The 144,179-nt window shown below is 40.1% G+C and overlaps 5 protein-coding genes and 1 long non-coding RNA gene across 9 annotated transcripts in view; 3 read left to right on the top strand and 3 right to left on the bottom strand.

Annotated features, from left to right (window-relative positions):
- The window catches only part of LOC115438722 (serine/threonine protein kinase 26), a 42,576-nt gene extending 38,116 nt beyond the window's left edge, over window positions 1–4,460 (bottom strand). For both annotated transcript variants that reach the window (XM_030162506.1, XM_030162505.1), the window contains exon 1: window positions 4,200–4,460. In XM_030162506.1, the coding sequence (XP_030018366.1) occupies window positions 4,200–4,220 (21 nt within the window). In that variant the 5' untranslated portion in view covers window positions 4,221–4,460. The remainder of the gene's footprint in view (window positions 1–4,199) is intronic.
- A 4,816-nt stretch (window positions 4,461–9,276) lies between these two features.
- On the top strand, window positions 9,277–19,368 carry LOC115438723 (palmitoyltransferase ZDHHC3). 2 transcript variants are annotated; one of them, XM_030162509.1, is made up of 9 exons: window positions 9,277–9,412; window positions 11,236–11,324; window positions 11,421–11,494; window positions 13,221–13,333; window positions 13,438–13,499; window positions 16,752–16,872; window positions 16,954–17,026; window positions 18,597–18,786; window positions 19,045–19,368. In XM_030162509.1, exons 1-9 carry the CDS (start codon window positions 9,288–9,290, stop codon window positions 19,134–19,136), a joined length of 939 nt encoding a protein of 312 aa, XP_030018369.1. In that variant the 5' UTR covers window positions 9,277–9,287; the 3' UTR covers window positions 19,137–19,368. The 2 variants fall into 2 exon arrangements, with proteins under 2 accessions (XP_030018369.1, XP_030018367.1); XM_030162507.1 differs by having other exon boundaries at window positions 19,027–19,368.
- A 15,380-nt stretch (window positions 19,369–34,748) lies between these two features.
- On the bottom strand, window positions 34,749–64,664 carry LOC115438949 (uncharacterized protein PB18E9.04c-like). The gene is made up of 11 exons (XM_030162841.1): window positions 64,539–64,664; window positions 58,353–58,540; window positions 58,117–58,254; window positions 55,194–55,332; window positions 54,926–55,112; window positions 54,251–54,392; window positions 52,943–53,086; window positions 49,091–49,143; window positions 47,412–49,001; window positions 43,102–43,178; window positions 34,749–35,119 (listed from the first exon to the last, which is right to left on the bottom strand). Exons 1-11 carry the CDS (start codon window positions 64,662–64,664, stop codon window positions 35,042–35,044), a joined length of 2,862 nt encoding a protein of 953 aa, XP_030018701.1. The 3' UTR covers window positions 34,749–35,041.
- Window positions 64,665–83,218: 18,554 nt separating this feature from the next.
- Window positions 83,219–118,448, top strand: LOC115438499 (GRB2-associated-binding protein 1-like). Of its 2 annotated transcripts, none has more exons than XM_030162151.1 (12): window positions 83,219–83,951; window positions 97,509–97,637; window positions 99,332–99,497; window positions 101,587–101,734; window positions 104,449–105,161; window positions 106,635–106,717; window positions 106,815–106,921; window positions 108,086–108,363; window positions 111,885–111,981; window positions 115,010–115,139; window positions 115,238–115,372; window positions 116,853–118,448. In XM_030162151.1, exons 1-12 carry the CDS (start codon window positions 83,877–83,879, stop codon window positions 117,033–117,035), a joined length of 2,244 nt encoding a protein of 747 aa, XP_030018011.1. In that variant the 5' UTR covers window positions 83,219–83,876; the 3' UTR covers window positions 117,036–118,448. The 2 variants fall into 2 exon arrangements, with proteins under 2 accessions (XP_030018011.1, XP_030018010.1); XM_030162150.1 differs by having other exon boundaries at window positions 101,551–101,734.
- Window positions 118,449–124,212: 5,764 nt separating this feature from the next.
- On the bottom strand, window positions 124,213–140,334 carry LOC115438502 (uncharacterized). The gene is made up of 11 exons (XM_030162155.1): window positions 140,079–140,334; window positions 137,023–137,219; window positions 136,591–136,731; window positions 135,720–135,858; window positions 135,460–135,637; window positions 133,358–133,499; window positions 132,138–132,281; window positions 125,812–125,864; window positions 125,536–125,727; window positions 124,887–124,963; window positions 124,213–124,715 (listed from the first exon to the last, which is right to left on the bottom strand). The coding sequence occupies exons 1-11, from the start codon at window positions 140,190–140,192 to the stop codon at window positions 124,641–124,643; spliced, it is 1,452 nt and encodes a 483-aa protein (XP_030018015.1). The 5' UTR covers window positions 140,193–140,334; the 3' UTR covers window positions 124,213–124,640.
- The window catches only part of LOC115438504 (uncharacterized), a 23,663-nt gene continuing 14,212 nt past the window's right edge, over window positions 134,729–144,179 (top strand). The window contains exon 1 of the long non-coding RNA XR_003938086.1: window positions 134,729–134,860. This is a non-coding gene — a long non-coding RNA (uncharacterized LOC115438504). The remainder of the gene's footprint in view (window positions 134,861–144,179) is intronic.

Raw genomic sequence — 144,179 nt, 5'->3', positions numbered from 1 at the left:
AGGTTAAAAAACATATGCACTAGTGAGTTCACTGGTTCATCTAAATCACCTGTAGGTGTGACTGTGACTGACGGGTTGTCCAGGACATTACTGAAAACGACAACTAACTTACCTGGTTAAGTAGAGGTTAAATTAAACAATCCATATTACATATAAAGCAGAATATGGTAAGTTCAGTATTAACTTTGCACACCTACCTACAAAAACACCAGAGTATTCGACATAACAAAATGAATGTTCTTGGGGCCTGAGGTCACTTTGAACTCCACACAAACTAAATGACTCTCACCAAATATTATTATAAAGATGTCTCAGTAGACACAAACACAGTGGAGTCAGTGTTCAACTACTAAAAAGTACCGGTAAAGGTGTTTGAAACTGTTTTATAATAATAATAACAATAATAATAATAATAATAATAATTATTATTATTATTATTTTTTTTTTTTATTATTATTATTTTTATTTTTTTATTATTATTATTATTATTATTATTATTATTATTATTATTATTATTATTATTATTATAAAGTGACTAAGCTGCAGATGTATTATGTTTTATACTCAGTATGACATGTCTAAGGTTAATTAGAAGTACGTAGGTGTATATAGATTTTGGCATTAAATGATATTCATTGACAAAATGTTACTTTGAATTCTACATAACACACAAAAACATAAATAAATGTTCGTTTATGAATATCATCAACACATCTCAACAGATACTATAGTTACGTTGTGTGATGGTTGTTTTGGGGGAATTCAAAGTCACATAAGCACCAACATGGATCTACAAACTCAGTACATTTTTTCACTACAGAAACAAACATCATGAAACAGAAGCAACATCAGGTCATTGTAGGCCACAGGTGTCAAACATGCGGACCATGGGCCAAAAGTGACCCACCAAAGGGTCCAGTCTGGCCCCTGGGATGAGTTCATGAAATGTAAAAATTACACTGAAGACATGAACGACGAAAGACGTTCAAATCATTTTAGTTCAGGGGTCACAAACAGAAACTGAATGTGATCTGAAGTGAGTCGGACCAGAAACATAATATCAGAATAACCGATAAATAATGACATGTCCAATTTTTTGGTCTTTGTTTTAGTGTAAAACAAGTAAAATTCCATGAAAATGCTTACATTTACAAACTATCCTATCATTTAAAAAAACGGAATAATCTGAACAAATCTGAACAACCTGAAGTGTCTTTACAGAATTAAGTACATTTTTAACAAGAAAAGCACTTGGAGAGCGAAGACCTCCGCCAAGACAGACCCCCCCCCCCATCACCACCAAAATTTAATCATTTCTTCCTTGTACCAGTATCAACATTTCCTGAAAATTTCATGAAAATCCGTCCAAAACTTTTTGAGTTATCTTACTAACAAACAAACAAACACACATGCACGCACACAAAGCAAAGTAATCGCAAGAGGTTTTTCTGCCTGTTTTTAAATGTTTGGTGTCTTTGTAGATCCACATGTTCTAATGCACATGTGTAAATCATAAACTGAGACAATACTGTTAAAACTGCACTTATTTTCCTGAATAAACATCACAGGGTCCGTACACATTGTTCAAGGTCAGATTCAAACACTTCTAAGGGTCATTGTCAAGTCTTTCCAGTCCAGCCCCTTATCACTGGGGTCAAATCCATTTCTACAGGAGTACACATACTCAGGGTTAGCATTTTTGACCTTTTATCATAATGATGGACATTATTATGGATAAACACTTAAAATTATGTTTCACAACAGCGAAAAATTTAGAAATTAAAAGAGAACACAAAGTTTTATCCAAAAAAAAGGAAGTCACATGTAGGGGTGTGTATTGGCGAGAAACTCTTGATATGATACAAATCACAATACTAGGATCACGATTCGATATATCACGATATATCACATTACTGTAAAAAAAAAAAAAATTATTGGTTTTGTTTCATTTTGTAAAAGATTATCTCCTGGAAGAATTGAATTACAAATACTAAACATATTTTTATTTAATCAGAACAGGATCTAATGTTATAATCACAAAATATTCCTGTGTTAAAACTTAAACTATGTTTTTACAGACATTATAGTTTAAGATCCTGCTCAAATATTCATATTCTATTAGTTCAGATCTAATGCTACATCAAATATAAACAAAAAGAAAAAAAAACAAAATTGAACCTCTGCAATATCTGCATTTGAATTAAGACCTAAAAATATCGATACAGTACTTTTTAATATCGACACAGTATTGTGAAATGAAATATTGCGATATATTGCAGAACCGATATTTTCTAACACCCCTAGTCACATGGTGTTCTGCAGACACACTGGAACCAAACCAAGGTTCAGATAAACTGGACCTGGAGTCAACCTGAGAACACCTGGAACTGACTGTAGGACACAAAGGGTTAGTTTTATAAATGTATCACCTCTGTTGTAGCTTTGGCTGGACATCTAACCTGGCACTGTTAATATTAAAAATATAAATAAGTCACATGACAGAGGTAGAATTGGAAGCACTTTCAAGCACTGAAACTAAAATTCAAGCCCTTTCCAGACCTTGAAAACACAACATTGAAATTCAAGCCTTTTCAAGGGTTTCAAGCCCCCGTACCTACCCTGACTAGGGCTGTGTATTGGCAAGAATCTGGCAATACGATACAAATCACAATACTAGGATCACATTACGATATATCACGATATATCATGATATTGTTACAAAGGCATTTTTTTGTTTGTTTCTTTTTAAAAAAATATTTCCTGGAAGAACTGAAGTACACCAGAAATATGAACAAATTCTAAACATGTTTTTATTTGATCAGAACAGGATCTAATGCTGTATCACAAAATTTTTCTAATTCTAACATCTGCCTCTCTCAGACAGTAAAAAGTGCTTTTAGGATGCTTCAAATACCTATTATTTAATAAAACTGTGTTAAATAATAATAAACAAGTGTTCAGAGAACGCAAACCACCACCAAGCACCCCGAAAGGTGTGCATGTGTGTATCGACGATTTCTTTTTAAATTAAACAGTTTCAAGGTTGTTCCATACAGCAGAAAAAGTTGAAGCTTGGTACCAGTCATGTGTATGTCAAATTATATTAAATTCCAATCAATATTTGTTGAGTTATAATGAAAAATATGTCGTAAATGGGATTTTAAATGTTAAATTGAAATGTCCACAGAGTCCACATTCCACAGTGGATGTGGAAAATTTTGGGCTAGATACAAGATACTGTTATAAGCTATGGGTGGATCAAATTGGAGGCTAATCGGAGTCGTTTTGAATTTTTGATGAATTTTTGAAAATTGCTCAATAATGAGAGATAGGAAAATTTGAGATTTTGTGACCTTGCTGTGACCTTGAACTTTGGCCTACTTGGCCCAAAATTTAATGGGTTCGTCCCAGGGCCTAGGCCTATCTGTGGATAAAATTTGGTAAAGATGGTTGTAATGGTTTTCCCATAAAGTTGCTAACAAACAAACAAACACGCAAACAAATACACGTAGCAAAGTAATCACAATACCTCCTGGCAGAGGTAAGATATGAACAATAAAGAAAAATGAAAATGAAAATCTGCCACATCTGCATTTGAATAAATACCTAAAAATATCTATATAGTACTTTTTAATATCGATATAGTATTGTGAAATGAAATATCGCGATATATTGCAGAACCGATATTTTCTAACACCCCTAACCCTGACTACAGGTGGTTCATGTCATTCACATTATTTAAAGCAGACTTTGAATACTTGTACACTTCTCCCCTCTCATTCTTCTACTGGTGGTCCCATATGTGGTCCCTGTTGTAGTCCAGTATCACCTGGACAGGACTACAAATCCCATGATGCCACTGTTAACGTGAAATAAAAGTCGAAGAGTCATCTTTAACTCACAGTTGTTGGTTTCTTAAACACGTTAGACTAGTTTAAATGACATTTCCATTAAACACTGAACCAGTCGGAGGTCTAATCCGACGGTAAAGTTCGGTACAGTCCGTTCGTGTCCGTGTGTGTCAGCTGAGGTGCAGAGGTTTAGTCCGACACCAACAGCAGCAGCTCATGTGGCTCTAATGTCGGAAGTGTTGTGCTGTTGCTCAACGGCCCCTCGGTGCTTCCTACAGTGCTTTGGTGGTGTCTGTAGGTTGAAAACAGCCCCTACAGACGGTGGGGTCGGTCCACCTCCACACTTACCTGCATACCAGGAACTTCCATGGCCCTGCTCCGACTGTCTACGCCCTCTTCCTCCTCCAGCCTGGGTCCGGGTCCGGGTTCGGGTTCGGGTTCGGGTCTGGGCTCGGATTAGCTCCTCTTTTATCTCCTCTTTGGTTTCTACCACAGAAGTCCGTCCAAGAGTGAAGGTGAAGGAAGAATATCCGCTTTGGCAGGAAAATAGAAAACACACACACAGACAGCAGACCTGAAACTACAGCAACAGAAAGAGTTGAACAAACGAGTAGGATCAGCCCAGTTTAAAGGAGGAGGAGCCTGTGTGTGTGTGTGTGTGTGTGTGTGTGTGTGTGTGTGTGTGTGTGTGTGTGTGTGTGTGTGTGTGTGAGGGTGTGTGTGTGTCTGTGTGTGAGGGTGTGTGTGTGTCTGGTGTGTGTGTGTGTGAGGGTGTGTGTGTGTGTGTGTGTGTCTGTGTGTGAGGGGGTGTGTGTGTCTGTGTGTGTGTGTGTGAGGGTGTGTGTGTGTGTGTGTGTGTGCGTGCGTGCGTGCGCGTGCGTGTGCGTGCGTGTCTACTGCCACCGTGTGTTTATATCACATCTATCTATCAATTTATTTATTTATTTATCTATTTATTTATTTAATAATTAAATTAATCAAAAATGCAAAGTAAAACAAAAATATAAACAAAGCATAAAAGAAAAAATATACGTGTAAGTGTGTGTAAGGGTGGGAGAGTGTGTGTATGTGGAATATTTAAATTTGTTGAATCACATCTGTCCTAAGCCTAGACTTAAACTGACTAAATGAGGTAGACTGAGATGGGATTTGAATAGAACTGTTCTATAGCTGAGCCCCCCCACACCCCTGAACCTCAGGGAGAACTGACTGTGTCCTGTACAGACCATTGGCACATGCAACCAACCTATCTATCTATCTATCTATCTATCTATCTATCTATCTATCTATCTATCTATCTATCTATCTATCTATCTATCTATCTATCTATCTATCTATCTGTCCGTCCGTCCGTCCGTCCGTCCGTCCGTCCATCTGTCCGTCAAAATTTGGCCTCAGTTATCCTGAAAATTCTTAATTCATCCTTAAATCTGCCCCTTAATGGGAATGATGAATGGATGAAAATAATTTCACAATGTGGACATTTTTAAAGGAAGGTAAAGGCAAATGTACACAATATAAGACAGTACAAAGATATGATTTTTACTCCTGTTAGACTGAATCGATTAGGTCTGATGAAGAACTCACTGTGTTGGAAATGTCAAAATGATCATGGTACCCTGAGCCACTGTTTGTGGGAATGTTCAGTCATCAAAGGTTTATGGATGGTTGTTGGACACACTCTAAGTAACTGGATGGACAGAACCGTCCCACTCTGTCCAAGGCTGTGTTTACTGGGTGAAAATGGACAGACAGCTAAGTGGACATTTTCTGTTATCATGTTTGGGGTCTCAGTGGCAATTAGGATTATTCTGAAACACTGGAAAACCCCTAAAGCCACAGTTTACAGAATGGGTTAATATGATGAAACAGAATGTGAATATGAGTGGATAACAGTAGAGATGAAATCACAGTCATTCTAGTCTAGGGCTGTGTACTGGCAAGAATCTGGCGGTACAATAACAAATCACAATACTAGGATCACGGCACGATATATCATGATACTGTTAAAAAGGCATTTTTTTTTGTTTGTTTCTTTTTTTTTAAATGATTATTTCCTTGAAGAATTGAATTACAGCAGAAATCTGCACAAATACTAAACACATTTTTACTTGATCACAACAGGATCTAATATCACAGGATCTAACATCACAAAATGTTCCTGTGTTCAAACTGAAATTATATTTTATAGACATTACAGTTTAAGATCCTGTTCAAATGTTCATATTCTATTAGTTCAGAAATAACATCAGACCATTATTTTTGTGCAATCCCAACAATGGAACTGACATTATTTAATAAAAGAGTGTTAAATAGTAATAAATAAAATATAAACTAAAAACAAAAATTAACCTCCACAATATCTGCATTTGAATAAATACCTAAAAATATCAACACAGTACTTTTTAATATTGACACAGTATTGTGAAATGAAATATTGCGATATATTGCAGAACCAATATTTTCTTACACTCCTATTCTGATCTGACAGAACTATGACTGACAGTCAGCAGGATGACCACTGAACTACTGCCCTCTAGGGTTCATTTATTTATTTTCTCTTTCTTCCTTTCTTTCTTTCTTTCTTTCTTTCTTTCTTTCTTTTAAAGAGCTTCTACGCTTTGTAGCATCTTTGATACTTTTCATTTATAATAATAATAATAATAATAATAATAATAATAATAATAATAATAATAATAATACATTTTATTTGTATCGCGCTTTTCATAGAACTCAAAGACACTTTATATACAGCAGATAAAAACAGAACCCAACACATTAAAAACAGATAAAAAGCAGGTACAAAATGCAGGTATACCAATATAAAACATTTAAACATTAAAACTAAACATTAAAAGCAATCTTAAATAAATGAGTTTTTAAAAGGGAGTTAAAGGTGTTGAGGTCGGAGCAGTGTTGGATGGTAGATGGGAGGGAGTTCCAGAGGGTTAGAGCAGCAATAGAAAAAGCTCTGTCCCCCCAGGTTTGATGCTTGGCTTTTAATGGGAGGAGGGGTTGGGGGGAGGTGAGCAGAGGAGGATCGGGGGGTGCGGGAGGGGTCATGGGGCTGTATAAAAGCCCTGTTTGTTAACACTAAACAACATTGTATGATTGTCATGTACCAAGTGAAAATTCCAATAAAAACTTGAATTACAAAAAAAAAACAATTGGCACTTAATCTCAAATGTATTTATATAACAATTTAAAAATAACTCTCACTGCTCTAAAGGGTTAAAATATCAAATGAAAAAATAAAATAACAATAAAAATATAAAAATGTTTGAAAGAACCAACAACTCCTTAGAACTCAATACAATAAACAGAATCCAGGAGGTAGTCCAGGGGCTGTCCCTTGGGGGGGCGGGGGGTTCTGTCACATCTCTCTCTGTTCTGCTGCTCCTCTATTTAACTCAACCACACCTCCTCATCAGCTGACTCCACTCACCTGTGAGCACAGCTGTGGCTCATCAGGATGGGTGGATATGTTCACCCTTCTGCTCTCTGGTCAGATTGTTCTTCTACCTAGTGTGAGACTCTCCAGTGTTATTCCTGCCTGAACGTTGATCCTGACCATTTCTGACCTGCTCTGCCAACCTTCATTTGGACCACATCTCTCTGCCTGTCTGTTCCCCAGTTTACCCACCTACCTTCCGTCCCTGACCACGTCTCCTGTCTTCACTCCTCTAGCTTCATCTATCTTTCCCGGTTACAGATCCATTGTCTGTCCGTGACTCACCTGCTGCCTGCTCCTTGTCTGTTGCAAGGTTATTATTGTAATGAAAACTAACAAAATGAAGAAAACTAGAATTGTAAAAACATTTTTGTTAACTGAAATAAAAACTCTAATTAAAAGAAAAAAAAAGATAACTAACTGAAACTGTATTGCGTTCTTACAAAACTAAAACGTACAAAAAAAATTTTTTTTTAAATTATGGATCAAATTCCCTTCGTTTTCGTCTTTGTCAATGTTGGACTGATATGAAATCAATTTATTTACCTCAAGCAATTTTAGCCACTAGCACCATATGATATTTAAGGGTCCGTCACTTCTCGTCACTTGTGCTTTAGAGTCATCTTCTGGTCCCCACTCTACCTGGAAACATGGAGACTAAAGCTGGTAGAAAACAAAGTCCTGTCTGGGATTTTTTTGAATGCGATGGCGAAGAAGATAAAAGATATAACACCCCCCCCCCCAAAACCAAACTAAAACTAAGCATTTAGAAAATAGTAAAAACTAGCAAACCTGCTCTTAAAACTAATTAAAACCAACTGAATTAGAGAAAAAAAAAGTCAAAACTAAATAAAACTAAACTATAATGAAAAATCCAAAACTGTTATAACCTTGGTCTGTTGCTTGTCTGCTGCGACTGTGATCCTGAATACGCTGTTTCATCTTGTTCTCCTCCACTCTGGTGAACTACCAGACCTCAGCTCAGCTGTGGCCAAAGAACTCAGACTACTATCTGGACTCTTAGTCCTCACAGTTATTCCTGTACTTCTCTGTGTGAATAAAGACTGTTCTAAACTAAGCACTTGGTCAGTAGTTCTGCAAAATTTCCCTTTCCAATGGTCCTTTTTTCTTTTCTTTTCTTTTCTTTTCTTTTTTTTTTTTTTTTAAATAAATCTTTATTGAAGATATAGATGCATGCAAAACATTGAACATCAAGATGTCGAGAAGAAAAATGGACTAAACAGATAAATTAACATAATGCAAGGGTTTACAGAAAAATGGGGGAAAAAAGTAAATATTACAAATATAGAGAAAAGAAAATACAACAAAGTAAATTCAGAGCATTTTGAAAAGTTGTTAATAAATTGTCAGGGTGTTTGTGCTTTTTTTTAATTTATTTTTTTTAAATTAAAGACATATTGTAGTGAGTGGATGTATTTTTCCAAATCAGTCATAAAGATCTTAAAGTTTGGGAGTGTTTTGACATATTTCCTTTTGTATATGTGGAATTTACCCAATAAAATCATCACATTACCTTTAAATTCAAGATTATGCATGTCATTTTCAAAGTACAGAAGTACATTTGGAGAATTTATAACTATATTTTTATTACATTTAGATACAATAAGGTTTTCAATTTTAGACCAAAGTTAGAAGAATGCACACAATGACAGAATAAGAGTAAAGTGGTTTCAGGACTGGAGTTACAAAAGGGTCAGATTTCTTCAGTGTCACTGAATCTAGATAAAATATCATTGGATGGACAGATGTGATGGAAGGTCTGACATGAAATATTACATCCTGTTCGTGACACAGTATTTATATGTTAACTTCTCTGCTTTGGCCACAATTTTAGAAAAAGTTGAGTTTCAGAAGGCTTTACCTTTAGAGGGGATGTTTCTCTTTCCGACGGTCCTTGACTGCGACATCAAGGTTTCAGTGACGTAACGCGGAAGTGTTGGACGGGGGGCGGAGCCCAGCAGAAGATGGCGTTTGTACGCTGTAGGCGAGATCCCTGCGGCGTAATTTGTCTGATTTTAACTTATTTCAGCGTGTTTTACGCGGACTACGTGGTCATCCAATATGTGCTCATCCCCGCATACTCCGGCAGGTCAGTGCGGTGTGTTTTTATGGTGTACGAAGCAGGAATAAGCAGACATGGCGTCAGCTGCCTCCATTCATTTGACAGGACAGCTTTAACAACAGCATCCCCAGTGCTACTTTAACCCTCATCTACAAACTCTAATATATATATATATATATATATATATATATATATATATATATATATATATATATATATATATATATATATATATGTATATGTATGTATGTATATATATATATATATATGTATATGTGTGTGTGTGTGTGTATGTGTGTGTGTGTATATATATATACATACATACATGCATACATATACATATAAGTTCAGATGTATTAAGACGCATGTTTGTATTTCGGTTTGTACCGAGGCGATGCCGTAAACGTGTTGTTTATTTGTTTACCACCTCCATCAGCTGTTTTTATCTGTTGCTTAATGTTAAATATAGATGTTAAACACACCAGTGGTTTCATTAATAAACCTTATTGAGAGATTTTACTTTAATTCCGATGGTTGTGTGTTATACTATGTAAAGTCAACATTATATTATCCATTATTCATTTGTTTTTGTAGTTTGTTATTATTTATTAGCCATGCTGTCCAGAGTTGCAGCTGAGAGTCGATTGATCAATTCAACGATCGATTTGATGTTATTGTGTCTGTGAATCTCCTACTACCATCTACCACAGCGGTGTCAAACTGGGGTCAAAATTAAGAAAGGACTCCACCACCATGGATGTTCATTTAATGGATGTTCATTTAGAGGTAAATGGTCTTTTGGGAGGTATTCTTAATAACCATTCATACAGAAATATAAATAAATTTTTTTCAAACCATAATAAAGAATTCAGAAGAAATCCAAGCTCACTGATTAAACAAGTGATGAGAACACATTTCAAAGAAAGACTATTGGGGGATTTACACTGACTTATTTCAAATTAAAATGCTTTTTTTCCCACTTATTCAAAACATTAATATTAACAAGAAAAGCACTCGGAGAGCGCAGACCTCCGCCAAGGCAGATCAGAGGGCCCCTGTGACCCCCCCTCCACCAAAATGTAATCATTTCTTCCTTGTGCCAGTATCAACATTTCCTGAAAATTTCATTGAATATCCGTCCCTAACTTTGAGTTATCTTGCTAACAAACAAACACACATGCTAACACACAAAGCAAAGCGATCACAATACCTCCTGGTGGAGGAAATAATAACTGGAAAAGCACTCAGAGAGTGCAGAGCTCTGCCAAGGCAGATCAGTGCCCCCCCAACCCCGATCACCACCAAAATTTATTCATTTGTTCCTTGTGCCAGTATCAACATTTCCTGAAATTTTCATCCAAATCCATCCTTAACTTTTTGAGTTATCTTGCACACAGACAGACAGACAGACAGACAGATGCCGACAAAAACATAACCTCCTTGGCAGAAGTAATGAAGTCGCACAATGTTGAGATAAAACCAGTAATTTTATGAGAATAAAGTCGAATATAAAAAGAGTCATAATTTTATGAGAATAAAGTGATAATATTATTTGAATAAAGGTGTAGCCTAGTTAAAAAAAAAAACAAAACTCATAATTTAACAAAAAATGTTGTACTTTTACGAAATTAAAGTCGTAACATATTGAAAAATAAACTCTCAATAGTGCGATTAAAAAGTCATCATTTAGAAATCATAAGCCTTAATCCTTGTTGATGAACATATCTCATATGTTCTTTCTTTCTCATGTTTCTGAAGATACTGACCTGTTGTGAAAGGAGTTCTGAGTGTGTTCAGGGTCATGTGAGTGTGTAATGTGTGTTGTTGTTGTGTTTTCCTGTGTGTTGCAGTGTGTGGTGTACCCTTCATGGGTCAGTGTTCAACCTGATCCTGCTGCTGTTGCTGGCCTGTCACTCCAAAGCCGTCTTCTCTGACCCGGGTAAGTCCTCTGTTTGTCATAACATGAGTGTGTGTGTTTGTGTTTTTAATGTGTTCGTGTTTGTTTGTGTTTTTAACGTGTGTGTTTGTTGCGTAGGGATGGTGCCTCTTCCTGACACAGCCATAGACTTCTCTGACCTTCGTTCTCAGTCGTCTCGGATGAATGAACGGGTGAGCACTGGCTCTTCATGCTCTTTTTTTCTTTTCTAAATCTCTCTTTCCTCATGATACAAAGTTCATTGATGCATTCATTGTCTTCATATCCCAAAAAATATGATGAGCTGCTTTTCCCTATATTTAACCTTTCTTAACTGTTTCATCACCATTTATTTTAATATTATCCTCCGTATTTTGAGTTTTTTTGGTGTAAATCCTGTATTTTCTATATTTAATTCATTGATCACGTAGATGTTCATTAAAGCTCAGATTAAAGTTGATGGTTCTTCTATCAGAAACAGATCAAACTGAATAAACAGTGTCTTTTTCAGTCCAATCTGTCATTAACTGAACATAAACCCAATCTGTACATCCACTGTCATTGATCCAACTCCACTGGTTTTACTGGGGAATCAATGTTGGAGAAGATGACGATGTTTCCACAGTAACTACGGCACCTCTGAACGTTCAAATATGGTCATATCTGATGACCATGAAAAGATGAAGAACTGTATTTTACACCAATTATTGACATGGATTGATAGGATTAGTGGATCAACAGGTATTAAACAGTTTAGATCAGTAGATGGTTTAGGTTAAAGGTGGACGTTTGGGTCTTTAAGGGTTAAAGGTGGACGTTTGGGTCTTTTAAGGGTTAAAGGTGGACGTTTGGGTCTTTAAGGGTTAAAATAAACACCAGTAGTGGCTGTTTATTTTATACAAATAAATCCATTTCTGAGATTTCAGTAACTGTGAAAAACAAACCGAACTATAATTCCCCTTTGGTTGGTCATTTTTCCACTTGACTTTTTAAATTTATTGTTGTTGTTCTTGTTGTTGTTGCTGCTGTTGTTGTTTTTACAGATCAAATACAACAACAGTTTCAGACTTTCAGAGCAAATGTTTAAAATGTGTTGTTTTTTTAAAAGTCCCATTTTCTTCTGACCTTGATCTCAACAATAACCCAGTTTGAACCTGAAGGCTGAACATGAAGCAGGTTAATGACACAGTCTGGGCTCCAAACCTGGGTTTATGTCAGAGTGAGTCTGTTATTATGGCTTTAGGAGCGACATGACACAGTTCTGTGGGCTTTGTGGGGTCGTTAATGCTGCAAGAGGAAGAAAACATACAAAAGACTAACTGGGTTGAGTCCAGACACTTTAAATTATGATCTTGTCTTTTTTAAATTCTTGCAGATGAAGCCAAAATTCCATGTTCGGAAATACTATAAACTTCGTGCCAATTGTCTTTTTGTGAGGACAGAAGTGTTTACAGGCAGGTGTTCGAGCAAAGAAAGAACATTTGTACTTCACTAACATCCACTGGTCCTTATTATATATATTATTACATATTTATAGAACATCCACTGGCTCTTATTATATATATTATTATGTATTTATGGAACATCCACTGGTCCTTATTATATATATTATTACATATTTATAGAACATCCACTGGCTCTTATTATATATATTATTATGTATTTATGGAACATCCACTGGTCCTTATTATATATATTATTACATTTTTTATAGAACATCCACTGGCTCTTATTATATACAGTATATTATTATGTATTTATGGAACATCCACTGGTCCTTAATCCTCTGTTCAAAGGACTCCAGCCCAGTTCTTTGGTCTGAACTGGACCTTATCATTGAGGGTCTTCCGGTCCTCTTGGACTGGACTGGACCTGCTGTCCCCTGGTGTGTGTGTCTCAGCTGTGTTTGTTGCTCCTCAGGGCTGTGAAGGCTGGACAGTGTGCAGCCGCTGTGAAACCTACAGACCTCCCAGAGCGCATCACTGCCGCGTCTGCCAGAGATGCATACGGCGCATGGACCACCACTGCCCCTGGTGAGGGCTGGAGCTTCACCGTCCATCCAACTCATGTCTTCTTCTTTGTGTCCTGTTTCCGTTCATCATCAACACTTGTGTGTGTTATTGTTTGTGCATCGTAGGATCAATAACTGCGTCGGGGAGCTGAACCAGAAGTACTTCATCCAGTTTCTCTTCTACACAGGTGAGTTCTTAAATACGGAAAAATATAAAAATAAACTTGGACCTTAATGTTACAGACATTGTTTAAGGCTTTGATGCTGAAAAGGCTCCACACAGCAAATGATTTCAGTCATTGTTTGTGAAGAACTGAGTTCAAATCCACTAAACCGTGAAGAGGATGTGATGGATGGAGACAGATGACCGATGTGTGTGGATGAAAACTGGTCCTTCCAGCTGATCAGAGTCTGTCCATGTCATACAGAGGAGGAGTGTTTGTGACATTCATCTGCTTGGATAACTGTTCTGTTGTCACCACATCTACACCCAGGTGTCTCACACACACTGATCTACAGTTTATTAGAAAACATCTGCGTCAGACATTAAATGTGTTCAATCTGACATACTTTAATCAAATGAATGTGGAACACATGACCAAAGGGCTGTGCAGTTCATGTTTTAATCTATATGATGGCGTGTTCTTCCACATATATATATTAGTTTGTGTCCATTTATCCAATAGATGTATGAATGTTCCACTGATAGAACCTGTCCAGTCCATGTATTGTCATGTCCAGACAGTGTTTGAAGTAGATCTGACACTAATATTCCTTTGGACTTAAACCCATTCTATCATTAACCCCAGACTGTATCTGTGAAACTACAACCAACCAGCATTTAGGACTGGATTAGTCTGGATCAGGGACTCAGATTTGGAAAAGTTGAGCTCCTTTTATTCAGGAACCATTCATAGACCAGATGAATGTTTCACATTAAAGTGGTTTGACATATGAAGCCTACATAGTTGTGTTTGCATGAAATAAACAGCTTTTTTTTTTTACTTAGTTTTTATTAGATTTTCTTTTTCATCTGTACAATGTATATATTTAAATACAGTTCAATAAGTTTACTTTGCTTTTTCTCAGCTGTTTGTGTATTTTTACAAACCTCCATAGGTGTAGATATAGGATGGAAATGAAAGGAAATAAGAACAATCATAGCAAACAAGAAAAGCACTCAGAGAGTGCAGACGTCTACCAAGACAGATCTACCCCCGCCCCCCCACCCCCGTGTTTGTTTGTTTGTTTGTTAGCAAGATAACTCAAAAAGTTATGGACGGATTTTCATGAAATTTTCAGGAATTGTTGATACTGGCACAAGGAAGAAATGAATACATTTTGGTGGTGATCGGGGGTGGGGGGGCCCACTGATCGGCCCTGGCGGAGGTCTGCACTCTCCGAGTGCTTTTCTAGAAAAGACAGTGCAGACCTCCGCCAGGGCCGATCAGTGGGGCACCCCCACCCCCCGATCACCACCAAAATTTAATAATTTCTTCGTTGTGCCAGTATCAACATTTCCTAAAAATTTCATGAAAATCCATCCATAACTTATTGAGTTATCTTGCTAACAAACAAAAAAACACGCACGCACACACACAAAGCAAAGCGATCACAATACCTCCTGGCGGAGGTAATAAATCGATCATGTCCGCTTTAGAATATAAGGTCAGCGGTTTAAATCCTAGTCTGAAGCCGGATGACAGCATTTGGCTAAACAACAGGAGGTTTGGCATCACTGATAAATATTATTATAGCAGAGGTTCCATCTGTTAATAACCATGTCTTTCTGAAGCTTCAGTGAGAATGACATCTGCTCCATTTGACAAATATGCCAAACTTTCTGAATCCATGTAATCCATGTGGGAGGTTCTTGGTTCATCCATCTGATGGTTCTAGACTTTAAAGCACCAGTGAATCCTATATTTATCTGCCCTTCTATCCAGATCTTGGGGTATTCCTCCGAGTATCACCACTGTGAGGTTCATTTCATAAACCTCCTTCAGGACGTTGAAAACCTCCGTCCAAAACACACAGAAACGGCAAATCTGAGTCAACTGTAGAAAAGTCACCAAAAGGAAAATGAAAGCAAATTCTGTGCAGTTCCTCAAACTGAAGTAAATCATGTATGTTGCATGGTTACACCAGCAGGGGGAGCTGTAGGCGGCAGTCCTCCTGGCTGCAAACAGAGTACAGGTGTTTTTTTCCACCTAGTTTTCCACAGATGAAACATCGGTCCATGTCCTCAACAGTCCACACCACCTGTTCTACCATTAGACCTTTTCACACATTAGTTCCAGGTGATCTTGGAGAAGTTCAACTGTTTGCTTTGACAGAATTTGTCCCATTAAGGCGTTTTCTGTTTTCTTTCAAATTTTCAAATGCCAAATCTTTCCATCAAATTTGGGACTTTTTTTTTTTTTGGTCAATTTTGCTAATTCCATGACTAGTAAGTAAAATAATAAACTGTGCATTAAATCCATGTATGGAACATATATGACTGTGTGTTCTCATTTATTAGATGTAACTACTTCACAAGGTGTGTTTCATGGTCATTTCAAATTTTTGTACTACAAAATGTTTATTTAAAACTTCCTTAAATTTAGATGCACATCAAGGAAATAGTGAAACATATTTTTCGAATCAAACGAATGTGAGTGATCAGCTGTTTGCGATGTCCACCAAGAAATTCCATTAAAGTGTGAAAACATGGCTGGAAGTACAACAATTATGGTTTAGATTAGACTGATGAAGAGATCAAATTATTAACTGGTCTCATACTTTGGAAAAAACAACCATTTTAGAAAGAAAACAACAGAGTGATCTACTCTGACTGGGAGATTCATCCTCATCAATTTATTGGTTAACATCATCTACAGCAGCAGCCCAGTTCATTTACTCAAAACCAATTTAACGTTATCCTCATATCATAATGACCGAAGTCATACCCAAATGGACCAACAGTCTGTGGACCCATTGAATCCAGATGTTTCTTTTCTAACGGGTCTGGGATCCAAAACAATAATGAGTAATGTCAGAATATAGTTTTATATTAAGGGATAAATGTCAGTGCATTGGTTAGTTTGATTTAAATTGTTATCTTTGTTTCTAAAATAATTCACAGATGGTTTGGACTGAATTTATATCAACATTGATTTTTTGTTTTTATCCATGACTATAATTTTAAATGTTCTACCTCTAAATTTCGAAAATATTTGTCATGCTCTTTCGTGATCACCTAAAAACCACCCTAAACCCACCCCAAAACAACTCAAACATCACCTAAAAACCACCCAAAAATGGTGGGGGGTGGTGGTGGGGCTAAAGACCTGTGATCTGCATGTTCTTGTCTGTGGGTTCTCCAAACTTCGCTTATGCACTCATCGTACTAACCAAAGGGTGAAAGTGGATGTACTGATTGGACCGTGGTTCTGACCCAGGCATGGCCAGTCTGTACTCCCTGGTGCTGGTGGTGTCGGCCTGGGTGTGGCGGATAAGAAACGAGAGAGAAGGAGATGTGGACAAGGAAGGAGAGGACACGCCCAGTAAACACCTGATAGTGTGAGTGGATGAGTGAGGCCACGCCCACATGCATGTCCGGTGCATGTGTTTCCTGTTTAACCTCTGCTGTTTCTCTGTCAGTGCTCACTACATCATCCTCCTGGTGGAGTCGGTGCTGTTTGGCGTCTTCGTCATGGTCATCTTCTACGATCAGGTAAAACACTCACACATTTGGATCAGATCTTTGTTTTTTCTCTCAGATTCGTGCTGGTACTTTAGTCCTGGTTTCCTCTTCTTATTTGGGGTGTGTTTCATGTCCTCTAACCCATGACTCTTCTCTGTTTCCTGTTCAGAAGTTAGCACTCATTAATGGGAAGCAGTCAACTCAACTTTATGTATAACACACTTTAAAAACAGCACAGTGGGCCAAAGGGCTGTATGCAGACATATAAACAAAACAGAAAAGAACGAATAAAAACAATAAAAGTAACTATACAGCAAAACAGTAAAAGCCAAACCTTCACACTGAGTTAAAGATAAAGAGAAAAAACATATTTTAAAAGAGGATTTTAAAAATAGACTTAGGCCCAATCTCAATTTACCCATTGGCCCCTCCCCCTTACATCTACTCCTTTCCCCTCCCCCTTTAACCCTAGTTCTAAGGGGTAGTAGTGTAAACATTCCTCTCTGAAATGGTCCAACCCTTTCAGACCTATTCCGTCATCATCAGTCATCGATGTCACTATAAACAGATGTTCTAACTTTGTTTGGGACGGAATTTTCCATGTCGTGAGCAGCTGGAACCGTCTCTGTTCCATAGGCTTTGGACATCTGTTTACGACTATCAACCACAAACTGCAGAAATGCAAACTATAACAAATTGAAACAATATTAAACGGACGATCAAATGGTTCAGTTGTTTCTGAAGTAGATCTGTCCATCTGTGTGTTTCTTTGGTCACTGCTGCTTTTTTATTGCTGTGTTTACCTCCATCTGACTGATGATTGGAACTGAATTATAGGAAATTTCTCCCAGAAAACCCTGAAAAATCTACATTTGGAGGGTCAAACACCCCCCCCCCCACTCCTTAGCCCCTCCTCTTCGACTTATCGAGAATCGGGACACCCCTATCCCTTCACGTGAACGCACAAAATGGAGGGGGAGGGCTAAGGGGGAGGGCCCAAGGGGTGAAATGGGATTGGTTCTTGGGGTTGGCCTGTCTGATGTGCAAAGGTCCCCAGTTTGGGCTTAGAAGGTTTTTCTTTTTTAGATTTGTAATACAACTTTTAGAAACTATAAATGTCAGTGTCGTCAATAGTGTAATATGAAGTTCCATACACAAGCGCTTCTAGAACTAAAACTGACAATAAATATACATTTTCCACAAAAACGTAAACTTTTCAATTGGCTACCTTTGAACATGATGGGTTAACAACCTAGGCAACCCGAACCCCAGCCCTAACCCGAACCCTAGCACTGCGCTGCTGAACATAAAAATCACACCCATCCCATATGGATTAAACATGTGACTAAATATTTGGTGTCAAACTAAAACAGGGGTTTGTATAATATCTTATTATGGTCTTTCAGTGGCAAGACATTTACAGCCCCAACTCCAACAGACTGTTAGGACACACTATGAAATACAAGTAAACAGAGAATGCAGTGATTTTCAAACTAATAAACCCAGAGTGTATATAAACATCAAATACATAAATGGTACGGACGAAAAATAAGGTCATCATGAAATGGATGTATTTAATGTACCTGTGTTTCTCCGTCAGCTGGTCTCCATCATCACAGATGAGACTCCCATAGAGCAGATGAGGAACAGGCTGATGATGAAGGACCGAGGCTCCTCCTCCTCCTCCTCCTCCTCCTCCTCGTTAACCCCTCCCTCCTCTCAGATGTCCTACCACCCCTCACACACCCGCAAACCAAAGCTGGCTCTGCTGAGGGAGGTGTTTGGAAGAGGTGTGTTTGGCTTTATTTACATCTGCAGTTAATAGAATAGAATAGAATAGAATAGAACATTATTGTCTTTATTGTCACATACTCTAGTCAGTGCTTCACTATAAATAAAATCTGATATGTCAGAAGTTAAGAATGGAGGGAATAAAAAATTACAAAAACTAAAAACAAGATAAGGAAACAGATTTAAAATTGAATAAACAGTCAAAGTAGAGTTGAACTACAGATCTGAAACTGTTCCAGTGGGTTTCCCTCCCCCAGGCTCGGTCCTCTGCTGGCTTCTCCCTCTCCACTCCAGTCCTCCTACAGTGGGCGGCGTCTCCTACTCTGCTCTGCCCGACTATGACGTATGACCTTCGACCTGTGACGGCCATCTGACGGGACCACTAACAGACGGCAGGAAAGGCTTTACACGTGTGTGCGTGTGTTCGAATGAACTTCTGCCTAACTACGTTGTGTCTTATCTTTGGACATGAGATGAAGGCGGAGCATAAGACTGAGGCGGAACAGAGACGTGACCATGTGAAAAACTGGAATGAATGAAGGGATGAAGAACCCACTGTGTGTCAGAGTTTACTCCCCCAGGACCCAGTTTACATCCCAGGACCCTGTTTACCCCCCCTAGGACCCTGTTTACCCCCCAGGATCCTGTTTACCCCCCAGGATCCTGTTTACCCCCTCAGAACCCTGTTTACCTCCCCAGGACCCTGTTTACCCCCCCTAGGACCCTGTTTACCCCCTCAGAACCCTGTTTACCTCCCCAGGACCCTGTTTACCCCCCCTAGGACCCTGTTTACCCCCTCAGAACCCTGTTTACCTCCCCAGGACCCTGTTTACCCCCCCTAGGACCCTGTTTACCCCCTCAGAACCCTGTTTACCCCCTCAGAACCCTGTTTACCTCCCCAGGACCCTGTTTACCCCCCCTAGGACCCTGTTTACCCCCCAGGACCCTGTTTACCCCCTCAGAACCCTGTTTACCCCCCCGGACCCAGTTTACCTCCCAAGATGCAGTTTACCACCCCCCCACCCCCACCAGGACCAGGTTTACCCCCCAGGACCCAGGCTACCCCCCTGGACCCAGGTTTACCCCCAGGATCCAGTTTATCCCACTGGACCCAGGCTACCCCTCTGGACTCAGTTTATCCCTCTGGACCCAGGTTACCCCCTGGACCCAGGTTACCCCCTTGACCCAGTTTACCCCCCAGGACCCAGTTTACCCCCCAGGCCCCAGGTTACCCCCCTGGACCCAGTTTACCCCCCAGGTCCCAGGTTACCTCCCAGGACCCAGTTTACCCCCCAGGACCAAAGCGAGGTCACCTCCCATCCCAGACTCAGACTCAGTTTCTGTCAGTCTGGTGTTTATCCACACAGGGTTTTTTTTTTAATTTATGTTTGTGGGTTTTTTCTTATTTATTTTTGTGTGATTGTTTTTATTTATTTCGGTGTGATTTTCGGTGTATTTTGTTGGTGTTGTTCCACTTGTATTTGATCCAGGCAGACAAACAGACAGGTGGAGTGGAGCTAAGGCCTTGCTGCTCAGGGTTTTGGAGCTAAGCTCTGGGTCACTCATTGGAGGTTTTTTCCAAACGGACTTGGAGCCTTTGTTTTCTGGAGGATCTCCATGTTGGGTCCACTTTAAACTTCTGCATCTCAGAGACAAACATGTGACTTTTACTGACATCAGGTTTTTGTTCCACCCATGTGGACTCATCTGTTGTTCAACTCTAAACCCAAATATGTGTTTTTGTGCGTGGACAGAAAAGGCTCAGCTTTGAATCAGGCTCTTGTTACTGAACATTTGGACTTTTTGACAGATTCGGTACTGTACCATATTAGTTCAAACAGAACCCCTTGGCTTTAATGGACCTGGACTACAGCAGGTCCTGGATCTGAAGTAAGCCTGTGTTCAGCGCAGGCCTTTTTTAATGTCCTTTATTTTGGATCAAGTATCTGGTTAAGGTCATCCAAACTTCCATTCAGCTCTTATTGTAAATACAGCAAACCACAGTTTTCTTGTGTGGCTGAAACGGATCAGAACATTTTCTCCCAGTGTCTGTTGAGGTGAGTTCTGCTGAAAATACTTATGAAGGATGAGGTTATATCTTAAAGCAGGAGACATTTTAGTGTTGGACAGTGTCACAAACTTCGATCTTAACGTCATATGATCTGCTTTTCAGAGTAAGTACATTGGGTACAGAAAGTCTTCAAACTTCCTTAAATGTTCCACTCTTTGTTTTATTGCAGCCATCTGATAAAATCATTTCAGTTAATTTTTGTCCTCATTAATGTTCACACATTCAGCCCATTTAGACAAAAAAAAAAAAGAACTGTAGACATTTATGCAGATTTACTCAAACAGACAAACGTAAATATGGACCCAAACCTTTACCAGAGTGGTCTGGACCTCAGACTGGTACAAGGTTCACCTTCCACCAAGACCATGACCCTCAGCACACAGTTCACAGAACCAAGGAGTGGACTGGACCAACTGGGGGACTGTTGTTGGCAGACAGACCTGAACATGGTTGTCCATCAACGTCCACCATCCTACCTGTCCTGAACATGGTTGTCCATCAACGTCCACCATCCAACCTGATACAACTGGAGAGGATCTGCAAGGACCAATGGAACAGGATCCACAAACCCAGGGGTGACAGACTGGTTCTATCATCCATAGAAGACGCCTGTCTGTTTTATCTCCAAAGGGTGGATCTACTCAATACTGAACAAAGGCTTTGAAAACTGATGGACGTGGAATATTTACGTTTGTCTGTTCGAATAAATCTGCATAAATGTCTACAGTTCTGGTTTTAGTCCTTTTAGGCCCAAAAGATCTGATGGACTATTGGTATCAGTTGTCGTCTGTTCATCATCCGTAAACAATTTTTGTAGAATCTTCTTCTCTGAAACCTTCAGTCAGAAAAAACTTGATATCTGTTGTGGAATATCTTTGGGTTAAGGTCTACCAAGTTTGTTCAAAGAATTGTCTAAATGTGATGAATGTGTAAACATTAATGAGGAAAAACATGAACTGAAATGATTTTATCAAACGGCCGCAACAGAACAAAGAATGGGACATTTAAAGTCTCAAGACTTTCTGTACCCACTGTAGATGGACCATCACTGTCCAAAAGTTTTGACCTTGTTTACATTAATTTTAAATGCTCACTTTTCCAGTATAATTATTGAATTTTACACAAAGACCTGCATTATGCTGCTGAGAAGGTGAAGTTTATTTAAATCTATAGATCATAGTGATTGTTTAGTGTCTTTCTGCCATTGGTGGTTTCAGTCGTATAGTCTGTGGAACGTGTTGTTTGACTGAAGAAGTAATAACTACTGTTAATAATGAAACTCATCGCGCATTAGGTCAGATTTACACAGATGAAACGTTGCAAAAAGACACTAAAGCACAAGTGTCAAACATGCGGCCCGGGGGCCAAAACCGGTTCGCCAAAGGTTTTAATCCAGCCCGCGGGATGAATTTGCAAAGTGCAAGTTAGGGCATCGAACTCAAAAATAATATCATAATAACCTATAAATAATGACAACACCAATTTTTTCTCTTTGATTTAGTGCAAAAAACATTAAATTATGAAAATGTTTACATTAACAAACTATCCTTTAACAATAAAATGTGAATAACCTGAACAAATATGAACAACCTGAGATGTCTAAAGAAGATTAAGTGCAATTTTAACAATATTCTGCCTGTTACTAAATGTTTTGTGCCTTTGTAGATCTGATCTGTAATGCATATGTATAAATGACAAATCGAGGCCAAATATTGATAAAATTGTACTTATATTTCTTTTAAAAAAATTTCATTTTTTTCAGGTTATATACATCCTTTTTGTTTGGATAGTTTGTGAACATAAATACTGGCATAATTGAATGTCATTTTTTGCACTAAAACAATTTGGAGTTGTCATTGTTTATTGGCTATCATGCTGTTATTTTACTGGTCTGGCCCACTTCAGATTAAATTGGGCTGAATATGGCCCCCGGAAGAAAATGAGATTGACACCCCTGCACTAAAGGGTTCACTGGAAAACTGCAGTTGGACACATTTGTCCACTGTAGATCATTCGTTAATCGAAAACACGTGTGAACAGTTAGGAGAACGTTTATAGCCTTTACTGTTTTTACATATTTTCAAACAGGACAGTAGTTTGAGTCCAAGATGACGCCTAAATGCAGGGTTTTTAGTCCCATGTCCACACCAGCCTAAGCCTCTAGAAATGAGAGGGAAACATGGAAAAGTTGGTTTGTCACTAGGGATGGGAACCTTTCACATTTAAACCGATACCGTACCGATACTCGGTTCCTTGGAATGGTACCGATTAGGGATGTAAACAATTAATCGACTATCGATTAAATGTCAACCTGAATTTACTCGATTAAATTCTTAATTGTCGGTTAATTGCCCTTGTCCACCTGTCCACACCTGTCCGAAGGCTGCCGGTTTGTCCGTGCTGAGACGCTGTGGCTGTGATAGCCGGTCATCAAACCGGATGATGGCGTTGATGAGTTAGAATGTCTTTATGGACATGGTGGAGCCAAACACAGACCGGCCCGTCTGTTTGTGGGAGTGGTGCACCCCCAACTAAATATACGCACAAATGCAGGGTCGGTATCGGAGCGTTTTCCCTGGAGGTTGGCCTAGTCTACAGTCAGTGAGACAGAAATTGAAAACATCCTCTGGGCATTTTTGACACCACTCTTACCCCTTTGATGCTGCTGTGGGGGTGGAGCCACTGGCTGCTGCAGGTGCGGTATTGGTGCCTGGTGTTGGACTCACAGCCTGTGCTCCTCTGGTTCTGATATAGTCCGTTCCTTCAGGTGTAGGTTCTGTTTGACTCAGTGTTTCCTCTGGTTGGAGGTGTTTCCATTCACCATCACAGATAACACAGCGAACACAGTCTGCATTAGGTTTGGTGAAGCCACACCCTCCAACGCTTCTATCCGCCATGCTGCTGTTATCATCCAGACGCCGCTGATGTCATCACGCTCTCGTGCGTCCAATGCCGTCATGGCGTCAGCAGACACTCCTCCACTCTCTCCCCAACACACACAATGTGAGGATGCGTTCAAGTACCGAAATGTGGAACCGTTTGACTTTATGTGAATCAATACTCGTTAGTACTGATGGAATTCGGTCGGCACCAATAAAAGTACTGAATTCAGTCCCCATCCCTATTTGTAAGTGAGCTTGTGTTGTGGGTTGTCATGGTCCCGTTGGCCTGATGGTCCATCTCTGAACTCCACAGAACTGAACATTATATGATAGACTGTCCTCTGTGGTTTTACTGTGGACCTGTGTTCAGGGAACAGCCTTCGTTTGTGTTCCTTCACCTTCGGTCTGAGCTTGAATGGACTCTGTTTATTTGGAGAAATCTGGTCTATGAGCATGAACGGAGTCCATCTAACCCTGGACACTAATGCTCAGCTAGATGGGTCTAGTTTGGTGGAAATGAGGCTCAGACCATGAAGACACTGAGTGACTGGTTTGATTTTATACAAAACATTTCAGTGTCGGATTTGTTGGAACAGATGATGCTGATTAATGATTCGCTGAATTGTTTAATCCAGTAGTGATGTCACTCAAACACCCACAGTGGCCTGTTTGTTGAACTTGTGTATTTTCCTGCTGTTACAGAACCTCTGTTTGAACCAAATAGTGGAGTTCATGTCCTGCTGAGCTTTACAGATGTACTATGGATGCACTGACAGGACAGGACAATGGGTTTGTCAGTGCAAATACAAGGTCAGCTTTAATTTGAACTGGCTACTTTGAATAGATTTAAATCATCTTCGGCTGAATCGAGGACAAAATGTCCTTCAACTGTCCTCGACCAACAGAGCAGACATCTGTACTGTAACTTATCTACTTTAAGGTCTGGCACCTTAATACAAACACCACAAAGCACTGCTGCTCAAGTTCTTTTCTATTATTTATAAAGTTAATTGTTACAGATTCAAATATGAGACATATGAAGACATGAAGACTGGGACACAATAAACCAGTGGACACCACATCCTGTTTACACTGGCTCCAAACACATGAAAAGGGCTTTTTCAGCTCCATGTTTTCCATTCTGTTCTCTGAAAGATCACTTTAAAATAGAGATAATAGATAAAGAAAATATATTTACATTTGATGTGATGCTCGAGGATCGAAAGGGAAGAGAACGGAGAATAGAACAAGGAGATGTGTGTTCTGTTTACACTGAACTGGAAACAACAGCAGTTGGATGGGAGACCAACCAGACTGTGGTAACACACTGACACGCAACATATACACACACACACACACACACACACACACACACACACACACACACACACACACACACACACACACATATATATATATATGTGTATATATATATATATATATATATATATATATATATATGACATTAACAGTGTTGCAATCATATTCCTCTTTTATGGACAACATTATGGATTAAAAAGATTTTGATAATTTTCTCTTAAAGTTTTACATTATATTTGTCTCCTGGCACGTACATGAACAAAACATCACTGGAATAATGTTTAGTTTGAAATAATCCCTAAAGCCTGTTGGACTGATCGTATATTCGGTCCATTCTAATACTTCCATTTCTGTTATGGAATATCCAAAGTCTGCCTAGATTTTCCTTTAGAATAATGACAGTAACTCTTCTGTAATCCTCTAATGTTGTCTATGAGCCACCTGTTGTTGGTCCAGCAGCTCCCACCTGTTGGACGGACTGTCCAGCCCCTCCCCCACTGCTTCTATGGACATGTGTATGAACAGGTTTCTTACCTGGGTTGGACAGGACTTCTTCAGTGGACTAAATGAACCGTATCCATGGTGACAAAGTAGCCATGATGCTCCTCAGATCCTCTAAAATGCCAACAGCTGCCAGTGAGAGACCGTGTCCAGCTTTTCTTCAAACAAGTGACTTCAGTGTAAATTATGTGATCTGCCTTTTTGTTTTGTTTTTTTAGATATACAGTGTTTGACTTTGTTAATGAATGAAGGAACTGCATTTGTCAGCAGTGGTTATGACGGGCTTTGGAATCCTGAGAAAGTTGTGGATCTGCATAATTTGAAGGGTTTTACATAGTATTGGACATACAAATGTGGAATAAATGACTTCTAAGACATTAGAATGTTGTTAAAGCGGATTTAAAGACAGTCAAAGTATTTATTACTGTAAAGTATGTATAAACTCCTCCCAAAAAGTCATATTTTATATGATTACACTTATGTTAAACTAAATCACAGGAGTCAAACATGTGACCCAGGGGAATAATCCGGCCCACCGCAGGGTCTAGTCCGGCCCTATGGATGAATTTGTGAAATGCAAAAATTACACTAAAATATGAACAATCCTTTTAGTTCAGGTTCCACATTCAGACCAATTCAGTCTCAGGTGGGCAGGACCAGTAAAATATAATAATTATAATAACATATAAATAATGTAAACTTCCAATGTTTTTCTTTGTAAATGTAAATATTTTCATGTATTTACACTAAAAGTATAATTTTGCAAAAAATGTGAATAACCTGAACAAATGTGAATAACCTGATATGTATTAAGAGAAGTCAGTACAATTTTAACAATATTCTGCCTGTTATTAAATGTTTTGTGTGTTTGTAGATCCACTGTGATCTGTAAGTTATAATGTACATGTATAAATGATAACCTGAGGCAGAATACTGTTAAAATTATGCTTATTTTTTCAGTTTGTTCATGCTATTCACATCTTTTGAAAGGATAGTTTGTAGATGTAAACCTTTTCATACTGTAAATTAACTTTTTTCACTCTAAAACATAGAGAAAAGTTTGAAGTTGACATTATTTATATATTATTATGTTATTTTTTTACTGGTTCGGCCCACTGCAGATCAAATTCGGCTGAATCTGTCCCGTGAACTAAAAGGAGTTTGACACCCCTGAACTAAATTGTCATTCATTCTCTGTTCATGCACCAGCTTCCACTCATATTTTAGTTTAGGTTTGCTTATAACTGCATCATAATGTGTTCTAACTCAGTTATTAAATGTTACTATTGTAGAATTACTCCTATTTGGGCGTATTCTCATGTTAAAGAACTGCTCAGGCAGTGGAAACAGGACAGAACCAGAGGTCTATTTTTGTATTGTTTAAGTTTAACATTGATTTTAGAGAAAAAGGTTTAAAGTTCAAGCAGTGATTGTTACTGTTGTCCAGTCCAGTTAAAGGTGTGGGACACCTCAGGACATGTCCCCAACACCAAAGGGTAATGGTATCAGTCGGGAAATGTGGCTCCAGGTCTAGTGGTGTCAGATTGGATGGAGGGAGGGTTGGGGGGGGGGGGGGGGGTGTACTGGTCCTTCAGAACACCATCATCTGGGATCAAAAAGTGGGACAGTGGGAGGGACAAAAGCAAAAGCACAAAGACTAATGTAAACTCCATAAACCTGTACATGGGAAGGATTTCATGTCATATTTGAATCAGAACAAACATTTATGTCCGAATCTGAGAAGAACAGTCAGTAAAAGCAGGAAAATACAGTGGAGTACCACCTGAAATAGACTTTTTACAGTGGAGTACCCCCTGAAATAGACTTTTTACAGTGGAGTACCCCCTGAAATAGACTTTTTACAGCAGAGTACCCCCTGAAATAGACTTTTTACAGTGGAGTACCCCCTGAAATAGACTTTTTACAGCAGAGTACCCCCTGAAATAGACTTTTTTATCTAAGTACCCTCAACTCTCACTTCAGCATTTTTAATTGATAAAAATGAGTCCAAATGTGTTCCTGTGCCAAAGGTGTCTGTTTATATTTCCAAAACTGTGTAAACAACATATATTTAACCGTAATATATAGAAAATAACACATTTGTTAAAGTACAGGGTGGGGAAGCAAAATTTACAATATTTTGAGGCAGGGATTGAAAGACAGTGTATGACCAATTAGTTTATTGAAAGTCATGAGAATTTATTTACCACAAGAAAATTTACATAATAGAAAATGTTTTTATTCTATGTGTCCTCCTTCTTTCTCAGTAACTGCCTTCACACACTTCCTGAAACTTGCGCAAGTCTTCCTCAAATATTGGGGTGACAACTTCTCCCATTCTTCTTTAATAGTATCTTCCAGACTTTCTCGTAATAGTTTTGCTCATAGTCATTCTCTTCTTTCCATTATAAACAGTCTTTATGGACACTCCAACTATTTTTGAAATCTCCTTTGGTGTGACGAGTGCATTCAGCAAATCACACACTCTTTGACGTTTGCTTTCCTGATTACTCATATGGGCAAAAGTTTCTGAAAAGGTATGGATAATAGTGTTAGGTATGATTATGACATCAATATATGTTTGGTTTCAAAACAATTGACGTAGTGCCTGCTGAGAAAAAACAACTAAATGTTCATTGTAAATTTTGCTTCCCCACCCTGTAAATTTTGTGAAAATCTAAACTGAAAAGTGCCCCCTGTCATTGATAAGAAAAATAAATAAATTGGTCATTAATTAATAAATGAACCTTTCATCAACATAATATAATTCCTTATTTACTCAAATAATCTCATTTTGAATCATATAAAATATAAATGTTCTTCAAATGTTACCAAAGACAATAAAATTATATGAATGTATTTGTGTTTTATATTTCAGCATTAATTCTATTCATTTATTTTATATTCAGTACTTGATGACTTATTTAATGGATTTTATTTTATTTTATTTAAATTCCATGTACCCCTGGGGGTACAGGTACCCCACTTTTTGAACCCCTGCTCTAGGAAATCAGGAACGCTTGTTTTAAACATCCAAGTCCCGTGTACTGAACCACATGTACACACCTGCCTTTACAGTGGGCTGTAGGAGGTCATTGTCCCGTAGGAGGCGTGGCCTGTGACCACCACAGTCTGGGTCCAACAGTTCCATATGTAGAGGGTCATCAGAGAACTTCTGTTATGATTTGGCACTATGTAAATAACATTTGATTGCTTGATTGATTGATTGACCAACTCCATGAGCTGATGTCCTCCAGCCTGGACCATGCCTTATGTGTGTGGACATGGACGTCCATCCGTCATAACCACATCAGCTGCTGTCCACGTCCTCCCCAGGGTCGGATCTATTCAGTGTAAATAAGAAGGTGCATATTTTATACTGATGTCGTGCACTTGTCATAAAGGGACGGTTAATGCAACCACAGCATGTCTTTGGGTTTTTTTTCTGCTGCATTCTGGGTAAAACAGAAGGCTTGAAATGTTCTCTCATGTTTCCACTAAATGGTGAAGTAGTGGGCTCACTTTGACCTTGGATTCTAGCATCAGAAACAGTGATGAAGGTCAGCGGGTTCATTTCCATCCCACATCATCACCTCTGATTAAACCAAGCAGCACTAGAACATTTCCAACCCCCTGTGTTTGTCCAGGTGTGGGTTTTACTGTCAGGGTTCTGGCTTCCATGCACTTCAGTTGTTTTTGTGTCGTTGATCACTAAGGTGCGCTTGTTTCCGTTCATGCAGTTTCCTCCTCACCACTTTATTCTAACCAAATGTTTTTTTGACTGATAAAAAACAAGTGCACCGTTTGCTGTTTATTTGACAGCGTGAAGGAATGTGTGTAAAAAACTGAAGGGTTGAAATGAGCAGTGAGCCGCCAGGCGAATGGAATATGACACTGGGACAGGTTTATTCATGGACCTGCACTGCAAACATCAAAATCTGACCAAGTGCATTGGTCTCATTCATTTGTTCCATGGGCAGATTTTGCTTTTTGCTTAATTCTATAATTTTTTTTTTTTTTTTTTCCGCTTAATTCAATTTTTTTTTTTTTTTTTTCCTTAATTCAAGATTTTTTTTTGCTTAATTCAAGATTTTTTTGCTTAATTCAAGATTTTTTTTGGTTATTTCAAGAATTTTTTGTTGCTTAATTCAAGAAGTTTTTTTTTTTTGCTTAATTCTAGATGTTTTTTTTTTTTTTTTGCTTAATTCAAGCTAAAAAAATCTGCCAGTGGAAAGAGTGTAAATTATCTTGGTCAGATTTGTTGAAATCAGATTTTCCAGATCTGTTGCCTATAAATCAGTTCTTACATCTCACTGAAAAGTTCCTCTGTTGGTGATTCTGTCTTATTTTAAGTATGATGAGATATTTGGACTAGAAATGAGACAAATACACTTGGTCACATTTAGATTTTTTCAGTGTGTGGGCGAAGACTGCAGCGCTCATAAAATAAGATCAGAGCATCAACAGTTTCACTAAATCTTTTTTCATATATGACCAATAAAACCTTCTTTTGGCTTCTTTACTGTGAAGACAAACAGAGCGTTAAAGGGTAGAATGATGTGAAACCTCAGAGGTAGTTGAATTATAACTGGTCTGTTTGGGATGTGGGCGTGTCTGTATCTGTTTGCTGATTGGCTGAAACAGCTCCTTTCACCCCAGGATCCACCCACCCGACAGCTGAAGCTCGTGCGTTTGTGCTTCTGTGCTGAACCTGTGCTCTGTGTGTGCTTCCTGTTCTTGGTGATATGCTGCTCTGTTGAACTGGAACTAAAACATGTCTTAAAACTTCACTGGCTCCGTTCTCTGTTAGTCTGCTGTCTAACATACAAACACACCCAAATGAATGCATCTGCTGGATTTATGGATTTATTTCTGTTTATCGTGGGGAAAATCCAAGCCTTTTTAACCCTTTTCCATCATCTACTGATCTAAAATATTTTATAAATATTGAAACTCTAATCCAGCAAAAACATTGACATCCTTTAGGTAAATGTACTTTAGCAAGTACTCATGTCCATCAGATATGACCAACTGGACATTCACAGCCTCTGTTGTTACCGTGGAAACTACAACTAAAACACTGATTCACCAGTAAAACTATTTTTTTTTTTTTCTTTAACCTTTATTTAACCAGGAAAAGGATCCCATTGAGATTTAGAACCTCTTTTTCAAAGGAGTCCTGGCCAAGAGACAGCATGAAACACAGCACATAGTTACAACATACAGTTACCTCATGCAGTTACAACAAACAATAATTTACAGGACAATTCAACCTATGAAAAACACGTGCAAGTCATTGAGTTGTTCTCCAGCACTTTGAGTTTGGATTTAAAAGCATTCAGGGAGATCAGTTCAGACAGTTTCCAGTCTTTCAGCAACATATTCCATGTGGACGGAGCAGAGTACACAAATGCCCTTTTTCCCAGCTCTGTACGGGCAAATGGCACAAAGAGGAACACATGCTTGTTCAATCGCAGACAATAACAATCAACACTTCTTCTCGTAATTAAACTACAGATATGGGAAGGCAGTCGCCCAAGTATAGCCTTGTAAATGAAGGTGTACCAGTGTCCCAGCCTCCTAGTGGACAGGGCAGGCCAACCCACTCTGGAATACAAGTCACAATGATGTGTCATGGTTTTAGAATTTGTAATAAACCTCAGAGAAGTATGATAGACAGTGTCAATCATTTGAAGATACTTAGATGATACGTTCATATAAAGTACATCTCCATAATCTAACACTGATAAAAAAGTGGCAGTGACAAGGTGCTTTTTTACATCAAAAGAAAAACACAACTTGTTTCGAAAGCAAAAGCCCAGTTTAAGCTTTAACTTCTTTACCAGGTTTTCAATGTGGGCCCTGAAAGTGAGGGAGTCATCTATCAGGACACGAAGATACTTATACATATGAACCACCTCTAGGACATTTCCCTCTAAAGTAGACACTACTGGGATAATTTTAGGCCATTTCTTCGAGTTTGAGAATAGCATCATCTTAGTCTTTTCAGTATTGAGGATAATTTTCAACTGAAGAAGTGAGTGCTGGACAGCATCAAAAGCTTTCTGCAAGTGTTCTATGGTTTGAGCAAGAGTTGATCCACAGCAATAAATAATTGTGTCATCAGCATAAAAATGCATATCAGCATTAGACACATTGTGCCCCAAGTTATTTATATAAATAATAAAAAGAAGGGGTCCTAGTATAGAACCTTGTGGCACCCCCTTGTGGACAGTGACATATTCTGAACACAGTCCATCATATTTAATGCATTGAGTCCAGTCACTGAGGTAATTGGTGAACCAAGCAACTGCATGCCCTGACAATCCTAAACAAAGAAGTTTACTCTTTAAAACTGCATGATTGACGGTGTCAAATGCTTTTGACAGGTCAATAAAGAGTGAAGCACAGCATTGTTTTTTATCAAGTGCAACAGTAATATCATATATATATATATATATATATATGTATATATATATATATATATATATATATATATGTATATATATATATATATGTATATACACACACACACACACACACACACACATATATATACATATGTGTGTGTGTATGTGTATATATATATATATATATATATATATATATATATATATATATATATTTTTTTTTTTTTTTTTTTTTTTTAAATACATGTAAATATTCTTTATTAAACACTCAAAAGTCTAAAAAATATGCAAAATCTCATGTAAAGTTAGGGCAAAAAAACTGTATTTTAATTATGAAAAATTACCGTATTTTTATGAGATGGTTATTTTCTGTTATTTAACAGTATTTTTTCGGCACCCCTGTTGCCAGAATATTACTGTGTTTTTTTTTTTTTTTTTTTACGAGGTTTTTTTTTTTTTTTACAGTGTAGTCTTTATGTTCAGTTAACTATATTTCAGCAGTCAATTATTCTGTTTTCATATTCAGTCCAACATGACTAAACAGATCCATCCCTGGTTTTGGTAGAAATGATACTTATATAGAACAAACACAACAAGCCCCGCCCCTCACATGTATTTCACACATTGTAAGTAAATGGGAAGACTTAAAAAAAAAAAATCTAAAATTTGAACTTTGACCTACTTTTCCCAAAATGTACTCACATCTATTCTGGGTCAGTGGTAATCTATAAACCCAATTAGGTATGAATTTAACCAATAGTTTTTCTGGTAAAGTGTAAACAAACCAAACTGTCATAGTCAGTGTGTTTGTCGGAGCCCTTTGACAGAACTTTGGTCCATATTTTCAGTCTTTATAATCTGATATTATTCATTTTTCTGCTAAATTGAGGAGGTTATGGTCAAAATTTGGGTATTCTGAAAATCATGACCTTGAGTTTGACCTTTCAAGGTCATCAAAGGTCAACTAAACTGTTACCAAATGAAAGACCATATGTGACTTCATTTAAGTCTATAATACAAAGTTAGTCAATATCTGTTTGAGTTTTAAAGATAGAAGCTGTTTAGTGAATATGTAAATTAGGCACCTGAGTCCTGGACACTGTAGATGAAAAGAACCAGAACCACAGAGTCCAGACCAGAACTGTACAGTCCAGACCAGAACCACAGAGTCCAGACCTGAACCGCAGAGTCCAGACCTGAACCGCAGAGTCCAGGCCTGAACCGCAGAGTCCAGACCTGAACCCCATTTTTTTTTTTTTTGCTTAATTCAAGATTTTTTTTTTTTTTTTTTGCTTAATTCCAGATTTTTATTTTTATATTTTATTTTATTTTTTTTACTTAATTCAAGATTTTTTTTTTTTTTTTGCTTAATTGAAGATCCCCCCCCCCCCCTTAATTCAAACAAAAAAAAAAATCTGCCAATGGAGCAAGTGTAAAATTATCTTGGTCAGATTTGTTGAAATCAGATTTTCCAGATCTATTGTCTATAAATCAGTTCTTATATCTCACTGAAGAGTTCCTCTTTAGGTGATTCTGTCTTATTTTAAGTGTGATGAGATATTTGGACAAGAAATGAGAAAAATACACTTGGTCACATTTAGATTTTTCCAGTGGACAGTCACTGAACAGATAAGTAACCACAAATCTGTCATTGTTTATTGTCTGTGCAAAGCCCTGCATGAACATTTGAATTATTAATCACAGATTGTAAATCTCATAATCAAACCATTACAATGTATTTCATTCACACTGCACATTCATTCAGTTCATTTCTATTTAACAGTATTATTAAGCAGATTAAAGACAACAGGAAGTGATGACATCCATTCATACATGTTCAACCAGAGGTGACGACTATAAAAACATTCTGCTGTACAACATATACAGTCCACAACACTTTAATCCCATATGTTACACTGATTAGTTTTAAAGTTCACAATTATGAAATGAATTAAAAAATCACTTATTTTACTCATTTCTTTTTTAACATTAACTCTTTACTTTCAGGAGGTCTCTGTTTTGTAAATCTGCAAATGCAGCATTCCAAATGAAAAAAAAAAAATTAAAGTTCAGCAAAACATGTTATTTTCAAACTGGATCCAGTCATTGCAGTCAGTCCAGTTCCATCTGTGACCATAGACCAGGGGTCTCAAACATGTCCCATGGCCCGGGGGCCAAATGTGGCCCGCCAAAGGTTCCAATGTGGCCCCTGGGATGAATTTGCAAAGTGCAAAAATTCCACAGTCAAGGTTGTGGAACTCATTTTAGTTCAGGTTCCACATGATCTCAAGTAAAATAATAATAACCTGCAAAAAAGAATGACTCCATATTGTCTTCTCAGTTTGATGTGAAAAAAAAAAAAACAAACAATATCACATTTTGCCTGTAAATAATGACAACTTCAAATTTTTATCTTTGTTTTAGTGCAAAACATAACATTAAATTATGACAATATTTACATTTACAAACTATCCTCTAACAATAAAACATTGATAACCTGAACAAATATGAACAACCTGAAATGTCTAAAGAAAATTGAGCACAATTTTAACAAATTTCTGCCTGTTCCTCAGTGTTTGGTGTGTTTGTAGATCTGATCCATAATGCACATGTAGAAATGATAATTTGAGGCATAATATTGTTAAAATTGTACTTATTTTTCTTAAGAAATTTCATTTTTTTCAGGTTATTCACATCTCTTTTTGTTTGGATAGTTTATAAAAGTAAGTATTTTCATAATTTAATGGGGTTTTTGCACTAAAACAGACAAAAATCTGGAGTTGTCATTATTTATAGGTTATTCTGTTATTATTTTACTGGTCCGGCCCACTGGAGATCAAATCGAGCTGAATGTGGAACCTCAGAAGAAAATGAGTTTGAGAGCCCTTCTGCAGACAGATGGATAAGAACCTTCATCTGTAAAATATAAACGCTCCCACCACATGAATGCAAACCCAGACCAACAGGACTGTGGTGGTTGGGGGGGGGGCGGTGTAGATCAGCAGTCCTTCTGGTTGAATGTGTCTTCACTCATGGACGTACTGTCAGGGTCCACCAGCAGAGGGCACTCTTATGGGAGTCGCTCTGTATCCACCAGGCGCAAAACAAAACGTGAAAGACCAAAGCGTTGACGCAATTCATTTCTGACCTGGTGGAGAAAATGAATGTGTAAAGGATCATCAGGGTTGGATCGGAGTCCTGGAAAATATTTGAATTTCAGTGTTGTGTTTTCAAGTGCTTGGATTTTAGTTGAAGTGCTTATAATTCTAACTCTGTGATGTGATTTATTTATTTACTTTTAATTTTAACTCCAGTCAAAGCTCCCTCCTCAGAGGTGACACATTTATCCAAATAAACCTCTGTGCCCTACAGTCAGTTCCAGGTGTTCTCAGGTCCACTCCAGGTCCATTTATGTCTGAACCTTTGTCCGTTTGGTTCCAGTGTGTCTGAAGAACACCAAGGACCTTCCCTTTTTGTGAATAAAACTTTGTTTTCTCCTTTAATTTCTAAACTTTTTGCTGTTATGGAACATAATTTTACATGTTTATACAGAATACAGTGTAAATCATTGTGATAAAAAGTGACAATACTAACCCTGAGTATGTGTATTCCTGTTAGGGATGCAAATTATCGATTAATCTATTAATCATTAGTTGGTTGATCGAGTAATGATTAATTGATAAGCGGTGATTTTCCGCAGAACCTGAATTTCTCTTTCAATACGGTCCATAAGAATAAAAGTTAAATATTGTTTCTATACTTCATGAAAAGAGCATGTCATATTCCTTAATGACTGATTTATTGAACCATTGGATACAGTCAGTGTTTCATGTGGAATTCATCTGGTGATGTGGCGGTGTGTAATGGGGGGGTGCATGTGCATGCGTTTCGTCGGTGGTGGTGGTGGGGGGTTACTCAGCCGTACACGTGCAGTTTGGCCAGGGGTTGCATGTGTGTTAGGTAGTAACCACGCACGTGCGTGCGTCACTTTCCGTCCTACCTATAATACTGTAGGGGAACGGGGCGGTGCAGTCCACCATGTCCCTTAAGCCATTCTAACTCATCAGCACCATGATCCAGTTCCATGACCGGCTATCCAAGCCGCAGTCACAGCGCAGACAAACTGGCAGCTTTCGGACAGGTGTGGACAGGTGGACAAGGGCAATTAACCAACAATTAATAATTTAATCGAGCAAATTCTTATTGACAATTAATTGATGGTCGATTAATTGTTTACATCCCTAATTCCTGTACATTTGGATTGGACCCCAGTGAAAAGGGGCTGCAAACATGTGAAAATGACCATTAAAGTGTTTGAATCTGACCTTGAAAAATGTGTCTGAACTATGGATGTCCTGATCTGATCTACAGATCGGTATCAGCCGCCGATCTGGCATTTTTTAGAAGATCGGATCGGATTTAGTCATGACACTGGGCCGATCTGGGCCCGGGTCTTGGGGGGTAAACAAACGTCCTGCCCCCACAAATGAAAGTTCCCAAAGGTAAAGAAAAGGAAAAATGAGCTGCACATCAGTGGGAGGTTTAGAGGAATTAGTGAAGCGTCTGAAAGTGTCACTTCCACTTTATGGTCTGTGTACTCATTCTGAGGTATGTGTGGTACTGATGCACAAGTCATTTTTTTTTCAACCTGCGTGGCTTCTGTGGAGTTATTTGACCCACCTTAACCCGACTAGGGGTGTGTATTGGCAAGAATCTGGTGATACAATACAAATCACAATACTACGATCACGATACGATATATCACAATATATCATGATACTGTTAAAAAGGCAATTTTTTGTTTATTTCTTTTTTTAAAATGATTATTTGCTTGAATAAGTGAATTACAACAGAAATATGCACAAATACTAAACACATTTTTATTTGATCAGAGCAGGATCTAATGAAATATCACAAAATGTTCCTGTGTTAAAACTTAAATTATGTTTTACGGACATTACAGTTTAAGATCCTGTTGAAATGTTCATATTTTATTCGTTCAGAACTAATATCATAACATTATTTTTGTGCAATCCCAACAAAGGAACTAACATTTTTTAATAAAACAGTGTTAAATAATAACAAAAAAAATGTAGACAAAAAAGAAAAACAAAAAAACAAAAATGAACCTCCACAATATCTGCATTTGAATAAATACCTAAAAATATCAATACAGTACTTTTTAATGTTGATACAGTATTGTGAAATGAAATATTGCGATATATTGCAGAACCGATATTTTCTTACACCCCTAAACCCGCCCCACAGTAACCTGCTAATGTATGCATCACTAACATACGGCGCAGAACACACCCCCATATAACACCTGGACGGACCTGTCCAAAGACCGGCTACAGCAGTGGTAAACATACGGCCCACGGGCCAAAACCGGCCCACCAAAGGCTCTAATTTGACCCACAGTCTGAATTTGGAAAGTGCAAAAATTATCCTTAAGTTCTTAGGAATCAAAAGTGTCATAGTTGTTTTAGTTCAGGTTCCACATTCAGACCAACTGGGATCTGCAGTAAAATAATAGAATAATAACCTAGAAATAATGACTTCAAATTTAAATCAAAATGTTATTCTAAAACATCGAATCAGATCGGAAGCAAAAAAATCCAGATTGGGACATCACTAGTCTGAACCCTGTGTTGTATATTTTTTATTATTTGGCAGACAAATAAATGACTAGATTCTATATTATTATTAAATCCATTTAAATCAAGTCATGAATTTAGATTTGGGTTCAATTAGACATAATTAATAGTGAATATTTCTAACATCTGGATCATCAGAGGTTGGAAAATATCAAGTCATTGATTTTCAAAGTTCACCTTTGTACATTTACAACTGCTTTCCCATAATGCTGTGCACATTCCAGTCATTGTTTTGGGATAGATATTTGAATCTGTTCTTGTACTTTACTCTGTTATTTTGGTCCACCGTGGTTGTTCTAAAGCAGGGGTGTCAAACCCATTTTAGTTCAGGGGCCACATACAGCCTAATGTGATATAAAGTGGGCCAGACCAGTAACATAATACAAATAATAGGATAAGAACTTATAAATTATGTCAACTCCAAAGTATTTTCTCTGTTTTTGAGTGAAAAAAGTCAAATTCCGTAAAGAAAATGTTTACATCTACAAACCATACTTGATCATAACATGAACAAATGTGAACCTGAAAATTCTTAAGAAAAATAAGTGCAATTTTAACAATATTATGCCTGAGTTTATCATTTATACATATGCATCACAGCTTACAGATCACAGTGGATCTACAAATGCACAAAACATTTAGTAAGAGGCAGAATATTGTTAAAATTCCACATACTTCTCTTCAGAAATTTCAGGTTATTCACATTTTTTGCAAAAGGCTAGTCTGTAAATGTAAACATTTTTGTGTAATTTTACTTTTTTCACACTACAACAAAGAGAAAAATTTGTAGTTTCCATTATTTACAGGCTATTATGATAGTATTTTACTGGTCTGATCCATTTGAGATTGAATTGACCTAAAATGATTCTAACATCCTTGATTGTTAATATCTTCAGTGTAATTTTTGCGTTTCATCCCAGGGGCCAGATTGGATCCTTTGGCGGGCCGGATTTGGCCCCCGGGCTGCATGTTTGACACCTGTGTTCTAAAGTGATAGCTTTACTGTAGATTTGATGTTATTTTACTGTAAACAGGATTCCAGTGGACTTCTTTTAGCTGCGTCTCTGTCCACTTTTGTTTCCTGGATCTGCGACATGCTCAAGAAACCACATGACTTCACAAGTGTTCAGAGAATGCAAACCTCCGCCAAGCAACCCGAACGGTGTGCATGTGTGGATCGACTATTTCTTTTTAAACTAGGTCATCCAAGGTCAACAAAAATGGTGCCATATGAAAGCTAATATACGAGTTCCTATATGTCAATAATGTAACCATGTTGGCTAACTGGTGTCATTTTCGAGTTATTAGTTAGCATTTGAATGTAAGAGAAAACGAATTGTGACCCCCCCGCAAATTCCCTGTGTAACTGCTTCCGTAATTTTTGTTGAATGACAAAAAATGGAACTTACGTCATAGAACATATGTCTATGGATGTGCAAAACAAATTTCATAATGATATTTCATGAATGGCATTTTTTTTATGATTTTTTGAAAATGGTGCATGAAAAATAACAACAGTCAACAGAGCGTAACGGAAGAGAAATGGAGCAGAATGATATTTTGTACAAAGTTGAAGCTTGGTACCAGTCATGTGTATGTGAAATTATATTAAATTCCAATCAATATTTGTTGAGTTATAATAAAAAATGCGTCGTAAATGGGATTTTCAATGTTAAATTGAAATGTCCACAGAGTCCACATTCACAGTGGATGTGGACAATTTTGTGCCAGACACAAGATATTGTTATAAGCTACGGGTGGATCAAATTGGAGGCTAACCGGAGTCATTTTGAATTTTTGATGAATTTTCGAAAATTGCTCAACAATGAGGGAGGAAAATTTAAGATTTTGTGACCTTGCTGTGACCTTGAACTTTGGCCTACTTGGCCCAAAATTTAATGGGTTCATCCCAGGACCTAGGCCTATCTGTGGGTAAAATTTGGTAAAGATGGTTGTAATAGTCTCCCCCTTGAACTGCCACCTTATCGTGGTAGGGTAGTTTGTGTGCCCAAATGATCCCAGGAGCTATGTTGCCGGGGGCTTTATGCCCCTGGTAGGGTCCCCCAAGACAAACAGGTCCTGGGTGACGGGCCAGACTAAGAGTAGTTCAGAAGCCCTTATGATTAAAAAACAACAGAAGAACATGACGTCGCCCGGTATGGCGCAGCTGGGGCCCCACCCTGGACCCAGGCCTGGGATTGGGGCTCGAATGCGAGCACCTGGTGGCCGGGCCTATGCCCACAGGGTCTGGCCGGGTCCAGCCGGCCAGACCCTGAGCGACGTGGGCCCGCCCTCCAGTGGACTCACCACCCACCGAGGGAATCGTAGGGGTCGGGTGCATTGTGGATTGGGTGGCAGTCGACGGCAGGAAGCCCAACAACCCGATACCCGGACACAGAGTCTAGCTCTTGGGACATGGAATGTCACTTCGTTGGGGGGGAAGGAGCCAGAGCTTGTGAGGGAGGTTGAGAGATATCGTATAGATATAGTCGGGCTCACCTCCACACACAGCTTGGGCTCTGGAACTCAACCCCTCGAAAGGGGGTGGACTCTCCACTTCTCTGGCATTGCCTGTGGTGAGAGGTGGCTGGCTGGTGTGGGCTTGCTCATAGTCTCTCAGCTCAGCCGCCATGTGTTGGAGTTTTCCCCGGTGAACGAGAGGGTCGCGTCCCTGCACCTTCGGGTCGGGGACAGGTGCCTCACTGTTGTCTCGGCCTATGGGCCGAACACCAGTGCAGAGTACCCGGCAGTGCAGAGTACCCGGCCCTCCACCATCCAGCACCCCCTGGGAGGGGTGCTGGATGGTGCGCCGACTAGGGACTCCATTGTTCTCCTGGGTGACTTCAATACCCACGTGGGCAACGACAGTGAGACCTGGAGGGGGGTGATGGGGAGGAACGGCCTCCCCGATCTGAACCCGAGTGGTGTTTTGTTATTGGACTTCTGTGCTAGTCACAGTTTGTCCATAACAAACACCATGTTTGAACACAAGGATGTCCATAAGTGCACTTGGCACCAGGACACCCTAGGCCGGAGGTCGATGATCAACTTCATTGTCGTATCATCAGACCTCCGGCCGTGTGTTTTGGACACTCGGGTGAAGAGAGGGGCAGAGCTGTCAACCGTTCACTACCTGGCGGTGAGTTGGATCTGCTGGCGAAGGAGGAAACCGGACCGACTCGGCAGGCCCAAACGTGTTGTGAGGGTCCGTTGGGAACGTCTTGCAGAGCCCGATGTCAGCACGGCCTTCAACTCCCACCTCCGGGAGAACTTCTCCCAGATCCCGGGGGAGGCTGGGGACATTGAGTCCGAGTGGACCATGTTCTTCACCTCCATTGTTGAAGCGGCTGCTCAGAGCTGTGGTCGCAGGGTCTCCAGTGCCTGTTGTGGTGGCAATCTCCGAACCCGGTGGTGGACTCCGGAAGTAAGGGGTGCCGTCAAGCTGAAGAAGGAGTCTTATCGGGCCTTGTTGGCCCGTGGGACTTCTGAGGCAGCTGATGGGTGCCGGCAGGCCAGGCGTGCAGCAGCCCGAGTGGTTGAGGAGCCAAAAACTTGGGTCTGGGTGGAGTTTGGGGAGGCCATGGAGGAGGACTATCGGTCGGCCTCGAGGAAATTCTGGCAAACCATCCGGTGCCTCAGGAGGGGAAAGCAGTGTACCACCAACACTGTTTACAGTGGAAGTGGGGAGCTGCTGACCTTGACTGGGGGATGTTGTCGGACGGTGGAAGGAGTACTTTGAGGATCTCCTCAATCCCACTGCCACGTCTTCCATGGAGGAAGCAGAGGCTGAGGTCTCAGAGGTGGACTCGTCCATCACCCAAGCTGAAGTCACTGAGGTGGTTGGCAAGCTCCTCGGTGGCAGGGCTCCGGGGATGGATGAGATTCGCCCTGAGTACCTTAAGTCTCTGGATGTGCAGGGACTGTCTTGGCTAACACGTCTCTGTAACATCGCGTGGCAGTCGGGGACAGTACCTCTGGATTGGCAGACCGGGGTGGTGGTCCCCCTTTTTAAGAAGGGAGACCGGAGGATGTGCTCCAACTATAGGGGGATCACACTCCTCAGCCTCCCGGGGAAAGTCTATTCCAGGGTACTGGAGAGGAGGATCTGACCGATAGTCGAACAATGGATCCAGGAGGAACAATGCGGTTTTCGTCCTGGTTGCAGAACACTGGACCAGCTCTATACTCTCCATCGGGTGCTCGAGGGTTCATGGAAGTTCGCCCAACCAGTCCACATGTGTTTTGTGGATCTGGAGAAGGCGTTCGACCTTGTCCCTTGTGGTATCCTGTGGGGGGTGCTTCGGGAGTATGGGGTCCAGGGCCCTTTACTAAGGGCAGTCCGGTCCTTGTATGACCGAAGCAGGAGCCTGGTTCGCATTGCCGGCAGTAAGTCAGACCTGTTCCAGGTGCATGTTGGACTCCGGCAGGGCTGCCCTTTGTCACTGGTTCTGTTCATAATTTTTATGGACAGAATTTCTAGGCGCAGCCAGGGGCCGGAGGGGGTCCGGTTTGGGGACCACAGGATTTCATCTCTGCCTTTTGCAGATGACATTGTCCTGTTGGTCTCATCAAACCTGGACCTTCAGCGTGCCCTGGGGTGGTTTGCAGCTGAGTGTGAAGCGAGCGGGATGAGGATCAGCACCTCCAAATCCAAGGCCATGGTTCTCAATCAGAAAAAGGTGGTTTGCCCTCTCCAGGTCGGTGGGGAGTCTTTGCCACAAGTGGAGGAGTTTAAGTATCTTGGGGTCTTGTTCATGAGTGAGGGAAGGATGGAACGTGAGATTGACAGATGGATCGGTGCAGCGTCTGCAGTGATGCAGTCATTATATCAGTCAGTTGTGGTGAAGAAGGAGCTGAGCCGAGAGGCGAAGCTCTCGATTTACCAGTCAATCTACCTTCCTACCCTCACCTATGGTCATGAGCTTTGGGTCATGACCGAAAGGACAAAATCCCGGATACAAGTGGTCGAAATGAGTTTCCTCCGCAGGGTGGCTGGGCACACCCTTAGGGACAGGGTGAGGAGCTCAGTCACCAGGGAGGAGCTCGGAGTAGAGCCGCTGCTCCTCTATGTCGAGAGGGGCCAGCTGAGGTGGCTCGGGCATCTGTTTCAGATGCCTTCTGGACAAGTCCCTGGGGAGGTGTTCTGGGCATGTCCCACCGGGAGGAGACCTCGGGGAAGACCCAGGACACGTTGGAGAGACTATGTCTCTCGGCTGGCCTGGGAACGCCTCGGGGTCCCCCCGGAAGAGCTGGAGGAGGTGTCTGGGGGGAGGGAAGTCTGGGCATCCCTGCTTAGACTGTTACCCCCACGACCTGGCCCCGGATAAGCGGAAGATAATGGATGGATGGATGGATGGTGGTAATAGTTTTCCCTGTAAAGTTGCTAACAAACACACAAACAAACACACAAAGCAAAGTGATCACAATACCTCCTGGTGGAGGTAATTATGGAGGTTGGTGATACATTACAGACCTGTTGGACAATATTGTTGAAGTCATCTTCAGTGAGGTTAGAAGACGCTGAAACCGTCATGGTTACCCCCAAAACATCTGGAAACAGTAAACAACAGATCAGCAGAGGATGGACGAATGCCTTGTGAAGTTACTGCACTTTTAAAGGGGTAGGTCAGAGAAAGCATGACAGTGTTTCTGCATTTATCAGGACTTTATTTGATGTACTGAAGATATTTGTCAGCCCTTTGAAATGGTCTCATTTTGTGCATGAATTGTCCTCTGGTCTGGTTCCCCTTCACAACAGCCCTCCTCATAAGGACTAGTATGTGTTCAGCACATTCAACTAATATCATCTGGATCATTTTGTGCTTCATCAGTTGTCTCCATCAAATTAGGAAAAGTCAAGAAATATGAAGAAAAAAAAAGTCAGCTATTATTCATTGAATGGTAAACATTGACTGGGGTCACATTGACCCCATGGACAACACCAGGGTTCAGTGTTGTGTTCACTGACCATCACAGTGATAATAATAATGGATTGGATTTATATAGCACTTTTCTAGACACCCAAAGTGCTTCACATTATTGATCCATTATTCATTCGTTCTCACATCCCCCCTCTGGTGGTGGTAAACTACATTTGTATCCACAGCTGCCCTGGGGCAGCCTGACAGGCATGGCTGCCAATTCGCGCCTACAGCCCCTCCGACCACCACCAAACATTCATACATATTCATACACCAGTGTGAGTGGCACTTGCCCAAGGACACAACGGACTGACTAGGGCAAAGCGGGATTCAAGCCACCAACCCTTCGGTTATTGGACGACCCCCTCTACCACCTGAGCCCTGGCCATCCCCACCCCTAGTGGTGTTAGTTTGGATGACCACAGCACAGTGGGACCAGTCAGAGGGTGGGAGATGGTTAACAGGAAGTCAACCTTTAACTGACACAGCTGATGTGTTGGAAACAGCAAAACTGGAAAGATCTGAGGAACTTTAACCAGAGGGAATCTGCACAGGTCAAAACACTAGGGCAGAGCTTCTGCAGGTCCTGTTTGTCAATCAAGTGGTTGAATCCTGCTCTGCCCTGGTCAATGTGCCGTTGTGTCCTTGGGCAAGACACTTCATCCACTGTGCCTCCAGGGTCACACACTGGTGCACAAATATATATGTATATGTTTGGTGGTGGGAGGGGCCGCTGGTGGATTGACAGCCAGCCAGTGGCTTGATTCCTTGGAATCATTTGCCTGCCTGCCTGCTTAATGGTTCTGCTTATCGATTCCGTCTTTGTTGTGCATGCGCGATGACATCACGCATACGCTGCATTGTTTTGGTCAGAACGTAGCCAACATGGTGTTGAGGCAGAAACGGTCTAAAAAGATGACACCAGGTCCACTGGAACACTGTCAAAGTTTCCATGTCTTCTAAAAGGTGGAATCCCTCCAATATGCTCAAGCATTTGTCCAAAGCATGTGATTCATTTACAGGAATGTCATGTATTTGATACACTACTGAGCGACACTTGTGAATGTAGCAGTAGAGTGAACGCCGGGCCCAGTTCAGGTTCTGGTGTGGGCAACAAACGCTGTACCCCCTCAAATACAAGTTTCCGAAGGTAGGGGAAAGGAAATGAGGTGCACAACAATGGGAGACTAGCCAAGCCAAGTCGAACTGGTTCCAAGTAGTGGACATGTGGCAATAGAGGAATTAGTAAAGCGTCTTTAGTTTCACTTTCACTGTACTGTTTTCCCTGAACTGGGCTCGGCGTCATCTGTTATTATTATTTGTACATTCTGTATGTGGCATATTTTCTGTGCAGAGATGGAAATATAAAAGACAGTTAATGCAAACACACCCGTTTGTACTCTTTTATTCCCTCACCCAATGAGAATCAATAAGAGAATTGATAAGGAATTGGATCGATAAGCAAAATTGATAATGGAATCAGAATCGTTAAATTCTTATTGATTCCCATCCCCAGTCAGCTGTGTAATGTACTTTCTGGACTATTGGCCACACCTGACTACAGTATAAGCCACACCCACCCCATCTCCAACGTCTCACCGTCGATTCATTGACGCCAGGCTTACGTGCAGCAGCTCTATTTTCTTCTTCGACAGCCGTATTGATCATTAGTGTGGAAAACATAAATTAGCTGCATCATTTTTGCGCCACAGGTTCAGTGTGTGGAAAAAAGTAACTGCTTATAGAGCAGAAATTACTGTAGTTTAGAGGTCTGTGGAGGTTCTCATTGGTCCAGGTCATGGTTCTTCTTGGTGGTTCTTCTGGGTTCAACTGCATTGGTTTAGCTTTTTTGAAAAAGTCTCATCCAAGAGGCTTCAGTTCTACTAACTGGTGGGGGAGTGGTCTTATTAACCTGCAGGTGGAGTAGTCTGTGTGGGTGTTCATCCATATGCTAATGACCTTAGATGTAGGATCACTGGGGAGGGAGTGTCCCTGGGGGGTCATCAGGGGGGTGTCCCAGGGTGTAGGGTCATCAGGGGTGTGTGTCCCTGGGTGTAGGGTCATCGGGAGGGGTGTTCCAGGGGGTAAGGTCATGAGGGGGGGTTGTCCCTGGGGGTAGGGTGGTAAGGGACGGGTGTCCCAGAGGGTAGGGTCATCAGTGGGGTGTGTCCCAGGGAGTAGGGTCATCAGGGGGGTGTGTCCCTGGGGGTAGGGTGGTAAAGGGGGTGTTTCCCTGGGGGAAGGGTCATCGGGGGGGGTGTCCTTGGGGGTAGGGTGGTAAGGGGGTGTGTCCCTGGATGTAGGGTCATCAGGAGAGGTGTTCCAGGGGGTAAGGTCGTGAGGGGGGGTTGTCCCTGGGGGTAGGGTGGTAAGACGGGTGTGTCCCAGAGGGTAGGGTCATCAGGGGGGTGTGTCCCGGGGGGTAGGGTCGTCAGGGGGGTGTGTCCCTGGGGGTAGGGTGGTAAGGGGGGTGTTTCCTTGGGGGAAGGGTCATGGGGGGGTGGTGTCCCTGGCGGTAGGGTGGTAAGGGGGGTGTGTCCCTGGGTGTAGGGTCATCAGGGGGTGTGTTCCAGGGGGGTAGGGTTGTCGGGGGGGGTGTCCCTAGTGGTAGGGTCATCAGGGGGGTGTGTCCCTTGGGGTAGGGTCAACAGGGGGGGTCCCTGGGGGTAGGGTCATTGGTGGGTATTGTCTGTGACTTTCAGGGTTGTTGTCCAGACGGGTGGGTCTCTGTCCACATCCTTCAGGGGAGTTTGTTTGGTTTCAGGTGAGTCCAGGTGTGGAAGGTTACTGGTTGAAAACTGTAAGTGAATGTTCTTTAAATGGTGTTCTAAGTTGTGGATCAGTCTCAGACCACCACCTCTGTTCAGGGAAGGACTTTCCACTTTGACTAAATGTCTTTTTTAACTCCCGTGTCAAACCAGAGACAGGACTCACAGAAGCCTGGTCAGAGTCCCTCAGGTCCTGATGTTCCTTTTATTGGTTCTAACAGATCAGCTTCAGGGGCTAAATGTTCACTTCCTGCCTAATACATGTCCAACCCAGTGAAAGGGGCCATTGTAATGAATTAATCATATTAATAATCGTATTAATAAGAGTGTTAAACCCATGGCTCAACACAGGAGAACCTGCACCTCAGACCAAGACTCTAGTCCATCTGCACAGCCAGTCCAGCTGAACCCAGAAGAACTACCAGGAAGAACCATGACCTGGACCAATGAGAACCTACACAGATATTATTATTATTATTATTATTATTATTATTATTATTATTATTATTATTAATATTAATATTATTATTATTATTACAAAGGGTTCATAAGCTCTTTCTTGCCTTTCTATCTCTAGTGAGTTCTGTTCACACTAATATGGATTTATTTTATGTTTGTCACCAAATGGAGATTTTCTGACACCTTCAAAAGTGAATATTTAAAAACTCCACTTTGGGAAAAGGAAGAGATAAGGAAACAATGACATCACACCCCAATCCATGCATGCATACTGTTGCTTTGTGTGATAAATATGAACCTGAAGATGAAATACAGGTCATTTAGCTGCATATGCCAGTATACACATTTGGAAACAGGTATATGTACAGCTGTTGAGATGAATAGACTTCAGCACCTCAAACCAACACTAATGATAACAGACTCCACTTTCTGCATCTTCTGCATACAGTATTGTGGTAGGCTCTGCCGTGTCCACAGTTTAAAGTCGACAGAATCAAAGGTGTGTCCAAGTGTTTGCAGCAGGCTGTAGTTACATGGTGTGTATACAGATAGTTTGTCCAAGGGGAAAAAAACCTGTTCTAAGAAACATCTGAATTAATGTCGATGTAGCATCATTCATCATCCATCATACTTACAAACACTTTCAAGTGGAGTTGTTGATGTAGGTGCTGGGGTTGTATCAGGTGATATTGTTGAAGGAATGGTGGTTGTGGAGGAAGTAGTGGAGGGAGTAGAGGTCAAGATTTGTGTTGCAGGTGGGGTTGTATGTGTCCTCCTCGTTGTTGTTGTAATGCTTGTTGGAGTCATGTTCATTAAGAATGTTGACATGATTGGTGCAGTTTGTGCAGTAGTTGCATTTATTGTTGCTGCAGGAGGTGGTGTAGTTATGAAGGAAGCAGTTGCATTTGGTGCAGCGGTTGTATTAACTGGTGGTGTAGTTATGAAGGAAGCAGTTGCATTTGGTGCAGCGGTTGTATTAACTGGTGGTGTAGTTATGAAGGAAGCAGTTGCATTTTGTGCAGCGGTTGCATTAACTGGTGGTGTAATTACGAAGGATGCAGTTGCATTTTGTGCAGCCGTTGCATTAACTGGTGGTGTAGTTGTGAAGGGTGCAGTTGCATTTGGTGCAGCGGTTGCATTAACTGGTGGTGTAGTTATGAAGGAAGCAGTTACATTTGGTGCAGCGGTTGCATTAACTGGTGGTGTAGTTATGAAGGAAGCAGTTGCATTTGGTGCAGCGGTTGCATTAACTGGTGGTGTAGTTATGAAGGAAGCAGTTGCATTTTGTACAGCGGTTGCATTAACTGGTGGTGTAGCTGTGAAGGAAGCAGTTGCATTTTGTGCAGCGGTTGCATTAACTGGTGGTGTAGTTGTGAAGGGTGCAGTTGCATTTGGTGCAGCGGTTGCATTAACTGGTGGTGTAGTTATGAAGGAAGCAGTTGCATTTTGTACAGCGGTTGCATTAACTGGTGGTGTAGTTGTGAAGGGTGCAGTTGCATTTGGTGCAGCGGTTGCATTAACTGGTGGTGTAGTTATGAAGGAAGCAGTTGCATTTTGTACAGCGGTTGCATTAACTGGTGGCGTAGTTATGAAGGATGCAGTTGCATTTTGTGCAGCGGTTGCATTAACTGGTGGTGTAGTTGTGAAGGATGCAGTTGCATTTGGTGCAAAAGTTGCATTAACTAGTGGTGTAGTTATGAAGGATGCAGTCGTATTTTGTGCATCGGTTGCATTAACAAGTGGTGTAGTTATGAAGGATGCAGTTGCATTTTGTGCGGCAGTTGCATTAACTGGTGGTGTAGTTATGAAGGATGCAGTTGCATTTTGTGCAGCGGTTGCATTAACTGGTGGTGTAGTTATGAAGGATGCAGTTGCATTTGATGCAGCGGTTGCATTAACTGGTGGTGTAGTTGTGAAGGATGCAGTGGCATTTGGTGCAGCGGTTGCATTAACTGGTGGTGTAGTTATGAAGGATGCAGTTGCATTTTGTGCGGCAGTTGCATTAACTGGTGGTGTAGTTATGAAGGATGCAGTTGCATTTTGTGCAGCGGTTGCATTAACTGGTGGTGTAGTTATGAAGGATGCAGTTGCATTTGGTGCAGCGGTTGCATTAACTGGTGGTGTAGTTGTGAAGGATGCAGTGGCATTTGGTGCAGCGGTTGCATTAACTGGTGGTGTAGTAATCGGTGCAGTGGTTGTTTCAGGAGTCTGTGTTGTTAAAGGATCTATATGGAAATAAAACACAGGGTCAGATTCGGCTCATTCATCAAATATGTGAGTGAAGTTTCAAAGCTGAAGGAGGAGCTCTGCATACCGTTTCCAACAGTCACAATGACACATCGAAGCTCTGAATGATATTTGGCTGAACTGAGGAGAAAAACATCACAGTATTGTTGTTACAAAAGTGAATCCCAGAACAGGAAACATTTGTATATTTTGAGTTTCACATCAAACTCAGGTTGTAAATAATGATTGTGACTAACACTCATTACATCACTAATTAACCACATTATTCATGTAATCACAAAACATACCAATTATAAGTTTTAATGTGAATGTCAAGTAATTAAATGTGTTTATGCAACAGGCCGAAACAACTTTTAAATCAGATGCTACCAATTTTTGTTTTTCTGCTTAAAAATTACTCAACCAAAACTTTACAAGATGTGAGTGGTTTCTTCCAGGGTGTTACTCACCAGATCACATCCTTTCAGGTTTTGGATTACATGTTAGACAGCATTTTACACTTCCATAAAAACACCAAATAAAGGAATATTTAAGACATCCCACTCTTACAGAGTAAAGTCCAAGGAGCATCAGTTCAATGGTGAGTCTGAATGTATATGGGTGATGAAGCCCTACCAAAGACACTGTTTTGTCCTTTAATTCGTCTCCTGTCTGTAGTTACAAATGGGCTTTCACAGTTCTACAGTTTGTTTAAAGGCTGTGCAGTAGAGGAAGGTGTGCCTGAGTCCATTGTCCTTCTGTTCAGTTTAATGAAGGAATGTTTTGACTGCTCAACTGGTTCATCAACCATCTGAAGCTGCACATGACATGTCAGTGTTGGTTACAGCCCCTTACTGAAGCCAGTGTGAAAAACCAACTCTGTGTCGCCTTCACACCAGCTCTGCGTAAATGAAATCTTGTCAGTTTACTGGGAAAGTCTGGTTGGTTTGATGTTTGTCTGATGCAGATCAAAGAAGTGAACTCTGGGTAAACACTCAGACTTGGGGGTTTTGTTTTCATGAGGCAGAAATGGAAGTTGCCCTGCATTCATCAATAGATGGGCTTCTCTTCTTCTGTAATTCTTAATGCAGCACAACCAGAGGAAGACATTATGTGAAAGGTGTGGTTCATTTGACATGATGCAACATGAACACAAACTCAGACCAGCTGAAGGTCACAACTCCCATCAAACAGACACCAGTCAAACCTAGTCCACCCAACTATTAGGTCTGAAGATGTTTCATCTCTTACTCCTCTTATCCGGGTCTAGGTGTGTGTGTGTGTGTGTGTGGGTTCCATCAGGGAGGAGCCCACACAGGCCCCTCCCCAGCCCCTCCCACCAGCTCTTCCAGGTGAATGCCACGGTGTTCCCAGACCACAGAAAGAATCCGTCCAGCGTGTCCTGGGTCTGCCCCGAGGTCTCCTCCCAGACGGACATGCCCTAAACCCCTTCCCAGGGAGGCCTCCAGGAGGGGTCCTCACTAGATGAACCTCCTACACTGGTTCCTGTGGACGTGGAGGAGCAGCGGCTCTACTCTGAGTTCCTCCCAGATGTCCAAACGCCTCCCCCTATCTCTAAGGCTGAGCCCGCCCACCCTGCAGAGGAAACTCATTTTGGCCGCTTGTACTCGTGACTTCGTTCTTTTGGTCATTACCCAGGGCTCATGATCATAGGTGAGGGTCAGAACGTAGATTGGCCAGTAATTCAAGAGCTTCACCTTTCGGCTCAGCTCCCTCTTCACCACAACAGACTGGTTTAGCTGGATCACTTCGATCTGCCTGTCGACCTCCCACTCTATCCTACCCTCACTTGTGATCAAGATCCCGAGATACTTAACCCCAACCCAGAGTGGATACTCCACCCTTTTCCATCTGAAGACCATGGTCTCAGACTTGGAGGTGCTGATCTTTATCCCAGTGGCTTCACACTTGGCTATGAACCACGCCAGAGAGAGCTGGAGGTCACTGCTCAATGAAGCTAAGATGACCACATCATCTGCAAAAAGCAGAGACGAGGTCCTCCCTCCACCAAACTCCACCCCGTCCACCATCTGGCTGCACCTAGAAATTCTGTCCATAAAAGTTATGAACAGAACCGGTGACAAAGGTCAGCCCTGGAGGAGTCCAACCCTCTCCAGGAACAAGTCCGACTACTACCAGCTACGTGGACCAGGCTCACACTCCTTTGGTACAGGGACTGATTGGACACTAACAAGGGGCCATCCACTAACACAGGGCCATTCACCCCATACTCTCAGAGCACCCCCACAGGTTGACCCTGGGGAAGCCTTCTCCAAATCCACAAAACACATGTGGACTGGATGGACAACCTCCCATGCCCCCTCCAACACCCTAGCAAGGGTAAAGAGCCGGTCCACGGTTCCACGTCTGGGATGAAAACCGCATTGCTCCACCTCGAGCTGAGGTTCAACTACCGACCACACTCTCTTCTCCAGCACCCTGGTGTTGACCTTAAGGCGGCCTTACACTGTGCGAGTTTAGAGACGATTTCTCACTCGTGCGACTATTTCTGGGATTGGGCCAGATGTGCCTCTAATCGTGTGTCGTGCTTCGTGCAGTGTACATGGGGTAAAGAGAAGCGATTAGCACCTCACGACCACCTCACGACCACCAATCGTGTGTTCGCAAGGAAAATGGAGCTGTTTGAAATCCTGCTTGCTCCTCGTGAGTGTATCACACTGTCAAAGCAGTGCCACGAACCGATGTGCCTCAAATTCTCACATTGTGCATGCACGAACACAGAAGCGTGCAGTAGCGTACAAGCTAACAGTAGCTGGATATTGGCCTAGTGCAGTTTAGCTTTTGCAGCTTACCTCTAGTTCCTGCTGTAGGATTGACAGCCCATACTGTCCACGTCTGGCCAACCAATTCCTGCACCAAACACATCGTTGTCTTTTCTTCTTTTTTGATTCCCCGCAGATAATGGCACATATTACCAAAGCAGCTCATTGGTTTTTGTTTAGCACTACCATTTCATGACTCACGCCAATACACAATCGTCTATGCACTTTTACGGATTCTTTGGTATTTTAATGTTGTATTTCTGGATACAACACTCAAACGTGTCGTGCGTCCTGTGGTGTATGGTCCTACAGTGTGAGCAGTCAGGTCGCATACGAGCATCGGTCCATACAGTGTGAGAGCATGAATCGTGAGCCTGAGTGTACGACTGATTCGCACAGTTTGAGATGGAGCTGCGTGCAACGATCGAAATAATCGCACAGTGTATGGCCGCCTTCACTGCAAGGGGCTGAGGAGCATGATCCCCCTATATTTGGAACACACCCTCTGGTCCCCCCTCTTAAAGATAGGGACCACCACCCCGGTTTGCCAGTCCAAAGGCACCGCCCCTGATGTCCACGCAATGTTGCTGAGGCGTGTCAGCCGAGACAGCCCTACAACATCCAGAGCCTTGAGATACCCTCGGTTATGGAAACTGGTTTTTGGTGTGAAGACGACCTTGGAGTAAATTTTCAGCATGACATAGTGGACTGTACTGTACCCAAACGGTCAAGGAGACGCGCATAGGAAGTTTGCTTTGTTTACATGACCATCCTTCAGTTGTAACAGAAGATTATGATAGGTAGTTTGCTAATTTAATTATGTAAATATGCTCTTGGATTTTTCCCGCATGGCTGAGACCAAATTGGCCTGGCATTGTTGACTTGACTTTACAGTCTTTTCTGCTTTTGTCTTTATGCTTAACAGCTCCACCATCCAAGCTGTTGAGGTCTTGACTGTGGAGGAGGGACAGCAAAATAGTTGGTGTACTATGGTGAGGCATTACTTCCAGGCACCAGTTTTCATTGAACTAATATTGGACAGCCTGGCTTTAAAACAGTGTCCTTCCATACAACCTGGACATGGAAAAGACTAAACATTGGAAATTACTCCCTATTATTAAAAGACCATAACTGACTTTAAAACTGCCTGCACGACAAAGCAGATGGGGTGACTTTGTCCAGATTCCCTCTGCAATGGCGTCCATCTCAGGATGTATTGTCCTGGTCCTGATGAGGTCTCATTTACGTTGTGTGGTCCGCTGAACAGCAGATCAAAGATCCTTGAACAAACCAAAAAAGCAAATCTCAAATCAAGTATTTCCAAATCCTTTCTGTTTACTAATTTGTATTGCTGGTAGATATTTTAAAACTTTAGAAAAATTCAAGTCAGCAGAAACTTATGCACTACGTTCTGTAAGATTTTTTTTTGGCTTAATGTACAGTAAATAATGTGAATGTGTAACCAGCTTCTTTTCTTTGTTAAGGTAGTTGCATTCTTATCCCACCTTTCGTTTTGTATCTGTATACTACACAACAAATCACATCAGATTCATTGTGCACCTCGTATGAAACCCATTTGTTTTGTAAAATATACACTGAACAAAAATATAAACGCACCACTTTTGTTTTTGCTCCCATTTTTCATGAGCTGAACTCAAAGATCTAAAACTTTTTCTATGTACACAAAAGGCCTATTTCTCTCAAATATTGTTCATAAATTTGTCTAAATCTGTGTTAGTGAGCACTTCTCCTTTGTCCTTTGCTGAGATAATCCATCCATCTCACAGGTGTGGCATATCAAGATGCTGATTAGACAGCAGGATTATTGCACAGGTGTGACTTAGGCTGGCCACAATAAAAGGCCACTCTAAAATGTGCAGTTTTACTGTATTGGGTGGTCCAGGGGGGTCAGAAAACCAGTCAGTATTTGGTGTGACCACCATTTTCCTTGCACAGTCTTCATGAATCCTCTGAAACAGCTTTGGAGATGGCTTATGGTAGAGAAATGAACATTCAATTCACAGGCAAAAGCTCTGGTGGAGATTCCTGAAGTCAGCATGCCAATTGCATATTCCCTCAAAACTTGTGACATCTTTGGTATTGTGCTGTGTGATAAAACTGCACATTTTGGAGTGGCCTTTTATTGTGGCCAGCCTAAGGCACATCTGTGCAAAAATCATGCTGTCTAATCAGCATCTTGATATGCCACACCTGTGAGGTGGATGGATTATCTCAGCAAAGAAGAAGTGTTCACTAACACAAATTTAGACAGATTTTTGAACAATATTTGAGAGAAATAAACCTTGTGTGTACACAGAAAAAGTTTTAGATCTTTGAGTTCAGCTCATGAAAAATGGGAGCAAAAACAAAAGTGGTGCGTTTATATTTTTGTTCAGTGTACTTATGCTTTTAAATGCCTTTTTGTTGGATCCCAGTAGACTTACGTGGAGATGTTTGCTTCTGCTTGTATGCTGATTTCTATAGTTTGGCTAACAGGAATGGACAGCTGAGCTCCATTGGCTGGGGTTGGAGACAAGAACCGGGGCAAGTACAGTCCATCTGTGCATGATTGTACTGCAGGATCCACTGCAACAAGAAAGAGGAAATACTGGCCTTTCTTTGAGGATTACAGCCCATGTGTCCTTTAATTAGAAGGTTTGTGAGATTTAACTGTCTTTAAGCATCAGCATCAACTATGGCTTTGCTTCTTATCTTTCGCTACTACCTTGACATGATCTTGCGAAGACCCCATAGGTCATGTGGTTTGAATATGTGTCCCTTCAAGACCTCCAGCAGGGGTGAAATAAGTCATTGGCCAAACCTTATATATGTAAAACTTGGGCACAGTGGTGATTTATTATTTGTTGCATTTTTTTAAAACACTCAATAAAATGTTACGCATGCTGTTAACATGAAAAGGGGTGGTTATAACACATGCGTAAGGATGCACAGAGAAGTAAGACGTCACATGACGGGTGGAAGTGCATCAGAGCTGGAGACACTGCAAAGCCAAATTGTTGGATTTAATTCTTTTTTTTTTTTTTAATTAAACTTTTTCCCCTTTTCATGTGGATTAATGACTTCTGTGGAGCTGCTGGGACCAACGCAGGCCATCTTACCTCTGAATAAAAACTGGACAGGTATTTTGCTGATGGCGTCGTTTGTATTTTTCAACTCAGTTGTTATTTGCGAGTTATTAGTTTGAGTCAGGGTGATCGTCTGTCTGGGAAAGTCCTCCATAACCAGCTGCACAGCGTACGAACCCACATTATTAGCGCTGGTAGGGCTGAATGATAAGGTGCAAGACTGTAAAAGAATAAATTGGAAGAACATGTAATTATATGGTCATCAACTGAGTTTGTTGTAAGACCTGAGGTGACTACTCACTGGTGAGAGGTTGAGAACAGATGGTGGTGTACAGGGGTTACACTCTGACAGTGTTTCATTTCCATATCTGCAGTTCACCTGGTCTCCATCAGGGTCAAAGGCCAAGAGATTAAAAGCTCTCTGACAGTTTGCAGGAACTCTGACAAAAGACAAATATTTAGTTAGTGTAATTTAAGTTAAACCTGTGTCCCAAGTGGACATATCATATCACAGTTATTTTTATTTGGGCTGTCCCTAGCTCACAATTTTGTCAGATCCAGTTGTTCAGTTTGAAGCTTTGACTCTTTAATTCACTTTCTTGCCAAAAATCGATACATCTTTCCCCCAGTGATTTCTATCACAGTCAGCCTTGGACTTATGGTACTGGTTGTAATCACATTACTCCTCCCTGTGAACTATATGGTAAAGAAGAGTGGCCGTCTTTGAACTCGTGAAGGTTGAACCATTGATTGACTTTAAAGCTCTACCTACTGATGTGGCATTTCTCACAGCACTTAGTAAAAGTTTGAACATGAACAACCCGACTCCCTCCAAAGCCCCGCCCCCTTCCCTCTGCCTGAGCTCTGAGGCTCCTCCTCCTCTCTCCTCCTCTCACCTGATGCGCAATGGAAATGGAGGAGGAAGCAGAGGTGGAGGTCCGGTCCGTTTTGGCATGTCCACGGACCCCTCCCTGAGTAATCAGATGCATCATCCACCTGCCGTGGGCCCGCGGCTCCTGTTCCATCAGTAGACCTGGTCTGTGCAGTACTGGGCCAGTGTCTTCACTGCAGTGCCCAGGGGATGGGCGCGCGCACTGTGAACGTGCAGCCTCCGCGGATTTTCCATGGACATTTGAAGTTTCATAGTCCATACAATTATCATCCTACATCATCTTACATTGTGTGACACCATGTGATTACACCTGTATGAGTCCCACAGTCATAAAAGCTGACCTTCATGCAGACCTGTTCAGTCCAGTACACCAGACTTCTGGACTTTTATCCCCATCCTTCATTCATCAGACTCCCGTTTGTGCTCCTCAGTTTTTGTTTCTGTTCATAAATCAGTTTTTTCCCTTCCACATGTGCATGTCAGTTCTATCCACACACATCCTAGACAGTAGACTGTGGTCAGTGACAGGAGAAGCAGCGCCAGTGAAGCGTCAGATTCAGTGGTACACATATCGGATGTGAGACGGAGATAATGGATCGGATGCTGGACAGTGGTAATGGATGATTGACAGGAGGCTCAGTCAGGTTTGGCCAATTATTTTATTCGGACCGACTAAAATGATTGGTCAGACTTTTATCAGAAATATATAAGAATTAAACATTTTTGAGTTTCAATACCTGGCGGATTTCTTTTACATTTTAGTTTGACACACACTTATTAGGAGCATTTTAAGATGACAAAAGAAAAGGGTAAAAATGCCACATCATACGGTATAGCTTTAATCTCCAAAGCTTTTCTAGGTATGGTTCCATCTAGGGATGCACCGATACCACTTTTTTCCAGACCGAGTACGAGTACGAGTACTTACATTTGAGTACTTGTCGATACGGAGTACTGATACGAGTACTTAATAATCCCATTCCAGTTCTTAGTTCCTTTTGTAAATGTGCTTTATTGTCGTTGTCATTAGTCTGACTGGAACAAAGTGCTGCTACTGACATTTATTGTGTTGGAATGAGCGTTTCTCAATCAACCCACCAGGGGGCGCTGCTCTTAATTAACCGTACTGGACAAATACCACGAGGAAGAGTAAAGTTTTATGAGAAGACGAAAGTAAGTAATAACAAACATGGAGACGACAGAGGCAACACTAATGTGATACTAATATTGCAGCGTTTTCGCCAGTAAGGTTTAAAAGCGAAGCTTCAGCAGGAAGAGAAAAGAGAAATGAGTGATAAGTTTGGTTTTCACTTCCGCTGGCGGTGGTCCGCACTGCTCTGTACCCCTGGCCCAGCCCTGGGTAATTGTCATAAATGTGTCAGTAGTTTTTCTCTAACTCACACAGTCGCTCTTTGAACAGATCCTCTACCTCCATGGTATTCTGCGTCTGGGTACGCATCCGCCAGCACCTGGAAAACAGATGAAATGTACGCAGAGGACGGACAGAACGCTGCGTCCGTATCTGTCTGTGTCTGGAACATTACTTGCAGTCAGCGTTACTTTTATCACTGTCATTTATTTTGAAAAATCTCCACTCTTCACACTCCCCACACATTATTTCACTGCTGCGTACCTGCTGCACTGAACTGTGAATGTCAAACAGCCGTAAGTGGTATTGGTGCATTTGTATCAGTTTACTTTTACGAGTACAAAGTACACACACTGAGTATTGGAGCCCAATACAGGTATCGGATCGGTGCATCCCTAGTTCCATCATACCTATCCTCACTTCTCCAAAGAAGTACTAGTCCATATTCCTTATGGTCTTGTGAAATGTATTTGAATGTACCCAGAGTTTGGACTGAACTGGGGAACCAGCCTTCAGCTTTGCCACCCCATCTGCCTGGAGTACCCTTCAACTGGAGCCGAAAATACCTGATCTCCAAACTCCAAGACAGCGGGAGTCAATTGGACAGTCCCTGTGTTTTTCAATTTGCTTCTCACCAGAACTAAATTTGCACTTTTGCAAAAATTACCCTTTTCTGTTATTACTAAATTATTGTTTTATTTTGTTGGTATTACCTGTCTGTAAAACCTGTATTCTTTCATGGCATGTGCTGTTGACCTCTGATGGTCACGGAAATTTTTCATTGACATAACATGCTGGTTGATATTGATACTTCTTCTGTCTCAGCACCCCCCCTCTCAGCTTTCTCAGTCCAAATACCCCCTGACAATGTCCCAGTGCCCCCTGGGGGGTGGTTCCGCCTCTGTTGAGAAACACTGATATATCATATGGAAAAAGATTAAAACTAACAGTGAAGAGTTTTACCGGAGAACAGGCAGGATGGTGGTCTGTGGTGATCTGTTGGCCTGGCCGGTGTCGGAGCGGTTCCTCAGTTCCACAACAGTCACAGCTCTGTAACTGGCAATTCCATTTAAATTACTTGTCCAGTTCCTACCGCTCAACCTGAGGTGGAGATTTAAGGGGAAAAAAATCTTACTGCATCATGCGCATATGGAACCCCATACTGTTATTGTATCCATAATATGTCATAGTGTTCTTACACCAGTTGAAACGGAGCATTTGTGGAAACCTGCCACGTCGAGATGACCTCCGTCTGACAAAACTCTCCAGTAGCTTCCCTGTCAACCACATTCACTGCTACTGAAGTCTCAACCCCACAGTTATCATTGAGACATTGCCAAAAAATGTCAAAAGTGCAGTTTGGGAAGGTGAGCTTAGATCGGACAACCTGCAAGATTATATTAAAATGATATTATTAATAATATCACTAAATAACATATACATTACATTTAAAATAGACCTGTGTTATAAAGTAGAACCTCATAGTACCAATTTAATGGATGAGGAGGTGGAAGAGGAGGTGTAGAAGGAGGAGCAGAAGAAAGAAGAGATGGAAGTGGAGGAGGTTGGAGGTGGAGGAAGGTGAAGTGAGCCTGTTGGTGTAGAACCCATCCGTGCTATAGCAGCAGGGTTAGGGTTACGTACTATAGCAGTAGGGTTAGGGTTAGGGTTACGTACTATAGCAGTAGGGTTAGGGTTACGTACTATAGCGGTAGGGTTTGGGTTAAGGTTTTGTACTATAGCAGCAGGGTTAGGGTTACGTACTATAGCAGTAGGGTTAGGGTTACATACTATAGCGGTAGGGTTTGGGTTAAGGTTTTGTACTATAGCAGTAGGGTTAGGGTTATGTACTATAGCAGTAAAGTTAGGGTTAGTGTTAGGGATTTGTACTATAGCAGTAAGGTTAGGGTTATGTACTATAGCAGTAAAGTTAGGGTTATGGTTTTGTACTATAGCAGTAGGGTTAGGGTTATGTATTATAGCAGTAAAGTTAGGGTTAGTGTTAGGGTTTTGTACTATAGCAGTAAGGTTAGGGTTATGTACTATAGCAGTAAAGTTAGGGTTAGGGTTTTGTACTATAGCAGTAGGGTTAGGGTTATGTATTATAGCAGTAAAGTTAGGGTTAGGGTTAGAGTTTTGTACTATAGCAGTAAAGTTAGGGTTAGGGTTAGGGTTAGGGTTTTGTACTATAGCAGTAGGGTTAGGGTTACGTACTATTGCGTTAGGGTTAGGGTTAGGGTTTTGTACTATAGCACTAAAGTTAGGGTTAGGGTTTTGTACTATAGCAGTAGGGTTAGGGTTTTGTACTATAGCAGTAAAGTTAGGGTTAGGGTTTTGTACTATAGCAGTAGGGTTAGGGTTATGTATTATAGCAGTAAAGTTAGGGTTAGGGTTTTGTACTATAGCAGTAGGGTTAGGGTTATGTAGTATTGCGGTAGGGTTAGGGTTTTGTACTATAGCAGTAGGGTTAGGGTTATGTACTATAGCAGTAAGGTTAGGGTTAGGGTTTTGTACTATAGCAGTAGGGTTAGGGTTTTGTACTATAGCAGTAAGGTTAGGGTTAGGGTTTTGTACTATAGCAGTAAGGTTAGGGTTAGGGTTTTGTACTATAGCAGTAGGGTTAGGGTTTTGTACTATAGCAGTAGGGTTAGGGTTATGTACTATAGCAGTAAGGTTAGGGTTAGGGTTTTGTACTATAGCAGTAGGGTTAGGGTTATGTACTATAGCAGTAAAGTTAGGGTTAGGGTTACGTACTATAGCGGTAGGGTTAGGGTTAGGGTTATGTACTATAGCAGTAGGGTTAGGGTTATGTACTATAGCAGTAAAGTTAGGGTTAGGGTTATGTACTATAGCAGTAAAGTTAGGGTTAGGGTTTTGTACTATAGCAGTAGGGTTAGGGTTATGTACTATAGCAGTAAAGTTAGGGTTAGGGTTATGTACTATAGCAGTAAAGTTAGGGTTAGGGTTTTGTACTATAGCAGTAGGGTTAGGGTTATGTACTATAGCAGTAAAGTTAGGGTTAGGGTTATGTACTATAGCAGTAGGGTTAGGGTTACGTACTATAGCGGTAGGGTTTGGGTTAAGGTTTTGTACTATAGCAGCAGGGTTAGGGTTACGTACTATAGCAGTAGGGTTAGGGTTACGTACTATAGCGGTAGGGTTTGGGTTAAGGTTTTGTACTATAGCAGTAGGGTTAGGGTTATGTACTATAGCAGTAAAGTTAGGGTTAGTGTTAGGGTTTTGTACTATAGCAGTAGGGTTAGGGTTATGTACTATAGCAGTAAAGTTAGGGTTAGGGTTTTGTACTATAGCAGTAGGGTTAGGGTTATGTATTATAGCAGTAAAGTTAGGGTTAGGGTTTTGTACTATAGCAGTAAAGTTAGGGTTAGGGTTAGGGTTAGGGTTTTGTACTATAGCAGTAGGGTTAGGGTTAGGGTTTTGTACTATAGCACTAAAGTTAGGGTTAGGGTTTTGTACTATAGCAGTAAAGTTAGGGTTAGGGTTTTGTACTACAGCAGTAGGGTTAGGGTTATGTATTATAGCAGTAAAGTTAGGGTTAGGGTTTTGTACTATAGCAGTAGGGTTAGGGTTATGTAGTATTGCGGTAGGGTTAGGGTTTTGTACTATAGCAGTAGGGTTAGGGTTATGTACTATAGCAGTAAGGTTAGGGTTAGGGTTTTGTACTATAGCAGTAGGGTTAGGGTTTTGTACTATAGCAGTAGAGTTAGGGTTATGTACTATAGCAGTAAGGTTAGGGTTAGGGTTTTGTACTATAGCAGTAGGGTTAGGGTTTTGTACTATAGCAGTAGGGTTAGGGTTATGTACTATAGCAGTAAGGTTAGGGTTAGGGTTTTGTACTATAGCAGTAGGGTTAGGGTTATGTACTATAGCAGTAAAGTTAGGGTTAGGGTTACGTACTATAGCGGTAGGGTTAGGGTTAGGGTTATGTACTATAGCAGTAGGGTTAGGGTTATGTACTATAGCAGTAAAGTTAGGGTTAGGGTTATGTACTATAGCAGTAAAGTTAGGGTTAGGGTTTTGTACTATAGCAGTAGGGTTAGGGTTATGTACTATAGCAGTAAAGTTAGGGTTAGGGTTATGTACTATAGCAGTAAAGTTAGGGTTAGGGTTAGGGTTTTGTACTATAGCAGTAGGGTTAGGGTTACTTACTATAGTGGTAGGGTTAGGGTTAGGGTTTTGTACTATAGCAGCAGGGTTAGGGTTATGTACTATAGTAATAGGGTTAGGGTCAGTCTGACACACTGGTAACTGACCTGTTTACTCTCTGATTATCTCGGTAGTTTTCAGGATATAATAAGTTCCCAGTCTAGACATGATATAAGGAGGTTCTGGTTGTCTCTGTGGTACCAGACAAACCCATATTTGGTGTCTCAGTACTGTGTCAGCAGACACAATAAAAGACAATTAAACAATAATAATAAGGATATAATATAATAACAATTAAAACCAATAAATACCAAGTTCCTTCAGACTCTCAGTAAATTTATAGTCCAGGTGTCTCCAACACGGTGCTCGCAATCTACTGGTGGCTCACCAAGGGTCAATAACACTGGGTTACAAAAAAATGTTTTTTGCAAGTTGTCTAGGTTTTTTCAACTGAATTCGGACCATTTTGCACCACTAAATCCAAAAATGACATCTGTTTTTCTCAATCAGGTCAGGTTTTTTTGCTAATTTGATTTTGAAAAATTTGATCTTCTCACAAAATATAATAATTAATACCAAAATAAGATTGGTAAGCCCACTTTATGAAACTTGTGACTTGATTCCTGTTAGGTACAATGGTGTATTCACCGCAGATGTATCAGAATACGTCAGGCTTATTTTTGCAAGATCTTCTAGTCAAAGCCATTTCATTCAGCTGTAATATTAAAAAAGCCATTAATCATAAATTGGCAAAAGTAAAATCTTCAGAACTCGTTTATTGCAAGAAATATGAAATAATTTTGTATCATATGATGTGAAAATACCCATAAATGTAAGCAAAAATGTTAAAAAGCCAATATGTAGCATAGTTCAGAAAGTTGACCTGATTGAGCAAAATGAATGTGATTTTTGGATTTAGCACACCAAAATGATCCTAAATCAGCTCAAAAAACTTAAACAATAAATTTGTCGTTGACCAGTGTAATATAAGAACACAAAGTTGATTCGTCATTTGGTTGAACAGGTCTAAATTTCCACCCAATCAAATTTCAAGTGTCCTGCCCCCCTCTGGAGATGAAACAGTCAACTAGCTGTCAGTCAAACTTTAGCGCTAGTTTGCTGTCTGTCATTGGAGAGGGGCGGGGCCAGGAGGAGCAGGAGGAGCCAGACGCCAGGGCAGGTAGTGGGTTTAACCCAGCAATGATGTGGGCCGAGTATAGACAGGGAGTTATTTTCACCAACAATGAGACATGGACTTCTGCTTGACTAATGTGAACGACAAGTGTGTGTGTGTGTGTGTGTGTGCGTGTGTGTGTGTGTGCGTGTGTGTGTGATCTGTGGGCGGAGCCTGGCAGGCGGTAAAAGATGCAATGTGGAGTGGAATTTCACCAAAGTTCACAGCAAGGTTATAATAGTTTTGGATTTTTCATTATAGTTTAGTTTTATTTAGTTTTGACTTTTTTTTTCTCTAATTCAGTTAGTTTTAATTAGTTTTCAGGGCAAGTTTGCTAGTTTTTATTAGTTTTCATTTTTCCTAAATGCTTAGTTTTAGTTTAGTTTCAGTTTTTTCATATCTTTCTCACCGTCATATTCAAATAAATCCCAGACAGGACTGCTGCTTTCTCCCAACTTTAGTTTCCACATTGCCAGGTAAAGTTAAGACGAGAAGCCGACTCTAAATGACAAGTGATGAGAAGTGTCGGACCATGAAGTGCTGTATGGTGCCACCAGCTAAAATTGCTTGCGTGAAATAAATCAAATTCATATCAATCCGATATTGACAAGATGAAAACGAGGGGAATTTTATCCATAATTTTTATACGTTTTAATTAGTTTTGTAAGCACACAATATAGTTCCACTTAGTTATTGTTTTTTCTTTTAATTATAGTTTTTATGTATTTCAGTTTACGATAATGTTTTTTAATTTCTAGTTTTCGTCATTTTGTTAGTTTTCGTTAATGATAATAACCTTGGTTCACAGCAACTTTTCTGGAGATTCTCTGGTGGGAATCAGCCTCCGTAAAGAGAAGGTAAAAAACCTGAAAACTGAAGTCCAAACACAACAGTCCATGTTCACTAAACTGACCAAGACCAGCGCTTCAGCAGAGGCATCATTAAAGTGGTTCACATTCTGGACAAGTGCAAACATATGTACACTATGTGCACATGCGCTCAGACAGCTGGAGTCAGACCTGAACAGGTGCCTGTGCGTTTTACTCCGGTGTGAGGACTCTGTAGAAGTGACAGTGGGATGGTGGATTTATGTACACAAAGTTCTGTTTTTAACTGATATGTTTTGACTTCATATGTGAATTTAGAAAAGGTCAAATCCTTCAGAAATACAGCAGCACATGCTGGTGAAGATTTATTGTGTGAGAGACAACGTTCCTTTTCACAATTTCAAAGTATTAAAAATGCACATCCACATATTATTTGTTTCTAATAATTCTATAAAAATATGCAGGATTGTTCCATTTCATAATATTTGACATAGTATTAAAATATTTAGGAAAACAGCAGCAAATGCTTGTATTTGTTTTTTCTCCTTTTTTTCCTTAATAAAAGTAAAATAATAGTTTCATATTAACACTTTTTAAGTACTGTAAATGCTAAAACAAAGAAATCTAAATAAATAAAATAAAAAATAAAGAACACAATGTTACAAACATATTATACAAAATATGCATATGTATGAAAATTAGCTATGTAAATAAATGTTGCTAAATTAGAGTAACCCTCCGGCAACTTCATTATGTAAAATGTGCTCATGGAAGAGAAAAAGTTGGTGACCCCTGAGATAGTACATAAAATAAAAAATAAATAATAAAATAAATGTAGACTAGTGGTGTTTGAAGCCTTCTTATTCTTGTTTAAGTCTGTAATCTAAACAAAGACATGATGAACTAGAAAAGCACCCCCCCACCCCACCAACAGTCAATCATTTATTCCTTGTGCCAGTATCAACATTTCCTGAAAATTTCCTGAAAATCCATTCAGAACTTTTAGAGTTATCTTGCTAACAGACAGACAAACAAACAAACAAACAAATAGACAAACAAAGAAACAAACAAACAAACAAACCCTGATGAAAACATAACCTCCGTTCCTTGGTGGAGGTAATAATCCTCTGGTCATGTTCTGCTGCTTTTCCTTCAGACTCTATCATTGTGAGTTCCCTTTCATTCTAATTCTTTAAAGTATAATGAAGTGTACGTACGCTGACAGATCCACTTGGAGTAGCATTTGTCGGATAATAGGTCAGTGTTGTCCCGTAGAACCCATTTGCCAGAGCATTGGATGGGAGCAGCAGCAGCAGGAACAGCAGCATGGTGAGTACACTCATCTCCTCATACTAACTCTGCACCTGACAAGTACCACTTAAACACAACCTCTTTTCAGTCTGTCTGAAATGTTGCTCATCTGGTTCTCATTTACAGAATTAAACTGAAAAAGGAAATGGTTTCACTGCTCGACGTTCAGTGAATGCAGCTGGTTAACTTTTAACTTAAGAATTGTTTGAGGAAATGCACAGAAAAAAAACCCCTCTTAGTAAAGGGAAGCTACTTAAGTGACAGATTTCCTCATTCCAATACAGTCTAAATGGTTTGGGCCTGTCATCTTTTAATGGCAGGATGAGCTCCTGTTACAACAGGAACTGTAATGTTTTAGTAGGACCTGATGTGAGCCTTAAGGAAATACACTGACAGTCATTTAAAACTATAAGAGCACATTTGGTGGAATTATTTTTATTTTGTTATCTAAAATTTAAGTTTGGTGTAGCAGACAATTACACTGACATATCAACAACAACAACAACAGTAATAATAATAATAATAATAATAATAATAATAATAATAATAATAATACATCAAACTTATGCTGCATTTCCACTACGTAGAACTGACTCGACTCGACTCGGGTACCAGGTCCTATTCCTGGAGACCTTTTTCCATTACAGGATACTACCGACTTTAGAGGATCTGGTCGTCATAGCGATGCAGCTCGTTACTTCCGTGTTGTCTGCTCAGAGTTGCTGATAAACTCGTTTGTTGCGTGTTGTCTCGTTAAGCTCATGCTGAATTTTAACATCTGAACCTCCTCAACAAACCATGGTGTAGTTTTACAGGCTGTCATCATGTGGATTAACCTACCGCTGTATTTACTGTCAACTTCCACATCTGTGTTTTTGTAAAACTGCGGGTCACTGTCCAACCAATCAGTGGTCTGCAGTATTTACACCTCATGTTTTAGTATCTGTTCCCCAGTCTTGGAATCGCAATGCAGGTGATACTAAAAAACTAGTACCGGGTACCAGATTCCAGGTCCTTTTTCGTAATGGAAACCCAATAAGGCCAAGTCGAGTCGAGCTGGTACTAACGTGGCATTATATAACGCTTTTTTTGGACACTCAAAGACGCTTCATAAACAAACAAAACAAAAAGAACAAAGAAAACAAAGGGGCTCAAGAAAATGCCTGTTTGGAGGGTCAAATAGCCCACCCCCTTAGCCCCTGCCCTCCGACTCATCCAGAATTGGAACACCCCTACCCCTTCACGTAAACGCACAAAATGGAGGGGCAGGGCTAAGAGGGAGGGGCCAAGGGGTGAAATGGGATTGGGCCTTATTTTCATTGAAAGCTGTTTCCCTCATGAATCCCACATGTTTTCATCTGTACTTATTCACCTTTTTGAAGTAATTTCTTGCAAAACTTGATGGTTCCAGTGGATTTGTCCCGTTGAAGCAGAAGCTGCTCTGGACTCAGATCCACTGAAGCAGAAGGAGGGAACATTTGAACACATCTACTCAGCCACTGGACAAAACAAATAAGTCATTTCCCAGACGCATGGTGTCAGTAAGGATGAATAGAAGGGGCGGGTCTTGAGAAACCCCCGAGGACCAATGAAATGACAGGACTGGTGTCTTTCACTGGTGATTGGATGAAACGGGGACAGGAGGTTTTTGGTCCTGGTAGTCCTCTGAAGGGTCATTGGCCACAGTTAGATCTGCATCATTCAACACCATGGTCTGTTTGAAGAACTCTGTGAAGAACCACTGAACAGATTCACTGAAAGGAAACTGAAGAGTCTGGAAAAGAGTTCATTTGGGTCTGATAGGGTAATTAAACATTTCTGAGAAGGAAAGGAGGGTGGAATTCAAATGCAAATCATAAGTTTGTGATTTGGAAAAATGCAACTTCCCTTTTTCTGAAAACCACCAGCCCCCACTGGTATAGAAGCTGTTTTTCCCTGAAACTTTAGTTTTGTCGGCCCTGTCATGAAAGGGCCACATGTCTGGGGTGCCACCCACCTTCACCTGGTGGTAGCTGGGATAGGCTCCAGGAGGGTAAGTGGTTCAGAAAATGAATGAATGAATAATCTGCTGAATGTTTTTATTTTTTATTTTTTTAAATCAAATCTAACCTAAAGAGACTGATCTCATGAAATTGCATTGTAGGCTACGTCAGTTCTTATGGCATTTGCCATGTTATACGTATGCTTTTTCAACCTGTCACGTGTTATTCAACGCCATTTGATCATGTGTCATGTTATACCAAGATCTCCAGTTCACATAACCCAAACTCCTAACCCCTACGCAATGACACATGTAATACCATATGCCACCAGCAGGGGCACTACACAAGCAATGTAGTTTAGTTTAGCACATTTCCTGTTGACTGGTATCTCAACGTCACCTCAAGCCTTTTGCAAAAACTACAAGTGGATGGCAGGATTCACCGGAGTCTCCGTCAGAAAGCGGGCCACTCCAGCCAGCAGGTTGTCAAATTTGGAAATATTGGAAGTGCATCTCCCCGTCTAGAATTTGCCAAGGCTGAACAAGAGATTGGAATTCCCTGTCCTGATCTCAGCTCCAGTTCAGAGGGCGGACATACCACCATCTATATTTGGCAATTTTTGTTTTTTTTTTTTGACACCAACAATTCACAATCAACATCAGAATAAACCATTCTGCAGTACCATTTTGATCTGAATATCACCTGGTTTGACACCCGGACTGTACCTGACTCCGCTACCCCCTATTGCACGAGCGATGTATTACATTTTACGCATCGCCCAGCTCGCTGTGCACATCGCATGTGCACCTTAACCCTAACTCGAACCCTAACCTCTAACTCTAACCTCTAACCGTATCCCCTAACCCTAACTCTAACCCTCAGTTCGTGGTATTTGACACATTGATTCAGGTTGCACAGGGGTTAATAATGGCATGAACATACACGTAGAAACCTTAGAATGAGTACAGATAACAGGTCAATTAGAGGTGTTGTGTATTAGAGCCCGACCGATATGGGATTTTTGGGGCCGATGCTGATACCTATACTGGGGGCTAAAAAAAAGCCGAAATCCAATATACTGGCTGATATCCAATATTGGCCGATAACTGATATATTGACCAATATATGAAATAAGACCATTGATCTACACAGGATATAATAATCTTATATTAGATGACTGTGGACAGGTGGATTAACAGTTGCATAAATCTTTGTTTATCTCACAAAGATAATTGACACAACTTTTAGCACTGTTTAATAGACCTAGCAGTCCATGATTCTGTGATTGTGTGTGTGTGTGTGTGTGTGTGTGTGTGTGTGTGTGTGTGTGGGGGGGGGGGTGATGGCATGATAGTCTGAGCAGAAGTGAAAGTAAATCTGACACACTTTACTATTCTTCTAACTTTCCCGGCAGCACACACACGAGCAGCAAACGACAGAATCTCCGCAGCAAAAAAGGTAATAAATTGGTTACATATTGGTCGATGTTGATTAATCGGTGATACACTATAATCAGCCGGGCTCTACTGTGTATATTTAGTCATGATATCAGGTTGAACCTAAGTTATTTGACTCTGAAGTGCAGGTTGAGGGTTCCTCTTCCTGCAGGTAAATGTTCCGGCTCTGTGCAGGAACAGTAGCGGTAACACCAGACTACTGGGCAGGGAGAAGAACAGCCCTGACACCAGGACGCCACAACGGCTCCTGTCTCTCAGGATATTCGAGGTGTACATTACAACTACAAACAGATGCATGGTGACTCTGAACAACAGGACTCCCATTATAGCCCCGATGGTGTGAAAAGCCCTCTTTGTGGATTGGTTAACCTGACCTCCAGGCCCCTCCCCTGGTCCTGGATGAGTCAGCGCATGCAGGACAGAGAAGTTACAGAAAGAGATGACAGCCAGGGAGAAAACCAAATAGAAGATCATTGTTATGGGATTGAAATGTGAGGTCAGACCGGTGAGACCAAACATCCCAAAGAACAGCAGCCAAGCGCAGCCGAGGAGCGCGTTCCTGATTCGCAGCCCAGTCTGGTTCTTCTTCAGGCCCAGGTAGGTGATGGGGTGGATGACGGCCATGTAGCGCTCCACACACGTCAGGAGGTGGAAAATGATCTGTCCGGTCTGGGTGACGGAGATGATAAGGAGTCCCACGGCCATCACCTGCCACATCTCCACGAAAAACCCCCAGCAGAGAACACCACACCCACAGATGCTGACCATCTCCATGGTAACCATGTGGTAGGTGAAGACGTCGGCGTGGCTCATCATTGAGGAGGTGGAGCGCTGCTGCCAGCACCGTCGGAGACCCACAAACAGGACGAGGACACAGAAAGGCAGGAGGAGGAGGAGGCTGGTGATGGCGAAGGCCGTGGAGATGAAGAAACTCAGTCTGTAGGTGAAGCAGGTATGGATGGAGGTGTTGGAGGAGGTGGAGGTAGGAGGAAGAAAGGAGGCGCTGGGAGAGAAGGACCAGTTGGACGACATGGCTGTGAGAAAGAGAGTAAAATGATGATGAAGAAGAAAAGACACAGAAAACAGATCACTCACATCCTACAGATAGTCGCATGACCTCTGCACTTACACCACAGTATCTGGAGAACCTGTACTGAGTGTATGAGGCACAAATGGAGGAACAGGGTGGGTAAATAACAACAGGTGTGTAAATAAAAACAGGCGTGTAAGTAAACAAAAGTGTGTAAATAAAAACAGGGTGGGTAAATAAAAACAGAATGTATAAATAAACAGGGTGTGTAAATAATAACAGGGTGTGTAAAAATAAAAACAGAGTGTGTAAAAAAACAGTGTGTAAATAAACAGGGTGTGTAAATCAAGGTTATTATCGTTAACGAAAACGAACAAAATGACGAAAACTAAAATTGAAAAAACATTTTCGTTAACTGAAATAAATAAAAACTCTAATTAAAAGAAAGAAATGATAACTAACTGAAACTGTATTGTGAGCTTACAAAACTAACTGAAACGTATAAAAATTATGGATAAAATTTCCTTCGTTTTCATCTTCGTCAATGTTGGATTGATATCAAATTGATTTATTTCGCTCCAGCAATTTGAGCTAGCAGCGCCATACGACACTTCACAGTCTGTCATGTCTGGTCACTTGTGGTTTCCAGTCGTCCTCTGGTCCCCACTCTACCTGGAACATACAGACTAAAGCTGCGACAAAGCAGCAGAGTCATGTAGGGGATTTACTTTAGTGATGTGTGGGGTCGGTTTGTTTTTTTTGTTTTTTGCTCACTGTGTGTGTGTGTGAGTGACAGAGACAGAGCTGAGCTGAATGACAGCGTCAGACAGCTGTAAGCATCCAGGTAAAGACTGGAGAGTTTATCACCATGAAAAGGCCTTCCAAGGCCTTAGCTGCACAGTTTAGAAGAGGAGAAAAGAAGAGGATGAAAAGTAATCCAATTACAGAGGGATGGAACCTGTATAATATAATGTTAAAAATGTTTGATGGTACTAGCTACAGCTTGCTGAACTGAAATGAAGCAAAGTTGGGTAATGATGGAACTGTAGATGATTAAGATATGACATATCTGCTAAGGTGTCTGGTTTACTGCTAATGAACTGGGTTATATATGTTTATAAGTGGTTTATATATGTTTCTATATGGTTTATATATGTTTGTATGCGGTTCACTGCTGGTTAGCTGGTTTACATATGTTTCTATGCGGTTTACTGCTGGTTGGCTGGTTTATATACACTATATTGCCAAAAGTATTGGCTCCCCCATCCAAATAATCAGAATCAGGTGTTCCAATCACTTCCATGGCCACAGGTGTATAAAATCAAGCACCTAGGCATGCAGACTACTTTTACAAATATTTGTGAAAGACTGGGTCACTCTCAGGAGCTCAGTGAATTCCAGTGTGGAACTGTGATAGGATGCCACCTGTGCAACAAATCCAGTCGTGAAATTTCCTGGCTCCTAAATATTCCACAGTCAACTGTCAGCTGTATTATAAGAAAGTGGAAGTGTTTGGGAACAACAGCAACTCAGCCATGAAGTGGTGGGCCACGAAAACTGACGGAGTGGTGTCAGCGGATGCTGAGGCGCAGAGTGCGAAGAGGTCGCCAACTTTCTGCAGAGTCAATCGCTACAGACCTCCAAACTTCATGTGGCCTTCAGATTAGCTCCAGAACAGTGTGCAGAGAGCTTCATGGAATGGGTTTCCGTGGCCGAGCAGCTGCATCCAAGCCATACATCACCAAGTGCAATGCAAAGCACCGGATGCGGTGGTGTAAAGCACGCCACCACTGGACTCTAGAGCAGTGGAGGCGCCTTCTCTGGAGTGACCAATCGCACTTCTCCATCTGGCAATCTGACGGACAGGTCTGGGTTTGGCGGTCGCCAGGAGAACGATACTTGTCGGACCGCGTTGTGCCAAGTGTAAAGTTTGGTGGAGGGGGGATTATGGTGTGGGGTTGTTTCTCAGGACCTGGGTTTGGCCCCTTAGTTCCAGTGAAAGGAACTGGGAATGCTTTAGCAGACCAAGACATTTTGGACAATTCCATGCTCCCAACTTTGTGGGAACAGTTTGGAGCTGGCCCCTTCCTCTTCCAACATGACTGTGCACCAGTGCACAAAGCAAGGTCCATAAAGACATGGATGACAGAGTCTGGTGTGGATGAACTGGACTGGCCTGCACAGACTCCTGACCTCAACCCCACAGAACACCTTTGGGATGAATTAGAGCAGAGACTGAGAGCCAGGCCTTCTGTCCAACATCAGTGTGTGACCTCACAAATGCGCTTCTAGAAGAATGGTCCAAAATTCCCATGAACACACTCCTAAACCTTGTGGACAGCCTTCCCAGAAGAGTTGAAGCTGTTATAGCTGCAAAGGGTGGACCGACGTCATATTGAACCCCATAGACTAGGAATGGGATGGCACTGAAATTCATATGTGAGTCAAGGCAGGTGAGCAAATACTTTTGGCAATATAGTGTATGTTTCTATCTGGTTTACTGATGGCTGCTTTGTACATCTCCTCTCACACTTTGCACATCTTCGTATTGTTTTAACATAAGTGATGTTGTGTATGGATCGCAACGCCCCCCCCCCCCCCAACCTGCTGTAGGGAATTTATACATTGTACTGTACATGTGTTTGTGTCTCTGCTCAGTCAATGAGCCGCCCTAACCCGACCCCCAAATAAAGTGTCCAGGGTAACCCATATCCATGCCTCACTAATTTCTTTGAATAGAATGGTGAGGAAGATAAAATATATGAAATAACTAAAACTAATACTAAAACTGAACTATAATAAACTAAAACTAAGCATTCAGGATAAAACGATAACTAATAAAAACTAGCAAACCTGCTCTAAAAACTAATTAAAACTAACTGAATTAGAGAAAAAAAAGTCAAAACTAATTAAAACTAAACTATAATTAAAAATCCAAAACTATTATAACCTTGGTGTAAATGAAAACAGGATGTGTAAAAATAAAAACAGAGTGTGTAAAAAAAAAACAGTGTGTAAATAAACAGGGTGTGTAAATGTAAACGGGTGTGTAAAAATAAAAACAGTGTGTAAAAAAAAAAACCAGTGTGTAAATAAACAGGGTGTGTAAATGAAAACAGGGTGTGTAAAAATAAAAACAGAGTGTGTAAAAAAAAAAAAAACAGTGTGTAAATAAACAGGGTGTGTAAATGAAAACAGGGTGTGTAAAAATAAAAACAGAGTGTGTAAAAAAAAAAAAAACAGTGTGTAAATAAACAGGGTGTGTAAATGAAAACAGGGTGGGTAAATAAAACAGGGCATGTAGATAAAAACAGGTGTATAAATAAAAACAGGGTGTGTAAATAAAAACAGGTATGTACATAAAAACAGGGTGTGTCACATTCTGTCAAAGTGAGGTGTGTGGTGGAATGTTTGGTCAGATCCTGTTCACTTGAACAGTTTAGAACATTTATTCAACCATGTACAAATGTGCACAAAGAGTTTAGAAATAAATAATTAAAAACTAAAAATAAAATAATAAAATAACAGGGAAATACTAAATTCTCCTCCTTTTCAGTGACTAGATTTACAGATTCAGTGTAAATTGATCTCAGATGACGATGACTAGGTATAACAGTTATAGTAATTAGATTACACACAGTATAGTAGTTAGATTACGCACATTATGGATGTCTGTGATTGGACCATGTGATGACCTTTTCCCACCAATAGAAACACTCATATGTTTTCTTCCTGTTTGCAGTTAAATTTCCTTTGAAGCCTGTTTTTTCCGTCTGTACCTGCAGCGAACACACACCAAACAGAATGACACTATGGCCCAAACATTCAGTTTGGATAGTTTGAACTGTGCTTAAACATGTGCTTTAACACCATAGACTGAACAGCATTAGTTTGACATCTGCACTTTTAACACTATTATGAACACAGTTTCAGCAAGGCTCCACCTTCTGACACGTCATCTGACATCACACATGTCATCAGGACGCACTGACGCATCCACAGATCCTCTAGAGTTAACAGACGATTCACTGCATTTGAAAAAAAATAGATGGATTTAACCAGACTTAGACCGAGACAAGATAAGAGAACAATTTATAGATAATTAACAGGACTTTGAAAAAAACCTGCACCATTTTATTGGATGTGTTTTTGGAAAATTAACCGTGTAAAATGCACACGACTCCGTGCCTTATGCAGTACCTGTACTTTTCTCTTTTTTTTTTTTAACTACATCTGAGGCAAATATTGTAGTTTTTAATCGTCTATATTTGACATATTTTGTAACTTTTCAGACAGGTTTTCATTCCCTTCATGTACAGATGTGAGAATTTTTATTAAGTTTGTTCATTTTTACCTCCGCCAAGGAGGTTATGTTTTTGCCAGCGTTGGTTTGTCTGTCTGTTTGTCTGTCCATGTGCAAGATAACTCAAAAAGTTATGGATGGATTTGGATGAAAATTTCAGGAAATGACGATACTGGCACAAGGAACAAATGATTAAATTTTGGTGGTGATTGGTGGTGGTGGTGGTGGTGGGGGAGGGGGGGGGACTGATCTGCCTTGGTGGTGGTGTGCGCTCTCCAAGTGCTTTTCTAGTTTTAAATGTTGTGTTTTTGGGTTGAGTTCCAATCTCCCCACCTTTATCAGAATAAGTAAATTCATTAAAAGTCTGTTGGATTTCATTTGGAAAATGCTTTTTCTAGAGGCCGAAGGTTAAGGCTCTTATTCTTACGAGCATACTGTCTCAGGAGTCTATTAACCCTTTCATGAATGAATTATGAAAAAAAGAGTCTAGATTTTTTTTTTAGATTGATTTTATTTCTCTAAATTAGGCTAAAGTTAAAATGCATTTTGAATTTTTAAAAAAATATGGTTTTATTAAGAAGATATTGAACCTCCTCAGACCCAGGAAAGCTTTTCAAATATTTATTTTTTTATTATTATTTTTATGGAATGTTCTTTGCAGTGGGCAGTTTTGTTATTTTTATTTTATTTTTTGTCTAAATCTGTGAACCTCTTGTCCATTGTGGACAGTAAACCCATGTCTGGGTCTTAGGAGGTTCCCTTTAGCAGATCCCAGATCAGTCCACATTCTCCGACTAAGAGGATCCAGAGTCCTCAATGTAAATCAGAGTCGTGACACTTCCATAGACTCCCATTGTCAAAGAAATATGCACCTTCTTCCAGGTCATGGAGGGTTCAATAGTTCCAAACACTGAGTGTAACACCATCAGAACACATTCATTTCTATTGCAGCTGATCTAGCAACTCCAGTGGTAAGTTAATAAGATATCATTATCTTTCAAATTATCAAGTGTATTTTCTGTATTAGCAGACATTCATGTTGTAAATTCTGTTTTCTTTGGTCCATGTTAGCATTTGGATCCATTTCTATCTGATCCAACTGTTCTGTTGGATTTTCAGCTGCAGTCCTGTAGTTGGACTGGTCCAGCTGTTCACATTGAACCACTAGAACTACAACGATGGAGGTTCGAAGGTAAGGTACTGTTAGTCCAAATGTGGTTCTGTGGGTTTGATTGAAGTTGTTCTGTTGAACCTGCTGGGGTTGGGTTCAGTTTGTCCGCTGAGGTCATGTGATCATTAGGAGGACAGTTGCTGTAGAGCTGAGCTCTGTTAAATAAAAGTGTATTAAAGTTATAATTCATGAGTTAAAGGAGGACAAACTTCTGTCACTTGGTGTTTGTTAGATCTGACTCATCCTAGAAGAATTCTGTTGAATTTGATAATGTGGAGTTTTTACTGAGTTTATGGTTCGTGCTAATGCTAACATGCTAAGTTAGCCTGTATGCTATCCTGTGGTTATTGTGTGTGTGCTAATGCTAACATGCTAACTTAGCCTGTATGCTATTCTGTGGTTAATGCGTTATTGTGTGGGTGCTAATGCTAATATGCTAAGTTAACCTGTCTGCTATCCTGTGGTTAATGCCTTATTGTGTGTGTGCTAACACAAACATGCTAAGTTACCCTGTATGATATCCTGTGGTTAATGCCTTATTGTTGGTGTGCTAACACAAATTTGCTAAGTTAGCCTGTATGATAATCTGTGGTTAATGCCTTATTGTGTGTGTGCTAACGCTAACATGCTAAGTTAGCCTGTCTGCTATCCTGTGGTTAATGCCTTATTGTGTGTGTGCTAATGTTAACATGCTAAGTTAGCCTGTATGCTATCCTGTGGTTAATGCCTTATTGTGGGTGTGCAAACGTTAACATGCTAACACTAAAATGAAAACCAAAATGGCCCATTGTTTATCTCCATACCAGTCCAGTCCAAATACAGAATGAATGAACTGGTAAAGTTAGCACCACTCATGGAAGTAGCTTATCCAAGCTAACAACAGCCTTTAGCCCTAAATGTCAGTTTTCACAGTAATAAAGTCAGTCCTTTCAGTGGTAGAAGTAGAACACACAACAGTTCACACAGTAGTGACACAACAGGTGGGTGGGGCTTATTTTAGATTTACCATGATCACTGCTGTTTTCTCATTAAATAACATGGGAGCACTCAGTTCATTTGGAACTATTCAGGCTTACGTGAACCACGTGATCACCAGAGCGACCACATCAAAGCGTGTTGTAACTCTTTATAGGGCTCTGAGATGATCCTTTAGTTCAGGGGTGTCAAAGTCATTTTAGTTCAGGGGCCAAATACAGTCTAATGTGATAAAAAATGGGCCTGACCAGTAAAATAATGTAAATTATAGGATAAGAACTTATAAATATTGTAATCGCCAAAGTTTTCTCTATGTCTTTGAGTGAAAAAAGTACAATTCTGCAATGAAAATGTTTACATCTACAAATTGTACTTGAACGTAACATGAACAAATATGAATGACCTGAAAATTCTTCAGAAAAATAAGTGCAATTTCAACAACATTACTCAGTTCATCAGTTATACATATGCATCACAATTTACAATTTACATCACAGTGGATCTACAAATAAAAAAAATATTTAATAACAGGCAGAATACTGGTCAAACTCCACATCTCTTCAGACATTTCAGGCTGTTCATATTTGTTCAGGTTATTCACATTTTTTGTAAAAGGCTAGGCTGTAAATGTTAATATTTTTGTGTAATTTTTTTTTTTTTTTTTTTTTTTACACTAAAACATAGAGGAAAATTTGCAGTTTTCATTATTTATGGGTTATAATGATAGTATTTTACTGGTCAGACCCACTTTAGATTGAATTGACCTAAAATTATTTTAAAATCCTTGATTGTTAATTTCTTCAGTGTAATTTTTGCATTTCACACATTCATCCCAGGGGCCGGATTGGACCCTTTGGTGGGCTGGTTTTGGCCCCCGGACTGCACGTTTGACACCTGTGCTTTAGTTCATTGTATGGGTGAGGGTCCATACAGACTGCCCCCATGTGGTTTGGACTATATTACCTTTAGAACCCTTTGGAAAGTCAGTTCAACTGTGTCCACTAATGTGGACGTCAGGCATGTAAGGGTTAACATGAAGATACAGATGAACTTTTCTGATCCCCAGGGGTAAAGGGACTTTTTTCATCAGCTCAATCAAAAGAAGGAAAACCAAACAAAAAAACTGAATGAAAAACAAGCAACAAAGGGAATAGTTACATATTTGACCCAAATGTTCACATGGACTTTGTGAATTCACGTCCAAAATCAAAGCTGCACCTTTGGGGCCAAAACAGAAGGTTTTAAATGTTCAGGTTCTGACCCAAGGACAGTGGACACATCAGACTGGATTTATGTCAGAGGTTCATATGATAAAAACACACAACATGTTTATCCTGAAATGTTTAAACAGAACTCAGTCAATTAATAATTGAAGTGTTCGCAGTGTTAACAAATTATAATTTCTGATTTCTTCTTATTTCTGATTTTGTTCAGAAAAGAAATAACCAACTGTAAGAGGGGAAAAATATAGAAAAATTGGTCATAATTAGAGATGTGTATTGGCAAGAATGTGGTGATACAATACAAATCACAATACGAGGATCATGATACGATATATCACGATATATCATGATACTGTTAAAAAGGCATTTTTTTGTATGTTTCTTTTTTAAATGATTATTTCCTTGAATTACTCCAGACATCTGCACAAATACTAAACACATTTTTATTTGATCACAACAGGATCTAATGCTATATCACAAAATGTTCCTGTGTTCAAACTTAAATTTGGTTTTACATTCTGTTTAAGATCCTGTTCAAATGTTCATATTCTATTAGTTCGGAACTAATATCAGAACATTATTTTTGTGCAATCCCAACAAAAAAACTAACATTTAATAAGAGTGTTAAAAAATAATAAATAAAATACAAACAAAAAAGAAAAATGAACCTCCACAATATCTGCATTTGAATAAATACCTAAAAATATCGATACAGTACTTTTTAATATCAATACAGTACTGTGAAATGAAATATTGTGATATATTGCAGAACCGATATTTTCTTACACCCGTAGTCATAATCATGTTATAATTGTCTTAACCTAGTTATAGAAATAATCTGAGTCTAAATCTGTACATTTATACCCTCCTGAAGGTATAAATGTACAGGTTTATTTTTACCTTGGTTTGAAATGGTACCCGTCGTTGTTGTGCTATTGGTTTTCTTTTCTTCAAAATTCCGAAGTGTCCAATGAAATTCAGTCCACAGACCCACTGCTGGTCGTGTGTCTGCGTCGTCCTCCTCAGTTCTATGTACAGTTCCGCTTCCTTCTGCTTTTATAACACTGTTGACGTCTGCAGGAGTCCACATGTATGATGAGCTGTTTGCATGGCACTAACCTAAAAACGTCTCTAATTTACTGTCTATGATACTTTATCCTTTCAGTCTCAGTAGGCAAATGTTCTTTTCATATATTCCACACGCAGGTAGGACTGGATGACCGAGACAACAGGAGACAAAAGGGGACGGTATGGTCCAAAAACTAAGACCTCTGTGTGGATGAACTGGAAAAACAGAACAGTTTCACATCTGTTAGAGTCATTTTATCTGAAATGATTCAATTTAATATATTTGAATTCTTTCTTTCTTTCTTTCTTTCTTTTATTATCTGCTCTTACTTCATCATTTTTATTATATAGGAGGTGTAAAATTAGTCAAATTTTCAACATGTTCAGATTTAATTTCTTTCCCTCAAATATCACCTTTTCAATAGAAAACCGATAACACAGACCCATAATGCACCGCAAAAAAGGAATGTCCGATGTAAATAAACTGACTTGAATTTGGAATATTTACCTTGAAAGATCATTTTCTAGATTTATTTACTTATTGAGACTTAATCTTGTTCAGATTATTTGATTTGTCCCAAAAATGTGCCTCTTGTTCTACCCCACTGAGATATTACAATAAATTTAACCTCCTAAGACCCAGGAAATGTCAGCAAAGTACAAGCTTTTGTTTTTTATTAAATAAGTGCCTATATTGGAAACATCATGATGCAACAGTTTTTTCAGATACAGTTTTTAAAATTTTCATGGAATGTCCTTTGTGGTGGACAGTTTTCTTGTCTTTCTTTCTTTTTTTTTTTTTTTTTGTGTAGAGTTGTGAAACTCTTGTCCACAAATGTGGACAGTGAGTCTTAGGAGGTTAAACAATATTTATAATAAAACCAAGAGGATGAGTATGGAGGACACAGGGACTGTTCACCTGCAACACATTTAGACTGGGCAATACAGTTGGACTTGGAAATACATATATATGGAGTCAGTACATCTGCATAAGAACATATATATATATATATATATATATATATATATATATATATATATATATATATATATATATATATATATATATATATATATATATATATGTATGTATATATGTATGTATATATGTATATATTAGTGCTGGGCAGTGATTACAATTTTAATCGCAATTAATTGCGTGGATTTCTGTGATTAATCGCGATTAATCGCATAGTTATATGGGGGGGGCACCATCAACAGCATGTATTGCCTTTAAGTCATATTTCAGACTCGAAGTACTCCAGTGATAAAAAATAATTCCACATTGCAGTGCTTACAAACAACTTTGGCCTTATCAACCCCACCATCTGAGGACATTTAAAACAAGAAAAGCACTCAGAGAGCACAGACCTCTGCCAAGGCAGATCAGTGGGCCCCCGTGCCCCCCCCCCCCCCCCCAGTACTACAAGATCAAATTAAAAACAACACAAACAAACAAAAAAACAAAAACTAAGTAATAATATTAAATAAATAAACCTAATTATAATTTTGTGTGTGTGTGTGTGTGTGTGTGTGTACATGCATTTGCCATTATCATATGTTTATATCTACATGTCTTCCGAATTGTTTACAGACACTGGGTTATTTGATGTTGCTTCAGTTGTCTATTAAAATCTTGCTTTTGTTTGTTCTTTAGTGATCTGTTCTGGAAGAGACTTCCATTCCACCATGGCTCGATATAGAACTGTTCTTTGCATTGATCTTGTTCTTGCTATAGGAATTGTATAGCAGCCTCTGGTGGCATGGCTCATGTGGTATGTATGTCAGAGCTATGTGTCAGTTGGTTATATAAGCAATTGGGGCTTTTTAACATATTAATATTTCTAACAAAAACAATCAGTGATGCTGTCAGCCTCCCCGTGACTTTCCTCCAGGAGAGTAAGTAAAACACAAAGCACAATTACTGTGGGAAGTATGACCAGTACAGGTACACTGTAAGGAATATTTAAAGTCCTTTTTTTTGTATTTGAAAGAATAACTTCCAAATCCAATCATCTCCTCAAAAATTCATGGGAAGGAACGCTTCTAGGATCAAAATAGTTTGTTCGAGGTGCTCTTTGGAAAAAGGGATTCATAAAGTAGATAACAAACTGGAAGAAAACTCCAAGGCACTGTCTTTAAACATTAAAATGCCTTTACTACCATGGCATGGTCAACCTTGCTTGAAGCCAAAATGCGTACAAGTGCTTTTTAAGGTCTAGATATGACCCTGCCATGGTAATAAAGACATTTTAATGTTTAAAGACAGTGCCTTGGAGTTTTCTTCCAGTTTGTTATCCAATCATCTCCTGTCTGAATAGAACCATCCTTCAACCAAGTGAAGAGTATTCAACCATGGCTCAGATCACTTATATAAACAATTATTCCCATTGTCTGTAACTGTGAGATAATGCAGCATTTTCTTACTTTTTATCACACTAATACGAATGCTCCCTTTGTCTATTCAGATGAATTTAAGTCAGGAATACAAATCAGTACCACGTAAACAAAGTCTATTCAAATCATGCGTCCACACAGATATTTGACCTTGTGTTTCATTCAAATGTGTGTCTAGAAATGAAAGATATAATGAAAGATACTGACTTCCATTTAGTGCCATGTAAATGACATAAACGTAAAGGGTTCACATACAGTATATATTACAGTTTAGGCTGTCTGCACTGAACCAAAACAGATGAAAAGTAATATTTTACTTAGTATGCTTAATGGTATGTATAGAAAAATACTTACATTAGTCAAGTATTCAAAGACCAGAATATATGTTTATCATTTTTTATTTTTTAACAATGAGGAAAAAAAAAAAAAAAAAGCCGTAAAAGTAAAAATATGAAGTTACCATAAATGACCACTAGATGTCAGCATTGATGTGTGAAGGCCCAGGTCCACCTTCGGGTCTGACTCATAGAGTAAAGGTTCCTTTTATAGAAGTATGCGGTCACAAATATCATGGGATTGGAGTGTGTATTGAACTGTTTTACTGCAGTGTCATATTTTAAATGACTGTGACTGCAACATTCACCTGCTAGACCTTCTATTTTAATAAACCCTCAGCTAAAATGGTCCACTTGGACTCTTTTTTTCTTATTTTTACTATAAAAAAGTTAGAAAATATGCTGTAAGTGAGTCCTTTTACCCATTTTTTTCAGAGCACTTAGAATTTTCTAAATCATTTACAATTTACTGTATATTATAATTCTGCTAAAACAGCTTCTTCTCCAGGTTCTAATACAGACACGAGTGAAATTACCGTAATGACCAAATAAAACCTATAAAGTCTACAATGTCTCAGGTTTCAGAAACGAACAGTGACAGTTCCATCCATCCAAACTGTACGTGCACAGGCTGTGTCAACCATGATACGACAGGGTTTAAAGAGTTAACCAACATGAGGCATTGAGGGAAAGTTTTAATGCAGGCAGTAATGCATTATTTTGTCATCAATTAACAGCTCTGATTCTGACTTTTCTGTTTTATGGGATGTGGTTTAAATACAATTGGTTCACAGGTCAAGAATTTTCCTTTTGTCTTCTAGTCTTAATGTTGGGGGAGTATTTTCTTTTGTTCAGACAAAATAACAGCAGACAGATGTTTTATTACCTGACATCTGATCTGTGGAAGACTGCAGCGACAGCCGAAACATGTCAGCTAATAAAACCTCTCTCTACTATTATTTTGTTTGAACAGTAGAAAATAACCCCTGTACTAATTGGTTCACTGTCCTTTACGGTCAAATTTCAGCTGAATGACACAGGGTGAATGTTAATTTCATTATCTGTCATGTGATTCGGGATGTAGCGATATGAAAATTTCATATCATGTTCATTGTGACTAAAATTATCACGGTTATCATTATTATCACGATATTGTTGAAATGAGCTCAAAATGTTAAAAATGTACTTATATACACACTGAAATAATTCAACCATGTTGTATTTTGAAGAAAAAATAAATAAATAAATAAAATAATAGGCACAATGTACTTTCTCTTGGCAGAAACATTCAAGTATTAACCTTTGGTGGTCTGAGCCTATTTTGGCTGTTTTTCAGTACTTTTAATTTTGCGTTTATATACTATATAAACAAATGTTTACTATACCCATGTTTGGTATCTTTCTTTTAGCACAACTTCATCTATATCATCTGCCTGTTATTTTTTTCACTTTAACCTACTATAAAAACATGAAAGGCCAGAAAACACAAAAAAAATATATATAAAATTTGATTTGAAAAATGTGTATACTTTATTGCATAAATAACACAAAGATGCTTAACGAACCTCTTCAAAGACTTTAAAAGTGAATATTGGTTCCAAATAATAGGTATATAAAATCAAAATTGAAATAAATTTAAACTATACTCAAATATTTGACATAAAAGTTCTTCACATGGGGTTTTTTCCCCTAAAAGTGCAGTAATCAAACACGGTTATCATGATAATTAGAATTTAAACGCTAACACTAACCGTTGGCAATTTTACCGTGGTTTATCATTATACTGGTAATATAATAATGTAAATGTAATAAATGTAATAAAATTACATCCCTACATGTGATACATTCATATAAACACAGATGAGTCTTATCCGTTAGATTCACAAACACAGGACGAAGCGCTTAAAAGCTTTTACTGAAATACCAAACTGTATCCAAACTATGGATGCAGTTTGTACTGGAGGTAAAAGGACTGTATTTGCCTGTATATGTATTGGATTAGAAATACTCCAAAGTACCTGGAGTTCATACTTCCATTACAGTCAAATCAACTGCTATGGTATTTCTGCTCCTTTTGGGCTGATCTTATTGAGTGTTTTGACACCGACACCTTTACATGTTGCGCAGATCTCCAGTGTTCTCTTATTTATGCTTTATTTCTGATTTTAATATAGTCTATATGTCTACTCTGTACCACCCACCATCTGTCTAATACACCCCCTGACATGATGCTCAGAACAGCTTTACTTTAACTCTACCCATATTTGTCACTGGACACAGTTTTCAGTGTTTAAATGTGCTTCTGATCTGTATTTGGGCTTCTTTAAGTATTTATATAAAGTCACATCCATAACATTTCCATAGGAACAAACCCATATCAGATCTACTGTCAGGTACATGTGTGGTGTTTTCAGCAGGTCATGGAGTACAGCAAGGAGGAGGAGGAAGAGAAGGAAGAGGAAGAGGAGGAGGAGGAGGGAAAAGTGGGAGGAGAGACTAAGAAGAGGAATGTCGGAGCATTGTATTCAGCTGTCGCACAACCAGAGAGAAAGAGGAGGAGGAAGAGGAGGAGCAGGAGGAGGAGCAGCAGGAGGAGGAGGAGGAGGGGGAGCAGGAGGGGGAGCAGGAGGAGGAGCAGCAGGAGGAGGAGGGGCAGAGTGACGGTGCTGGGAAGTCAAACCCTCTGTTTCAGGAGGTGTGAGTCTGTCCTCAGCTGTCAACTGTGGAGCACCGATGGAAACCACCAGAGCTGCAGATCAATAGTCTGTTGATTGATTCCAGTTCAGTGAAATCCTGAACTGGTTTGGAGTTTAATCCACTGACTGGAAGTCCAACTGGACATCTGAGCAACTGAACCTCCAGATGTAGAGTGGAATTCAAAGGAAGACTGAAAGAGAAGACTGCAAATCTGATCCTATAGCACTGATGTAGAGGAAGGTCTAGAAGACTGGACTGAAGTGGACTGGACTGAAGTGGACTGGACTGAAGTGGATTAGACTGAAGTGGATTAAACTGAAGTGGACTGGACTGAGGTAGATTAAACTGAGGTGGACTGGACTAAAGTGGACTGGACTGAAGTAGATTAAACTGAAGTGGACTGGACTAAAGTGGACTGGACTGAAGTAGATTAAACTGAAGTGGACTGGACTAAAGTGGACTGGACTGAAGTAGATTAAACTGAAGTGGACTGGACTGAAGTGGATTAGACTGAAGTGGACTGGACTGAAGTGGATTAGACTGTTTTGCGTGACCTTATTGGAGGTCTGATCAACTGATTGGAAGTGTAATTGATCGATTGGAGGGATGAGTGGAGCCGGAGAGGTTGTGTGTGAGGGCTGGCTGCGAAAATCTCCACCTGAGAAAAAACTCCGTCGATATGTAAGTACTGCACTACGTTTTTATGTTCTATTCAAACAGTAATGAGAAGAAGCAGAAGCAGATGTTCTGGAGTTTAATCCATTTAATCCCGTTCACAGTCTGGTTTATTCCACCTCTATATGGAAAGTAGCATGAGGTAACTTCTATTATGATTTTGTGCTATATAAATAGCAGTAGATTGATTGATTGGTTGATTGATTGTTCAAACTCAAGGTCAAAGTCAAATATATTTGTTTAACACATTTACAAGAACCAACGATGCCCAAAGTGCTTACAATCATATTAAAAGTGCCAATGCAGAAGTGACTGGACATTAAACATGGGCATATTCCCAATTAACCCCTTGGCCCCTCCCCCTTACCCCTACCCCTTGAAATGGAGTTCTAAGGGATAGTGGTGTAAACATTCCCGTATGACAGAGGTGTCAAACATGCGACCCGGGGGCCAAAACCGGCCCACCAAAGGTTCCAGTCCGGCCCGCGGGATGAATTTGGAAAACGCAAAAATTACACTTAAGATATTAACAATCAAGGATGTTGAACTCGTTTTAGTTAAGGTTCCACATTCAGAGCAATGTGATCTCAACTAAAATAATAGCATAATAACCTATAAACAATGACTCCAAATGTTATTAGTTTAATGTGAAAAACATAATATTACATTACACCTATAAATAATGAATTCCAAATTTTTCTCTTAGTTTTAGTGTAAAAACTTATATTAAATTATGAAAATATTAACATTTACAAACTATCCTTTAACAATAAAATGTGAAAAACCTGAACTTTTGAAAGTGAAATTTTAACATTATTCTTCCTGTTATTAAATATTTTATGCCTTTGTAGATCCAATCTGTAATACGCATGTATAAATGGTAAGTTGGGGTGTAATATTGTTAAAATTGCACTTATTTTTCCTCAAGAAATTTCAGTTTTTTCAGGTTATACACATCATTTTGTTTGGATAGTTTGTAAATGTACATATTTTCATAATTTAATTTTGATTGCAGTAAAACAGAAAGAAAAATTTGGAGTCGTCATTATTTGCAGGTTATTATGCTACTGTTTTACTGGTCTGGCTCACTGGAGATCAATTTGGGCTTATTGTGGCCCCTGAACTAAGATGAGTTTGACACCCCTGCCCTATGAAATGGTCCAACCCTTCCAGACCTGTTACGTCGTCAGCAGTCATCGATGCCACCAAGGTGGGATTTGTCAAAGAATCATGGGGAGGGATTTAAAAATTATATTTTTTGTGAAGAAACCACCAATCAACAGGCCTAATTCTTGTATGAGTTAACGGTCGGTCCTATTACATGTTGTTCCTATAACAGTTGAACATTCATCTTTAACCCAAACTATGTTTTGGACAAACCACACTTTCAGTCACTGGGACTAAATATTTGAACGGTTTACTTCAACATAAGAGACTCACTGTCATACGCCTCCTTCACATCACAACTGAAACATTGGATGAAGGAAAACCAAACCTGTGACCATCAGTAGATTGTCCTCACTGTGTTGTTCTGTGTGTTTTTATGAGGTTTGCCTTTTGTCACAACTGTCTTTCCTGTCACCTGCCTAAGGACTACAGATGGAAATTAACACTGCTGCTACAATCTGACATATTTACAGCTGCAATTGTTGTAGATGTTCATTAATATGCACTGTCCCTAATAAATAAATAAACTAAAAATACATGAAACATTAAATTTTCTGTGATGGCCACACCTGCAATGTGGGAGTGTCTCATTAAGTTTCATGGTAGACGCTATGGCCAATGGGGGAAACTCAATCAGACTGTAAAATGGAACCTAAAACCTAGTGATTCAGATTTCACATCATGTCCAAATAATTCAGATAATAATGCTGCGTTCCAGTCCACCCATAACTTGTGTTTTTCCAATCTTCTACTGGTGGAAAGGCGCTGGAATGGCAGTCAAACCCGTGACTTCCCACTGGTGAACTCGTACTAGGTCAATGTACTCATGTAGCAATGGCAGCCCCCATGCAGTGCGGTGTTTATACAAATTATTAAAACAAGGTATTGCTCTGACATTATTTATCTGCAAATGTTCTGCATAATTAGCAGCTACTCTAACATTAGCTAGTTTTCAGTCCATTGAGTGCAAGAATAAATTAAAACCAAATACAAATCCAAATATTCAAATAACGCAGCATAAAAGGTAGAACAGCTTCTCTTGCCTTATGCAGCATTTTTACTCCTCTGTTTCCCTCAAATAAGCAAAGAGCAAACACCTTTGGCAATAGAAATGATTGTAAATGAGCATAACGTACAGTCCGCCATGCTGGCTTGTTTACATCTAGCTTCTACAAGTCCTTGCGCTCAGGCAGTTTGGCGTGACTTGCCTGGATCGTTACAAAGTCGTGAGTCGTGATTTGAAGTCGTGACTTACGGGCTCAAAAAATGGCCTGGAATGCAGCATTAGACTAAGTCAACAGTTTACTCTGATGTCAGACTTCATGTGGCCTTTTCGTCTTTCCTGTTGGTGTCATCTGCAGCTTTTCATCCTTCTTTTATCCACATGTCTGTGAACTTCTGAGCAGAGAACAAACATATGTCTGGTCCATTAACAGAAGAACAGAGGACTGTTGAGTGTGGTCATGTTCATTCTGTTGGACTCATCAGTGAGGATAGCATCCATGCAGTAAACCCATGTTCACACTCTGCTGTAGACATGAGGAGTGTAGAGACCGAACAAAACACTGTGTGGAGATTGTCTGCTCGAACTCTGGCATTTATATTCTCAAAACAATTTCAGAAGCAAAGGGGTGTCTGAGAGAGAGAGAGAGAGAGAGAGAGACTGATATACACAGACAGATAGGTAAGGTCTGCAGCACAGGTGTCAAATATGCGTCCCAGGGGCCAAATCTGGCCCGCCAAAGGGTTCTGTCGAACCCCTGGGATGAATTTGTGAATGGCAAAAATTACACAAAGATATTAACAATCATTTTAGTTCAGGTTCCACATTCAGACCAATTCAATCTCATAATAACCTATAAATACTCACAACTCCAAATTTTTCTCTTTGTAAATGTAAATGTTTTCATGTACTTACACTAAAACAAAGCATAGTTTTGCAAAAAATCTGAAAAACCTGAACAAAAATGAACAACCGGAAATGCCATTAGAGAAGTGCACTTTTAATAATATTCCACCTGTTACTAAATATTTTGTGTATCTGTAGATCCACTGTGATCTGTAAGTTATAATGTACACATGGAAATAATAAACTAAAGCATAATAGTGTTAAAATTACAATTTTTTTTTCAGGTCATGTTCACATTGTTTGAAGGGTTAGTTTGTAGATGTAAACATTTTCATAATGTAATTTTACTTTTTTCACTGCAAAACATAGAGAAAAGTTTGGAATTGACTTTATTTATGTATTATTATGTTATTATTTTACTAATTTGGCCCACTTCAGATCAAATTTAGCTGAATGTAGCCCCTGAACTAAAATGAGTTTGACACCCCTGGTCTACACTGTATGTATGTGCATGGAAATGTTTGTGAGTTCTGAGACTGAAGACAGTTCAGTTCAGTTAGTGCCAGTGATGTAGAATATAGGTAGAAAGAAACTAAGACAAACCTGACCGTTATTTCAGTTGGTTTTTGAACATTGACAGGGTTGACCCCCCCCCCCCCCCAAACAAATTGCACCCTGGATGTCACTATAAACAGATGTTCTTTGTTTGTGACAGAATTCTCCATGTCGTCAGCAGCTGGAACCGTCTCTGTTCCATGGGCTTTGGACATCATTTACCACTGTCAACTATAGATTCAGATTCAGATTTATTAATTTTCATTCAATAAAAACATCCCAGATGCTGTTACAGAACGAAATTGCAAAATACACAGCACGAAATAAAACCCAGAAAAAAAATAATAATTAAAAACTCCAACTAAAAACAACCCAATATATATGATAAAATATTAAAACTGCACTAAAAATAAATAAATAAATAAATAAATAATTAAGTTAGTAAAGGTAAAAATATGATAAATTACTGATCTATAACACATTGAAACGACATTAAATGGATGATAAGATGATTCAGTTGTTTCTGTAGTAAATCTGTCCATTTCTGTGTTTCGTTGGTCACCGCTGCTCTTTTTTGCTGTGTTTACCTCCATCCGACCGATGATTGGAACTGAATTATGGCAGATTTCTCAGACCCCTGTGTTTGGAGTGTGGTCCATTTGGAGGGTCAAACAGCCCTTCCCCTTAGCCCCTCCCCTTGAGACATTGAGAATCAGGACACCCCTACCCCTTCATGTAAATCCACAAAATGGAAGGGGAGGGCTAAGGGAGAGGGGCCTTGATGTCATGTTTGGTTTCTATTGGTTTAAAGTCAATTCAAAGCTTCATCTCAGACATATGGGATGTGAATCTATACTTTCTGTTCCATCACTGAGAAGATTAATTTACTGATCTTTTGTAGAGGACTTAAACAAGTATTGGACATGTGTATACAACCAAAACTGTATTACATATTTGATGGTATTTTATTATCTCTATAGCGGTTATGCATTGAACTTCTCCTCAGACAGAACTGAGAGGCAAAACATGCTAAAACCCTGCAGAACTTACTGATGATAATAATAATAATAATAATAATAATAATAATAATAATAATAATAATAATAATAATAATAACTAGAAGCACTCAGAGAGCGCAGACCTCTGCCAAGGCTGATCAGTGGCCCCCCCTGTGGGCCCCCCCCCCACGCCAAGGAGGTTATGTTTTTGCCAGGGTTTGTTTGTTTGTTTGTTTGTTTGTTTGTTTGTTTGTCTGTCTGTTTGTCTGTCCGTTAGTGTGCAACATAACTCAAAAAGTTATGGACAGATTTTGATGAAATTTTCAGGGTTTGTTGGAAATGGGCCCCCCCGTGGGCCCCCCCACCCCCGATCACCACCAAAATTTAATCATTTCTTCCTTATCCCATTTCCAACAAACCCTGAAAATTTCATCAAAATCTGTCCATAACTTTTTGAGTTATGTTGCACACTAACGGACAGACAAACAGACAAACAAACAAACAAACAAACAAACCCTGGCAAAAACATAACCTCCTTGGCGAAGGTAATAATAATACACCATCATTAGCTACAGGTTAAGTATGCTGGATGTTAGCATGCCAGTAGTGAGGTAAGCTTATAGCTAATATTGCGTAATGATTTTCATCAGCAGATTGTAAACAAAAATGTTGCAGCATATCAACTAAACTGTATTCAAGTCTGGACCCACTGACAGCAGTGGAGTATTTTGCCTGTTAGCTATTAGCATGCCAATCACAACAACTAACTTTAACAATAATTTTTCTCTGCAGTTCAGCTAAATTTTACCAACATTGAGCTAAACATTGTTCCACCCTAGACACACCAGCATTAGTTATTGTGTGACTATTTAGTCTTTTAGCTGACAGAATGGTATGCTACTTGCTAGCTTTACAGTTCAGGCAGTTATGTGTTTGTTAGCATTAGCTAAGCTGTAAACTACATAAGTAAGCATTATAACAAAATGAAGATGTGAGGGTTGGCTCAGCCAACTAATCTGTTATGTAGAATTATATGAAGCTGTACATTTGGAGCTATGTTTAATTTCTATTCATTCCTTCTAATAATTGTCAACATACATTTTTGAATTCATATATTTTGTCAACAGTTTGTGAATATGATCACACGTAGAATGAGTGGGTACAGCAGACGGATGGTGGTGGCAAACGGTTGTTTGTTCACTGGCTTCCTTTCCAGTAAGAAATAGCTTAGACAATTATGCACACACACACACACACACACACACACACACTCTGCATATCTGACATGCCACACCAGTGAGTCAAGCTAATCTCCTCTTCATACGCTTTCCCTTTAATCGTTCCTTTGCTGCTTTTCCTTAAAACACTGCCCTTTCTCTTCCTCTTCCACTCATTCACTCTCATCCTCTGTTCTTGTCTAACCTCATATCATATAAGTTGTTTTTTTTCAGACTGTTGTTGTTCAGACACAGGTTAGGAAAGAGCTCAGATTTTCTTTTTTTTCGGCTGAAGTTGAAGGTGTTTCCTATTTTCCAACCAAAGCAACTCTGAGCAAGAGTCCTGAAGGGCTTCATTACCCACAAACCCTTTCAGCTGACATCAGGACGTTAAGTGTCATCACAGCAGTGGAAGCAGGAAAAGGGTCTAAATGTGTCAGATATGTCATGGTTTATTATTCAAAAAGAAGTTAAAAAAAAAAAAGTTACATTTGATGTAAAGTAAAAAGAAGATGGACTCTGTGGTTCTGGTCTGGACTCTGTGGTTCTGGTCTGGACTCTGTGGTTCAAGTCTGGACTCTGTGGTTCAAGTCTGGACTCTGTGGTTCAGGTCTGGACACCCGTTCCATCAAGTATCAAGGAAGAAATGAAGAAAAATTAGAAGTGAAGAAGGTGAAGGTGAAGAAGCAGCTGCAGTGAAGAAACGGCAATGAAGGAGTGAGTGTATACATGGAACCATGATGGTATATACAACCCAGTGTGTACACACACACACACACACACGCACACACACACAGACCTGCCAGCTGTGTGTCTACTGTCAACACACACTTACACACCTTATCATCACTGTCTTTGTGAGGACACTGACCTTAATGTCCTCATAGCGAACACAAAGACACACAGTGGAGCTGCATAGAAAACACTGAGCAGGCTGTGTGTGTGTGTGTGTGTGTGTGTGTGTGTGTGTGTGTGTTATGTAAACCTATAAACCTAATCGCTCTCAGCTGTTGGAATCGAAGGCCTCCCTGAAGATTTAGAAGATGTGGTAACACACGTTCACATGTTGTAGACAATTGTGCTCCGCTGTGTCCAATCCCAGAGGTCCTGTCCTCCTCCGTTGGGTCCAATCCCAGAGGTCATGTCCTCACACACAGGTCCAACAGATGACCCACAGGTCCGATGCAGGGCTAGTTTATTAACTCTGTGTGTCCACCACAGCCATCTGCCTATAAGATACAAAAGGACTGAAGTCTAAACTAAAGTATGTGCAGGTGCAGAAAAGTCCAAGTATCAATCTGAGGACACAGAACTGAAGTCTTCACACTGTCTCCTCTGTAGGACCACACAGGAAACACACAAACAACCCTCATAAATACATTTGTAATCCCACTGAAGTCTGTCACCATTTACACATGTCTGTCAATAATGAAGGTCATGTGACCATCACCTCAGCCCATGCACCTTGTTTTTAATTGGACCTTATGCATATACCATATACATACTGTACATGTGTATATATATATATACATATACCGTATACATACTGTATATGTGTACATATATATACATATACATATACTGTATACATACTGTATATGTGTATATATACTGTATACATGCTGTATATGTGTATACATATACTGTATACATACTGTATATGTGTATATATACTGTATACATGCTGTATATGTGTATACATATACTGTATACATACTGTATATGTGTATATATACTGTATACATGCTGTATATGTGTATATATATACTGTATACATTTACTGCCTGTATGTATATGCTTATGTGTTGTATATATTTCTTTATGTGTAGTATAGAGTTAGCTTTTTGTATATCTAAGTAGTATTGTAGTATTAAATGTATATTTAATATTTTATTTTGTACTTTTTGTACATTGCCTATTGCCTATTGTCATTATTTGGTCTGATATTTTGTACAGTCTTTTTGCACTTTAAGTGTTTGCTGCTAAACACATTTCCATTGTTCCAGTAACATTAGTCTCTTTTCCATCGACCCTCAAATTACATAAATAGAACATGAGTATAAAAATGTGGCTAGTGGAAAAATGACAGTTTTGCCAAAACTCTCGTTTTTTGATGAAAAGTTTTCGTGCTTGTAAGAGGTGGTCTTTCAGGAGTAGTAAAATTGGTATATTGCTTTTAGTCCAACTAGAGTCACATGTACAAAAAAAACAAAAAAAAAAAACAAAATGTTGATGGATGTTACAACAAACAAACATGTGTGTATGTGTGGACACACCAGGAAACCACATCATTTTAAAATTTAGTAGGAGATAGAGGGGGAACCAGCATTTTAGATTCAAAACAACACAGATTTATGTTCATGTTTATGGAAGGACTTCTACTGACATCTACCAGAAGAAAGAAACTAATCAGCACATTTGGGATTGAATGGAAAAACCAACATTACACACTTCTGTTTTAAACACATTTAGGAAATATGGGGAAAGTTTAGCACAGATGGATACTGGAAAAGGACTAATGAGACAACAAACATTTATTCTATTCTATTCTATTCTATTCTATTCTATTCTATTCTATTCTATTCTATTCTATGGGGTAATGGAGTTACTGATCTGTGAGTGTGGAACTGGACGGTCGTCTTTTTGTCAGGACTGGTGTTAATTTTGGTTTGGAGGCAGGATGGGGGGGGGGGGGGGGTGTTATTTCAGACTCATTGTGCCCTCTTCCTGTAAGGGTCAAAGGTCAAAAGACAAAACAAAACAGTAAATGAGAGTGGAGGTGGAAAAACAAAGTCTGTTTTTACTGTTTATAATAACTGTCTCTGTGCACAGATCTGTGTCCTGAAAAGAGGACATTGCTCCTTTGATTAGACAGACACACAGACAGACACAGACACACAGACAGACACAGACACACAGACAGACACAGAAAGACAGACATATGTTTGTACTGGTTTTGGACTCCCTGTTGATTCTTTGTGTCCTGGACAGGTCTGATCATCAAAGACAGACAGAAGGACACATCTACTGCAATCCTGTCCCTCTTCCTCTTCCTCTTCCTCTTCCTCTTTCTCTTTCTCTTCCTCCTCCTCTTCTGACCCACTGCAGATTAAATTTATCTTAATGTGGAACCTAGTGTCACTTTTGTATTTTAGAAACTCACCCCTCAGGCTGGACTGGATCCTCTGGGGGGCTGGTTTTGGTCCACAGGCCACATGTTTGACACCTGTGCTCCACCTGATTGAACCTGTTGTCTTTAATAAAAGCTGGACTACATTCATGGTGGTCCATATGGGCTCATTTCAAGGTAGTTTTTCTAGTATAAGCCTCATCAACTCTAATACAAAGCAGAACACTTACTGACTGTCTGTCTTTACTGAGCTGTCCACTTACTGAGTATGGTCGTATTTTCAGTTCAAAGTTGAACTAGTTTTAACAATGTCATGCTTATTTTGAGAATTCTTACCAGGATAAAAATGTTTATCCAAAGGGCAGATTTTTTGGCTTGAAATACATGGTTTAACCTCATTTTAAGGATTATTTGTCTTGTTTCAAGTGTTCAAGTGGGGCCTTTTTTTGCAGTGTATAAAGTCTACTGACTGTAGAATTCAATTAGAATTAACATGTTTTCGGTATTAGAGGAACTGGTAACTCCACACAGAAAAGCCCTGGTCATACAGGAACCATCTTATACCATGGTTCCACAGTGTTGACCAGGCCCGGCCCTGTGCATGCAGGTCCCCCACCACACCATCCATCCATGAACACAAAATAATTTCACTCTGAACTACGACACTAATTCATGTCAGAAACTCACTGACTGTACAAACCATTGTGTTCTATTTGAACACAGTGACAGTAAAACAATGAAGACTGTCATAAATATGGACTAACTTTGGTGCAGGAGGCGGGGTTTGTGTCCTGGTTAGGGTGTACCCAGGTTCTGATGCTCCCACCACCTGTCAGGAAGGCCATGAGGGGCTAATGAAGAGACAGGAGGTAGATCTAGGACCACTGGACTTAAAAAGGTTCAGATCCCACTAGTGGTCTTACTGTGGGTCCATTCAGCAGTGGAGTGGGTCTGGACTAGGGGTGTGTATCAGCAAGAATTTGACAATACAATACAAATCGCAGTACCAGGATCACGATACGATATACCGCAATATTAACAAGGCTATATTTTTTGTTTTGTTTCTTCTTTTTTTTAAAAAGATTATTTCCTGGAAAAAACTTATAGTGCAGCATTTGAATAAATAAAGTTTTAACATATGGCTTTACCAGAACAAAAATCACACAAATAAATAAATAATGTTTTGCAGAGATTACAGTTTAAGATCCTGCTTAAATGTTTGTATTTTTTATGAAAAGAATGTATAGTGTTCAGTCCCTGAATCATCCAACATCAGAACATTATTTTTGTGCATTCCCAACAAAAAAACTAACATTTTCAGACAGTAAAAAGTGCTTTTAAGATGCTTGAAATTACCATTATCAATTTCAAAAACTACCTGCAATATCACAATACTTCTTTTGTAGTATACAAACAGAGCAAAATACCCGTGAATATGTGAATATATTAATAAAAGAGCATGATAAACAAAAAAGAAAAACAAAAATGAATCTCCGCCATGTCTGCACTTGAGTAAATACTTTAAAATATCGATACAATACTTTTTAATATCGATACAGTGTCATGAAGTGAAATATTGCGATATATTGCAGAACCGATATTTTCTCACACCCCTGGTCTGGACAGTTAGATTAAGAGGAAAGGGTCTGCAGTTTCAGTTTCACTTTGCCCACCCCCCAAGCTCCGACATTAATGGACCACCATCCCCCTGTTCTAACGTAAATGCATTTGTCATAGTGTAGTGTTTATTCCATATAAACAGACTCCAGTGGTGTAGACACTCTTGGACACTGTATTAGACTGTATCTGAACACTAAACAGACAGACTCAGACACTCCACAGAGTTACCATGAAACATCTGTTGTCATTATGTATTCATGGAGAATGTATTTGACATTATCTTGAGGGAGTTGTTTCTTTTCTTCTGCAACTTTTTTTTCTTTTTACGTTTATTGGAGGCTGATGTGTATATTCATTTGGACATGATGAAACCCTAACCCTTACATCCATCCATTCAGTAGTAATGAGCGTTTGTCAATCAATCACCACCAGAGGGCGCCACCCCGAAGAGGCGTAAAGCTTTTTGAGAAGAAGAAGAAGAGAGTCAATACTAACAAACATGGTGCTGACAGAGGGACTTTTACTCTTAATATTCAGAAGGGTAGTTGTTGTATGTTGGTCTTTGAAAAGTTTTGCTATTTCTAGAAATTATCATTTATATTATAAAAGCCAAGTGGCCTCTGTGTTTGTGTGTGTGTGTGTGTGTGTGTGTGTGTATGTGTGTGTGTGTGTGTGTGTGTGTGTGTGTGTGTCTGTACAGAGCTGACTGCTGCAGTTTGTCATACTTATGAATTTTTGCTCAATGAACAGACTAGGCAAAGCAAGTTTATTTCTTTTTTTTTTTTTTTTTAATTCTCTTTTTATTGAAAGAATTCAGATCTTTTTTCACACATTGGAAAAACAGACAAATACACAAACTATACACATTCAGAGTAGGTGTAGAAAAACAAACAAAAACATTTACAGCAGCTCATCATTGTCCTGGCATACAGGATCTCAAAGTAAAGAATCGAAGTATAAATAAAGATAAATAAAAACAAAAACATATTTCCTTCAGGGAATTTTGGGTTCATATTCATGCATTCATCTCAGCAAAATCAGATCTCATAGGCTTCACATATCTCACCCATCCCTCCCAGTGTTGCACAAAAAAATCCATCTTCAAACTTACAGTAAAGGTTAGTCTTTCCATCCTATAAAGTCCCATGATTATGTCTGTCCAATTATTTATTGTCGGTTCTTCTTGTGTCATCCATTGTTTAGTTATTGCTTTTTTTTCCTGCAAGTATCTGTTTATGCTTTTGACCTCTGGGGAAATGTATCCCAAATACATGGTTTTGAAATCAAAAGGTAAGTAGGTATTAAGAATGATTTTTATGGCTTTATGTATTTCTTTCCAATAATGGTTAATTTTTGGGTATTCCCAGAATATGTGGAAATGATGTTCAGTGTGGCAGCTACGATTCCTCCAGCACTGTGAATTCCCATTTGTATAGTGTGACTTATGGTTAGGGGTAATAAAGAAACGAGTTATGTTTTTCTAACAGAATTCTTTCCAAAGGCAAGTTTATTTCTATAACACATTTAATGTACAGGACAATTCAAAGTGCTTTACATAAAATATAAAAGCATCACAGGAGAGGCATAAAAATACATTTAGGATGAGAGGAAGTTAAAATATAAAAACATTAACATTAAAATTAAAATCGACATTAAAATCATCAGCGATAAAATGTGATTTTAAAGTTCATTTAAAAGACATTATTTATTAATAATAATAATAATAATAATAATAATAATAATAATAATAATAATAATAATAATAATAATACATTTTATTTGTGTAGCGCTTTTCATATAACTCAAAGACACTTTACATGCAGCAGATAAAAACAGAAACAGACATATTAAAACAGATAAAAACAGGTGCAAAAGGCAGGTATACGAATATAAAACAGTTAAACATTAAACATTAAGATTAAACATTGAAAGCAATTTTAAATAAATGAGTTTTTAAAAGGGATTTTAAAAGGAATTTGAAGGTGTTGGGGTTGGAGCAGTGTCGGATAAAGGGTGGGAGGGAGCTCCAGAGGGTTGGAGCTGCAATGGAGAAAGCTCTGTCCCCCCAGGTTCGGTGCTTGGCTTTTAATGGTGGGGTGAGGAGATGTGCAGAGGAGGATCAGAGGGTGTGGGAAGGGGCATGGGGCTGAAGTAGGTCAGTGAGGTAGGGGGGCAAGAATCTGGTGATACGATACAAATCCAAACACTAGGATTGCGATACGATATATCACAATATATCATGATACTGTTAAAAAGGCAATTTTTTTTTTGTTTGTTTCTTTTTTATTATTATTATTTCCTTGAAAAATTGAATTACACCTGAAATATGAACAAATAATAAACACATTTTTATTTGATCACAATAGGATCTAATGCTGTATCACAAAATGTTCCTGTGTTAAAACTTAAATTATGTTTTACAGACATTACAGTTTAAGACCCTGTTCAAATGTTCATATTCTGAGTTCAGAACATTGTTTTTGTTCCAACAAAGGAACTAACATCTGCTTCTCAGACAGTAAAAAGTGCTTTTAGGATGACTGAAATAACCATTATTTGATAAAACAGTGTTAAATAATAATAATAAAGAAAATATAAACAATAAAGAAAAACAAAAAACAAAAATGTACCTCCGCCATATCTGCAATTGAATAAATACCTAAAAATATCGATACAGTACTTTTTAATATCAATACAGTATTGTGAAATAAAATATCGCGATATATTGCAGAACTGATATTTTCTTACACCCTTAATGAGGACAGCAAATAAAAAACCTGAACATTATATATAGATTTTTGACTTGTTGGTCACATAGAATACAAATCAAAACCAACTGTGAGAATTTGTTGGTGTATTAACTGATTATTAGAAAATTTATTTGCAATTATTCTGATATGAATTGTTTTACTTCATTTTTTTATGTAACGAGGCTGAAATTTGGTCCTTGTTGTGAAATGTGATTTTGTCCATATTTAGTTTCTAATGAAATCGTAATCCTTTGGTGGCACCTGTCTGTCTGTTCAGGCGTGGAAGCGGCGTTGGTTCGTGCTGCGTAGCGGGCGGCTGAGCGGTGAGCCGGATGTCCTGCAGTACTACAAGAACCAGCAGTCACGTCGGCCAATCAGGACCATCAACCTGAACATGTGTGAACAGGTAAACGCTCAAAGGACATGGTTCCAAAGCCCAGTACACAGTTGTCTTTCACAGTGAGTGTGTCTTTATATTGAAGTACAAAAGACTGTTGACGTCCACTGCAGCGGAAGTATGTAATATACACATCACTTTTTCAGTGCAGTAACTGTCAAAAATGTTCTAGTACAGGGGTGTCAATAGGGATGGGAATCGGTAAGAATTTAACGATTCCGATTCCATTATCGATTTGCTTATCGAGTCTCTTTTCGATTCTCATTGGGTGATGGAATAAAAGAGTACAAATGGGCGTGTTTGCATTAACTGTCTTTCATATTTCCAGAAAATATAACATACACAGTATGTACTAATAATAATAACAGATGATGGTGGTTCCAGCTGGGGGGTGGGGGGGGGGTGTGTGCAGTGAAAGTGAAGCTGAAGAGGCTTTACTAATTCCTCTATTACCGCATTTCCACTACGTGGAACCGGTTCGACTCTGCCCGTCTCCCGCGTTGCTGTGCAACTCATTTCCTTTCCCCTACCTTCGGAAACTTGTACTTTAGGGGGTACAATGTTTGTTGCCCGCACCGGAACCAGAACTGGGCCCGGATGACGGCCTGATTGTCACTCTGTGGCTAGATTCACAAGCGCCACTAAGTAGTGAATCAAATGAATCACATGCTGTGGACAAATGTTTGAACATATTGGAGGGATTCCACCCTTTTGAAGAAATGGAAGCTTTGACAGTGTTCCAGTGGACCTGGTGTGGTCTTTTTAGACCCTTTCTGCCTCAACACCATGTTGGCTACGTTCTGACCAAAACAATGCAGCGTACACGTGACGTCATCACGCATGCTCAACGAAGGTGGAATTGATAAGCAGAATCGTTAAACAGGCAGGCAAATGATTCCAAGGAATCGAGCTACTGTGATCCAGTTCTCAAAAAGAACCAGTTCTCGATTCCCATCCCTAGGTGTCAAACTGGTCATAGTACAGATGTTTGTAAATAATGAACTTTATCCTTTATTCAGTGGTTGATTCAGTCTGTGGATACATAGTACCGATTCACTGGTGGTTTGGGTCAAACTAATGCCATGTTTCCACTACTGGGGACCAGATACTAAAACGTGACATGTAAACACTGCAGACCACTGATTGGTCAGAGAGTTGTCTCTGTGACCTGCCATTTTACAAAAAACAGATGCGAAAGTTTACAGTAAATATAGCGGTAGGTTAATCCACATGATGACAGCCTGAAAACTACACCATGGTCAGTCCAGGAGATTCAGATGTAAAAATTCAGCATGACCTTGATGGAGCACCAACCAACAAGTGAGTTTATCAGCAACTCTCAGAGCTACGACATAGAAGTAACGCACCACATCGCTATGACGTCCAAGTTTTGTAAAGTCGGTAGTATCGTGTAATGGAAACGATCTCCAGGAATAGTACCTGGTACCCGAGTCAAGCCGAGCCGAGCCGAGTCGAGTCCAGCCAGTTCCGTGTAGTGGAAATGCGGCATAAGTGTGTCCTTCTACATGACGTCCCCCTGCTGGTGAGACTTTGGAATATCAATACTACATAGAACTCCTTCAGTGGTAATGTTTTCCAGACAGAACCTTTCCTTCCTGTGGAGTATTAATACAGTGCAGTATGAGGGGTTTTTTTTGCAGTAAAAGATCTGAAGACTGTTCCTCTGTTCCTCTGTCCTTGAGGTGGACGCTGGTCTGTCCTTCACCAAGAAAGAACTGGAGAGTAGTTTTGTGTTTGACCTGAGGACGGAGGAGAGGACCTGGTACCTGGTGGCCGAGTCCGAGGAGGACATGAACCGCTGGGTGTCGTCCATCTGTCTGCTCTGTGGCTTCAGCCCCACAGATGATGGTGAGGAGATCCCAGACACACCTACAGATCCACACATGTCTCACAGCTTTTGTTGTGTCGCAGTTGAAATGTGCCGATGTGGAAAAGTACACGTGAGTTTGGTGAATGAGTGCGAAAACAAGTGGGACGAAAGAAGAGAGACGACAAAGGCCTCGTAGCATCATATGGGTCAGTAGTTGGGTTTACCCTCAGAAAAATGCAAAATGTAAATTGTGCAATAGGAAAGTGGTAATGGAAACACTGAAATGTCACAAAAACTGTTAAAGATCTCAAAAAAGTGTTTCTGCTTTCACGAGGTGGTTTTGGAGTCATTTGGATCTATAAGTATAGTATACCAGTGAACTGTAAACCCATGGAGTTGATTTGTGCTGTTCATGTGGTCCTGGTGGTTTTGTCCCTGTTCATGTGGTCCCGGTGGTTTTGTCCCTGTTCATGTGGTCCCAGTGGTTTTGTCCCTGTTCATGTGGTCCTGGTGGTTTTGTCCCTGTTCATGTGGTCCTGGTGGTTTTGTCCCTGTTCATGTGGTCCTGGTGGTTTTGTTCAGTGCAATAGCAGTAGATGAACCCACACTACACTGGCAACACCATGGAGGTTTGGATCCAACTGAGTCAAACATCTGCCTTAAACCAGAACCAGAACAAAACTAGACGGGACTGGACCACAATGAACACATGCGGACAGACGGGACTGGACTAGAACCACACATAACTGAACAAAACACTATTCAATGGAAACACCTACAAGGACAAACTGGACTGTGTCCAAACTGGACAAACTGGACTGTGTCCAAACTGGACAAACTGGACTGTGTCCAAACTGGACAAACTGGACTGGGTCTAAACTGGACAAACTGGACTGGGTCCAAACTGGACAAATATGGGTTTGATTTAGTAAAACGGTCCTTAAACCCAGCTGGTGACTCTGATATGAATACTGTAAAACACTGAAGTGTCTCAAAAAATGACAAACTTAGTTTGTACCTTCTTCTGTCCTCTCATAGCCACCGACTTCTAAACAGACCCTATCAAAACAAAAAATTTTACACAAAAGAGTATTTAAAAAAAAGCAACAACTGTATTTGTAGTCTCTCAGAGGCATATGTAGGTGATTTAATTTATCACGTAAATCATAAATGGACCAGATCCAGCCAAAGTGAACATCAGTGTCATACATTAAAGTTTCCTCTGTCATTTCTCAAATAGGCTCATTTTTTTTGCTTAAGAGCTCTATTTTATGGAACTGTTTATAAAAAAAAAAGATATAACTGATGATGTAAAGTTATACTTCTGACATACAGTATACACACACACACACACATATATGTATATATACACACAGGGTGGGGAAGCAAAATTTACAATATTTTGAGGAAGGGTTTGAAAGACAGTGTATGACCAGTTAGTTTATTGAAAGTCATGGGAATTTATTTGCCACAAGAAAATGTACATAATAGAAAATGTTTTTATTCTATGTGTCCTCCTTTCTCAATAACTGCCTTCACACGCTTCCTGAAACTTGCGCAAGTGTTCCTCAAATATTCGGGTGACAACTTCTCCCATTCTTCTTTAATAGTATCTTCCAGACTTTCTCCTAATAGTTTTGCTCATAGTCATTCTCTTCTTTCCATTATAAACAGTCTTTATGGACACTCCAACTATTTTTGAAATCTCCTTTGGTGTGACGCGCGCATTCAGCAAATCACACACTCTTTGACGTTTGCTTTCCTGATTACTCATATGGGCAAAAGTTTCTGAAAAGGTATGGATAATAGTGTTAGGTATGATTATGACATCAGTATATGTTTGGTTTCAAAACAATTGACGTAGTGCCTGCTGAGAAAAAATAACTAAATGTTCATTGTAAATTTTGCTTCCCGACCCGAAATATATATATATATATATGTGTGTGTGTGTGTGTGTGTGTGTGTGTATATATGCACTATTAACTATAATAATATTTGTTTTACATTGAAATCTCTAATACCCATGTCTGATTGGTGTAAGAGGATATAAATGATCAGTAATGTTACTGTCATTTTGTCTGTTGTTTTCAGACAGACCTTCCATCTCCTCCTCCTCCATCTCCACAGTGACCTCCACCGGTGCCTGTGCTACTATCACCACGGTAACAGGGTCTGTCCCGCCTCCCTATGACCCGGTCAGTGTGCGGCACCTGGAGCCCGATGCAAACTCAGCAGACGACTACCTGTGGTTATCAAACTGTCAGAGCCACACCAGGTACGAACACACATGTAGAAGCAGCCACAGGAAACTGGACAGAGGTCACATGACCCGTTAGCGTTACAGGTTCACAGCCTAAACCATTACTAGCTCAGTGCACACAATATTACACACAGTTCCATCCTAACAGTACATACTGTTTTGCACTGGACTGTACAGACTGTATTTTACATTTCTGTCTATATACACTGTCTTGATACACTAAGTCTTGAGTGTTTTTATATTTTCTCTTTTTATCCGAGAACTAAGTCTAAGAAAAATTTCGTTATGTGCACACAATGACATTAAACATTGGTTAATTCATTCATAAACCTATGGGAGGGATTAGAGCTGTATCTGAGCCTGGATCACACCCACACGCTGGCTTCATGGTACACTTCATTACATCAACAAAATAACTCAGATTTCCCTCTCTTCTGGAAAGATGCTATCATTTCGCACAGTTTTGGTTGTGAATTCCAATGTTTGGAGTCCAACTAGTGCTCAAAGGATCTTAAATACAGAGTCTGAGACGTGTGAAGACAAACTAAGACAGTAAATGGAAGGAGCAGATTTCCAGTGTACACAGTTGGTTCCCACGTTCTGACCGACCCCTGGTGGTTGGACTGAAAACTGGAAAAAACGTGCTCATTATATAATAAAAATGTGACTCAGTAAAGACTTAATATTCTTAACCCTTAAAGACCCAAATATACACCTTTAGCCCTTAAAGACCCAAATGTCCACCTTTAACCCTTAAAGACCCAAACATCCACCTTCAGCCCTCAAAGACCCAGACATCTAAAGTATTGATCTCACCACGTTAGTATTGATCTGATACTGATACCGACTTGGTATCGATACTATCAATATTTAGATCGATCCGCCCACCACTACCAGAAGGTCCAAAACAAGGTAGAAGGTAGAACAGTGCTGTGGAAGTGCAAGGGCTGTTAGTGTTTTCAAACGGAAAAAAATTCTTTACAAAATGTATTTTCTAAGCTTCTTGACTTTGTGAAATTCTATTGATTGCAGGACATGTTTTCCTTTCATTGCCCACTCAGTACTAGTCAGTATATTTCTAAATACACTGTTCCCCATAAAGTTGGAATAATTTTGTTTTCAGACACCTTTTATTCCTATTTCTACACATCAGTATCACCTTTGACCAGATGCAGTGGATACATACTGAGAACCACATACACTGATAGAGAACATCAACAATCTAACACAGTTTCATGATCACTTCACGAAAACGGGTAAAAATATTTTTTTTTCCACCTTCATGGGCAACAGTGTTTTTTGACACTGTTACAAACCAACATCTCATGTTATCCAACAAAATCGCAACCACATAGGGCCGGATTTACAAAAGGTTTGTGTAAAAACATGCCCAAACTTGACTGTTCATGCTAAAACAGGTTGAAGTTTATCTACTAACAGACGCACCGAGGGTTGTGTCTCTGAAATGGACAAAATATCTTTCACAACCCATTTAGTGTGTTTGCCCTGATGAACATGTAATATGGGCGTTTCTGCCAGAATGCACAAAATTATTGGGAGGAGTAGATGCAAATATTTATTTATTGGAATATGATGTGATATACCAAATCTGAAAATGGTTGCAGTGGCTGATTTTGCATCTATATTTATCTGGTCTTAAAGGCAGGTTTGAACTGGAACAGCTTCACCATAAACTGGCTGAGGAGGAGGGGCTTAGGCCCAACCAAAGGCAACACACAGAACCAGTCGGTTCTGATCACAGCAACATTAATGGAATGACCCAAGAACAAATAATACAGACATATGTCCTACCCACAATGCCATTGGAGAACTTCTACATGAACTAATACAGATGTATGTCCTACCCACAATGCCATTGGAGAACTTCTACATGAACTAATACAGATGTATGTCCTACCCACAATGGCATTGGAGAACTTCTACATGAACTAATACAGATGTATGTCCTACCCACAATGCCATTGGAGAACTTCTACATGAACTAATACAGATGTATGTCCTACCCACAATGCCATTGGAGAACTTCTACATGAACTAATACAGATGTATGTCCTACCCACAATGCCATTGGAGAACTTCTACATGAACTAATACAGATGTATGTCCTACCCACAATGCCATTGGAGAACTTCTACATGAACTAATACAGATGTATGTCCTACCCACAATGCCATTGGAGAACTTCTACATGAACTAATACAGATGTATGTCCTACCCACAATGCCATTGGAGAACTTCTACATGAACTAATACAGATGTATGTCCTAACCACAATGCCACTGGAGAACTTCTAGATGTTCTAGGGGCTGATCTGGGTCCAGTCACAGGAGTCATCAGTACCTTCTCTGACTAAACTACTCCAACGGTACATTTCCTTTGTCTGGATCATTCCAGTCACTGTTCCATTAGTACTGGTGGATCCCAGAGCAGTTTATACAGCCAACTGTCTCCATGACGACAAACAGTAGCACATGCTAAATCCTCCTTTAAATAGGGCGGTCTCCAAGACTTTCACTTTTTGTCATTTATGCAGGAAATCTGAGCTGATCACCTGTGACACGCAAATCAATAGTGCGAGCAAGCTAATTTTCGCCTGTTATTTGCGATTTTAGTAAATCCGGTCCTATGGCTGTGTATGTGGACTGTTCTTATATGTGGGTGAACTGCTCCTTCAGTCCTAACCTTTAGCTCTTCATCTGTGTCTCCAGGCCTCCCTCAGGTTCCTCGACCTCTCTTGAAACCAACTCCAGTGACAACCTCTGCCCTCCCTCTGCCACCTCCTCCTCTTCCTCCTCTCCCTCTCTCCTTCCTTCTCTGTCCTCCTCTTCCTCCTCCTCTGTCTTTCGGACGGCCCCATGGACTGTCACCGCAATGACCAGCCCTCTCACTCCGTGTCCTGACACCACCTTGACCTCTGACCCCCAGAAAGGGCCAGGTCGACTTCGCTGCCACCCGTCACCTCATCCCAGAAAACACTCTCTGGACTTCCACCTCCGACCCGTGGCCATAAACATCAGTGACCAACCCCACTCCTTCACCTCCACCAGTACCTACCAGATCCCCCGTCCTGCAGCCACTTCATTGCCACACCCCCCTCACCGCCCCTCCTCCACCCCCAGTGTGGCCTCTGTAAACCAGGGGGAGCTCCACGCCTCCACCCCGATTCCTCCTCCGCGCCCGCCAAAGCCCCCTGCCATCGCAGCCCAGGGAGAGAGTTCAGATATGGGTACAGGACCTGTGATGCTACCCCGGTCCACAACGGAGCCAGAGAACAAGGACAGGTGTGGGGAGGGAGGAGGAGGAGGAGGAGGAGGAGGAGGAGGAGGAGGAGGAGCAGGAGGAGGAGCAGGAGGAGGAGCAGGAGGAGCTGGAGGACTACAGAGGGGTACCACTGTCTCAGTACTAGGATGCATGCAGACCGGTAAGAACAGGACTGTTCTGATTTACTTCTTCAGTTACAGTAGACTAGAGACCTTTTTTTAAATAACATTTTTGTAAACAAACTTTAAACAGAAAAAGAAATTTAAAAAAAGAAAAAACAAAACATCTTGAGCAGAAAAATAAGCAAAAAAAGTTTCTTAACCACCCTTAGAGTCAGAACCCAAAATGGGTGTTGGAGGTTTTCTTTGAGTCACTGATGTCAGAGTACAATATGTGACCTTTATCTGATGTGTTATACAGTGGGTATTAGGCCTGTAACGGTACACAAAATTTTCAGTTCGGTACGTTTTCGGTTTTGAAAGTCACGGTTTGTTTGGTTTTTTTTTTCGGTTTGGTATGAGAAGAAAGAAAACCCCTCAAAATGTCTTTAATGGATTTATTATGAATTTTTAAACATTTTCCCCCCAATTTTTGGAGACAATAGAGTATAGAAAACAGGAATAATATAATTCTGCTGCTATAAATCAAATGAAAAATAAAATAAATAAAATATTACTAAATGTATTTCAAACATTAGTAGTGCACTTTTCCCAGAAAGGTAGTTTTGAACAAACAACAAAAATCTAATCACAGTTCTGTCAGTTCACATTCTGCAGAAAAACAACAACAAAAAAATTCCACATGAGGTGCAACATTAACAAGAGAGCAAATTATTTATTTTAGGACAGTTGACAAACTGTTTAGGCCACCTTGTGTGTTTGTATGTGTGTGTGTGTGTGTGTGTGTGTGTGTATGTGTATGTGTATGTGTGCAGAGTGCGATTTGGGGGGTGGCATTAATATAGTGGGGGTGCGGTCCATAACTAAAGCTGGCGTGAAACGAATGTGAAACTTTACATACTTTAAACGTCCGACACCTGGATTCTATTCCTTTATTATACAGTGTGTGTGTGTGTGAGAGAGAGAGGGAGAGAGAGAGAGAGAGAGAGAGAGAAACACAGACAGACAGACAGACACAGAGTGTAAGTGTTTGAGAACTACTGGACATAGGTGATCGTCTTTCACCTGAACCCGAAGTGATCCCAAACAGGACTGTACTGATGGTGGAGGGTCTTCTGTCTCTTCCTTCCAGGTTCACATCATATTTGTTGTTTGTTTTTTTCCTTATATCAGCTGCTATTTTGTATTTCGGGTCAATGTGCACTCCTTCAATACGTCCATGTGGAACTTGCACGGATTTAAAGTTCCGCATCGACCAACGTCTTTAGTTACTTTTTCTTTTTCTCAACATACTGTGCTGTTTTGGTACAGCTGTATACCGAACCGAACAGGTGTGAACTGAAACGGTTCAGTTCGGTATGTGGACCGTTACAGGCCTAGTGGGTATGGAAAGTCTTCAGACGATCTTAAATGTTCCACTCTTTGTTCTGTTGCAGCCATTTGATAAAATCATTTCATTTCTTTTTTTTTTTTTTGTCATTATGGTCATTGTGTCCTGTTTGTATCTGCCTCAGGTTCTGCTGGTGTCTTCATCCCTGGGCCTGTGTCAGACAGAGCCAGTATGTTTGAGTTCAGTGAAAGCTTCAACACCTACTTTGTGAGTTGAAACTGAAATAAAGCATCTGTTTTCCTCCCACACTTGAACATTTCAGACCAACCTCAGCGAACGGTCTAAACCCACGTCTTTTTGTCAGTTTAATAAAGGCATGGTTCCTCTGGGAAGTGTTTGCTGTGAAGATGACGAAGCGGAGGAGAACTACGTTCCCATGAGCGCCGCCGCTGAACCTCCGGTTACACCCAGGTCAGACACAGTTGAAAACTGCCTTCATGGAATCAGTAGGTTTAAGCAAATGTAGGCAAGTGGACACTGTAGTCACATGAAGGTCCAGATAACACCTTCAACAATGGTACAAAGGTGTATGAAAATATATAATACTAAAATATATAATACTAAATATATTATACTGTGTTTTTATGTGTAAATAACACATGTGAATGTAATAATTTATGTGGTTTTATATTTTATGTACACAGTTTTAAGGGACAAATGTTTTCACTTTTAATGAAAAATGCAAATTGAATCCACTTCAACATTAACCCTTAAAGACCCAAAAGTCCACCTTTAACCCTTAAGGACACAAACGTCCGCCTTTAACCCTTAAAGACCCAAATCTCCGCCTTTAACTCTTAAAGACCCAAACGTCCACCTTTAACCCTTAAAGACCCAAAAGTCCACCTTTAACCCTTAAAGACACAAACGTCCGCCTTTAACCCTTAAAGACCCAAAAGTCCACCTTTAACCCTTAAAGACCCAAAAGTCCACCTTTAACCCTTAAAGACCCAAAAGTCCACCTTTAACCCTTAAAGACACAAACGTCCGCCTTTAACCCTTAAAGACCCAAACGTCCACCTTTAACCTAAACCATCTACTGATCTAAACTGTTTAACACCTGTTGATCCATTAATCCTATCAATACATGTCAATAATTGGTGTAAAATACAGTTCTTCATCTTTTCATGGTCATCAGATATGACCATATTTGGACATTCAGAGGCTCTTTAGTTACCATGGAAACACCATCATCTTCTCCAACATTGATTCCCCAGTAAAACCCATGGAGTTGAATCAATGACAGTCAATGGACACACTGGGTTTATGTTCAGTTAATGACAGATTGGACTGAAAAAGACAGTTTATTCAGTTTGATCTGTTTCTGATAGAAGAACCATCAACTTTAATCTGAGCTTTAATGAACATCTACAGGATCAGTGAATTAAATATAGGAAAATACAGGATTTACACTGAAAAAAGACAAACTACAGAGGATAATATTAGAATACATGGTGCTAAATCACTTAATAAAGGTTAAATACAGAGAAAATGTCATTTTGAACTGACACAGAAGCAGCTCTGGGTGTTTATGGGTTGATACTGAAGGTGTGATTTGTTCTTGTCTTGTCCCAGGGCGCCTCCACCCCCTCCCTCCATGAGTGCTGACCGTGCTGTCCAAGGTCCAGATGAAAACTATGTCCCCATGACCCCTCTGTCCTCCAGCCTTCCCACTCAGCCTCCCACAGCTGCATCTGAGCAGGCCTCCCTGGGGAGGCAGGTGCCCCCCCCAGTCCACATGGGCTTCCGGAGCTCTCCTCGGTTCAATCCCATGAGCCCCCCAGGTGAGGGGGAGGGGGGAGCGGACTCGACGCCACCTCCAATCCACCGCAACCTGAAACCGCAGCCACGAGGTAAGACTGGATCCATGACTTAAACCTCCTCAGACCCAGGACAGAACAAGTTTTTTTTTTATTTTTTATTATTATTATTTAAATAATTGCATATATTGGAAACATCATGATGCAACAGTTTTTTCAGATGCATTTTTTTATTTATTTTTATTGAATGTCCTTTGCAGTGGACAGCTGTTTTTTGTTTGTATTTTTGTATAAAACTGTGAAACTCTTGTCCACAAATGTGGTCAGAAAACCCATAGCTGGGTCTGAGGAGGTTTAATATTGTGCACACACAGTGGTTCTGTTTAGTCTAATGACCCAAAGGTCCAATGGACTATAGAGGGTATGCACACACGTCACAGACTGAGTGGCAAAAACCAACCTGCTCAACATGACGGAGTATAGCAGTAAACATAGTGAGACCAGGAAAATGTGAAATATGAAATTAAATTAAGGACAATTGGGCTGGACATGGATCCGTATGAGCTACCAAAGAACAAGTGGTCCATGAACACTGACATGTGGACAGAAATGGAGGATCCTGACTTGATCCAGGGTGGAGGGGATCAACGCTATTTTTACCTGAAACAAATATACATGGTTTCATCATTACTGACAACCAGGGTCCAAAACTAGGGCCCAGAACCAGCTGATCCAAAGTGCGTTTACAGTAGACCGTGGACTGACCCCAGTGAATATATGCATGATCTACTGGGACTGAGGAGATTTACTGAGTCTAGTTCAGATCAAGTACTTTATCCAACACAGATACTACTGTTGTGGACCAGCAAGGGTATGACTTTATTCTTGTAAATTATGATATTTCCCACCTGTTTTTAAATTACGACATTATTCCTGTAATATAATGGCTTTATTGTCGAATATGACGACTTTAATCTCATAAACGAATGACATTTTTGTTAAATTATGAGGTTTTTTAAAACTATGACTTTATTCTCATAACATAGTGATTCTTTTTGCATTTGACTTTATTATCATAAAATTACGGGTTTTATATCGATATTTTATGACTTTATACTTGTAGTGACAAATGTTTTTATTTTCTTATGTGGTCCTAACACTCCATCGTAGCTTTATTCTCCAATACCCCTGTATTTGTAAAACTAGGTTGGCCTCAGTTTCAGTTAGTTTACTAATCATGTAGGAGCACAAGATTCAGAATCACAAAATGAAGACAAAAACCATGAAAGATCTGATCATGAAACCAAGAGCTTTACTAAGAAGTAATGTTAGCCAAAACAATATGTCATTTAAGGTCTGATTTGACCCAAAAACACAGCATAAATTAATGTTACCTGACACCAAACAGGATCCACAAATCTAGGTTTAGGTTTCTGGATTTGTGGATCCATCTCCTTCTCTTTTCTTTATTTTTTCGGTGTCTGTAAAACGATAGCGCCGACTGCTTTTCAAACCTGTTCATACAACAGCTCTGCCCCATTTTTTTATTAAATATTGTTCTTCAGTTTAGACAGTATTGAAGCCAACGCTGTCACTCATCTCCCTCTTTCTGACACTCAGTGGGTGGAACCACGGTGACTTCCGCTATCGGTGACGTCATGTGCATATTGGGATCAGCTGTTATCTGTCCATCCGTCATCTGTCTGTCATCTGTCCATCCATCATCAGTCTGTTGTCCGTAAACAATCGTTCTAGAATCTTCTTCTCAGAAACTGTCAGTCAGAAGGTCTTGATATTTGTTGTGGAACATCTTTGGGGTAAAGTCTACCAAATTTGTTCAAAGATTAGAGAAATATTGATTCTTTAATTTTTTTAATGAATTTTTGAAATTTTCCAAATCCCCATCGGTTTATAATGGAACACATTTTAAAGTGTTATAACTTGAAAACAATTGCAAATATTGATATAATTACTATTGGTAATAGATAAGAAGTCACATACGGGCTTTGATTTGGTGCCATGACCTTTGACCTTGGGTGACCTTGAAAGGTCAAATGAGTGTCAATTAATGTCTTTCAATATGCTGTTGGACTACAGGAGCCTTGGTCCTATTGTTTCAGGTGATTATATATGAATGAAACATGATTATATTGTATCCCATCTTCACAGACAGAGCCTTTGAATTACCCTCACATTAGGTCATATTAGGGGCATCACTATTCCAGGTCCAATGTCCTTGTGTTTTGTGCAGTTCTAATATCTGAGTACTTTTACATATAAATATGTATGTAATAAGTTTTACACAAAGATAATCTAAACTAAATTATAGGGCAGGAACTTTAACAGAATATTACACTAGATTTGGCAGAAGGAGATTAAAAGTGCACAGTGGGTTATGTTTATTATTAGGTATATAAATCGTGTATTTTCCTATATTTAATTCACTGATCATGTAGATGTTCATTAAAGCTCAGATTAAAGTTGATGGTTCTTCTATCAGAAACAGATCAAACTGAATAAACAGTGTCTTTTTCAGTCCAATCTGTCATTAACTAAACATAAACCCATAAACCCACCCACTGTCATTGATTCAACTCCATGGGTTTTACTGGGGAATCAATGTTGGAGAAGATGACGGTGTTTCCACGGTAACTACGGAGCTTCTGAACATCCAAATACGGTCATATCTGATGACCATGAAAAGATGAAGAACTGTGTTTTACACCAATTATTGACATGGATTGATAGAATTAGTGGATCAACAGAAATTAAACGGTTTAGATCAGTAGATGGTTTAGGTTAAAGGTGGACGTTTGGGTCTGTAAGGGTTAAAGGTGGACGTTTGGGTCTGTAAGGGTTAAAGGTGGACGTTTGGGTCTTTAAGGGTTAAAGGTGGACATTTGGGTCTTTAAGGGTTAAAGGTGGACGTTTGGGTCTTTAAGGGTTAAAGGTGGACGTTTGGGTCTTCAAGGGTTAAAGGACGTTGCTAACTGTGCCGTTGCTTTGTGTCTGTGCAGGGGCTGCTGTTGAGCCCAGAGGTCCAAATAAACCCAGTAGTCTGAATATGTGGACTCTGAACTAGACCAGTGTCAGGTTTTAACCCTGTCTATGTCTGTGTGAGGTGCATGGGTCATATTCGACAGATCCTGGATGATGTGGAAGGGCAGAACCATGTAGAACCACTAAAACACTGTTTATGTACAGATGCTCACATTAAGCTGAAACCTCTTTCATAAAGGTTGCAGAGCAGAACTTCTGTTCTTGGCGTCCACCATCCTTCCTCCTCTGTGTTCGTCAGCCTTTGTCGCCTGTGACCGTCCTTCAGGGTTTTTTCATGCTGAATTATTTACCTGCTTCCACTTTGTTTGACGAGGCTGCAGTTGGAGGTCTGACAGGCTGCACTTACCCACACTAACACCTGCACTTTACAGACACTCTGAAATGAAATGGTGATTGAACTGAGCTGTTTCTGATTCAACAATGTTAAAACTACTGTACGATTAATGTACCTGTAACCTTAACAAATAATAATAATAATTAAATACATTTAATACCTCTTTTCTGCATCATTTAATCATCTGTGTTCACAAACTCCTGTTCTGTCTCTTTCCCAGTAAAACCAGCTCCTCTGGACATCACCCCAGTGCCACAGGACTGGCAGGAAGTCCCGCCCCCTGTCCGCTCACCTGTCACTCGAACCTTCACACGGGAGTAAGTGTGTGTTTGTGTGTGTTTGGTTCAGCAGCGTCAACAGAAATCTGCACATGTATTAATATTTCATACCTGAACAGAGTTAGAAGTGTGGCTCTGAGCAGTTTACAGTCACGGAAAACAGGATTAAACTGCCCTTTGTTTTCTTCAGTTTCTGTTCATTTTAATGCCTGGTCCAAGTAAACGTCTATTTGTTTGGACAAATATCATGATACCAACAAAAATAGTTCATAGTAGTTTAATTCCAGAGCTGATATCTATCCATTTAATGTGTTTTCTTGATAAGAACCAAAATCACTTCAGTTTTTCCATCAGTATCTATGTCATTGTTCTGACAAAAACAGTGTTTTTAGACATTCCATGTTTTCTTTTCTGTCACATGACACACACAGGAGTTAGTACTGGATTACATAACCACTGTATTTGACGGTCTAATCATGTTTTTCCATGACTGTAAATCTGGCTGCTTTGATCTTATTCCCCCTAGTGGTTATACTTGAGTACTGCAGGTTACTACAACCTAAATGACCCAAATTCCCAACTTCCCTCTTGAAAATGAAAACATATAAACTGTATACACACTGTCTGTATCTCATACAGTAACACATTTATATCTTACAGCATCTATATCAGGGCTCTCAAACTCATTTTCCTTCAGGTTCCACATTCAGCCTGATTTGATCTCCAGTGGCCGGACCAGTAAAATAATAACAGAATAACCTATAAATAATGACAACTCCAAATTTTTGTCTACTTACTTTCATAAACTATCCGAACAAAAAAGATGTGAATAACCTGAAAAAACTGAAATTTCTTGAGAAAACTAAGTGCAGTTTTAACAATATTATGTCTCAACTTATCATTTTTACATGTGCATTATGGATCAGATCTACAAAGACACCAAACACTGAGGAACAGGCAGAAAATAGTTAAAATTGTGCTTAATTTTCTTCAGGCATTTCAGGTTGTTCATATTTGTTCAGGTTATTCACATTTTATTGTTTCAGGATAGTTTGTAAATGTAAATATTTTCATAATTTAATGCTATTTTTTGCTCTAAAAAAAGACAAAATTGTAAAGTTGTCATTATTTATAGTCATAATGTAAGATTATTTTTTTCACATCAAACTGAGAAGAAAATAGTCATTATTTTTTGTAGGCTATTCTGGTGTTATTATTTTACTGTAGATCATATTGGTCTGTATGTGGAACCTGAACTAAAATGAGTTCCACAGTCTTGACTGTGGAATTTTTGCATTTTGCAAATTCATCCCATGGGCCGGATTGGAACCTTTGGCGGGACACATTTGGCCCCCGGGCCACATGTTTGAGACCCCTGATCTATATGAACAATCACTACTTTCTATTGTCAATAGTAATTATATCAATATCTTCTACAGTTGTCCAGTTTTTACACTTTGAAATGTGTCCCATTATAAACCAATGGGGATTTGGAAAAGTCCAAATTTCACAAAAGATTCAAAAATCCATATTTCCCAATTCTTTGAACAAACTTGGTAGACCTTACCCCAAACATGTTCCACAACAAATATCAAGACATTTTGACCTACGGTTTCAGAGAAGAAGATCCTAGGACAATTGTTTACGGATGATGGAGGAACAGCTGATCCAGCGGTCCATCACAGCCTTCGGACTGTTGGACTAAAAAGGACAATCTAACAAAAAAGTCTTTAAAAGGAGACGTCATATGACTGTTAGCCAAAGGCGACACTGACAGCCCAGTGGACAGTAACAGTGTGTGATGCAGATGTGTACCAGTAGGTGGAACCCTGGAGTCACACACTGATCCTGTTGCTGCTGCTTCACTGTTTCTGCTTAGATACAAAGAACATCACATACAGAAGGAAAGACTGAAGCAGTGAGTTACTCTAGTATGAACACTACGGAACACAGTCACATGACGTCACGCTGATACACAAGGAGTAAATACACAGGAACCGAAGGGGAACTTCCCACAGGTTGAAACGACAATATAAAACCTGTTCATTAGGATGCATTCAGCCATCATACGGTGTCCAAAAGAGACAAACGTACAGCGTCAAAGGAAATGAAAGAAATGATGATGAAATTCTTTATTCAGTCATCACATAATCCAACCAGTGTCAACACTCCAAACATTACCAACAGGTTAGTGACTGAACAGGCCCAGGCAGAAGCAGAATGCTTCTATTAATGCCTGTCCTGCAGAACACATTCCACAACCCAGCATTCAATATAGGAAAAAGAAAAAAACACAACAATGTACACAGTTAAACAAACAAGCAAAAACATAAAAAAGCGAAACTAAGCCAGAAAAATAGAAAACTTAACCAACCAAATTAATGGTAATTCAATGTAGAGTCAAAAAGAAATTATTTATTTATTACTTATTAGATCTTAACAATTGTATCCTTCAAAAATTGCCTTACGTACCCTTTTTTTTAAATATCAAAAATGAGCTACACATTCTTAAATCCATGCTGGCCTCATTCCATAGTTTCACTCCAACAACACAAATACATCTTCTTTTACTCTCCTTTCTAGCTTTTTGTTCGACAAATTTACAAACACCTCGCCAAATCATATTTAGACTCATGTGTTGAGAAGACCCTTTGTACACAGACAGGGAGTCACTTTAATTTGGCTTTATACATTATTTGCATTATTTATAGTAAACCAAATCATTAAATTTCATAATATGGGATTTCATAAACAGTTCATCAGTATGTTCATAGTAACCGTCCTTATTAATAATATATATGGCTGGTTTTTGTAAGAGGACTACAGTATTTACGGTTGTTTTATACGTCCAGCCCCACACTCCCACACAATAGGACATATAAGGAAGTAGAAGCGAACAATAATTATGTGTAGTGCCAGAGTTTATGAAGTAACTAAAGTTCTCTAAATTCAAACTGACACCAGAAAAGACCGTTTGTACATTTTCTGATTTCAAACACAATGGAATGGCTGAAAAAGATCAAACATAAACCCCATCATTTCAGTTGTGTTTGTGTTTGTGTCTCAGTCTGTCCACTCATAGATCCGTCTGGCCCAGCTCCTCTCATAGCTCCTCCCCCTCCTCTGACTCTGATGATCCTGATGACAGCTACATTGCCATGACAACGTCCCATCTCAGCTCCAGTGCTGGGGAGCCGGTATGACCCACATGTTCCTCCTATAGTTTCTGTAAATGGGTTTCTGTGGGACCCCACCCCTTCGAACGTCCACTTTTTTAAACTGCATGTGTCTACAGTCTCTGAGGCTGATGCTGCACCGTGCCTCAGAGGGCGGAGTCAGCAGCCCGTTGCTATGGCGAGGCAAAGGAGTCAAACAGGTGGAGTACCTGGACCTGGACCTCCACACCAGACGATCAACATCAGTTAGAAAGGTAAAAGGGCCTCTCTCTCTCTCTCTTTCTCTCTCTCTCTCTCTCTCTCTCTCTCTCTCTCTCTCTCTCTCTCTCTTTCTCTCTGACTCCGCCCACAGCAGGTCTTTAATGCACAATTTGGATTTTTTGGGTGAAATCTGTTTTTTTTGTGTGTTGGTTCATATTCCACATTAAATGCGACTTCTATCAGTTTTGAATCTTCAGATACTGGTTCACTTATCCACACTTTTTGGACATGTCCTAATCTTCATAACTATTAGACATCTATATTTACTACATTTTCAAAAATATATGACATTAACTTTCCACGTTCAGCCCTGACAGCACTTTTTGGAGTGATTCCCCCAAACATTCATATGTTTAAATATTATTCTAATGCTATTGCATTTGGTTCTCTACTTGCGCAACATCTTATACTTTTGAGGTGGAAACAGGAATCCCCTCCCACACATGATCAGTGGATTGCAGAGATTATCAGGTTTTTACATATGGAGAAGATGAGATGTACGTTAGCAGGATCAACTGCAAAATTCTATAAAGCATGGCAGCCTTTTCTAAACTTCACAGAAACTTTACAATGAGGAATATATCATGACTTTAACACCAGATCACCACTCAGCAGGAGAACTGTAGGTATGGTACATATTTACCTCTGCCAAGGAGGTTATGTTTTTGCCGGCGTTGGTTTGTCTGTTTGTCTGTCTGTGTGCAAGATAACTCAAAAAGTTATGGAGGGATTTGGATGAAAATTTAAGGAAATGTTGATACTGGCACAAGGAGAAAATGATTAAGTTTTGGTGGTGATCGGGGGTGGGGAGGGTGGAGGGGCCACTGGGGCCCACTGATCTGCCTTGGTGGGGGTCTGCACTGTCCGAGTGCTTTTCTAGAAGAGAGAGCCCCCGATCACCACCAAAATTTAATCATTTGTTCCTTGTGCCAGTATCAACATTTCCTGAAATTTTCATCCAAATCCATCCATAACTTTTTGAGTTATCTTCCACACAGACAGACAAACAGACAAACATCGGGGGGGGGGCACTGATCTGCCTTGGCGGAGGTCTGTGCTCTCTGAGTGCTTTTCTAGTTTACTTCTGTCTTTTTTTCAATATATGTATAATTGTTATCTGTTCAATCTTATTTTATGCATTTATTTTTGCTTTTGCTATGTTTTCAGATCTAGACTTTGTATGAATACTATATGCCTCCTGTTCATAATCCTGATGTCTCTTGGTAGATATATTTACATGTTTATGTTTATATTTAAGTTGGGGGTGGGGACTTGTGTTTAAAAAGAGAGTAGAAATGTACAGATTGTATAATGCATCCATGTTATGCTGTTGAAAATCTACAAATAAATTAGTTTTTAGTCTGAACTGAATGTGACCCTGAAGTGACCCAAATGCACAAAAGAGGTCCTGATGGAGTACCATGGAGGACCACCTTAATAAACCAAACTAAACTCATCTGTTCATCTTCTCAGAAATGCTCTCCAGCAGAAGACGGGAATGGCGGCAATGAGCAGGTGGGACCAGGCGAGGAGCGTACACGTGGTGAGCGTGCACGTGTGGACTACGTTGTGGTGGACCCCAAGAGGACCAAGGCCCTGAGGAACACCAGAGAAGCATGGCATGATGGGAGGATGTCGACAGAGAAGGAGAAGTGATAGCCAAAACCCACCCAGAGGTCCAGATCCAGTCCACCTGGATCACGGGGGTCGTTCACATCCAGATCCACAAACCTCCACTTCCAGTAGATCTGGAAACATCTGGTCAACAACTGTTGAGTACAAATTAATTAAACAGAATTCATCTGTAAATCAGGAAAAGATGTGGAAACATTTAGAGCACAAGACAAGTTTGAAATCAGTTACAAAATTTGAACGTGTTCGACACAATCTGAGCACGAATGTTAGCGCTTCATCAGCTCCTGTTCTTTATTAGGAAGGAGGTTCCTATGGTGTGTGTGTGTGTGTGCGCGTGTGTGTGTGAGTGTGTATGTTATTGTTATCATTGTGTGAACCACTTTGTGTTGCCCTGTTTTGCATGAAAAGTGCTATATAATTAAAGATTGATTGATTGATTGATTGATTGATTATAGTTTATGTATTCTTTGATCATTGAGTCTTAGGTCACAGGGTCAAATCTACCTCCATCTGTGTGGATTCTTTCAGATTCTCTAATGTTTCCTTCAACTGGACCATGTGATCAGATGTCCTGGGACAATTAAGAAATCAGGATAACATTCAAATGTCCTCATGTAATAATAATAATAATAATAATAATAATAATAATAATAATGAATTGGATTCCTGTGATGCTTTTTTAAGGCCCCAAATACATTTTTGATCCATATTCGCACTCATATTCACTCACTGGTGGTGGTAAACTGGTAAAATGTTGAACTGGTAAACTGGTAAACTTCTACAGCTGCCCAAGGACAGACTGATGGAGGCACCAAACGGCCCCTCCCACCACCAAACCTTCACACATTCATACACCAGTGTGAGTGACACTGGAGGCAGGTGGTGAAGTGTCTTGCCCTAGGACACAACAGCACATGACACATCAGTACTTTCATCATCATCATGTCAGTTCAACTCTAAACCATTCAAACTTAACGTGATTGATTTGATATGTTTTTACTGATGGGATGTGTTTAATCATTAGATTATAGCTGAGGTTGAATCGGACAATAAACACATTTAGGTTGATTTCAGTTCACAGAAACAAGTAAATAAAGGTATGATGCCTTTTAGACTAATTTAACATCTTGGTAAAAGAGGAAAATAAAGCTGCCCTCTTCCATTTTCTCATAGACATACCTCATCTTTATAAAACGTTCAAGTCGGAGGTTTGAGATTATGTCAGACCTTGTATTTGTTCAGCAGTAAAATCCAGACGACTACAGTTTGAGTAAGAACTGAATGGTGTAGTCGACCCCCAAGCACATCTGTCCACATGGGGAAGAGAATCTGTATCCACTCAGTGATTTCACTCCTACTAAGATGAAAAATGGAAAATGTGATTGTGATTGTGACTGCTCTACACTGAATGAACAAATAAAACACTACATACGACTCCTCCTGCTTTGGTTTGATTTTATTAGTTCATCAATCCCTTCAGAAAAATACAGGCAAGAATCCTTGATTATGTGATAGAACATGTGGGCTTTTACGTGGTTTTATGCATCTTGCAGGATTTTTTCTGAGGGTCGTGGTTAGTTTACCTTCTGTGGACGCACAAGCTGTTGACGTCACACATCGCACTGACGTCACTACATCCCTACCCGTGTCGAGTTACAATACAATATTTTTTAAACTTTATGCAGAAAAATGTGGGGATTATGAAATCATGCAGGCCCCACATATTTTGCATGTTTTGTGTGGAAATATGCCATTATTGTGGTGAATATGCGCCCTTTATGAAAAAATGCGGACCCCCACATAATGTGCTCCATTTGCTTGATTATGCATTAAATTATTCAATTGCATTTTTCTGGAGGGACTGATTAATGTTATTAATGTGGGACAAAAATGGATGAAAGCCCCTGGTGTCTTTAACCTTTGAAGATCAAAGAAAGAACGATGTAGATCGATGCTTCCCATCATAAAAAAAAAAAACTCCAATACCAAAAGTAGACATCAGAGATGAAGATGCCTTTGGTTCTGGTTTGGCTGTGTAATGGGACCAGAAGGACATTTATTTACTAATATTACTAACAGTAAGACCCTAACTGAATTCAAGGTTACTTAAATAAACATTAATAATTGGAATAAAAGACTAGTATAATTAGAACCAGTAATAACAGGAACTAATGAAGATACAGGTACGAAGGATGAGGACCACGGTTTACAACTCATAGATGGAAATATATACGTATATATATATATATATATATATATATATATATATATATATATATATATACTGAACAAAAATATAAATGCACCACTTTTGTTTTTGCTCCTATTTTTCATGAGCTGAACTCAAAGATCTAAAACTTTTTTTATGAGTAATCAGGAAAGCAAACGTCAAAGAGTGTGTGATTTGCTGAATGCACTCGTCACACCAAAGGAGATTTCAAAAATAGTTAGAGTGTCCATAAAGACTGTTTATAATGGAAAGTAGAGAATGACTGTGAGCAAAAGTATTATGAGAAAGTCTGGAAGATACTGTTAAAGAAGATTGGGAGAAGTTGTCACCTGAATATTTAAGGAACACTTGCGCAAGTTTCAGGAAGCGTGTGAAGGCAGTTATTGAGAAAGAAGGAGGACACATAGAATAAAAACATTTTCTATTATGCAAATTTTTTTGTGGCAAATAAATTCTCATGACTTTCAATAAACTAATTGGTCATACACTGTGTTTCAATCCCTGCCTCAAAATATTGTAAATTTTGCTTCCCCACCCTGTAGATAGATAGATAGATAGATAGATAGATAGATAGATAGATAGATAGATAGATAGATAGATAGATAGATAGATAGATAGATAGATAGATAGATAGATAGATAGATATACATACAGGTTTTTGATGAAATTTTCAGGAATTGTTGATACTGGCACAAGGAACAAATTATTACATTTTGGTGGTGATTGAGGGGGGCAGCTACTGATCTGCTTTGGTGGAGGCCTTTGCTCTCTCAGTGCTTTTCTAAAATTGCACTTATTTTTCTTAAGAAATTTCAGTTTTCTCAGGTTATTCACATCTTTTTTGTTTGAATAGTTTGTAAAAGTAAGTATTTTCAGAATTTAATTGGGGTTTTTGCACTAAAACAAAATGAAAAAAAGATATTTGGAGTTGTGATTATTTATAGGTTATTATGCTATTATTTTACTGGTCTGGCCCACTTGAGATCAAATGGGGCTGAATGTGGCCCCTGAAAGAGCCCTGGCCTAGATCAATGTCTTAGTTGTAGTGAATGCAGGGCAGTGAACAGAAGTGTCCTGTTGAAGTGCACGGCTTCGTGGACTAAATGTGTTCCCTCTACTGTGGCCTCCGACCAGGCAGAGGATGTAATTAAGGCCATTTTCACACAGCGTATTCAAGTCCGTATCTGAGTCAAGCTTATTATCGTTAACGAAAACTAATGAAATGATGAAAACTAGAATTGTAAAAACATTTTTGTTGACTAAAATGAATAAAAACTGTAATTTAAAGAAAAAATGATAACTAAATGAAATTGTATTATGTGTTTACAAAACTAACTAAAACATATAAAAATTATGGATACAATTCCCTTAGCCAGTGTTGGATTGAAGTCAATTTATTTCGCCCGAACAACTTTAGCTCGCGGCATTATACAGCACTTCACAGCCCGTCACTTCTCATCATTTGTCATTTACAGTCGTCTTCTGGTCCCCACTCTACCTGGAAACATGGGGACTAAAGTTGGGAGAAAGCAGCAGAGTCCTGTCTGGGATTTATATGAATATGATGGCAAAGAAGATAAAAGATATGAGGAAAGTAAAACTAAAGTAAAACTAAGCATTTAGAAAAAAACTAAAAGTAAGAAAAACTAGCAAACCTGCTCTAAAAACTAATTAAAACTAACTGAACTAGAGAAAAAAAGGCAAAACTAAATAAAACTAAACTATGATGAAAAATCCCAAACAATAGTCCAATCCGAGTCCCCTGGACCCCAAAGTCCGCTTACTTTTATCCATGTGAATGCAACCGTTCCGTGCTCCAGTTCCGTAGCTGAGTCCAGTTGAAGGTAGTCCTGGGTCTGGACTCTCCATACTCCAACACGGTACGTTACCGTGTGAATATGATTGAGTCCGGAAGTGACCTAATCACCACTCCGACAACGGAAGTGGGTGAATCAGCACCAGACCATAGACGGTGCTCTATGGCGCTGAAAAAGCCTCACTATAAACAGATGTTCTAACTTTGTGACAGAATTCTCCATGTCGTCAGCAGCTGGAACCCTCTCTGTTCCATGGGCTTTGGACATCTATTTACCACTATCAACCACAAACCGCAAAAATGCGCAAAATAGAGGTGTAGGGGTAAGGAGGAGGGGCCAAGGTGTGAAATGCAATTGGGTCTTGATCTCAATCAATCAGTCAATCAAAGTTTATTTATATAGCCGTTTACAACAACATGAAGGAGACCAAAGTGCTTTACATCTAAAAACAGGATTAAATTATCGATAGAGACAGTTTAGTCCAGTGGTTCCCAACCTTTTCTGACTCGTGACCCCATTTTAACATCACAAATTTCTGGCGACCCCAGACATTCAAAACAAAGACTTTTTTTTTTGCTAAAATTAATTCATTTTTGATCATGTAATAGTTTGCAATACTATATTGCAGATTCATGTTAATTTTAGATGACATTTAGTCTATATAATATATATTATTGTGGATGGAGGCAGTAAATCCAGGTGTAGATTACTGCACAAAGGGAGAATTGGATTTTCCTTGGTCAGCATATGTACAGTCAGTCCATCTTATATTTACAAGGCTGACAGTTCATACTGAACAAACAAGAACTCAAACCATGAATTATGAAAGAGCTGCAGCATCTGAAACTGACCACAATGAACATTGAAAGAAAAACAGAACCACAGTGCTTCAGTTTCAGCTTCACAGTTTGTCATGTCTTTTACGGATTGTTATTGTCTCTCTCAACTCACCATACATTTTTTAATAGTAAGATTTTTTTTTTTTTTTTTTATCAATTACTAGAAATTTCAGGCAACCCCATTTCAATTCCAAGCGGCCCCACATGAGGTCCCGACCCCAAGGTTGAAAACCACTGGTTTAGTCAAATACCATAAATATGTATAAAACAATAAGACACAACGCACAGTGTTAAAAAAGACCACAGATTAAAACCTACTAGTGTCTCAGTGCTAAGGGTTCAAACCCAGTCTAAACAGGTGGGTCTTTAACCTGGACTTGAACAGGGGCCGGTCAGTGTGGACTCACAGGTCAGTAGGCAACGACTTCCACAGTTTTGGTGCAGCAACAGTAAATGAACCATCAGCCCAGTGTTAGGGTTACCTAACACCATCATTGTTTCTATGGGGACCTGGGGACGTCCAAAACTAGGGATGCACCATTTTGATACCAGTATTGGGCATCGGCTCCGATACTCAGTGTGTGTACTTGTACTCATACTCGTAAAAGTAATCTGCACCGATACCACTTACGACCATGTGACATTCGCAGTTCAGTGCAGCAGGTACAAGGAGGAGGAATAATGTGTGGGGAATGTGAAGAGTGCGGAGATTTTTCAAAATAAATGACGGTGATAAAAGTAACGCTGACTGCAAGTAACGTTAAAGACACAGACAGATATGGAAGCAGCGTTCTGTCCGTCCTCTGCGTACATTCCATCCATTTTCCAGGTGCTGGCAGATGCATACCCAGACGAAGAATACCAGCGGAACCGTGGAGGTTGAGGATCTGTTCAAAGAGCCACTGTGTGAGTTAGACACAAGGTACTGACACATTTAGGACAACTACCCAGGGCTGGGCCGGTTTACATCCTACCGATAATACTATGGAGGTACGGAGTGGTGCGGACCGTCGCCAGCGGAAGTGAAAAGCAAACTTCTGGCTCATTTATCTTTTCTCTACCTCCTGAAGCTAAGCTTTTAAACGCTGCGATATTAGTATCACATTAGTGTTGCCTCTGTCGTCTTCATGTTTATTACCTCCGCCAAGGAGGTTATATTTTTGCCGGTGTTGGTTTGTCTGTCTGTCTGTCTGTGTGCAACATAACTCAAAAAGTTATGAACAGATTTAGATGAAATTTCAGGAAATGTTGATACTGGCACAAGAAACAAATGATTACATTTTGGTGGTGATCGGGAGAGGGGGGGCACTGATCTGGCTTGGCGGAGTTCTGCGCTCTCTGAGTGCTTTTCTAGTTATTACTGACTTTCTTCTTCTTCTTCTCATAAAACTTTACTCTTCTTCGTGGTATTTGTCCAGTATGGTTAATTCAGAGCGGCGCCCTCTGGTGGATTAATTGACAAATGCTCATTCCAACACATTAAATGTCAGTAGCAGCACTTTGTTCCAGTCAGACTAATGACAACGACAATAAAGCACATTTACAAAAGGAACTAACAACTGGAATGGGATTATTAAGTACTTGTATCGGTACTCGGTATTGGTAAGTACTCAAATGGAAGTACTTGTACTTGTACTCGGTCTGGAAAAAAGTGGTATCGGTGCATCCCTATCCAAAACCATGTGAGAGGACGATGGGAGCCCTCTGCTGGGGCGGTGAACTGTTCAAATCTCACTTAAATAGGGAGGAACCAGATCACTTAAAGCTTTAAACACAAATATTACAATTTAAAATCAATGTGATGGCGGACTGGGGCTGATGTGGTTGAATCTGGAGGAGTTAGTTAAGAAACGGGCAGCTGCACTTTGTACCAGCTGTAAGTGATGGAGAGGACTGAGTGAGATAATAATACAGTGCATTACAGTAGTCCAGACTGAACTGATAAAAGCATGGATCGCTTTGTCCAGATCACTGAGAGATGAAGGGCTTCACTTTGGCCAAAAAACGAAGCTGGAAAAAACTTACTTTAACAACTGCATTAATCTGTTTATCAGTCTTCAGATGACTCTAAAACCACTCTGAGATTGCTTTTTGAGCCCATCTTTTTCAGCAGATTGTCGATATCCTCCTGAGACCCAGCAATGCTTTTTTGTCCTCTGTAGGGGACAAAAGTTTGACAGTTTTACTTAAAAAGTTCTGTCCATTACAGAAGACATTCCATAAAAAAAAAAAAACAATAAATAAATAAAAATAGTTTTTAAAATGTATCTGAAAAAACTCTTGCATTATGCAGTTTTCCATCAAGACAATTGTTTAATGTAAAAAAGCTAAAATTTTCCCTTTCCTGGGTCTCAGGAGGATATACAAATCATCCAAATCCAAGTCCTCACCCACCCATATGCTTAAACGTACAGAAGAGGAAACTCTTTCCATACATGAACGTCTAACATTGAAACAGTGAAATCAGATGTTTTACAGCAGGAGCAACTGAATGTCATGTATTTTCTTTTTTTTTTTAAGATAAAGTCAAAATATAATTTAAACAATTTTTAATATTGTAAGCATAAAAATATGTATCAGCAGCAAAGAAATATGTTTGTTTTTCTTTGTTTAACCTTTTATCTAAAAATCATGATGATGTTGATAATTTTATCTTCCAAATAAAAATTACAGCAAAAAACAAAAACAAAACTGTTGCATGAATAAAATGTGATATTAGACCACTTTAGGTCAGTGTAGCTTATGGTTCAGTGATTCTCAGAAGGCGTAGAGTTGTGCTCGATGGCAGCCCCTGCCTCACCAGTTCATCTTTCAGCTGCAAAATGAAAATGGAGTGGGTTTTAGGCATGGTCACTGTTAACAGAGGTTTAATAATGTCCATCACTGCATTAATGTTTGTGTTCAGTCCAGTGGAAGGAAGCACCATTTTCTGTCTGCTCCTTTTCCATGTTTGGATATGATGTCTGATTAGTTTCAGAAGACGTACCTGTTGGAGGAAAGTGTCCTCTATGTTGTCCTCAGTCAGTGGAGATGACGAGGAAATCTTCAAATGCAGAGCGACGACTAGTAATACAGAAAATAAAATAAGAAAGAAGCAGTAACTCAGGCTCTGCCCACACAGCTCGGATTTTTGGGTGAAATCCGTTTTTTGTGTGTGTGTTGGTTCATATTCTACATTAAATGTGACTTCTATCAGCTTTGAGTCTGAACTGAATGTCACCCTGAAGTGACCCACATGCACAAAAGAGGTCCTGATGGAATACGTGACCATGCAGACACACACTGTGTTTACAGAAGGAAATATGGTTTTCCTCCGCTCTTCCTCCTGGGATGAACAACTGGGACGTTGGTTGCATTTCAATCATGTAAAGGTCGGATAAATGCGACCTGGACATTCAGACTGGAAAATATCATATCCATATTAGATTTAGGACCACATATGAAAGTGGTCTGGGTCAGATTTAGGACCACATATGAAAGTGGTTTGGGTCAGATTAGTGCTGTTCAGACTGTCTGTAATAGACCAGATCCAGGTCACATATGGACACATTTACCTACAGACACTACTAATCTACATGAAGCTGACTAATGTGTGCGTTCATTTTTGTGTCGTTCTCAGTCGGGAACATACTTACTGAAGTTTTGGGTCCCAGCAGGTGCAGAGGTTACAGCAGTTATTGGCCTTGTTGTGGAGTTTGTTACAGTCTCTGTAGCTGTAGAGAAAACGGTGGTGGGAGCTAACGTGGTTGTAGAGGAAACGGTGGTGGGAGCTAACGTGGTTGTAGAGGAAACGGTGGTGGGAGCTAATGTGGTTGTTGTTATCGGAGCTGCAAACAAGTTTCACATGAAGTTAACAGATCAGAGAAATCAGCAAAAGAAATGTTTAAAAAAAAGTAGAAATGTCTACTCACTGCCTCCGACAGTCATAATGATGCATCGCAGATCTGAGTGATACTTGGTTGAACTGAGGACAGAAATCAGTGAAAGTACCATAGTTACAAAACTATACTATGATACTGTTGTATCAGATAAAACGTGAAATGAGAAATAAAATGGTACAGCCTCAACTTTTCGGGATCTTTTATCTTCCTATGCTAGCATCAATAAAAGTAGCTATGCTCTCTCTCTACCTGTCACTAGGGGTGTGCATTGGCAAGAATCTGGCGATATGATACAAATCACAATACTAGGATCATGATACGATATATCGCAATATTTCATGATACTGTTAAAGGAAAGCAATTTTTTGTTTGTTTCTTTTTTTTTAAAGTTTATTTCCTGGAAGAATTGAATTACGCCTGAAATATGTACAAATACTAAACACATTTTTATGTGATCAGAACAGGATCTAATGCTATATCACAACATTTTTCTAATTCTCCAAATTATTCTCCAGTTTCCAAAGGAACTAAAATCTGCCTCTCAGACAGTAAAAAGTACTTTCAGGATGCTTCAAATAACCATTATTTAATAAAACAGTGTTAAATAATAATAAATAAAATATAAACAAAAAAGACAAAACAAAAATGAAAACAAAATGAACCTCCGCCATATCTGCATTTGAATAAATACCCAAAACTATCGATACAATGCTTTTTAATATTGATACAGTATTGTGAAATTAAATATCGCGATATATTGTAGAACCGATATTTTCTTACACCCCTACCTGTCAGTAGTCTCTTTTCCATTGATCCTCAATTTGCATGAATTTAACTTGTGCATAAAATTTGTCTAATGGAAAAATGACAATTTCACCAAAACTCTCATTTTTCTCTGAATAGTTGTTGTTGTTCTTAGAGGTGTTTTTACGTAGTTAAATTGGTATATGACACAAAACTGTAATGGAAAGACCTTTGAGTCCAACTAGAGTCACATGACCAAAACAAACAGATGTTGATGGATGTTAGAACAAGAAAAGAAGAAGAGTTGAGCCCAAACATGTGTGTGTATGTGTGGACACACCAGGAAGTCGGAGATAGAGGGGTAACGAACATTCTAGTTTCAAATCAACACAGATTTATGTTCATGTTTATGGAATGACTTCTACTGACATCTACCAGAAGAAAGAAACTAAACAGCACATTTGGGGTTGAATGGACAAACCAACATTACACACTTCTGTTTAAACACATTTAGGAAATATGGGGAAAGTTTAGCTCAGATGGACGATGGAAAAGGGACTAGTGACAGTGGATGGTTTATGTTCAGTTATTGAGAGAATTTGCTGAAAGAGTCACTTTGATGAAAAAAAAAACAAATTTATAAAATATGAAACAATGGGAAAAAAATCTGAGTTAACTAAAATGAAATAAAAAAGTATAAAATAAGCACTTTTTTATATTCAGTTAATGATATATTTTGTTTAACAGGTCATTTTTGTCTCTCTCTTTTTTTTTTTATTTGCTCCAATAACCGATGATATTACTCTGAACTTTAAAGCAACACCATGAAGCTTTTCATCCTTCAAACTCTATGTTCAGGTCATTTTGGTGGAACATCTACTCCAGTTGGTTCAGTTCCACTGTGGTCATGTCTCCAGAGCGTCTGGATCTCCTGCACTGACACTAGGACACCTCTGGTTTGGGGTTGGAACCCTGACACTGACAGAACTACAGAACTGGACTGGTTTAGGACATAGGTCCCATCCCCCCTCCACCTTCAGAAGACGAGGAGGTCAACGAAGTTAGGAGTGAAGGAAAGTTACAGATAGACTAAAGGTCACATGACTGAAGGAGCAAGACAAGACAGACGGTAAGGGTCGGGATGGGAATCGAGAACCGGTTCTTTTTGAGAACCGGATCCCAGTAGCTCGATTCCTTGGAATCTGCCTGCTTAACAATTCTGCTTACTGATTCTGCCTTCATTATGCATGCGCGATGACGTCATGCGTACGCTGCATTTTTTTGGGTCAGAACGTAGCCAACATGGTGTTGAGGCAGAGAGGGTCTAAAAAGACAACACCAGGTCCAGTTGTAACACTTGCAAAGCTTCCATTTATTCTAAAGGGTGGAATCCCTCCAATATGTTCAAACATTTGTCCACAGCATGTGATTCATTTGCAGGAATGTCACGTATTTGATTCGCTACTTAGCGGCACTTCTGAATCTAGCGGCAGAGTGAACACCAGGCCATCATCTGGGCCCAGTTCCGGTTCCGGTGCAGGCAACAAATGTCAGACCCCTCAAATACAAGTTTTAGAAGGTAGGGGAAAGGAAATGAGGTGCACAACAACGGGAGACAGGCTGAGTTGAACCAGTTCCACGTAGTGGAAATGCAGCAGTAGAGGAATTAGTAAAGCGTCTTTAATGGATTAGATTTATATTGCGCTTTTCTATGAACGCATACTCAAAGCGTGTACAGAGGATCCATTATTCATTCGCTCTCACATTCTCCCTCTTGTGATGGTAAACTACATCTGTAGCCACAGCTGCCATGGGGCAGACAGACGGAAGCGTGGCTGCCAATCTGCGCCTATGGTCCCTCCGACCACCACCGAACATTCACACACATTCATACACCAGTGTGAGTAGCAGCACTGGAGGCAAGGGGGGTAAAGTGCCTTGCCCAAGGACACAACAGCACATGGACAGAGCGGGATTCAAAACCGCCAACCCTTCGGTTATTGGACAAGCCATGGCTCAGATGGTAGAGCAGGTAGAGTTTCACTTTCACTGTACCCCCCCCCTTCAAACCCGGCCTGGCGTCATCTGTTCTTATTATTTGTACATACTGTATATGTTATATTTTCTGTGCAGAGATGGAAAGTCCAGAGAGCCAGAGAGTACAGAGTCGGGCTGAACTCTCCACTTCTCTGGCGTTGCCCGTGGTGAGAGGCAGCGGGCTGGTATGGGCTTGCTCATAGCCCCTCAGCTCAGCCGCCATGTGTTGGAGTTTTCCCCGGTGAACAAGAGGGTCACGTCCCTGTGCCTTCGGGTCGGGGACAGGTGCCTCACTGTTGTCTCAGCCTACGAGCCGAACAGCAGCGCAGAATACCTGGCCTTCTTGGGTGCTCCGACTGGGGACTCCATTGTTCTCCTGGGTGACTTCAATGCCCACGTGGGCAACGACAGTGAGACCTGGAGGGGGGTGATTTGGAGGAATGGTCTCCCCGATCTGAACCCGAGTGGTGTTTTGTTATTGGACTTCTGTGCTAGTCACAGTTTGTCCATAACAAACACCATGTTCGAACACAGGGATGTCCATAAGTGCACTTGGCACCAGGACACCCTAGGTCGGAGGACGATGATTGACTTTGTTGTCGTGTCATCAGACCTCCGACCACATGTTTTGGACACTCGGGTGAAGAGAGGGGTAGAGCTGTCAACCGATCACCACCTGGTGGTGAGTTGGATCCGCTGGCGAAGGAGGAAACTGGACAGACTCGGTAGGCCCAAATGTGTTGTGAGGGTCTGCTGGGAACATCTGGCAGAGCCCAATGTCAGCGCGGTCTTCAACTCCCACCTCCGGGAGAGCTTCTCCTGGATCCCCGAGGAGGCTGGGGACATTGAGTCCAAGTGGACCATGTTCTCCACCTCCATTGTCGAAGCGGCTGCTCGGAGCTGTGGTCGCAAGGTCTCTGGTGCCTCTCATGGTGGCAATCCCCGAACCTGGTGGTGGACCCCGGAAGTAAGGGATGCCGTCAAGCTGAAGAAGGAGTCTTATCGAGCCTTGTTGGCTCGTGGGACTCCTGACGCAGCTGATGGGTACCGGCGGGCCAAGCGTGCGGCAGTCTGAGCGGTTGTGGAGGAAAAAACTCAGGTCTGGGTGGAGTGTGGGGAGGCCATGGAGAAGGACTATCGGTCAGCCTCAAGGAAATTCTGGCAAACTGTCTGGCGCCTCAGGAGGGGAAAGTAGTGTGCCACCAACACTGTTCACAGTGGAAGTGGGGAGCTGCTGACCTCGACTGGGGATGTGGTCGGATGGTGGAAGGAATACTTCGAGGATCTCCTCAATCCCACTGTCACGTCCTCCATAGAGGAAGCAGAAGCTGAGGTCCCAGAGGTGGACTCGTCCATCACCCAAGCTGAAGTCACTGAGGTGGTTGGCAAGCTCCTCGGTGGCAGGGCACCGGGGGTGGATGAGATTCGCCCTGAGTACCTTAAGTCTCTGGATGTGCAAGGACTGTCTTGGCTGACACGTCTCTGTAACATCGCGTGGCAGTCGGGGACAGTACCTCTGGATTGGCAGACCGGGGTGGTGGTCCCCCTTTTTAAGAAGGGGGACCGGAGGATGTGCTTCAACCACAGGGGGATCACACTCCTCAGCCTCCCGGGGAAAGTCTATTCCAGGGTACTGGAGAGGAGGAGCCGAGCGATAGTCGAACCTCGGATCCAGGAGGAACAATGCGGTTTTCATCCTGCTCATGGAACACTGGACCAGCTCTATACTCTCCATCAGGTGCTCAAGGGTTCATGGGAGTTCGCCCAACCGGTCCACATGTGTTTTGTGGATTTGGAGAGGGCGATCAACCACGTCCCACGTGGTATTCTATGGGGGGTGCTTCGGGAGTATGGGGTCCAGGGCCCTCTGCTGAGGGCAGTCCGGTCTTTGTATGACCAAAGCAGGAGCCTGGTTCGCATTGCCGGCAGTAAGTCAGACCTATTCCAGGTGCATGTTGGATTCTGGCAGGGCTGCTCTTTGTCAGTGGTTCTGTTCATAATTTTTATGGACAGAATTTCTAGGCACAGCCAGGGGCCGGAGGGGGTCCGGTTTGGGGACCACTGGATTTCATCTCTGCTTTTTGCAGATGACGTTGTCCTGTTGGCCTCATCGAACCTGGACCTTCAGCGTGCCCTGGGGCGGTTTGCAGCCGAGTGTGAAGTGAGTGGGATGAGGATCAGCACCTCCAAATCCGAGGCTATGGTTCTTGACCGGAAAAAGGTGGTCTGCCTTCTCCGGGTCGGCGGAGAGTCTTTGTCCCAAGTGGAGGAGTTTAAGTATCTTGGGGTCTTGTTCACGAGTGAGGGAAGGATGGAGCGTGAGATTGACAGACGGATCGGTGCAGCGTCTGCAGTGATGCAGTCGTTGTATCGGTCGGTTGTGGTGAAGAAGGAGCTGAGCCGAGAGGCGAAGCTCTCGATTTACCGGTCAATCTACGTTCCTACCCTCACCTATGGTCATGAGCTTTGGGTCATGACTGAAAGGACAAGATCCCAGATACAAGCGATCAAAATGAGTTCCCTGTGCAAGGGTGGCTGGGCGCACCCTTAGGGATAGGGTGAGGAGCTCACCCACCAGGGAGGAGCTCGGCATAGAGCCGCTGCTCCTCCACATCGAGAGGGGCCAACTGAGGTAGCTCGGGCATCTGTTTTGGATGCCTCCTGGATGCCTCCCTGGGGAGGTGTTCCGGGCATGTCCCAACGGGAGGAGGCCGCGGGGAAACCTAGGACATGTTGGAGAGACTATGTCTCTTGGCTGGCCTGGGAATGCCTCGGGGTCCCCCTGGAAGAGCTGGAGGAGGTGTCTGGGGAGAGGGAAGTCTGGGCATCCCTGCTGAGACTGTTACCCCTGCGACCCGGCCCCGGATAAGCGGTGGATAATGGATGGATGGGGTACCACAGGATTTCAATGGATGGAGATGGAAATATAAAAGACAGTTAATGCAAACACACTTGTTTGTACTCTTTTACTCCCCACCCAATGAGAATCAATAAGAGAATCGGATCGATAAGCAAAATCGATAATGGAATTGGAATCCTTAAATTCTTATCGATTCCCATCCCTAGGTAAGGGTGTTGTCCACAGAGACAACGACAAGACAGACTGAGAGGGACCAAATATGAGGAGGGACTAGGGGGGATATTGGACCAGCTTTGACTGGAAGAGGAGGAGGAATGGAGACCATGGAGACCTGGACCTGGTACTGGTGGCCTAGGAAGGAGACCTGGACCTGATATTGTTGGACTAGGAGGAAGACCTGGACCTGGTACTGGTGGACTAGGAAGGAGACCTGGACCTGGCGATGTTGGACTAGGAGGGAGACCTGGACCTGGTACTGTTGGACTAGGAAGGAGACCTGGACCTGGGACTGGTGGACTAGGAAGGAGACCTGGACCTGGTACTGTTGGACTAGGAAGGAGGCCTGGACCTGGGACTGGTGGACTAGGAAGGAGACCTGGACCTGGTACTGGTGGACAAAATTCCATGGTGTTGCTTTAATGAACTTGGGAAAAACAAAAACGTCACTTGGAAGTTGTGACAAAAACGGTTGTGGGTCTGTAAAGGTGAGACTGACTTTAAGACGGCCTGGACCAGGAAGCAGACCGGGTGGCTTTGTCCTGCTTCACTGGGGGAGGGGCTCCATGTCAGGGTGTACTCTCCTGGTCCAGATCTGTTCTCAGCCATGTTGTGTGGTCCACTGAACAGCAGCTCAGAGATCCTACACACACACAGACAACAGACCACATCCAAACCTGTCCACTTAACCACGTGTCCTTTGTCTCATCTGTCGTTTCATTGTGTCTTTTCAGAGCACAGGTGTCAAACATACGGCCCGTGGGCCAAAACCAGCCCACCCAAGGCTCCCATCCAGCCCCTGGGAGGAATTAGTGAAGTGAAAAAATTTTAACAATCAAGATTATTGAACTCCTGTTAATTCAAGGCCCACATACACACCAACTGTCATCTCAAAAATCAAAAAGTAAAAATAAAAATAATATAATAACCTAGAAATTATCAGTTCAAACTTTCTCCTTGGTTTAATATAAAAAAAACATTACTACATTTTGCCAATAAATAATACCAACTCCAAATGTTCCCTTTGTTTTTAGCACAAAAAAAAAACATAACAAATACAAAACAGCAAATTATGAAAATATTTACATTAGTAAATTATCCTCTAACATCAAAATGTCCTATGAAAACTGAATATTTTATTAAACAGTTAATGTTAAAAACAATTTAACCAATATGCTGCCTGTTACTAAATGTTTTGTGCCTTTGATATACCTGTATGTGTGTGTGTGTGCACATGTGTGTGTGCGTGTGTGTGTGCGTAAGTGTGTGTTTGTGCATGTGTGTCTGTGTGTTTGTGTGTGTGCATGTGTGTGTGTGTGTGTGTGTGTGTGTGTGTGTGCATGTGTGTGTGCGTGCGTATGTGTGTGTGTGCATAAGAGTCTGTGTGTTTCTGTGTGTTTGTGTATGTGTGCATGTGTGTGTGCGTGTGTGTGTGTGTGTGTGTGTGCGTATGCATATGTGTGTGTGTTGTTTTGAACCCAGTCTTTCCCTCCTACCAGCTGCTGCCTGTTATTCCTGGTATGTTCTATACATGTACTGTACTTTCCCTCTGGTCCAACCTGTCTTCTATGACTGAACTAAACAGACTAGATCACTTGTGAACCATCTGAAATAAAAACCATTATTTGTGCATGACTGTAAGTACTTGTCAAACCACATACTGTCCTCAGGGCATGTTCACAGTGCACCTTCTACAGCCTCAGTTCTGCTTGTACGTACGTTGACATGTTTGCCTCTGCTTGGATGCGTATCTCCAGTGTTTGGTTGACCAGGACATACAGCTGAACTCCATGGTCTGGGGTCGGTGGGAGAAACCTGGGCAGGTAGAGTCCGTCTGTACAGGATGGAACCACAGGATCCACTATAGGGACAAAGAAAAGCCCCATGTCCTGTTCAGTAGTGTCTGTGTTTAAACTCAATGACTGATCTGTTTAGTACAAACATACATGAGTGTGAATAAATAGTATTATTGTAGTTAATAGTACATTTACACATATGAGTGTGAACAAATATCAGTATTAAAGTTAATAGTGCATTTATGAGTGTGAACAAATATTATAACATTGGGGAACAATTTGAAAAAAAATTTCTGTTGAGTTAGATTTTTATGCTGATTTAAACTAAAATTGGCATGTTGATTCCAAAATTGCATGTCAAGTTTTTCCTCCACAGCATACCCTCCAGATAAGCAAAATTCCACTGATTAGCTGTAGTAAGACTTGCCAGCTGATTACGATTGGACTCATCTACAGCTATGTGGCTACTTGTTTGTGCAGTCACAATTGAGACAGTGCGGTGAGAGGTGTGTGCAGCTCCCAATAGGTCAGTACTATCAATATCTGCAAACAGAAAGCTAGCATAGTAGGAATTATGAGGATTTGTGCTGGCTTTTCTCTTAACCTTGCAACCATGGGCATACCGTTGTAAGTTGTATTTCATTTTATGCTGTTTCTTTAGTTTTCAAAGCTTGTAACTATTCCATCTTAGTGTTTTATTTCCATAGGTATATATTTCCTTTGTTCCAGATCATGTTTGCTCCTGCTACTTCTCGTCATAAATGCCTAAACAACCCTGACTCCTTTTGCTATATTTATGGTAGTTTCACCATTCCAAGTCAGAGGGCAAACATCAGTGCATTTGTCAAACAAGCATATTTTGCATATTTTAAAGTAAAACTCTGTGATCAAGACAAGCCATGGACCCCTCACAAAGTGTACAAGCAGTTGGCATTTGGTATCCCCATGGTTTGGCGAGAACAAAAAGATTGCACAGACTTTTGTTTAGTGAAAACATCAGGATTTAACAAGAAAAATAAAAGTAAAATAGAATATCCTAATCTACCGTCGGCTATAAGACCAATGCCTCATTCAGCTGAAATTCCAGTGCCAGTTTTCGAACAACTACCTCCTCTAGAAGATCTGAGTGATGTTGAAGAACGCAGTGACAGCAATGATGCAGATTTTGAAATTCACAAGGATTCAGTTCGTAGGGGATTTGATATTTCATTGTATGTCAATATTTGAAAATTTTTATAAAACAAGCACATATCTGTTAAGTACAGTATTTTTCATATTTTTTTTAAGAAAACGGGGATCCTATAGTTCAAAAACTTGACATGATAGAGAAAAACTGAGATCAATTTTGGATTCTGCACCCAAAAATTAGTTAAAAACAGCTGTCAGACCTTACTCAACAAAAATTGTGTTCCCCAGTGTAATTATAGTTTATAGTGCATTTACATATATGAATATGAACAAATATTATTATTATAGTTAATGGTACATTTACACATGTGAGTGTGAACAAATATCAGTATTAAAGTTAATAGTGCATTTACATATATGAGTGTTGTTAAGTGTTTGTTATTATAGCGCTCTTACTCCCTGTGTAAAAGAGGCTTTTATTTTGTAGACGCCTATAGGATGTTGTGTATGTATTTCCTGTTGTCCTTCCCCAGTTTGGCGCTCATGGTCATGGATGTAGTTGTTGCTACGTGCTACACAAGTTGTGACTAAAGTTATACTAAATATGCCCACAAAAGGGGCTAAAGAGAACACACGTGAAAGCATCGTTTATTGGAGTGGAAGCCAGAATCTGGACCTGCACGCTTTAACAAGTCTGAACAAATATTATTATTATAGTTAACAGTGCATTTACATACTATGAACAAATAATAATATTACAGTTACATAATATTCTGGCTTTATTCTCATGAAATGATGGGTTTTATCTTGATATTTTATGACTTTATTCCCGTAGTGACAGGTGGTTTTATTTTCTTATGTGGCATTAATACGCTGTCGTATGAAACTAATTGTTACCTTGTAAAACAAACTGGACCGGTATTTTGCTGATGCTGGTGTCGGTGGTTCTGTTCTCCTTTGTCCCGTCGGTTTGAGTCAGGGTGATGCTCTGTCGGGGGAAGTCCTCCATCACCAGCTGCACAGCATACGGTCCTTGATTCCCACTGCCAGTGGGTCCGAACGATAAGGTACAAGACTGGAAAAGAAGGAATCATAGATGAAATGATGAGGCGGTGGTCAGCTGACTGTGTAGGGTTACTGGTTGTAGCGTCACTGACTGATGAGAGGTTGAGCACAGACGGTGGTGTACAGGGGTTACACTCATCCTCTGATGCGTCTCCATATCTGCATTTAACCTCATCTCCATCAGGGTCAAAGGTCAACAAGTTCAACTGTCTCGGGCAGTTGGAAGGAACTCTGAAATATAACCCAAAAAACACAGAATAACTGAAAAAGGAAACGGAAATTTAGTTTTGAAATAATGAAAAAAATAGGGATGCACAATAATTGTTTTTTACAACTGATACCGATACCGATAACTTCTGCTTCTCCTAACTGATACCAATTGGTCTGGATCTTCCTCTGGGTCTGGATCTTCCTCTTGGTCTGGATCTTCTTTTTGGTCTGGATCTTCTTCTTGGTCTTACAGCTGTCCCAGACTAAGGAACTGAAAACCCTTTGACTGACAAACAATGGACTGATCCACACCTCTGCTTCTGCTTCTTCTTGATTTTTATGGTGGTTGCCAAGGCAACAACATGCACTGTGTACTGGTGAACTCCACCACGTCTAAGCAATTAGATTTATTATTATGGGCTGTATTTATCAGTGAAAACTTTAATTATCGGAATTATCTGAATGACATAATTTTTTTTCAATATCGGACCGATCATTATCAGTGCCGATAGTTATTGTGCGTCCTTAGTTATCGGTAGTTCTACTGGTATCAGCAGTTGTAGTTTTGAACAGTTACAGTTCACTCTTCTGTGCATCCATGTGTCTGTCGCCAACTCTACTAATCCCTCCCTCCATCTCTCTCTCTTGCTCTCATCACATAACTTTAATGATGACGTGACGCTACATAAAAAAATTTGATTAATTAATTAATTGATTGATTTGATTGACAGATTTGTCCAGTGGGGATCTTACCGGACAACAGGCAGGATGGTGGTCTGTGGTGATCTGTTGGCTTGGCCAGTATCAGACCGGTTCCTCAGTTCCACCCGTATCAAAGCTCTCCAACTTACAATACGATTTACAATGCCTGATATCCAGTTACCGCTGTTCAACCTAAAAGTGGGAGAGAAAATCATCATGACCTGAGTCTGTCTGTACTCTTGGAAACAATCCCATTTCACCCCTTGGCCCCTCCCCCTTTGCCCGACCCCTCCATTTTGTGCGTTTGTGTGAAGGGGTAGGAGTGTCCCAATTCTCCATGAGGGAGGGAAGGCCAGGGGGAGGGGGAAGGGGGAAGAGGGACAGGGGACGGGAGAAGGGGCGGGCCAAGGGGGAGGACCAAGGGGGAGGGCCAAGGGGTGAATTGGGATGGGGCCTATGTGTCTTCAGAGTCAGTAAACTCACCACAGCTGAAACGGAGCATTCGTAGAAACCTGTCGAGTATAAACTACCTCTGTCTGACAAAACTGTCCAGTACTTTCACTGTCAACAGTGCCGGCCACTGCTGAAGTCTGACTGCCACAGTTTCCACGGTGACACTGCCAGGTTGCATGTGTGTAGTCATTACAAGAGCGGAAGTTCAGCTTAGAGCGAAGGACGACCTGCAGGATGACAGTAAACAGGTGTTACAGACTTCAGCCAATGCACTTATTAGGAACAAAAATGATCATTCATAGAATTAGATAATAATTACTTTAGAATTAGATCATTTGGTTTCTGTTTTCATTCCTCAAATCTCCATCGAACATTTTGGTAACATGTTACAACACAGGTGTCAAACATGCAGTCCAGGGTCCAGTCCAGCCCACTAGAGGGTCCAAAATGGACCATGGGATGAATTTGTGAAATTCCAAAAATTATGCTGAAGATACTAATAAACATTTTAGTTCAGGTTCCACATTCAACCCAATTTTATCTCAAGTGGATCAGACCAGTTTAATACTGTCATTAATAACCTGTAAGACCAAGAGGAAGACCCAGACCCTGAAGAAAATCCAGACCCAGAGGAAGATCTAGACCAAGAGAAAGGTGCAGACCAAGAGAAAGATCCAGATGGAGGGGGGACTGATCCACCTTGGCAGAGGTCTGTGCTCTCTGAGTGCTTTTCTACACTGAACAAAAATATAAACGCACCGCTTTTGTTTTTGCTCCCATTTTTCATGAGCTGAACACAAAGATCTAAAACTTTTTCTGTGTACACACAAGGTTTATTTCTCTCAAATATTGTTCACAAATCTGTCTAAATTTGTGTTAGTGAACACTTCTTCTTTGCTGAGATAATCCATCCACCTCACAGGTGTGGCAGATCAAGATGCTGATTAGACAGCATGATTTTTGCACAGGTGTGCCTTAGGCTGGCCACAATAAAAGGCCACTCCAAAATGTGCAGTTTTATCACACAGCACAATACCACAGATGTCACAAGTTTTGAGGGAATATGCAGTAGTCATGCTGACTTCAGGAATCTCCACCAGAGCTTTTGCCTGTGAATTGAATGTTCATTTCTCTTCCATAAGCCATCTCCAAAGCTGTTTCAGAGAATTCATGAAGAAGACTGTGTGAGGAAAATGGTGGTCACACCAAATACTGACTGGTTTTCTGACCCCCCTGGACCACCCAATACAGTAAAACTGCACATTTTAGAGTGGCCTTTTATTGTGGCCAGCCTAAGTCAAACCTGTGCAATAATCCTGCTGTCTAATCAGCATCTTGATATGCCACACCTGTGAGATGGATGGATTATCTCAGCAAAGGACAAAGGAGAAGTGCTCACTAACACAGATTTAGACAAATTTATGAACAATATTTGAGAGAAATAGGCCTTTTGTGTACATAGAAAAAGTTTTAGATCTTTGAGTTCAGCTCATGAAAAATGGGAGCAAAAACAAAAGTGGTGCGTTTATATTTTTGTTCAGTGTAGTTTTACTATTAACAGTGTTAAACATTGGCTGGAAATAAGAGGAAAAGCAATGGGAACCATTGTTTATTGGTATCAGTTACTGGAAGCAGGAAGGTACAGGTTATCAGTATCTGTTGTACAAAAACAATTATCATGCATCCCTTGTTTTCAAAACTCCAACCCTTTAAATAAAACAATAATTCTGTTTTCAGACACCTTCCTTCCAGTGGGCACAGACTGAGTCCACTTACATTGGATCTGTCAAGAATAAATCACATTGTCATAATCATTTCATCATTTCATTAATCCATTTCCTTCATCTACTGTTTATTTGACTGTTTTTTTCTTTTTTTTTTCTTTTTCTTTTTTTTTTCCCAGATTTAACTAATTCTGTAAAGCCCTGTGAGGAAACCCTATTGTGATATAGGGCTGTACAAATAAAATTAAATTGAACTGAATGACAAGAAGTAAAAAATATTTTATTCTAACTTTATGGGTGATGACATTGACGTCATATTTGAAGACACATGACAATAAATGAGAGAAGTTCTGTTGACACATCACACATATTTAAAGAGTCCTTTGTGTACGTACTTTGACATTGTGCTCATATAGAAAGTACAGTAATAATTTATAAATCTATAATCTATCTAAAAAATATGTATCTGCGTTAGTCATTACATAACTAGAAAAGCATTCGGAGAGCACAGACTTCCACCAAGGCAGACCCCCCCACCCCCACATTACCACCAAAATTTAATCATTTGTTCTTTGTGCCAGTATCAACATTTCCAGAAAATTTAATCAAAATCCTTCAATAATGTTTTTTGAGTTATCTTGCCAACAGACAAACAAACAAACCCTGATGAAAACAGAACCTCCTTGGCGGAGGTAATAATTTAAAATGACTTTAGTGAACATTATTAAAAAGCAGCCTTGGAGTCTGGACCCAACGTGGGGGTCACCTGAAATTTCCAGTAATTGATAAAAAATACAACCTTTCTAATATAAATCTGTGTTGAGTTGACAGAGCCAATCCCAATCCATAGCAGACAAACTGTGAGTGTGAAACTGAAGCACTGTGGTTCTGTTTATCTGTCAAATGTTCATTGTGGTCGGTTTCAGATGCTGCAGCTCTTTCATAATTCATAGCTTGAGATATTGTTTGTTCAGTATTAATTGTCCTCCTTGTAAATCCAAGCTGGACTGACTGTACATATCCTGACAAAAGAAAATCCAATTCTCCCTTTGTGCAGTAATCTACACCTGGATTTACTGCCTCCGTCCATAATAATATACATTATATAGACTAAATGTCCTCTAAAATTAACCTGGATTTGAAACATAGGATAGAAAACTATTACAGAATCAAAGACAAGTTAATTTTAGCAACAAAAAAAAAAGTCTCTGTTTTGAGTGTCTGGGGTCGACAGAAATTTGTGACGATAAAATGGGGTCAGGAGTAAAAAAGGTTGAACCACTGTTATAAAGTGATACCATCAGTGTCTGTAATTAAATTACAGAACTTCATTCAAACGTGTTCATGGTAAACTGTACATACCGTCACCGCTCCATCTGAACGAACATCTGTTGGATAATAAGTTATCAATGTCCCAAAGAAATGTGAAGCCTGGGAGGTGCAGGACATCAGCAGCAGCAGCAGAAACAGCAGCATCCTGAACGTTCACGGCTCAAACACAGATTAGACAGAAGCACCAGCGTGTCCACAGACCGTCCTCAGTGGGTTTTCAGCCTGTCTGTCTCTGTCCTCCCACACAGACACACACAAAACAGTCAACCAGGAAATAAGGCTATTAGTGAGAACTACACAACTATGTCCTATGACTCCACTATACGACTGGTTTAACGAGTGGGGTGGAAATTTTGTGTTGCTTTGTGGGAAGAAGAAATATGTAGATTTCCAAACAGAAGTGTCAGATCAAATTAGATCTGTTTTCTTCTGCTGCAGAATGAACTCAAGACAGAGTGACTCATGGAAGAAGGAAAAGGACAAACTTAAATATGATCTTTTGTGTGTGTGTGTGTGTGTGTGTGTGTGTGTGTCCGTACACAGCTGACTGTTACAGTTTGTCATATTTATGTATTTTTGCTCAGTGAACAGACTAGTGAAAACAGTAAGTAGACAAGACCAATATTTTGGCAGATATTAGTCATTTTCAGTGGTGGGCCATCAGGGCCTGCAAGGCCTTTTCTGCTGGCTTAAAAAAATATCTGAATCACAGATGTCAATTATATTTTCTCCATGAATACTTATTAAATAATTCCAAGTGGTCTGTCTGCTTCCTTTCACAGCTCTTCTCTGATTGTGCTGCTTCCGCGCATGTATTTTCCATTGAAAACAATACTGTTGTTTCACAACCCAAAACAAACAAACAAAACAATAGCCTAATAATCATGTTGAATGCTTTGGCGGTGACTGCTGGACAAATGCGGTACTGCATGTATGAATACTAATTTACCAGAACTTACTCACTAGGAACTTATTTGGGTAAAAGAATTCCCGGTAATTGTGTTTCCATCGCACCCCAAAGTTCAGGGTAATTTATTCAGATCAGGTTGATGATGTATGAGGGAGCAGTAACAGAAACTGTGGTACAGTTCATGTACATTCACAAACAAAGCTCTAATTCAATAAAATGACTCACTACTTTAAGTGGACAGGTTGGGTTTAACATTTTACTGGCTGTTGAATCACTTAATCCATCTGGAATACATTTTAAATTAAGTTAACCATCATTACATATCCTTAATTTGTATTTTAAAATGTATTTTCAACTTCAGTCATTAAACTACATCACATCTAACTTTAAGTGTGATGGATGGTTCTTTTTCATTTCTATTGTTTTACAGATATAGTCCAGGTTCAACCCTAAAGTCAGACAGATTTACTCAAATGACTGCATTTAATTTGACTGCATATTACTTATAAAAGTACTTATACTCATATATGATGCCTTGTAAATGAACAGAAGATATTAGGTTAGATTTTTTTCTTTCTTAAGAATGAAAACAAAACAAAAGTTGCCCAAAAAAACAAGGTGCCTTGAGATGAAAATGGAAATAAACATGTGTGAAAGGTTGATGCTTCTGGACCAGGGTCTGGACCAGCTGGTCCAGGACAGCTGGTCTGGAACTCCATGGTCCTGGTCCCTCTTTTGCTTTCCTACATGAAAAGTAATAAAAAATGCTAAAATGAATAACAGAACACATGATGACAGATTCCTACTACTATGATGTGACATGTGAAATGTCTGACCTGGGCCGTTGTAAAGGCCAGGAGACGATGGACGAAAGCACAAACGAGCCACAGGTTCAAATTAAGAGATGAGTCCGTCCGGTCCGTTTCAGGTGGAAATGTCAAACATAAAGAATAAATCAGTGTTCCGCTCACAGCAACAACATAAATACATCCAGTTTTCTGATTTAGGTTTAGTGTCAAACTTTTGACCGGTTAGCATTAGAATTAGCATTAAGTTAACCCAACTTTTGACTAAACAACTGATGTGCCACTGACTACTGTTACAGCATGGAGCCAACTAAACAGTGAATATTTCTGTGATATACAGACCATTGGTTTGTTCAACTGTAGGATCAACTGTGACCGTTGTGGTCCTTTAGTTTCTTTTAATCCTACACAGGTTTCTTCTTCTTTTCTCATATTTCTTTAGGCTTGTGTCTTACATTTGGCTCTGACAGCTTTTACTTGAACCTCGCTCATTTCATGTCGGCAATTCAAAGTACGTCTGAATTTCCTCCTCCACAAAAACGCTCAAAAGAGCCTGGAACTCATCATCCGTCCACTTGTCGTAGCTTCTTTTTTGGTCCATTTTTTTGAATTATCACAATACAAAGCTTGTGGAAATTAAAGAACAAATTAAATTGTGTGGGTGAACAGAATGCGGAAACACTGCCAGTGTAGTCCATCACTCAGCGTTCTCCAGCACACAGCCCCGCCCCTAAGAATTCCTGGTAAACTGAAAAGTACTACCTCCCTACCAGGAACTTCTTCAGGGAAAGTTTGGGGCTGAAGGAAAGTTATTTAGCCAGGGTTTTACAAAGTTCAAGGTAATGCTCAAAGTTCCTGCAAAAGTTCCTATGGTGGAATAGGGTCTAAGGCCTTCTCTGCTGGCTTAAAACAATATCTGAATCACAGACTGATGTTCATTATATTTTGTCCATGAATACTTATTAAATAATTCCAAATGGTCTGTCTGCTTCCTTTCATAGCTTTTTCCCCTGGTTGTGCTGCTTCCGCATATGTATTTTCATATTAAATCATTTAACCAATCACATTTCAGCCATCATTTGTTGCCAGGCAAGGTCACAGTCAAAGAAGTCTGCCTGGAGGCCTTCAAAATCAGTTGAGCAGGCCCTCTAGCAAAACATATATGTCGATGAAACTGTTGTTTCAATCAATCATATTTTGAGTTGGCGACATCAAGGCCCTCTAATAGGCGTACGGTAATGTCAGAGTATTCACAGACGAAGAGAAGAAATAGAAGAGAAGAAATAGATTTGGATGCAGATTTATTGTCAAAGCCATTTTCAAGACAGACTTTTCAAGAAAAGCAGGATATTGTTAAGAAAGGTCAGACAATTCCGAAGCTAGCAAGCCGATCACAACCAGGAAAAGGATTTGTCCATCACTTTCAGTCCACTAACTATGACCAATACCCCTGGTACCCACATGGATAATCTGTACAACAGAGTAGTTAAACTCCTTTTGAGGAAAGAAAGGAGGATGGATTTTGTGTACAAATAATCTGAATTTTTGGTGAGTAAAATGTTGCTATTTTCCTAATAATTTTGCAAGTTAATGAGGTTATTATTGATGCTTCTTTAAGTCTCAGTCACAAAGCTTTATACGAATGATGGGTTTGTACAAATCTCCTGGTTCATATGAGTTCTGGAGTTTGTAGACATTCGTGGAGGGGAGCAGTAATTTCTTACGGCCGCCTTACAAAGTTAGTACGGCTGCCGTTCAAAACGCAAGAGCATCTTGAGGCCGGCGTGAGAAAATGATGTGATTTTGAGTCGTACGAACACCATATACAGTTGTCATGGTCTTCGTAAGGGTGCCTTGAGACCTTCCTATGTCAAACCTATGGCCACTTCATGAATTATTTTGTCGTAAGTTCAGTGCACATCAGCCCTACGTGAAACTCACGGTGCTCGCAAGTCGATGGTAGGAAGATCTTATGCTGTTGCAGTCCGACAGCAGCGGAAGAAGAGGGACATTATAAAGCGCTTACTAAAAAAACACAACTTAACATAGTTTAATGTCCAGAACAGTGGTCAATCATCACCAAAGTTCATGTGGACATCTGCAGTCATGTCCACTTTCACCTCTGCTAAAAAACTGAGCATACTTTAATCTGACAGTACTGTTCATTCATTCATTCATTCATTCATTCATTTTCTGAACCACTTTATCCCCCAGACCAGGGCTGTCAAACTCCGGTCCTCGAGGGTCGATATCCTGCATGTTTTAGATATTTCCCTCTTCCATCACACCTGGAAGCCATTACATCATTGTCAGGCTTCTGCAGAGCATGATGATGAGCTGATCATTACTTGAACCAGGTGTGCTGGAAGAGGGATATATCTAAAACCTGCAGGATACTGGCCCTCGACGACCGGA

This window comes from Sphaeramia orbicularis, chromosome 18 (assembly GCF_902148855.1).
Source record: "Sphaeramia orbicularis chromosome 18, fSphaOr1.1, whole genome shotgun sequence".
NCBI classification, from domain to species: Eukaryota; Metazoa; Chordata; class Actinopteri; order Kurtiformes; family Apogonidae; genus Sphaeramia; species Sphaeramia orbicularis.
Note: the sequence above shows the minus strand (reverse complement) of the source record. Positions and strands in the feature narration are given on the sequence as shown.

Coding starts and splice junctions, on each gene's coding strand:
- LOC115438499 (XM_030162150.1), top strand. CDS start 83,877: ATGAGTGGAGCCGGAGAGGTTGTGTGTGAGGGCTGGCTGCGAAAATCT. Junction 83,952..97,508: donor AGAAAAAACTCCGTCGATAT/GTAAGTACTGCA, acceptor CTGTCTGTTCAG/GCGTGGAAGCGGCGTTGGTT. Junction 108,364..111,884: donor CCTGAAACCGCAGCCACGAG/GTAAGACTGGAT, acceptor TCTCTTTCCCAG/TAAAACCAGCTCCTCTGGAC.
- LOC115438723 (XM_030162507.1), top strand. CDS start 9,288: ATGGCGTTTGTACGCTGTAGGCGAGATCCCTGCGGCGTAATTTGTCTG. Junction 16,873..16,953: donor CCCAGTAAACACCTGATAGT/GTGAGTGGATGA, acceptor TTTCTCTGTCAG/TGCTCACTACATCATCCTCC. Junction 18,787..19,026: donor GAGGGAGGTGTTTGGAAGAG/GTGTGTTTGGCT, acceptor AAACTGTTCCAG/TGGGTTTCCCTCCCCCAGGC.
- LOC115438502 (XM_030162155.1), bottom strand. CDS start 140,192: ATGCTGCTGTTTCTGCTGCTGCTGCTGATGTCCTGCACCTCCCAGGCT. Junction 135,638..135,719: donor CTGTGCTCAACCTCTCATCA/GTCAGTGACGCT, acceptor CTTCTTTTCCAG/TCTTGTACCTTATCGTTCGG. Junction 124,716..124,886: donor AGGACACTTTCCTCCAACAG/GTACGTCTTCTG, acceptor TTCATTTTGCAG/CTGAAAGATGAACTGGTGAG.
- LOC115438949 (XM_030162841.1), bottom strand. CDS start 64,664: ATGAGTGTACTCACCATGCTGCTGTTCCTGCTGCTGCTGCTCCCATCC. Junction 58,541..64,538: donor CTCCAAGTGGATCTGTCAGC/GTACGTACACTT, acceptor ATAATCTTGCAG/GTTGTCCGATCTAAGCTCAC. Junction 58,255..58,352: donor AATGCTCCGTTTCAACTGGT/GTAAGAACACTA, acceptor TCTCCACCTCAG/GTTGAGCGGTAGGAACTGGA.